Raw genomic sequence first — 144,179 nt, forward strand, 5'->3', positions numbered from 1 at the left:
TAAGCAAAAGTTAAACGTTGGCTAGGACTACATTACCATTGGAACCAGCTCTCCAGCGTTGCTAATCGTTACCAGTAGCTACCCGCTAGCTAGCTAGGCTCGTGCCTCGATACTAACCCACAATTACCCACGGAAACCTACAATAACAACAATACTAACCTACAATAAAAACAATACTTAACTACAGCTAACTACCTACCTACGATCTAACACATGGTTAAGCTTTACTCAACACTACATGTAGCTTACCTCCTGCTTACCTCCAGCCAGAGAAAAACACGACCTCTCCCGACAACCTCGCCCAGAACGATTAAGACCTGTAAACACGGCGAGTGGAGTTTAGACCAAAAAGCTCTATTTTTGTCTCATCAGACCACATGACCTTCTCCCATTCCTCCTCTGGATCATGGAGAACTGTCTAAACCAAGATAAAGGGGCCTCCCAATTTAGGGAGGATGCGATATCTGCACCTGGCCGAGCAAGGAGTGGGAAAAGATAAGAACAGTGATGGTCAGGAGAGCAGAGGAAAACATGAGCTGAGCCGAGGTGTGTGTGTGTTTACAAGATGTGTATAGTGGAAAAATACAGGCCGCCTAAGGGGGGGGGGGCAGGATTTTTAGTATGACTTGTGTATAAAAGGATTTTACCACCATTTTGTTTCAGAATTCTCAATGAATAAATATCTCTGACTATGCAGACCGGGACTCTGGCCGTTACTTAAATCCCAAAAGACTTACAACCTTTTGGGAGACGCACAGAGACACTAAAATAGTTTGTTAAATAATTCACTTAACAAGGGGTGAGTGTGCGAGGGCTCTAACCTGCTGCTTCTGATGCTGCTCCCTCTGAGGAAGAATGTCCCGAAAAACCTGACCTTCCTCTCCTTTCACAAGGACACACGCATCTTAACCTCCACATATGTGAGTGTGTCCGTGTGTGCGCTTGTGTGTGGGTCAGTTGTTTTAGTCTGCTCTACTCATAATACTCATAGAAGTGTGTTTTTTGTGAGAGATGAGTGTGTTCACTGTTCTATGAAGTTGATGCACCCCAATGGTGGAACAAGCTCCCTCACGACACCAGGACAGCGGAGTCACTGACAACCTTCTGGAGACACTTGAAACCCTACCTCTTTAAGGAATACCTGGGATAGTATAAAAGTAATCCTTCTACCCCCTTCCCTACCCCACCGCCACACACAAAAAAAAAAAAAAAAATTAGGAAACATTTATAAATATACTTAAGAATTAAAAAAATAGAAAAATATTAAAAAATAAATTGTAAAGTGGTTGTCCCACTGGCTATCATAAGGTGAATGCACCAATTTGTAAGTCGCTCTGGATAAGAGAGTCTGCTAAATGACGTAAATGTAAATGTAACGTGTGTTCTCAGTTGTGTTTGATTTAATCTCGTTCCCAGACACTTTCGCCCAAATGTGTGACGAGTCTGGTGAGTCAACGCGTCAAACTGTGGTCAGGGGGAGCTGGGGTGCAGACAGCAGACAGCAGACGGTGGGAGTGAAACTGGTGGAGAGGACGGTGGACTCAGCCACTTGGCAGTTTTGGCACTGCTACTTCCTACCTGACGGGTAAGTGCACATTACTTCTACATATACAATCAATCAAGCAAAATGACATATGGGCATTTATTTATTTTTTTACATCGGCATTCAAAGTGCATTTACAGTAACCAGGGGAACCCGGGACATACAGGCCACCACTGCTCCTGCCATCTCTTTCTCCCTGTGTGATGTCATATCCAATTCCTGTTTAGTAGTGCTGAGCTAATGGTGCTTTTTGAGGTCGTTTCGGTTAGATTATTATTTTACAATCACGGTTTTCGATTTCGGTTTCAATTATTTGGGTTGAATGCTGTAACAACACATAATAAAGCAATTAATAAAAGTCCCATGATGGTAGTGACTGCCCATCACTGCTTATCAATTATTAACCATCATTTATTCACATTGTTTTACTTTAATAAAATATTTCAGTTGTTGTGTACGTATATTACGTTTGTTTTATTTGATGACTTTATTATTTCATTTCAAGCCATCATCTCATCTCTATAAAGCTGCTGCATATGCTGTCTGGGAAAATCACTATTTTGTAGTTCTTCAAAGTAAATAAGGCATAATTTTATTTACATTTACATTTGACATTTGAGTCATTTAGCAGACGCTCTTATCCAGAGCGACGTACAGTTAGTGCATACATATTTTTTCATACCCCCCGTGGGAATCGAACCCACAACCCTGGCGTTGCAAACGCCATGCTCTACAAACTGAGCTACATCCCCTGCCGGCCATTCCCTCCCCTACCCTAGACGACGCTGGGCCAATTGTGCGCCGCCCCATGGGGGGTCTCCCGGTCGCGGCCGGCTACGACAGAGCCTGGATTTGAACCAGGATCTCTAGTGGCACAGCTAGCACTGCGATGCAGTGCCTTAGACCACTGCGCCACTCGGGAGACATAAAAGTAGAACAACAGCTGCTCTTTATATCCCCTCAATATCGCAAATTCTTCTGCCTCTTCCGTAGCAGGCATAAAAGAAACAGACCTGACAAGTAGATGCACAATGGATTATGGTCATTGTAGTTAATTACCACGTTTTATGCACTAAACTATGTTGAATATTGACCTGTTGGAAACTACAAATCCCTACTACATTGCACAGTTCAGGCTGGATCAGATTTATCTCTAGAGAAACTGTGCAATGTGGGAATTGAGCTCACAGAAAAACTCTGAAAGAAATGGAATTCAAATCATTGAACGTCGGTCAATTAGTTGTTTAAAAAAACATTAAAACTGAAACTGAAAAATAATTGCTCAGCACTACTTTTTAGGCACCTGGCCAGCCGAGTACAGGTGGGCTCTACCGTTAACATGAGTCTCCTGCTGCTCCTTCCCCAAATACACACAGGTGTACTCACACACACACACACACACACACACACACTATTAACCTCTACGGGATCGGTGTCCCTTATACAGGACGGTTGTTGCTCAATATGCGATATGTGACTAGAATGGTGTTGTAAACAACAACCAACTTTCTGGGACATAGACATGTCTTATATGGGCAGAAACTTAAATTCTTGTTAATCTAATTGCAGTGTCCAATTTACAGTAGCTATTGCAGCTAAAAAAATACCATGTTATTGTTTGAGGATAGTGCACAACAACAAAACACTTTTATCACGGCAACTGGTTTGGTACATTCACCTCTGAAGATAAATAATGTACTTACATTCAGTAATCTTGCTCTGATTTGTCATCCTGAGGGTCCCAAAGATAAAACACTAGTGTAGTTTTGTTTGAAAAATCAATTTTTATATTCAAATGTAGGAACTGGGTTCTACAGTTTGACCTCTGACTCCACACCCACCCCGCCCAGCCATCTAGATGTGTGAAGGTTAGTGTCTTTTCTGTAGGGAAGCTAATGATCCATCATTTATGACATTCCTGGGAGTGTGCAAACTTACATTTTGTATTACCATAGCATTTTTGTATGTTCTCTATAGTTCTCTATAGAAAACCAATTTGGCACATTTGGGAAAACTCCTGGCAGACTTGATACAAAATATTGTGTAGTGATGTAATTCTTCACTGGATCAGTCTGAAATGTTGCACACACACGCTGCCATCTGGTGGACAACATCTAAATTACATACAGAATCCTACATTACTGTCTGGCCTTTCTCTTGCATTTCAAAGATGATGCAAATAAAACGTTTGTATTGTCTTTTACCAGATCTAATATGTTATATTCTCCTACATTAATTTCACATTTACACAAACTTCAAAGTGTTTCCTTTCAAATGATATCAAGAATATGCATATCCTTGCTTCAGGTGAGGGATAAGGCAGTGTTTGAGAAGAGGTGTCTGGTGTGGGACGACATTGAAAGAAGACTTGAAATAGACAAGATGGCGGAGTACACTTTGCTGGATTACTTTGAGCAAAAAAAGTATTTATTTTAATAACTGAGCATTTTCTACATTCAAACAGACCCTCTGCAACTGGACAAGGACATTTTATGAGACTCCTGTTTCTACAAATTGAGGACAAAGACATTATTGCCAAGCTAAGGTTGGTTGAAAGTTCTCTGTGCTACACCAAACAGTACCTTTCCTGTAACTCCCAGTAATGGATACCAAAAATATTTGGTTAAATCAAATCATCTGGTGTAACAATCTGTAGCTACAGTTCTTTGCACTTTACAACACCTGAGACAGACTCGGACACACTGAACTGTACTACATTGTTCATACTGTATTTTCTAAAATTATTTTACCATATAACATTCTTGTTGAATACCCAGTTCTCTTTTTGAGTTAGCATTAAATAGTGTACACTCCCCTGTATTTTAGATTTGGACAAATAAACATTATTTGGATATATCTGAATGTCTAACATCTGTTTGATGCTACAGAGCTCTGTACAGCTGATGTAAATATATAATGTGAATCCATAAAGGCAGACAACTTTTGAAGATTGATAGAAAATATCCATATTTATTTTATGGTGGTTCTACATGGTCTTATGCTGAGCCACACTGGCTGTGTTTACACAGGCAGCCCAATTCTGATCTTTTTTACACTAATTGGACTTTTGACCAATCACATCATATATTTCTCAGAACTGATGTGATTGGTCAGAAGAAATATTTGGGAAAATCTTAGCTGTCAACTTGTAATTATTTTTGACAATTTACCTTCACCTTGTGCAGAGCTAGGGGTTGAAGGCACATGCTGGTGGAATCAGTTTCTTTACCACCTACAACAAAACACACAAAAATACACAATTTAACCACCCCACTAATTGTATTGATCTCTATTAGACTGGCTAGCTTAGCGCACCTAATATGGACATTTCAATCTTGTCAGCTTGCTGTTAGCTAGCGTCACTAAATTGGCAGCTGAGAACCAACTAACCAACCATAGACAATTTATACACATTCATCATTGCTACCAACACACAAACAGAGAGTGAGTAAGCTATATCGACAATTCTGTTTTTAGTAACAAAGTGTTTTCCAGACAAGGGTGGAATAGATGGCTACCAGATTGAGATACTCTTATTTGCTAACGTCAGCTAGCTTACGTTAACTAACAGTAGTCAAAGATAGATCAAACAAACAAACAAATGTTTACTCTGCTGAATCTACCAGTCTAGCAGTGACTACCATGGCATAGGCGAAATTGATTGACAGTGTGTATCCAATAGATAGATACCTATATGATTTAGCTGATGGTTTTAGCTAGCTAGCTAATTTACCTAGTCCAGCTACGCTAGCATGCTAGCTAACGTTACCGCTAATCGAGAATATTCCGTTTTGTTGTGAAGGAAAAAAACGATGGTATCGCATCACTTATCAGCTGTCGTCGAAATTGATTCAGCCTGAAAATCCCTCTAATAATATTTGGTCGCCGTAAGCATCATTGTTGATAGCCGCAAGCCACTGGCAGCATCAGGGTGCATTTCTGGTAGGTAGAACGGTGAAAGATAACACATTTTGTGCGCTTGTTTGTAATTAGCACAGCCAAACACAGAACACCACACGGGCATGATGAGAAAGTTTATTTATTAATTTTTTTACAAATCTTGCCTAGAGAAGTTCTGAGATTACTGCATGTTGGTCGTTCGACGTAAATCATTATCCAAGTTTATGGGCACGCCCCATCTACATAGCGGGGCGGTATCTGAATTCGCTATGAATGCTGGACTTTGTGATTCAGGTGGACGATTATGAGATGGAGGTGTCGGGATACCGGGCCGCAAGCAAAGACGGGTGAAGAGGAATGTTGGGACAGGGACACAGAAAGGTAGATTTCTGAGGAGGGACAGAGGGGAAAAAACACGAATAAGAGGTCGAAGAGAATGAGGAAAGCAGAGGTTGGATTTGAATTTGAGGAAGATGGCGATAAAAATGGAGATGTGGTGTCAAAAAATACTGGTTAAGTGCAAACAGTGAGCTGTGCGCCAGGCTGAGTTCTGGAGGTGAAATGGAAGTGAATGAGGGCGAGTTAAGTGAGGTGGAAGTTGTGGTGAAGAGCTCAGAGCCCAAGCCTGGCATCAGTGGACATGATAAAGAAGAATCTGGTCCAGTAGGAGTGACATTTCTGGAGAAAGTGAATGCTTGCCTTTTGGCGGATCCATTTGTGGTTTCAGGGTGGTTGGGAAAAAGAGTTGGGTGCAGTTGAATCAGTGAACAGAACCTGTAGTGGACTTGTGATATTTGTTTATGTTTCTTCGGCCTAGAGGGAGCGGGATCTCTTCTGGATTAGTGTTAAGTGTGTAGGTAGAGCAATTGATGTTAAAAATTCCTGGTGTTTGTGATGCCCGCCGTTTGGTGCGACGCATACCCGGTGGTGAGCGTGGTGAAACAGAGGAGTCACTGTCAGTCCTTTTGAGTTTTACCCGACAGTCATGTTAGGATATATCAGTTAACCTGTTGGAGCCTTTGTGCTGAATCTACTGCGGTGTTTCAGGTGCAAAGTTTATGGTCATGTTGCAGCAGTGTGTAGGAGGGAGATTCCAAGATGTGGGAGGTGTGCAGGAGGGCATGGGATAGAGGATTGTGTAGTTTCTGTGGATAAAGTTGTGTATGTCAACAGTACGGGTGCCCATGTTGCTGGTGTGGGAAATTATTATCTTATATTTTAGATGTGCTGTTAGCTTAGAAATAATACATTAATGATTAAACATAATAGGTTTGTGCTGTACTGATATAGACTGTTTAACATAACAAGCTGTGATTAATGTGGGGAACTATTAGGGGGTAGGCTGAGATAAGACTTGTGTCTCACATACACACACACACTGCCTCTTTGTTAGAACGCTCAAGGACATGTGTTCTGCTACAAAGATGTCTGAGGTTGCTGACTCGAGACAAGTTGCAAAACAACTAAACACCTGGCAACAGTGAAGCGCCAAGGGTCTGGGACCAGCCTGTGCGCCAACAATAGGCTGAGTAAGTCTAAACCACACTCAGTCTCTACTCTGATAGGCCAGCATCTCTGTCAGAGTATTTAAAGAAGAACTTATAACAATGGACCAGTTCTCTGTCTGCCCTGTGTGGTATTTCAGTGGACCCGTATATACGAACATCATATTTACCATTGAAGTGTTTTACATTAATTAAAATACTAGTCTATTTTAGAAGACGTGTATTGACCTCTTTTTGTTCCAATACCAGATTTGAATTGACGCAACTTAACACTGGGGATCGGAAATGTCCAGTGCGAGAGAGGCAGGTGGAGGTGGCCAGAGTCAGAGTAGTGCTGAGGCAGTGAAGAAAGTAGAGGAGGATGGGTTAAGGGTAAGGGATCCTGAAAGGATCCCTGTGAGTAGTGGATCTGTACAAGCACAGAGGGATAGGCCAAGTGATACAGTATATGCTTCAGTAAGATTGGCTTCTTAGCGTTCATAGCAATGGTTATCAACTGTACTGCAGAAATGGACCATAAATCACAGAAATGTTGATGTTGTGGTGGCATGGTGCAGGAGCAGATAGGGTCAAAGTAGTGGGGTTTTAATGCGTGTAGGGTTAGTTGGAAGTGTGTTTTTTTAATATATATTTGTATTATTATATTTTGTATCACAAAGTATTATGGATTTATATTACATTCCAGTTGGGGGCAGTAATTTTTTACATTTACATTTAGTAATGCAACATATTGGATGCCAACCTCTGTTAAACATTTACTTTACATTTACATTTTAGTCATTTAGCAGACGCTCTTATCCAGAGCGACTTACAGTTAGTGAGTGCATACATTATTATTATTAATATTTGTTTTTTATACTGGCCCCCCCTGGGAATTGAACCCACAACCCTGGCGTTGTAAACGCCATGCTCTACCAACTGAGCTACATCCCTGCCGGCCATTCCCTTCCCCAAAGAAGAACACTATGAGCAGCCAAATACACAGGACAGTGTTGCCAACTTAGCGACTTTGTCGCTATATTTAGAGAGTTTTCAGACCCCTCTAGCCACACATTTTCAAAAAAAACGACTAGCGACAAATCTAGCGACTTTTTCTGGTGTTATTGGAGAATTTTGGAGACTCTGATGTGAAAGCACGTATCGTTCTTACTCTTCTCAACGAGGGCCCCACCCCTGTCCCAAAGCACTCACAGGCAGCCCAGTCCTCGCGCAGCAGTCCCTCCCAGCTGCAGTCAGAGCAGGAGATGTTCACCTCGCCATGTCCAGACTGCAAATGAATCGCGCATGCGGGAAGCCGCCGCTGGCTGATCCCGCCCTGGCTTACATTCAGGGCGGGATGTAAATGTAGGGTGTTTTTTACTCACTTTTTGTCTCTCCCACGATGTTATTCCTCTCTCCTACAGCGTCCATCACAATTACATGCACATGGCCAATTATGCAAATTAGGTGATGACGTCATTTAGCGACTTTTAGGACAGCCAATAGCTACTTTCCTTACTGAGGAGTTGACAACACTGCACAGGAAGTCAAAACATGCAAAACCTGCATACAACTGCAACCCAAACTGGCCATTGTTTTATTAGAAAAAATATGGCCCTTTATAATGTCAACGCCATGAACCAAGTTTGTGGGCACGCCCCATCTACCTAGCGGGGCGGTATCTGCATTCACTATAAATGCTTGACTTTGTGGTTCACTATGAGCAAACAAATACACAGGAAGTCGAAACTTCCTGATTCTACCAGTGAAATGAAAACGCACTTGTTCTAGCTTGTGGTTTGGATAATGTTGATGTTTTTGACAAAAACGTCATGTTAATATAGTATTGACTATATGCCATGCCAGAGCCAGGGTGAAATGTCCCTTTAATTCAATCTTGTGGATGACATAGAAAAATGTATTCATGCAGTGGAAATGATTATCTGTCTTCATTGTTTAAGTTCAGATATTTGATTGAACAAACTGTACACTGATCCACCCCAAACCACTAATTCTAACTCAAGGTGTCATTTTAACAAATGCACCACCCTCCCCAACTTCTAAAATATTTTCACATGACCCTCCCCTTGTACTGTAAAATAAATTGAACACCCTCCCCCCTCATAGAATTAACTCAAAATAATGTTTAGACCACAAATAACAATAACTGTAGCGACCCTGTGTTTATAAACATGGATATCAACTTTGCCACTTCAGCATGCTTTTGTGGCACAGTCGGTGCCACGCAGGGAAGGTTGAGGGTTCCTGACCACCACAGACGACCTCACTCTCCCTGCTTGTTTCATTACTTCACGATCAGAGCCGGTTGCAGACAATGATCAGCTAGGGGGAATCAGATTTTCAACATTTTGATGCCATATTTATAATTATATAAAATATATGCAACACATTTTCCACTAACAGGTTTCTGTGCCAATGCACCACACAACCAATAAACAAAACATACCGACTTCGGGCACTTCAATATCATAGGTTGCGTTTTCAACACCACAATAAATAGACTATGTCAATCTTGACAAACATAGAATGCATCCCTCCTTATCTTGTAGGCTTACCCAGTATCGAAAGCTTGGCTTGACAATCTTCGAATGTCATTCAACTTTTTGCTGTTTCATCAAATTGCAGCTGGACAGTTTGGATTTATTGATTGATTTTTATTTGTCAGTAAAAATAATACATATATACACATCATTGTTTAAGTGACGGGGATTGCACAATAAAGTAGGGGACTTATTTTCATTGTGGTCCCTATACATTTACTGCAGCATATGCTACAGTAATATAAGGACTAAATGCAAGTCTAATTTAGACATCTCTCCGTCTGGCTTTCGGGGTCACGTTAGTTTTTAATTGTAAAGATTCAGCGGTAGAGTTTTAAAACGGCATATAACTTGAATATTGTTGCTTTAAATCAGTGTGGGAGCACTCTGTCATAGATTCTCTCTATCTCTATCTCTCTATCAATTCCATTCAAATTGTATCCAAAATATAATCTCCTAGCTTACCTCTTTCAGATAATAATTTCAGGTAATAAATTCAATGAAGTTATTAGCCTTATATTTAGCTAATGAATGATGGGCTAAATAAGCTAATTTATAGCCTCTGTCTCTTGCGCAATACGCACCATGCCCTCTGCTGGCCTCTCCTTAGCCCCAGGAAAAGCTAGACTAGAATAGCTTGCTGGAATAATTTATTTGTAGCATTTCTTATACTAATATACTTTTGGAAGAGGGATGCAATCTCTTGTTTGCTGAATGTTAAATACAGCAGCCAATAGAACTCAGGGCCGCAGGCGGGGGAGTTTGAAAGAAGAGAGAACGCGGGATGGCGGTAGGCTATAGCAGTTATTAGTTCAGACCTGTAACCGTTCAATCTTCATGAAGTGAAAAGAAAGCCATCTGCATCTTATTCTAGTTCTATATTATTCAAGCATGTCATTACAATGATGAAGATCAGGACAACGAAACTTATTTCATTTAACTGTTGAAAGCCAGGAAGGAATTAAGCAACAATAGAGAAAGAGGAGGTAGGCTAATAAGCATGTTGAAAAACATTAGGGGAAATATGAAAGGTATGCATGCATCAGCCTACTAATTATAAAAATGTAAAATAGGGCCTATTATATTTCAAAAGTAAAATCAAATTCGCTTGCCTATAGCCCAAATGTAACTATGTAAGCAGCATGTCCTGCACCAGGATCACATGTTCTGTTCCAGGTTCATGGTTCGAAAGAGGTGCATATAAAACAATATAATACAATACAGTAAAACAGTCTTATATATGGGCTTTTATGTTTTTCTGTCTTGCGTAATGTGCGGTAGCCTATCATAGGTTATGTATTGGTACAAAAAATATAGATTAAATTTTTTTTGATAATGCACAATCATTTGGCCCTTTTTGGGCTTGGGCTCAAAATGTATTTAATGTAGGGATTATAAAATGTATTTAATGTATGGCTCATCAGGCTCAGGTATCATCAGACTTGAATTTTCATGTCGATAAAAGCTTTAATCAAATCCAGACATATGCTTTATATGCTTTAGAATGACACTTCCGGTTTGGGAGGGAAATACCAGGTTACCCAGGAGAAAAGTGATTATTATTGGGATGGAACATTTATAAAATACAGGGAAAATATTCAACCCTAATCTGTATCTTATTCTTTAGATGTTTGGGGCTGCTGGTGAACCATGATGTGCAGGCATAATCAAAGTGACACTGGACTAGCACACTTGCCACAGTCTTTAGGGTGTCTATAGCTAAATTATATGTTTCCATCCATCTGCGACAGATTTTCATGTGAATATTCTAAAATCAGCATATAAACAATGTGAGCATTTCAGGGTTTCCTTTAGGAAAATGTGCCGCCTGACAACATGACTGAAGAAATTTACCAAACATCCATATGCATTCAGATCCGACTTAGCTCAGCCAGCCTGTCAATAAACAGGGATATTGGCAACATGTGTCCTTAAAAACAACCTATAACAAATTATGAAAACACTATTCCTTGTGATTTGATGTGTAGCATATGCTAAACTTCATAGCATATTTTTGTTCTTGTTTTTTTTAGGCTCATTTCCTAAAACAATCATTGACAATTTATTTTACAACGGACCTACTTATAAACTATCTTAAACTAAATATGGAGCACACAATTAAAAAGACAGATTGAATTGAATTTAGCCAATGAAAATGTCTCAACAGGATTAAACAACAGATTTTGCATATTAAAAAATCTGGTTTCCATTAATAAATAGGCTTACAATAATAAAAATTATATACAATAATGATAAAACAAATTATTATAAATAAATGTACGTTTATTTGCCTGCATTTGGCCGTGCCAATGTTCTTCTCATCTTCCACTACAATTTTAAAACATATTAAATTCCCCTTATAGGCTTTTCACTATAGGCACTATATCTTTTTCCTCTAAATTTTGTTTTACTTCAATGTAAAAGGCCTCCATCTTGAAAATAAACTGTGGCCTAGGCCAAGGCTCCTCTCTTGCTTGCTCTCTCCTAAAAGGGTCTACACAGTTAAGCAGCGCAGCAGGCTCCGGTGTGCGCAAGGCATGAGAGAATGGTAATGAAGCGCGGGGTGTAGGCTATGATAGACAGTCTCTCCTGGACAATTTGGCCCACTACAATTTAATTTATTGGCTTTTTGTTTTTAAGGAAAAACCCTTGTGCATTTCCCATCAGACTTGTGTTTCCATCAAATTGACTTGTTGCAGATAAAAATAAATAGGTAGTGCACATAAAAATTACTTTTGAGGTTAAATTCCCATGTACTGAATAAAAAATACAAGTTAAATGGGTTTCCATCCATGGTATTTTCAACCGGAGGTCTACTGATGGTTTTGTCACAAACTGTTGTGTAGGTATATCGAATGTGCCCACTCTGGTATTGGCACGTGCGCTCTAGCCAACAGATTGCAGATACAGTGCAGGTATAGCCTACTACATGATAAGCATCGATCATCATGTCACACGAATAAGACCACTCTGTGAAGTTCATCATCATTTATTTAATCTGTAGCCTAATAAACTGCATGCTTTCCCATGATATCGTGACATTTTCTATCTAACATGTAGGCTACTTTACTGCATTAAAAGGGTGGATGGAAACCTGGTTAATGTTTTGAGGATGCTGGAATTATATTTTGGATGGTCTGCATGCCTACAGGATACTTTTGTAGCAGCCTAATAAGACTAAAACATTGTGACTAGTTGTGTTCATGCCACATATATAAAATGTAATACATTTAAAAAGTTAAATGATAAATATTTAGGCTATATTGAAAAGTTAGGTAGGTGTGTGAGGAATAGCCGCTTGGATTGGAGAGGAGGCAGAGCGAATGTTGAGCTTTCCTGAAAAGCTGGGTCTGCCGGGAGGGAGCATATGGGGCCACATTATTATTATAGGACTACTTAGAAGAATGATGATCTGCAACAGACAGCGCATTCAGTGTCAGAAGTAAAAATACAGCCAGACTGGCCTGCTACTGTCCTTTTCTACACCTTATAAATTGTCAAGAGCAGACCTACAACTGATCAAAATCGAATGAAACATTCAATTCACAGGGCTTTTGTGCCGATATTCAAATGACATTTTCACTGCAGCCTAGAGTAGAATGTTGTACTCACTTGAAAACAATAATGCAATTATTCATTGCATTGTGGTGGTGTAGGCTACTATAGTCTAGGTAGGATAATTGTACTGTCCCAAAATAAGATCAATAAGGGAGCTTTGTGTTTCATGTCTTCACTGTTCTTTCATGCCCAATGATGCACCTTCCCTGTCCGCTGCATATCAACTGTTCCTATTTGTTATTGTCGATTCAAATTGAAAATTGATGCAGCTTTGGAAGCTTTTGCATGATTCTAGTTAGCCTATTGCAGATCTGGATGAACGATCCACCATGAATGGTGGATAGAGGGCAGGATAGACCATTCGACTGGTAGACTATAATGACCTGTAGTATAAGTTAGCACAGGGAAAAGCGTAGTGCATAAGGGAAGGACCAAAACACCTTGAAATAGGGGAAGCGCATGCAAGCAGATGAGGACATTTGGCTAGGATGGAAGAAATTAAATAGTAAAAGATTAAATGTTAACCAGAAAAAAACGCACTACCCTCCCTTGCCCAATAAAAAAAACCACACAATCCTCCCCAAAGCAAAATAAAAAGTTTGACTAGTCCCCTGTAGCTCAGTTGGTAGAGCATGGCGCTTGCAACGCCAGGGTTGTGGGTTCGTTTTCCACGGGGGGCCAGTATGAAAATGTATGCACTCACTAACTGTAAGTCGCTCTGGATGAGAGCGTCTGCTAAATGACTAAAATGTAAATGTAAATGACAACCCTCCCCTATTTTGGACCACCCCTCCCCCCCAGTAAATTGCAATCTGTCCCCTAACTAGCTGTAAAATCGCCTAAACAAATTGCACGATCAATTTAGGAGTCTCTCACAGTTCAACTTGCAGTTTGTCTCTGTCACTGAGCTGTAAACGGGTTCTCTGCCCAGAGAGAGCGCTGTATCGCATTAGTGGAAACCAAGACGCCCAGAGCGAGAGCAGAGTATTGCTTTCCAACAGACACACAAGGCGCATTGTAAGATGAAACTGAGTTGAATAATTTGGTACACTGTTTAGATTGAGCACATCTAAGCGAGACGATCCACCTACCACTATTTTCACTATGAATGGTGGATATATGGATATACTTTGTCATGTATGCCCTTTCCATTTATTGGCTGATTTGGCGATGTGGAGTGCAGGTAATTGTTTTAAAAGCGGTATGAAATGTGATAGTAAATTATCACCTGTTACGAGAATCGTGTAGCTGCGTTCCTACACCATTTCCTGATATTCACAGACGGACCACTTAGAAGTTAAATAATTGGGAAATGTTTTATTTTACTCACTGATAGAACATAGGCTTTCATCAAATTGACAGGAGTGGATTATTCCTTTAAGTAAACATGGCTTCCGCTCTCATCTGGATTGTGTTTCTCCTGCATGCTGTGGTGGGAGACATCTGCACACAGGTAAAGCATAACTGGAGACAGGTTATTGTTGAATCACTTGATATTTCATTTTTTTTGTTATTGGAACACAATTGAAGATATTAAATCAAAGTTGGTGACTTGAGTGGTCATGTCAACAGAATATGATACATTTTGTTAATGAAATATTTCCAGTTTCCAACATTGAAAAATAGTGAATTGGGTAGCTGTATCCATATTTTTACCCTGGATTTAGATGATTTATAAATTACAATATAAATAGGTGAAAATACTAAGGTATATTGATAGCATTAAACCTTTGCATTACTGTATCAATAACTGTTGTCTTCGTAACATGTAATTTTTCTTAGGTGATCCAACACATGCACTACTTATGTGCAGGGAGAAACCTCAGCTACAGGTAACTGTCAAAATAAAGGAAACACCCAACAAAGTGTCTTAATAGGGCGTTGGGCCACCACAAGCCAGAACTGCGTCAATGCACCTTTGCATAGATTCTACAAGTGTCTGGAACTCTGTTGGTGCGATGTGACACCATTCTTCATAGACAAATTCCATCATTTAGTATTTTGTTGATGGTGGTGAAAAACGCTGTCTCAGGCGCCACTCCATGATATCCCATTTGTTCAATTGGGTTGAGTTTTGGTGACTAGACAGCCATGGTATATGGTTTACATCGTTTTCATGCTCATCAAACCATTCAGTGACCACTTGTGGATGGGGGCATTGTCATCCTATGGGTGCATAGCCATGGTAGCCAAAAGAAATGCCAAAATAATGGCCTGCCTAGCATGACCCTAAGCATGATGAGATGAAAATTGCTTAACTAACTCAGAAACCACACCTGTGCGGAAGCACCTTCTTTCAATACACTTTGTATCCCTTATTTACTCAAAAGTGTTTTCATTATTTTGGCAGTTACCTGTACATACCAGCACTTCCCACTGGGCAAAAACTGGTTGAATCAACATTTCCACATCTTTTCAACAACAACAAATTCAATGTGATGACATTAAATAAATGTGGAAAAAACCTAAATTTTAACCTCAATCCAATGACATGGTGAAATGTGTTGTTGATTTCGCGTTGAATTCACGTTAGTTGACAACTCAACCAAATGTAAATCAAAACTGGACGTTGAAATGGGTGGGTTCCTTCCTACATAGAAACTCTGGATTTCAGTTTTAACTACCTGACATATTTACACCACAGTATTTCCCCCTCAATTATTGTATTTGCAAGTCCTTGATCTCACAAGGTATTTGGAATGATATTTTTGTGAACTATTTAAAAATTCATATCGGTTTTATATGTTAGTACACTACCGGTCAAAAGTTTTAGAACACCTACTCATTCAAGAGTTTTTCTTTATTTTTACTATTTTCTATATTGTGGAATAATAGTGAAGACATCTAAACTATGAAATAACACATATGGAATCATGTAGTAACCAAAAAAGTGTTAAACAAATCAAAATATATTTTATATTTGAGATTCATCAAATAACCACCCTTTGCCTTGATGACAGCTTTGCACACTCGGCATTCTCTTAACCAGCTTCACCTGGAATGCTTTTCCAACAGTCTTGAAGGAGTTCCCACATATGCTGAGTACTTGTTGGACTTATTTTCCTTCACTCTACGGTCCAATTTATCCAAACCATCTCAATTGGGTTGAGGTCGGGTGATGTGGAGACCAGGTCATCTGATGCAGCACTCAATCACTCTCCTTTTCTTTTCTTTTTTTCTTTAAAAACATTTTTTTTTTTAGTTGGGGGTAGATCAGCTTTAATATTGCAGATAGATTGTAACTTCCATCAATGTAATTGTCTGCATCATTTCCAATCCACCATGCTTTTTTCTTGCATATATATATATATATACACACACACAGTGGGGAGAACAAGTATTTGATACACTGCCAATTTTGCAGGTTTTCCTACTTACAAAGCATGTAGAGGTCTGTAATTTTTATCATAGGTACACTTCAACTGTGAGAGACGGAATCTAAAATCCAGAAAATCACATTGTATGATTTTGAAGTAATTAATTTGCATTTTATTGCATGACATAAGTATTTGATACAACAGAAAAGCAGAACTTAATATTTGGTACAGAATCCTTTGTTTGCAATTACAGAGATCATACGTTTCCTCTAGGTCTTGACCAGGTTTGCACACACTACAGCAGGGATTTTGGCCCACTCCTCCATACAGACCTTCTCCAGATCCTTCAGGTTTCGGGGCTGTCGCTGGGCAATACAGACTTTCAGCTCCCTCCAAAGATTTTCTATTGGGTTCAGGTCTGGAGACTGGCTAGGCCACTCCAGGACCTTGAGATGCTTCTTACGGAGCCACTCCTTAGTTGCCCTGGCTGTGTGTTTTGGGTCGTTGTCATGCTGGAAGACCCAGCCACGACCCATCTTCAATGCTCTTACTGAGCGAAGGAGGTTGTTGGCCAAGATCTTGCGATACATGGCCCCTTCCATCCTCCCCTCAATACGGTGCAGTCATCCTGTCCCCTTTGCAGAAAAGCATCCCCAAAGAATGATGTTTTCACCTCCATGCTTCACGGTTGGGATGGTGTTCTTGGGGTTGTACTCATCCTTCTTCTTCCTCCAAACACGGCGAGTGGAGTTTAGACCAAAAATCTATATTTTTGTCTCATCAGACCACATTACCTTCTCCCATTCCTCCTCTGGATCATCCAGATGGTCATTGACAAACTTCAGACGGGCCTGGACATGCGCTGGCTTGAGCAGGGGGACCTTGCGTGCGCTGCATGATTTTAATCCATGACGGCGTAGTGTGTTACTAATGGTTTTCTTTGAGACTGTGGTCCCAGCTCTCTTCAGGTCATTGACCAGGTCCTGCTGTGTAGTTCTGGGCTGATCCCTCACCTTCCTCATGATCATTGATGCCCCACGAGGTGAGATCTTGCATGGAGCCCCAGACCGAGGGTGATTGACCGTCATCTTGAACTTCTTCCATTTTCTAATAATTGCGCCAACAGTTGTTGCCTTCTCACCAAGCTGCTTGCCTATTGTCCTGTAGCCCATCCCAGCCTTGTGCAGGTCTACAATTTTATCCCTGATGTCCTTACACAGCTCTCTGGTCTTGGCCATTGTGGAGGTTGGAGTCTGTTTGATTGAGTGTGTGGACAGGTGTCTTTTATACAGGTAACGAGTTCAAACAGGTGCAGTTAATACAGATAATGAGTGGAGAACAGGAGGGCTTCTTAAAGAAAAACTAACAGGTCTGTGAGAGCCGGAATTCTTACTGGTTGGTAGGTGATCAAATACTTATGTCATGCAATAAAATGCAAATTAATTACTTAAAAATCATACAATGTGATTTTCTGGATTTTTGTTTTAGATTCTGTCTCTCACAGTTGAAGTGTACCTATGATAAAAATTACAGACCTCTACATGATTTGTAAGTAGGAAAACCTGCAAAATCGGCAGTGTATCAAATACTTGTTCTCCCCACTGTACATACAGTGGGGGAAAAAAGTATTTAGTCAGCCACCAATTGTGCAAGTTCTCCCACTTAAAACGATGAGAGAGGCCTGTAATTTTCATCATAGGTACACGTCAACAATGACAGACAAATTGAGATTTTTTTTCTCCAGAAAATCACGTTGTAGGATTTTTAATGAATTTATTTGCAAATGATGGTGGAAAATAAGTATTTGGTCACCTACAAACAAGCAAGATTTCTGGCTCTTACAGACCTGGAACTTCTTCTTTAAGAGGCTCCTCTGTCCTCCACTCGTTACCTGTATTAATGGCACCTGTTTGAACTTGTTATCAGTATAAAAGACACCTGTCCACAACCTCAAACAGTCACACTCCAAACTCCACTATGGCCAAGACCAAAGAGCTGTCAAAGGACACCAGAAACTAAATTGTAGACCTGCACCAGGCTGGGAAGACTGAATCTGCAATAGGTAAGCAGCTTGGTTTGAAGAAATCAACTGTGGGAGCAATTATTAGGAAATGGAAGACATACAAGACCACTGATAATCTCCCTCGATCTGGGGCTCCACGCAAGATCTCACCCCGTGCGGTCAAAATGATCACAAGAACGGTGAGCAAAAATCCCAGAACCACACGGGGGGACCTAGTGAATGACCTGCAGAGAGCTGGGACCAAAGTAACAAAGCCTACCATCAGTAACACACTACGCCGCCAGGGACTCAAATCCTGCAGTGCCAGACGTGTCCCCCTGCTTAAGCCAGTACATGTCCAGGCCCGTCTGAAGTTTGCTAGAGTGCATTTGGATGATCCAGAAGAGGATTGGGAGAATGTCATATGGTCAGATGAAACCAAAATAGAACTTTTTGGTAAAAACTCAACTCGTCGTGTTTGGAGGACAAAGAATGCTGAGTTGCATCCAAAGAACACCATACCTACTGTGAAGCATGGGGGTGGAAACATCATGCTTTGGGGCTGTTTTTCTGCAAAGGGACCAGGACGACTGATCCGTGTAAAGGAAAGAATGAATGGGGCCATGTATCGTGAGATTTTGAGTGAAAACCTCCTTCCATCAGCAAGGGCATTGAAGATGAAACGTGGCTGGGTCTTTCAGCATGACAATGATCCCAAACACACCGCCCGGGCAACGAAGGAGTGGCTTCGTAAGAAGCATTTCAAGGTCCTGGAGTGGCCTAGCCAGTCTCCAGATCTCAACCCCATAGAAAATCTTTGGAGGGAGTTGAAAGTCCGTGTTGCCCAGCGACAGCCCCAAAACATCACTGCTCTAGAGGAGATCTGCATGGAGGAATGGGCCAAAATACCAGCAACAGTGTGTGAAAACCTTGTGAAGTCTTACAGAAAACGTTTGACCTGTGTCATTGCCAACAAAGGGTATATAACAAAGTATTGAGAAACTTTTGTTATTGACCAAATACTTATTTTCCACCATAATTAGCAAATAAATTCATTAAAATTCCTACAATGTGATTTTCTGGATTTTGTTTTCTCATTTTGTCTGTCATAGTTGATGTGTACCTATGATGAAAATTACAGGCCTCTCTCATCTTTTTAAGTGGGAGAACATGCACAATTGGTGGCTGACTAAATACTTTTTTTCCCCACTGTATACAGTTGAAGTCGGAAGTTTACATACACTTAGGTTGGAGTCATTAAAACTAGTTTTTCAACAACTCCACAAATTTCTTTTTAACAAACTATAGTTTTGGCAAGTCGGTTAGGACATCTACTTTGTGCATGACACAAGTCATTTTTCCAACAATTGTTTACAGACAGATTATTTAACTTATAATTCACCGTATCACAATTCCAGTGGGTCAGAAGTTTACATACACTAAGTTGACTGTGCCTTTAAACAGCTTGGGAAAATTCCAGAAAATGATGTCACGGCTTTAGAAGCTTCTGAAAGGCTAATTGACATCATTTGAGTCAATTGGAGGTGTATTTCAAGGCCTACCTTCAAACTCAGTGCCTCTTTGCTTGACATCATGGGAAAATCAAAAGAAATCAGCCAAGACCTCAGAAAAATTATTGTAGACCTCCACAAGTCTGGTTCATCCTTGGGAGCAATTTCCAAACGCCTGAAGGTACCATGTTCATCTGTACAAACAATAGTACGTAAGTATAAACACCATGGGACCACACAGCCGTCTTATCGCTAAGGAAGGAGACGCGTTCTGTATCCTAGAGATGAACGTACTTTGGTGCGAAAAGTGCAAATCAATCCCAGAACAACAGCAAAGGACCTTGTGAAGATGCTGGAGGAAACAGGTACAACAGTATCTATATCCACAGTAAAACGAGTCATATCGACATAACCTGAAAGGTCGCTCAGCAAGGAAGAAGCCGCTGCTCCAAAACCGCCATAAAAAAAGCCAGACTACGGTTTGCAACTGCACATGGGGACAAAGATCGTACTTTTTGGAGAAATGTCCTCTGGTCTGATAAAACAAAAATAGAACTGTTTGGCCATAATGACCATTGTTATGTTGGGAGGAAAAAGGGGGTTGCTTGCAAGCCAAAGAACACCATCCCAACTGTGAAGCACGGGGGTGGCAGCATGCTGTGGGGGTGCTTTGCTGCAGGAGGGACTGGTGCACTTCACAAAATAGATGGCATCATGAGGAAGGAAAATGATGTGGATATATTGAAGCAACATCTCAAGACATCAGTCAGGAAGTTAAAGCTTGGTCGCAAATGGGTCTTCCAAATGGACAATGACCCCAAGCATACTTCCAAAGTTGTGGCAAAATGGCTTAAGGACAAGCAAAGAGGCACTTAAACTTCTGACCCACTGGAATTGTGATAAAGTGAATCACAAGTTAAATATTCTGTCTGTAAACAATTGTTGGAAAAAGTACTTGTGTCATAAACAAAGTAGATGTCCTAACCGACTTGCCAAAACTATAGTTTGTTAACAAGAAATTTGTGGAGTGGTTGAAAAATGAGTTTTAATGACTCCAACCTAAGTGTATGTAAACTTCCGACTTTCAAACACAGGTTCAACAGCAATGAGTAGGGAGGTTTTCCAATGCCTCAGAAAGAAGGGCACATATTGGTTGATGGGTAAAAAAAAAAGCAGACATTTGAGCATGGATACGTTATTAATTACACTTTGGATGGTGTATCAATACACCCAGTCACTACAAAGATACAGACGTCCTTCCTAACTCAGTTGCCGGAGAGGAAGGAAACCGCTCAGGAGAAAACTGAGGATGGATACACATTTTTAGTTACTCCACACTACTAACCTAATTGACAGATTGAAAAGAAGGAAGCCTGTACAGAAATTAAATATTCCAAAACATGCATCCTCTTTGCAATAAGGCACTAAAAGTAAAACAGCAAAACATGTGGCAAAGAAATTAACTTTATGTCCTGAATACAAAGTGTTAAGTTTGTGGCAAATCCAACACAACACATCATGTTATGGGTATGCTTGTCATCGGCAAGGATTAGGGAGTTTTTTATGATAAAAAAGAAACGGAATAGAGCTAAGCACAGGCAGAATCCTAGAGGAAATCCTGGTTCAGTCTGCTTTCTAACAGACACTGGGAGACAAATGCACCTTTCAGCAGGACAATAACCTAAATACACTGGAGTTGCTTACCAAGACGACGTTGAATGTTCCCGAGTGGCCTAGTTAGTTTTGACTTAAATCAGCTTAAATATATGGCAAGACTTAAATGGTTGTCTAGCAATGATCAACAACCAAATTGACAGAGCTTGAATAATTTTTTTAAGAATAATGTTCAAATATTGTTCAATCCAGGTGTGCAAAGCTCTTAGAGACTTACCCAGAAAGACTCAGATGTAATCGATGCCAAAGGTGATTCTAACATGTATTGGGGTGTGAATACTTATGTAAATCATATTTCTGTATTTCATTTTCAATAAATTAGCAAACATTTCTAAAAACATGTTTTCATTTTGTCATTATGGGGTATTGTGTGTAGAAGGGTGAGATGTTTTTTTTTTTTAATCAATTTTTATTTCCAGCTGTAACAATAAAATGTGGAATAAGTCAAGGGGTATGAATACTTTCTGAAGGTACTGTATTCCTTTACACCTCAGTTTATTTTGTTTAATATTTACTTTTTTTGCATTTTCCAAATAAGGACATTCAAAACAAAAATGAGAAGATATTAGACAACAATATAAAAAAAGTGACAACCTTACAAGACAACAGTAAATGCAATAAAAAAATATATTTTTTAAAAACTACATTGATCCATAGCCATAGGCTACATATTATACATTAAGTGTAAAACATCACATGAGGATTATACAGATATGCGTTAATGTGAGGGGAGATTCTCCATATAATCAATAAAAAGGTTGCCAAAATGTCTCTTAACTTATTCCTCAAGCAGTAAGTAATTTTCTCCAGTGGGACACAACTGTTAACTTCCGATAGCCACATTACAGCTGGCAGGGGGGTGTCTGATTGCCATTTCAAAGAGCTGATGGAGGAAATACAATTTGATCAGTCTGTATCTGGAGTTCAACGTAGATATAACACCATCCCTGCATAGGTCACTCCATAGTCCCTCATCAAGATTAATACCCAGATCTTGTCCTCATCTAAGTCAGGGTTTATCTAGCTCAGGCAGTGGTAGTCCTGACATAAGAGCATCGTAAACACGGGGAATGGCCTTGAACAGTGGTTGGTCTGCATGGCAGAGTTGTTCAATAGGTGACATCTTACGTAGGTTCCATTGGCCCTAGAGATTCACCCATATAACATTTCGTAGTTGTAGGTAACTAAAGAAGTCCTTGTTAGACATGTGGTATTTCTGTTTCAGCTGTTCAAAGGGCATACGAATTCCCTCTTCATAACAATGTTCCAGAAGAGTGATACCCTTATCAGGCACGTGTCCTCATGTACCTCAAACTTTTCAATGTTCAACCATAAGGGGGAAGGACAATTGACAAACCTCTGAGCCAGAAATCTAGACTGCGCAGCCCAGTAATACATTCTGAAATTGGGGAGGTTTAAGCCCCCTTGACCGTAATCAAGGGTCAGTTTGTCCAGGCTAACCCTAGGGGTTTTGCCGTGCCAGATAAACAGTCTCATCAGCTGGTCGAGAGAGGAATAGAATGCTGGGAGCACAGGGATGGGGAGAGATTGAAACAAATATAGAAATCATTGATTTTAATTACATTAATTCTACCCAGTAGAGTGAGAGGCAAGTCCATCCATTTACCCAGGTCACCCTCAACCTTTTGCAACAAGCTGGCCAGATTGAGTTTATAGAGGTTGTTCAGGTTACCATCCACCATTATGCCCAAATATGTGAAGCCCGTAGGCGACCATGTAAAAGGAAACTTATGCTTGATGGTATGACAACGGTAACATTTCGCTTTTATGAAAATGGACCTTATATCCAGAGAAATAACTATAATACTGTAATAGGTTCTGTAAGTGAGAGAGGGAATGTGCTGGGTTTGTTAGAAATAAGTTAAGGTCGTCCGCAAAAAGTGATAACTTGTGGGTATGGGGGCCCACCTCAAAGCCATTTATGTCAGGGCACGTTCTAATGGCCTCAGCCAACGGTTCGATGGCAAGGGCGAAACGGTGGGGGCTGATAGGGCAACCCTGTCTGTTCCCCCTATAGAGAGGGAAAGAGGAGGAAGTAATCCCATTGGTAGAAATCCTAGTTTTAGGAGATTTGTAGAGTGATTTTATCAAGTTTACAAACACGGTGCCTAAACCAAACTTTTCCAAGACACGAAAGAGATAAGGCCATTCGACCCTATCAAAAGGCCTTTTCGGCTTCGAGGGAGACTGCGACACTAGATATTTTGTTTTTGTTAGCAAGGGGAATTATATCAAAGAACCTTCTGAGATTATTGGAGGACAATCTATTAACTATGAAGCCAGTCTGATTTGGGTTGACCAACAGGGGGAGGCATGACTCCAGTCTCTTAGATAGCATCTTGGTGACCAGTTTACAATCTGTATTAAGGAGAGAGATTGGTCTATAGGAGGCGCACTTTAGCAGGTTTTTCAATTTCTTGTGAATTACTGTACTCACAGTTTGAGAGAAATACTCTGGAAAGCAGTTGTCCTCCCCGTCTTGTTTAAGTACCTCCATAAGGTAGGGTACCAGCAGCTCCTTAAATTATTTATAGAACTCTGCAGGGAAGCCAACCTCCTTCCCAGGAGATTTCTAAGGAGGGAAAGATTTAATGGTCTCCAACAATTCAGGGACTGAGAATTGTTCACCCAGGCGCTGTCTGTCTTCCTCTGACAGGCATTGGAGGTTGAGAGAGGAGAGAAAAATAATCATTCTCTGATAGATCATCGCTTGATTGGGAAGAATAGAGGTCCTCGTAATATAAAATAATTCCAATACAGGGTAACTAACGCCCAACGCTGAAACAACAGCGTAACAACAAAATAAACATAATAATAATAATAATAATATAATAATATGCCATTTAGCAGACGCTTTTATCCAAAGCGACTTACAGTCATGTGTGCATAAATTTTTACGTATGGGTGGTCCCGGGGATCAAACCCACTACCCTGGCGTTACAAGCGCCATGCTCTACCAATTTGAGTTTGCAAGAAAGTCATTTCACTGTACTTGTGCATGTGACATTAAAACTTGAAAAACGTTGCTGTAATAGGCCTACATGTTTCTCCTTTGCATGGTGTTTTGTTGCAGGTTTAGTTTTTTGGTTATTCATTGTCAAGCTTTAACAACCGAAGCGGTTTAATGTGGCTCTTTTGTGTGTGTGTGTGTGTGTGTGTGTGTGTGTGTGTGTGTGTGTGTGTGTGTGTGTGTCTTCGTGTCTTCGCACGTGGCAAGTGTTTGTACATGGTTCTTTCTATAAACTAGGGTACCAGCAAGCATTTCTTGTAGTGGACAACTGTTTGGAGCTGTTACAAAGTAATTAATAATATATATATTTTTTTTTTTTCTTCTTCACATTAATACATTAAGTTATAAAGGGGGAACATAGATATTCAATATAATTCAGGAGTTGAATCAAAACCTGTTTAAACCAGTTCTCATGTTGGAGTCTTCACAGATTTGGCAAAAATCGTGTGACATAAAACACTACATTTCTATCCTTACATTTATGATACTGCTGTTTGTCGTTATATCATATACTAAGCATTAAACAATTTAATTACACATTGAACTTGATCCTGTAAAATTCCTGGATATTGCTGTCGGACCCTTTTTTGTATGGAGATCCCGGAAGTGCACTGTAACCTCGTAACATTTCGTATCACCCTATGTTACGGTGTGGAAACAGTTTTCATGGGCACACATATCCAAAATAATGTATGGATTGCAAAATCTAATGCTTCTAACAGAAAGAGTAACTTTAACAAGATGAATCAAACAAAAATCGATACTGTCATTAACGGTGTTCTTCAATACATGTAAAGTGTTGATCCCATGTTTCATGAGCTGAAATAAAAGATCCCAGAAATGTTCCATATGCACAAAAAGCTTATTTATCTCCAATTTTGTGCACACATTTGTTTACATCTCTTTTAGTGAGCATTTCTACTTTGCCAAGATAATCCATCCACCTAACAGGTGTGGCATATCAAGAAGCTGATTAAACAGAATGATCATTACACAGGAGCACCTTGTGCTGGGGACAAACAAAGGCCACTAAAATGTGCAGCTTTGTCACACAACACAATGCCACGGATGTCTCAAGTTTTGAAGGAGCATGCAGTTGGCATGCTGACTGCAGGAATGTCCACCAGAACTGTTGCCAGAGAATTGAATGTTTAATTTCTTTACCTTAAACCGCCTCCAACATTGTTTTAAATAATTTGGCAGTACGTCCAACCGGCCTCACAACTGCAGACCACGTGTAACCACACCAGCCCAGGACCTCCACATCCGGCTTCTTCACCTGCGGGATAATCTGATATCATGCACCTGAACAAATTATGAAACTGTGGGTTTGCACAACCGAAATAATTTCTGCACAAACTGTCAGAAACCGTCTCAGGGAAGCTCATCTCTGTGCTCGTTGTCCTCACCAGGGTCTTGACCCGACTCCAGTTCGCCGTTGTAACCGACTTCAGTGGGCAAATGCTCACCTTCAATGGCCACCGGCACGCTGGAGAAGTGTGCTCTTCACGGATGAATCCCGGCTTCAACTGTACCGGGCAGACAGCGTGTATGGCGTTGTGTGGGCGAGTGGTTTGCTGATGTCAACATTGTGAAGAGAGTGCCCCATGGTGGGGTTATGGTATGGGCAGGCATAAGCTACGGACAGCGAACACAATTGCATTTTATCGATGGCAATTTGAACACACAGAGATACCGTGACGAGATCCTGAGGCCCATTGTTATGCCCTTCATCCGCCACCATCACCTCAGGTTTCAGCATGATAATGCACAGCCCCATGTCACAAGGATCTGTACACAATTCCTGGACATGTCACCCATTGAGCGTGTTTGGGATGCTCTGGATCGACGTGTACGACAGCGTGTTCCAGTTCCCGTCAATATACAGCAACTTCGCACAGCCATTGAAGAGGAGTGGGACTTGAGGGAGGCACGTACGGTCCTGGTGAAATATCTTCTGTACACCCGTGAATGGTGTATCATTGTTCAGGACATAACATTTGACACAATGGTACCAAACACAACATGTTTTCATGGAAATAGAGTAGTTATTAAAAACTGAGAGAATATACATATTAAACCTTTCTATAACACACAAGAATCATGGCATCAGTAAACTTTCTCGCCTCCCATACTAGATCCTTTTGTAATGATTTTTCTGAAAAAAGGCAACGTTTTGACACTTCCCAAAAGTGTCCTAATAATTTCATAGACCCTGGGCTCTGTCCGTTGCAGTTGGCGGTAACCATTTGGTGCTTCCCTGCGGTCACGGTGCGATTCTGTCTCTGAGAGATCCTTTGAAATGTATTATTTCCAATGTCTCACCATTTAATGGCGATAGTGAGTGGTGGGAAATGGGGGAGAGAGTGATTAGGTCCTGTTCTGTGTATTCGGTGAGCTCCACTGGCTCCAAACACTTTGAATTGGTAGCATTGCAGATCTTTGTGACAGAAAAATTATGTATTTACCTCATTTGTTAGATATTTAACAATTATTTACCTAACAAACAGTAAGACATTTCTGTTCTACTAATGCTGTATTTCATGGTTCTCCTCAGACTTGACTGCCCTTGACCAGCACAAAAACATCCTGTGGCGTACTGCATTAGCATCAAATAGCCCCCGCGATATGCAACTTTTCAGGGAAGTTAGGAACCAATATACACAAGCAGTCAGGAAAGCAAAGGCTAACTTTTTCAAACAGAAATTTGCATCCTGTAGCACTAACTCCAAAAAGTTTTGGGACACTGTAAAGTCCATGGAGAATAAGAGCACTTCCTCCCAGCTGCCCACTGCACTGAGGCTAGGAAACACTATCACCACCGATAAATCTACAATAATCGAGAATTTCAACAAGCATTTTGCTACGGCTGGCCATGCTTTCCACCTGGCTACCACTAACCCGGCTACCAACTCTGCACCCTCCGCTGCAACTTGCCCATGCCCCCCCCGCTTCTCCTTCACACAAATTCAGACAGCTGAATTCAAAATCTGGACCCCTACAAATCATCTGGGCTAGACAATCTGGACCCTTTCTTTCTAAAACTAGCCGCCGAAATTGTCTCAACCCCTATTGCTAGCCTGTTCAACCTCTCTTTCGTAACGTCTGAGATCCCCAGAGATTGGAAAGCTGCCGCGGTCATCCCGCTCTTCAAAGGGGGTGACACTCTAGATCCAAACTGTTACAGACCTATATCCATCCTGCCCTGCCTTTCGAAAGTATTTGAAAGCCAAGTTAACAAACAGATCACCAACCATTTCGAATCCCACCGTACCTTCTCCGCTATGCAATCCGGTTTCCGAGCTGGTCATGGGTGCACTTCAGCCACGCTCAAGGTCCTAAACGATATTATAACCGCGATCGATAATAGACAGTACTGTGCAGCCATCTTCATCGACCTGGCCAAGGCTTTCGACTCTGTCAACCACTGCATTCTTATTGGCAGACTAAATAGCCTTGGTTTCTCAAATGACTGCCTCGCCTGGTTCACCAACTACTTCTCAGATAGAGTTCAATGTGTGAAATCGGAGGGCCTGTTGTCTGGACCTATGGCAGTCTCTATGGGGGTGCCACAGGGTTCAATTCTTGGGCCGACTCTTTTCTCCGTGTATATCAATGATGTCGCTCTTGCTGCTGGTGACTCTCAGATCCACCTCTACGCAGACGACACCATTTTGTATACATCTGGCCCTTCATTGGACACTGTGTTAACAAACCTCCAAACGAGCTTCAATGCCATACAACACTCCTTCAGTAGCCTCCAACTGCTCTTAAACACTAGTAAAACTAAATGCATGCTCTTCAATCGAACGCTGCTGGCACCCGCCCACCCGACTAGAATCACCACTCTCGACGGGTCTGACCTAGAGTATGTGGACAACTACAAATACCTATGTGTCTGGTTAGACTGTAAACTATCCTTCCAGACTCACATTAAGAATCTCCAATCCAAAGTTAAATCTAGAATCGGCTTCCTATTTCGCAACAAAGCCTCCTTCACTCATGCTGCCAAACATGCCCTCGTAAAACTGACTATCCTACCGATCCTTGACTTCGGCGATGTCATTTACAAAATAGCCTCCAACACTCTACTCAGCAAATTGGATGTAGTCTATCACAGTGCCATCCGTTTTGTCTCCAAAGCCCCATATAATACCCACCACTGTGACCTGTACGCTCTTGTTGGCTGGTCCTCACTACATGTTCGTCGTCAAACCCACTGGCTCCAGGCCATCTATAAATCACTGCTAGGCAAATCCCCGCCTTATCTTAGCTCATTGGTCACCATAGCAGCACCCACCCGTAGTCTGCGCTCCAGCAGGTATCTCTCACTGGTCATTCCCAAAGCCAACACTTCCTTTGGCCGCCATTCCTTCCAGTTCTCTGCTGCCAATGACTGGAACTAATTGCAAAAACCTCTGAAGCTGGAGACACTTATCTCCCTCACTAACTTTAAGCATCAGTTGTCAGAGCACCTTACCGATCACTGCACATGTACACAGCCCATCTGAAATTAGCCCACCCAACTACCTCATCCCTATATTGTTATTTATTTTGCTCTTTTGCACCCCAGTATCTCTATTTGCACATAATCTCTTGCACATCTAGCATTCCAGTGTTAATACTAATTGTAATTATTTTGCATTATAGCCTATTTATTGCCTTACCTCCATAACTTGCTACATTTGCACACACTGTATATATATTTTCTGTTGTATTTTATGACCTTATGTTTTTTTTACCCCATATGTAACTCTGTGGTGTTGTTGTTGTTTTTATCGCACTGCTTTGCTTTATCTTGGCCAGGTCGCAGTTGTAAATGAGAACTTGTTCTCAACTGGCTTACCTGGTTAAATAAAGGTGAAATAAAAAAAATAAAAAAAATAAAAAAAATAACTCCCTGCAGCTAATCTGGTCACTAGAGATAGCTTGAGCTGGCAATTGATTTACAGCCTGCATTCCATAGACAAGATGTGGTGTATGTTTAACCAGCTAGAGAGAGCCTGGAGGAGCAGAGCATAGGCCTCAGTATTCCTATTTATCCTGGCATCTGGGAAACTAAAATGAGGTGGGGTTAAAAATAACACCAGAGGCAATTTGACCAGGAGATTAACCCAAAGTGGAAGGGGTGGAACCAGCCATGATTAAGCATTTTTAGGTCCCCTATATAAGATCTCTGTGTTTTCATTATTAGTTAAGCTCTCGGCAACACACATTCAGAGTGTGTGGTCGACGGCATCATTATTGCAATAATTAATCAATGTTAAATAAAGATGATTGCTTGAATAGTTGTCTAAATCTCTCTCAATACTAAAATGTCTGCGACATCTTGATACACTCAAACTGGTGCGCCTGGCACCTACTACCATACTCCATTCAAAGGCACTTAAATGTTTTGTCTTGCCCATTCATCCTCTGAATGGCACACATACACAATCCACGTCTCAATTGTATCAAGGCTTAAAAATCCTATGTCATGGAAAGAGCAGGTGTTCCTAATGTTTTGTGCACTCAGCGTATATACACATACAGTACCAGTCAAAAGTTTGGACACACCTACTCATTCAAGGGTTTTTCTTTATTTTTACTATTTTCTACATTGTAGAATAATAGTGAAGACATCAAAACTATGAAATAACACATATGGAATCATGCAGTAACCAAAAAAGTGTTAAACAAATCAAAATATATTTTATATTTGAGATATATTTCAAATAGCCACCCTTTGCCTTGATGACAGCTTTGCACACTCTTGACATTATCTCAACCAGCTTCATGAGGTAGTCACCTGAAATGCATTTCAATTAACATGTGTGCCTTGTTAAAAGTTAATTTGTGGAATTTCATTCCTTCTTAATGCGTTTGAGCCAATCAGTTGTGTTGTGACAAGATAGGGGTGGTTTACAGAAGATAGCCCTATTTGGTAAAAGACCAAGTCCATATTATGGCAAGAACAGCTCAAATAAGCAAAGAGAAACGACAGTCCATCATTACTTTAAGACATGAAGGTCAGTCAATACGGAACATTTCAAGAACTTTGAAAGTTTCTTCAAGTGCAGTCGCAAAAACCATCAATCGCTATGATGAAACTGTCTCTCATGAGGACCGCCACAGGAAAGGAAGACACAGAGTAACCTCTGCTGCAGAGGATAAGTTCATTAGAGTTAACTGCACCTCAGATTGCAGCCCAAATAAATGCTTCACAGAGTTCAAGTAACAGACATCAACATCAACTGTTCAGAGGAGACTGCGTCAATCAGGCCATGGTTGAATTGCTGCAAAGAAACCACTACTAAAGGACACCAATAAGAATAAGAGACTTGTTTGGGCCAAGAAATACGAGCAATGGACATTAGACTGGTGGAAATCTGTCCTTTGGTCTGATGAGTCCAAATTTGAGATTTTTGGTTTCAAGGCACACTTAACCAGCATGGCTACCACAGCATTGTGCAGCGATACGCCATCCCATCTGGTTTGCGCTTAGTGGGACTATCATTTGTTTTTCAACAGGACAATGACCCAAAACACACCTCCAGGCTGTGTAAGGGCTATTTGACCAAGGAGAGTGATTGAGTGCTGCATCAGATGACCTGGCCTCCACAATCACCCAACCTCAACCCAATTGAGATGGTCAAGGCAAAGGGTGGCTACTTTGAAGAATCTAAAATCTATTTTGATTTGTTTAACACTTTTTTTTCCCATATGTCATTTCATAGTTTTGATGTCATCACTATTATTCTACAATGTAGAAAATAGTAAAAATAAAGAAAAACCCTTGAATGAGTAGGTGTGTTCAAACTTTTGACTGGTACTGTATATACAAAACTTACCCTCATAGCGGTCACATTCTTGTTTCCTCTGTCCTTGTTTCCTCCACTCCTTGCCTCTCCTTGAAAGTGCATTGTAGCCTGAGGGTAGGAACCTTCACTCCTCTCCCCCAATGTGCTTTGAGAGGGAGGTGAGGAATGGGGGAAACAAGGGAAGAATCTCAATTGAATTTCCTTGATTCCTCACATCCTCTCTCCTTCTCAAAACCAATTGGATAAAAAGTGAGGGAAAGAACCTCTGACCTTCTCATCCAATGGGTTTTGAGGAGACGAGGAGAGAGGATGCGACGAATCAGGGAAATGCAATTGAGATTCTCCCAAGGACAGAGGAAGCAAGTACAGTATTTGACAGCTATTAAAGCCCCCATGCAGTCTTTGTAATTTTATTTTTAAATCATCACTGTATGTCTAATAAATCACTGTGTTTATTTAATGAAAATAACTCAAAAATATACTGAACAAAAATATAAACGTTAACATGCAACAATTTCAAAGATTTTGCTGAGTTACAGTTTATATAAGGAAATCAGTCAATTTAAATAAATTCAGTAGGCCCTAATCTATGGACTTCACATGACTTGGAATAAATATATGCATTGCATTAGCCTATTGCAGTCATTTGTTGGGTAGGCAATCGCCTTTGTTGGTAATAGCTGCAATATAAGCCTGCTCAAAACTGTGTGCAATATAGGCCTAGCCTGTTCAAAACTGTTTTGAATGTTTCATTCTGTTGAGTGATTTTCATTGGCAAAATTAAGTTCCAGCTGTATTGTTGTGTTTGGCACAATGTAATATAATTACCAGTAGGTGTACTATGCGAGCTCATGCTCAAACCATTGAAAGGAAAAACCAAAGAGTGCAAGACGCAAAACGTAGTTTAAGTCTGTTCATATTTTACCGATAAACAATGACTTGACTTACTTTGGATATTACACTAATAAAGAACCAACTTTTGTGAAGGTTTTGTGTGGTATGGCTATTATTACCTTTAGCTACTGCAGGCCGGTGAAGGCAGTGCGCAACCGCACTCGAAATGACTCCGGCAGTTGAACTGAAGGTGAGAAAGAATGTTTTAGGACTACCAGAGTTACTAATTTAAGCTAACAATATAATGCTTATCTTCATAAGGAAATATTTGGATTCGCCTCCTTCTGTACGCCTACATCCTGTATAGCAGTAGTAGCCTATCTGACAAGAATAAAGAAATCCATGTCGATGTCGGGAACATGGCGCGGCATCTCTATCTTTCTTTGTCTTTCTAGGGCTAGGCCTAAACTTGTCTCCCTCAATATTTATTTTTAAAATATGAATATCATACAGTGGAGCCTAGGTCTACAGTGAGGGAAAAAAGTATTTGACCCCCTGCTGATTTTGTACGTTTGCCCACTGACAAAGAAATGATCAGTCTATAATTTTAATGGTAGGTTTATTTGAACAGTGAGAGACAGAATAACAACAAACAAATCCAGAAAAACGCATGTCACAAATGTTATAAATTGATTTGCATTTTAATGAGGGAAATAAGTATTTGACCCCCTCTCAATCAGAAAGATTTCTGGCTCCCAGGTGTCTTTTATACAGGTAACGAGCTGAGATTAGGAGCACACTCTTAAAGGGAGTGCTCCTAATCTCAGCTTGTTACCTGTATAAAAGACACTTGTCCACAGAAGCAATCAATCAATCAGATTCCAAACTCTCCACCATGGCCAAGACCAAGGAGCTCTCCAAGGATGTCAGGGACAAGATTGTAGACCTACACAAGGCTGGAATGGGCTACAAGACCATCGCCAAGCAGCTTGGTGAGAAGGTGACAACAGTTGGTGCGATTATTCGCAAATGGAAGAAACACAAAAGAACTGTCAATCTCCCTCGGCCTGGGGCTCCATGCAAGATCTCACCTCGTGGAGTTGCAATGATCATGAGAACGGTGAGGAATCAGCCCAGAACTACACGGGAGGATCTTGTCAATGATCTCAAGGCAGCTGGGACCATAGTCACCAAGAAAACAATTGGTAACACACTACACCGTGAAGGACTGAAATCCTGCAGCGCCCGCAAGGTCCCCCCACTCAAGAAAGCACATATACAGGGCCGTCTGAAGTTTGCTGAATGATTCAGAGGAGAACTGGGTGAAAGTGTTGTGGTCAGATGAGACCAAAATCGAACTCTTTGGCATCAACTCAACTCGCCGTGTTTGGAGGAGGAGGAATGCTGCCTATGACCCCAAGAACACCATCCCCACGTCAAACATGGAGGTGGAAACATTACGCTTTGGGGGTGTTTTTCTGCTAAGGGGACAGGACAACTTCACCGCATTAAAGGGACGATGGACGGGGCCATGTACCGTCAACTCATGGGTGAGAACCTCCTTCCCTCAGCCAGGACATTGAAAATGGGTCGTGGATGGGTATTCCAGCATGACAATGACCCAAAACACACGGCCAAGGCAACAAAGGAGTGGCTCAAGAAGAAGCACATTAAGGTCCTGGAGTGGCCTAGCCAGTCTCCAGACCTTAATCCCATAGAAAATCTGTGGAGGGAGCTGAAGGTTCGAGTTGCCAAACGTCAGCCTCGAAACCTTAATGACTTGGAGAAGATCTGCAAAGAGGAGTGGGACAAAATCCCTCCTGAGATGTGTGCAAACCTGGTGGCCAACTACAAGAAACGTCTGACCTCTGATTGCCAACAAGTACTAAGTCATGTTTTGCAGAGGGGTCAAATACTTATTTCCCTCATTAAAATGCAAATCAATTTATAACATTTGACATGCGTTTTTCTGGATTTTTTTGTTGTTATTCTGTCTCTCACTGTTCAAATAAACCTACCATTAAAATTATAGACTGATCATGTCTTTGTCAGTGGGCAAATGTACAAAATCAGCAGGGGATCAAATACATTTTTTCCCTCACTGTATATGCATGCAATGCCCTGTTGCATTTAGCGCTCAAATCTCTTGACAGTTTAACCGTGAGGTAGACAATTATTGTTTTAGGAAAGTAAAACCCATGATTAGGAAAGTAAAAAACCAATAAAACAATAGACTATAACGTTTTGAATATGCTACACATCAAAACACAAACAGTTTTTTTGTAATAGGGAGTTTTTAAGGACACGTAACTGTGGATCATTTGGCCAATATCGCTTGTTTATTGATGGCGCTGTGTTAAATTGCGTAAATTCAAATCTGGTATAGGAACAAAAAGAGGTCAATACACGTCTTCTAAAATAGACTAGTATTTTAATTAATGCAAACACTTGAATGGTAAATATGATGTTCGTATATACGGGCTCACTGAAACACCACGCAGGGCAGACAGAGAATTGAGCTATTGTTATAAGTTCTTCTTTAAATACTCTGACAGAGATAGTTCCCGCTCCCTGCTGGGCCTGTCAGAGTAGAGGCTGGGTGTGGTTTAAACTTACCCAACCTATCGATGGCGCACAGGCTGGTCCCATCCCCTTGGCGCTTCACTGTTGCCGGGCATTAGTTGTCATCTTTACAACTTGTCTCGAGTCAGCAACCTCAGACATAGTTTGTTCTTCTTCATTGTAGCAGAACACATGTCCTTGAGCGGTTTAACAAAGAGGCAGTGTGTGTGTGAGTCACAAGTCTGTCTCAGCCTACCCCCTAACGGTTCCTCACATTAATCACAGCTTGTTATGTTAAACAATCTATATCAGTACAGCACAAACCTATTATGTTTAATCATTAATGTATTCTTTCTAAGCTAGGCATCACATCTAGTTGTAATAGAATAGATCCCCACAATCCCCCTTTTCACACCCGCTGGGTGTGAACCCAAAATAAGAAATTTCAGGGAAATGTAGGATTCCCCCTTTTGACACCCACTAGGGTGTCACTCATTAAAATACAATACAAACAAAAATAATCACACTTTTATTAATAGGCAATAATGATAATAAAAAGGCCTTCAGTCCTTCCATCTACACCTAACTTGTACTAGGTTGGCTACCAGCCACCCAGGAACTTCAAACCTTCACATAAGGAAAGACAAACACAATAGTTAAAATGGATTTATAAAACATAAAAACACAAACAGGGAATTTTGATTCCCCCTTTAGACACCCACTAGGGTGTCACTCCACCACCTCACCAATAGCAAACCAAGGGTCATCCTCAGTCAGCTTCATCTCAGTGTCTGCATCTCCTTCTTGAGCCCCTAGGAGGGGCATCATACCAGCCGTATGCACGACATCTGTAACAGACTTTCTCAAACAAGGAATTACACAGGCAGCACAGCACATTAATATTAGAAACACAACTACTAGGGTCAGAAATCCAGTAACCACCAGTGCAGCATACTTACCAAACCACTCCCCCAACCAGGAGAACAGTCAGTTTCCCTCCATTCCAGCCATGCTCTTCATTTCAGCTGTAGTTTATCTAAACCAACTAGGGCTTTAGAGATACTCCCGTCAGGACTGGTATTGTTAGGGATAAACGTACAACAATGGCTTACCATTCTATAGACACCACCCCTTTCTGCCTGATCTAGAGCCAACCTCTTTTTACTAAGTCATAAGAGTGAGATGGCGGATAACTGTTCAAAGATCCCTTTTGTTGCATCCCTAGTCTAGACAATAAATCGTTGTTGGTCGTAATAGATATAATTAATCCAATCCACAATTTTGCTTGTCACCCACCAAAAGAACGTGGTAGTAAACCCTTCCCCTAATTGTTTCATAGCTCGGTATCCATCCGATACCCCCCTTGGTATCCCAATCGCATCCATCTAAATAGGGCTATTCTCCTTCTTGTTAAAACTCCTCCTACATCTGTTTAATCCTTGGTTCCTGGTGACTAATTCTAACTAGCTGAACCAGTAGAACCAGGGCGCACGTATCTAGCCACCCTTTTGGAATTCTCTGCCTTATACTGCCTTTACTGGCACACGCCCACCACACATCGGTTACAGGGGCTGTAAGGTTTAGAATTCTCTCCTGTGCTTCCGAACTTAAGTCCGTCACATTACTACTATCTCCAATTGATAATTGGTGATGTCTTTGTTTCTCTTTACCCCCCATCTGGATGTTCAGTCCCCCTCGGTCTCATATCCCCGTCCCCAAGTGTTTTTAAACACTTGAGTCTAGGAAAAACACTTGAGTCTAGGAACAATCCGCCGTGGGGGCCGAACACGAATATAATGGGATTTTATAATCCCAATTTGCTTATTGACATGTACCCCACCCGTTTGCTACGTCCCTAACCCTTATTCTGAATCTGACAGTCTGCCCTTCTCCGACTCCCATTTTGTAGGCCACTCGTCCTTGACGGTCAGTATGTCGGGTCGCTTCTCTTCTCTTTTACTTCTTAACAATGGTAAGGGCATAGCACAATTGGTGGTGGATCTTGACATATCAAGACCATTACCGAGACTATGATGCAACTCAAGTTATCCATATTCCCAAAAACCGCCAACCCTCTCCTGTCCTCAGTCTTTCTGCTTGGTACTACCCCATACTCACACCCTGAGAACACACTACAGTGATGATAGGTCGGGGTAGGAGATCTTCGTTAACAGAGGTGATCCCCAGAACCTATTTGTCCAGTTCTTCTCTCTAACTCTGCATGTGTTCAGTGGTGCTTGCATGTGTTCTTACCTTTTTGCAGTGGGTAACGTGGACCCAGGTTGCTCTTTCTGCTATTCTAATGGCAAAGGCAGTGACCAATATAACCTGATAGGGCCCTTCCCAACAGGCCTGCTTCCAGTTTTTCTTCTTTAGGGACTGGATGCTCACCAGTCACCTGGTTAGATAGAGTGGGTCACCTTCTCCTTTAGTTCACCTGTGGGGCACAAAACCTCTGACATACCGCTCACATCAGTATTCTCTTTCTAGACTGTATCTAAAAAAAAAAAAAAATGTTTTAAGTATTTTGTCCTCTCCTTCGTATATATTTATTATTTAATCCAACCATCTACTATCATCCCAATTTTGACACATGATTCTGCTCATGTGTCAATATTATCACCTACCTAAACAATCACTTAGGTAATATTGGTAATTTATCATCCAATTGCCATCCCTTATTTTTTCCCGGGCTTGACCTGAAGACTGATGGTTGGACAAGACAGGTCCATTCTTAAATCTTTCAAACCTAACACAAACCCCCTAAATCTAACATAACAACCCATTATAACCATCATACTAGGTGTGTTGTTTTTTTATTTGAAAAACCCAATTTGAAAAACAACAACCACAAATAGCCAGGCCCCACTTAATTTGGTAGCTCACTTTTACGACCTAAATACTGCCTAACTTCACTACTGCTCCCCCTAGCCCTGGGCAACATTCCAATGAGATAAGCTAATCTCTTTCTCCTGGTTATACATTTTGTTAACCTTCAATTACCATCAGTAATCTAAAGATGGTAGTACACACAAAACATGATAAAGATATCCCCAGTCCTAACCCATCAATAATTGTTTGTATCAATCTAATTCCTCATAACTAATCCATAAAACCACTAAAAATTCCTTGAGTATACAATGATTATTTAATTGATTACCCTAAATCTGCTACATGTGATCTCATCTCAAATGATCCATTATCAATTATTAGATCAACCCCCTAGGAAAATCTGTCTCCCCTTCTATTGTTCCTGTCCCCCCTGTAAATGTCATATTTCATTTTTTAGCCAATACAATCACGGTTACATCAAATGTTCCCTCCTTTGGCCATTTAGTTACTATCTTTCTGGTCCTTTTTCTCATTTGTTAGAGATATTACCAATATTTTCACTATTTTCTGGGAACCTTCTCTTCATGATTGCTACTGGTGATCCTGCCATCTCTACTTCTGGTGTGGTCTAATGTCTATATTAGGGTGTAAGGTAAATTATTCCTGTTGTCTTTTTCAGCTATACGTTTTATATCCCTCAGTTAATGGTATTTTCTCCCTAATATATCTTCATACTCCTCTTCTTTCCCTAAATGAGATTTAATCCCTTGCCTTTCCTCTACTATCCTTCAATCATTACTGGATCAATGATAATAACTGTAATAACTATTAATAATAATTGTAATAACTATTTCACATTAAATTGTGCCTTTTCCTGATAATGTTATAATTGTAGCCTAATGCATTACTTTAGTTTAAAATATAAGTTTGTTTATTTAACAAATCTAGAACCACTATAGGTTGGTGCTATTCCCTCAGCATAATAGCTAAAGCTACTTGCATCCCCTGGTCCCCGTAACAAAAATAAATTATCGTTCTAGAATTCACCAACTATTTGCATACACCACTGGTGTTAAGCAACATATCGAATAAAGTAATAACAATTAGAATTTATCAAAGCACTGCCTTCCAGTCAAGTATTTAGACCTCTACTTGAAATCTTACACCTCAATCTAACTCGCTGGACTGTCTCTATTTATTTTTGCTAACCAGAGCCATAAATTATTCTCCTTTGTCCTCAACTCAATTTTCACAGCTCTATTGCCATTTCAGTTCGCTATTCAATCTCTTTAACTGTTTTCTCTGATTAGGCCCTAATTAATAAAACAAATACTTGCTATCGTTGATAAGCATACATTTAATTATATTCCTATCATTTAAACTATGTACTGTCTCTCACCCCTTCTTCATCATGCTCTTCTCCCATGTCTATGAAATGTCCTCTGGGAGGAGAGGCTGCTCTACTTCCTTGTTTCCTTTTCTCACTCAGATCTCGCATAGTTTTCTCAATTTCTTTCAGCTGCTTTGCGCCTCATCACTTCCTCTTCCATTCTTTTAACTTCCTTTTTTCTTTCTTCTCTCTCTCTGTCCTCTCTTTCCTGATTCTTCAGTTCTGTTTGGGTCAAACCCCCATCAAGCATCAGGCTTCCCCTGTCGCCGTCACCCATCAGGCTCTTACGACTTTCTTCTTCCTGTAATCTGGACATGTTCTCAACCCCGTCTCGTATAGCTCTTGCTGCTTCTAGCAGTGCCCCACAATATCCAGTGTTGGAGCCATTAGCTTTGGTGCCTCGTATGGGGGTGGAGACGTAGGCAGTTCTGGGTATAATCTTGGTGGCGGTTCCGTAGGAAACCTGGATCCTTCCTTCTTGTCCTGCTTCTCCTTATTGTTCTGTTGTTCTTCCCACATTTTCTTAAGTTTTCCCAACATTGCCAGTCCTATTCTTTCCTTCAGCCTTACTTTCTCCATTGCTTCCTTGATTTTACCTCTTCTGGGTTCCCTTCTTTCTTCCATTCCCCCTCTGTTTTCTGGGTTTTCCGCTTCAACGTTTCCAGTATTCTCCCTGGTTCGCCTCCTACAGGCACTCCATCGGGGGATAGTATACAACCATCCTCTATCCATTCCTTATAGAGTTTCTCTCCTCGCCTGCTCCATTCCTTCCCGTCCTTTCCTCCATTAGTTTCAAGTGTGGATTTTAGAACCTTCAATATTCTTTCCGCTTCTCCACTGATAGTCATGTTTTTCGTTTTAATTTGTAATATTCGTCCGTTATTTAATTATTTAAAGTACGTCTATCTATTTATTTAAATCAAATTATTCCCACCTAATTAGTTAAAGTCGGTGCATATTTATATTTCAACGATAAACCAAATTATTTCAGTCTAATTATTTAACCAGTATTTTGCAGGGTCAAACATCAAACGTTAAATTAAATAATAAACCAAATTGCTTCAACTTAATTATTTAAAACCAGTATTATGCTATGTCAAACATCAAACGTTAAATCAAATAATAAACAAAATTGCTTCAACATAATTATTTAAAACCAGTATTATGCTATGTCAAACATCAAACGTTAAATCAAATAATAAACCAAATTGCTTCAACATAATTATTTAAAACCAGTATTATGCTATGTCAAACATCAAATAATAAACCAAATTGCTTCAACATAATTATTTAAAACCAGTATTATGCTATGTCAAACATCAAATAATAAACCAAATTGCTTCAAGATAATTATTTAAAACCAGTATTATGCTATGGCAAACATCAAACGTTACAGTTCAATTATATCAGTTAAAACGTTTCAGTTTAGTCATACTCGTTATTCATTATTTTTACCTTTATATTCCCAATTTACTATTACTCCTTCCAACCTCGCCTCCTATCGCCCTTCTTACCTACAAAATACTTCGCCGAACCTAGCCGTACCCTCGTAGTTACGGACCTTGCCGGTCGCCAGTATTTATCTAAAATTTCCCGAACCTAGCCGTACCCTCGTAGTTACGGACCTTGCCGGTGTAATTCCTCGAACCTAGCCGTACCCTCGTAGTTACGAACCTTGCCGATACCAATTACTAATTCAATTATTCCCTATATTATCTAAAATTTCCCGAACCTAGCCGTACCCTCGTAGTTACGGACCTTGCCGGTGTAATTCCTCGAACCTAGCCGTACCCTCGTAGTTACGAACCTTGCCGATACCAATTACTAATTCAATTATTCCCTATATCCTCGAACCTAGCCGTACCCTCGTAGTTACGGACCTTGCCGGTAGAACAATACTCTATGGTACCATGGTTTAACATCACATTCAACACAGGTTTGCATGTCACAATATGGTGCTTATCTACTCATAATAATTCATATAATAATTCATAATTTAGTTCACTTACATCAAACAGGTGTTTCACAAAATTAACTTGGATAAAGCCAATGTGCAGAACTTTAGTTATATAACAATAGGTGTCTGCTTACCTGTTTTTAGTTGTCCGGACTATTTGTGAAACACACCGTCCAACGACAGCGATGTCCAATCGGCCGGACAATACCCAGCGAAGTCCCTCTACCAGATCACGTCGGCGGTCACCAATTGTTAAATTGCGTCAATTCAAATCTGGTATAGGAACAAAAAGAGGTCAATACACGTCTTCTAAAATAGACTAGTATTTTAATTAATGCAAACACTTGAATGGTAAATATGATGTTCGTATATACGGGCTCACTGAAACACCACGCAGGGCAGACAGAGAATTGAGCTATTGTTATAAGTTCTTCTTTAAATACTCTGACAGAGATAGTTCCCGCTCCCTGCTGGGGCTGTCAGAGTAGAGGCTGGGTGTGGTTTAAACTTACCCAACCTATCGATGGCGCACAGGCTGGTCCCAGCCCCTTGGCGCTTCACTGTTGCCGGGCATTAGTTGTTATCTTTACAACTTGTCTCGAGTCAGCAACCTCAGACATAGTTTGTTCTTCTTCATTGTAGCAGAACACATGTCCTTGAGCGGTTTAACAAAGAGGCAGTGTGTGTGTGAGTCACAAGTCTGTCTCAGCCTACCCCCTAACGGTTCCTCACATTAATCACAGCTTGTTATGTTAAACAATCTATATCAGTACAGCACAAACCCATTATGTTTAATCATTAATGTATTCTTTCTAAGCTAGGCATCACATCTACTTGTAAGAGAATAGATCCCCACAGCTGGCAGCGCCCAGTTGGAGGCAGTGTTGCCAACTCCTCAGTAAGGAAAGTAGCTATTGGCTGTCCTAAAAGTCAATTAATGACGTCATCACCTAATTTGCATAATTGGCCATGTGCATGTAATTGTGATGGACGCTGTAGGAGAGAGGAATAACGTCATGGGAGAGACAAAAGGTGAGTAAAAAGCTGCGCGAGGACTGGGCCGCCTGGGAGTGCTTTGGGACCACGGCAGCACCCGCTGCTCGTTGATAAGAGTAAGAACGATACGTGCTTTCACGTCAGAGTCTCCAATAACACCAGAAAAAGTCACTAGATTTGTCACTAGTGTGGGAAATTATCTTATATTTTAGATGTGCTGTTAGCTTAATAAGAAAGCATTAATGATTAAACATAATAGGTTTGTGCTGTACTGATATAGACTGTTTAACATAACAAGCTGTGATTAATGTGAGGAACCATTAGGGGGTAGGCCGAGACAGACTTGTGACCCACACACTGCCTCTTTGTTAAACCGCTCAAGGACAAACTGTGTCTGGGGTTGCTGACTCGAGACAAGTTGTGGAGATAACAACTAATGCCTGGCAACAGTGAAGCACCAAGGGGCTGGGACAAGCCTGTGCGCCAACGATAGGCTGAGTAAGTCTAAACCACGCTCAGTCTCTACTCTGATAGGCCTGCTTGGAGCGGGAACTATCTCTGTCAGAGTATTTAAAGAAGAACTTAGAACGATGGCTCAGTTCTCTGACTGCCCTGCGTGGTGTTTCAGTGGACCCGTATATGCGAACATCATATTTACCATTGAAGGGTTTTGCATTAATTAAAATACTAGTCTATTTTAGAAGACGTGTATTGACCTCTTTTTGTTCCAATACCAGATTTGAATTGACGCAACTTAACACTAGTCACTTTTTTGAAAATGTGTCGCTAGAGGGGTCTGAATACTCGCTAAATATAGCGACAAAGTCGCTAATTTGGCAACACTGGTTGGAGGTTTCTTTCTCCTCTCAGATCTGAACGAGTCTCTCGGATCCGAACCAGCATGGGTCTGTTTTTCACGGTCCTTTTCGGAATGGGTGTGACTGTCCTATGCATATTGGGTGGGAAAGCCATGGATCCATTTTGGAACGGGTCCAACTTTTTGGACCCATGAAGACCTTTACCTTGGACTATTTTTCCTTTGTGCACGAAAGGACTAATTCAGACTTTGATTCAATGTTGTTTTCTCATTGCTACGATCTCTGCTTGGTTTGAGCATGTAAATCTGTGTGTACCTCTATATTATTCAGGCTATTTTTCTCTTAGCAATTAATTCCTGCCTTGTTTTGTTTAGAAGTATTAGAATAACTGCTTGCCTGACCCTTTTCGGCCATCTAATTCCCCTTTCCCCAGTTGAATCTTGAGTCTGTAACCATATCGTATCATTTTGCCAAAAGTCCTTCATTAATCATTAATCCTGTAAAAAATAATTGCTTCATATTGATGTTTTTATAATAAATCGTCATTCTAAAGTATACTGGCCTCTGAGATATGCATTGTCTTGTCGTTTTAAAGAACTCTGATTACCTTCACCTTCAGATAAGAATTATGCGATAAGGATAGTTTCCTACCACTTATGCATCAGTGGTAGGAAACTATCCTTAAGTGGTGCCCCTGTTCACTGTAAAATATAAATCCATTTTTAAAATTCCATAATGAATAACCAAAAGAATTAGACCTAATCACATTACACCATTCCTCTACACAACTACACTGCTCAAAAAAATAAAGGGAACACTTAAACAACACAATGTAACTCCAAGTCAATCACACTTCTGTGAAATCAAACTGTCCACTTAGGAAGCAACACTGATTGACAATAAATTTCACATGCTGTTGTGCAAATGGAATAGAGAACAGGTGGAAATTATAGGCAATTAGCAAGACACCCCCAATAAAGAAGTGGTTCTGCAGGTGGTGACCACAGACCACTTCTCAGTTCCTATGCTTCCTGGCTGATGTTTTGGTCACTTTTGAATGCTGGCGGTGCTTTCACTCTAGTGGTAGCATGAGACGGAGTCTACAACCCACACAAGTGGCTCAGGTAGTGCAGCTCATCCAGGATGGCACATCAATGCGAGCTGTGGCAAGAAGGTTTGCTGTGTCTGTCAGCGTAGTGTCCAGAGCATGGAGGCGCTACCAGGAGACAGGCCAGTACATCAGGAGACATGGAGGAGGCCGTAGGAGGGCAACAACCCAGCAGCAGGACCGCTACCTCCGCCTTTGTGCAAGGAGGAGCAGGTGGAGCACTGCCAGAGCCCTGTAAAATGACCTCCAGCAGGCAACAAATGTGCATGTGTCTGCTCAAACGGTCAGAAACACACTCCATGAGGGTGGTATGAGGGCCCAACACCGTGCAGGACGTTTGGCATTTGCCAGAGAACACCAAGATTGGCAGATTCGCCACTGGCGCCCTGTGCTCTTCACAGATGAAAGCAGGTTCACACTGAGCACATGTGACAGACGTGACAGAGTCTGGAGACGCCGTGGAGAACGTTCTGCTGCCTGCAACATCCTCCAGCATGACCGGTTTGGCGGTGGGTCAGTCATGGTGTGGGGTGGCATTTCTTTGGGGGGCCACACAGCCCTCCATGTGCTCGCCAGAGGTAGCCTGACTGCCATTAGGTACCGCGATGAGATCCTCAGACCCCTTGTGAGACCATATGCTGGTGCGGTTGGCCCTGGGTTCCTCCTAATGCAAGACAATGCTAGACCTCATGTGGCTGGAGTGTGTCAGCAGTTCCTGCAAGAGGAAGGCATTGATGCTATGGACTGGCCCGCCCGTTCCCCAGACCTGAATCCAATTGAGCACATCTGGGACATCATGTCTCGCTCCATCCACCAACGCCACGTTGCACCACAGACTGTCCAGGAGTCGGCGGATGCTTTAGTCCAGGTCTGGGAGGAGATCCCTCAGGAGACCATCCACCACCTCATCAGGAGCATGCCCAGGCGTTGTAGGGAGGTCATACAGGCACGTGGAGGCCACACACACACTACTGAGCCTCATTTTGACTTGTTTTAAGGACATTACATCAAAGTTGGATCAGCCTGTAGTGTGGTTTTCCACTTTAATTTTGAGGGTGACTCCAAATCCAGACCTCCATGGGTTGATACATTTGATTTCCATTGATAATTTTTGTGTGATTTTGTTGTCAGCATATTCAACTATGTAAAGAAAAAAGTATTTAATAAGATTATTTCATTCATTCAGATCTAGGATGTGTTGTTTAAGTGTTCCCTTTATTTTTTTGAGCAGTGTATATGGGCTGGTTCCCCAGACCTACACTAACCCTAGCAGATTACATTACATTTTCCTGCTGTTGTGCGCTTGAGCAAGGCACTTAATCCCCCACAATTACTCTACATCCAGGGGTGCTGCACTGCAGATTATGCGTTTGTGTATCTGGGGGTGTTGGGAAAGGCAGAAGACACATTTCCATTCTATCCAATGGACAATAAAGTTGTATTCTATTATATTCTGGTTTCCCAGACTCACATTAACCCTACTCTTGGATTATTAAACCTAGTCCAGGACTACGGAGCAGTTTAAACCTAGTCCAGGGGGCCGTATGTATCAAGCGTCTCAGATTAGAAGGGCTGATTTAGGATCAGTTTGGCCTTTTACATCATAAAGAATAAGATTACATGGACCGAGGGAACCTGATCCTATATCGGCACTCCTACTCTGATATGATACATACGGACCCTGGACTCTTTAGGCAGGCTTTATTTAGAATTAGAAATACCCTTCATGCTCTGCTGCTCTACAGCTTGCCAAGACCAACTGGGTCATACTCATTAGGGCACAACGTAGCAAAATGTTATGCAAATGAAAATGGAAAATATTGTTTCTTATTAGACAAGTTCCGGTAGTCCCTCCATGTTTGCTGATTATTAATCGTCTTGACAAGTTGAAAATGTTAATCAAGTATTTTTAAATGGTATTGGCTTACTGATTCCCTCTAACTGAAGAGAGCTGGTGATGTGGTAATAAATAGCTTCTAGCAGTGGAACTTTGCAGATAGAAATGTAATTAATAGACCTAACATGATTCTTTACGCTACAAGTCAGTGAGACATGTATGTTCTACATGCAACATTTGTATCTGAACATCCCGCAAAATGTTGCCCTACTTAACGCACCATGGAAGGAGAGAAACATCTTAACAAGTTAAAAGCATAGTAAGTAATTAAATAGGATCTCTGTGGTTAAAAGCTTGACAATAGATCAGACATATAATAATGATTTATTCCAGTTTATCTTAGATTACATCAACAAGGTCAGACACACAGAGAAATAGTTTGATGAATTCAAGGGGAACTGAACCTCTAGGCTAACACACTGTAAAGGCCTGAACCTCAGACATACAGACATCCATGAGATGAACTCATGGATACAATTTTTATGTCTCTGGGTGTAGTTTGAAGGATGTTGCTAACTAGCGTTCATTGCACAAACGCTAGTTAGCAATCGCCTGCGAAATTACCTTAAACTTCCTTCAAACTGCACACAGATACATACAAATGGTATCCATGAGTTCATCTGACTCTGGGTAAGTAGAAAAAGGACTTGATTGCAAAAATCTCGCACTATCCTTTTAAATCTCAAGCTTAATTGCCAAAATCTCTTTAAAGACGTCCTCCAATGATTTATTTTTTAATGCTTCCTGTTGAAAAGCGACATCCAAGAATAAATACAGTAAAGTACACATACTCCAGGTTTAAAAAAATATATACTTTGAGCAAAATAGATTTTTTTTTTACAAAACTGCAAACTTCAAGGAGTAGGGCATTCACGGAGTTGGTATGATGGGGACTTTGTGGTGTCATCGGCCTCCCCCTTGCTTGAGGAGCAATAGAGAACAAAAGAGGAAAGGCCCACCCCCCAACTTGTGCAATGTCATGAGGATACCTGGTCCACCCATTGAGATGTGCCTTTTGTTAAGTAAATCAGGTTATACATTTGGGGAATGGAGACTGGAGTAGGCCTTAAAATATTATTTCTGATTGAGCCGACATATGCAGCTATTACCATTCATGCAGTCTCCGCGAATGCAGGAACATTGCCTTTAAAAGGTGCATAGCCAACAAAACGTGATGGGATTGAATCCTGGCCTCAGTCTCTGTCTATAAGACTACATACAACAGACTCAAACTAATAAAACTAGCACCAGCATAGATGGAGGGTACAAAGTCATTGTATAAATTCATTCACTTTATCCTAGAGGACTGGTCCTGATAGATCTCATAGGAAGTTCACCTGGTATTAAGTAGGAAACTATATGGTAACAACTGCTGGATCTGGTATTGAAATTATACAATAAATAACTTTGGCCTGGTATCAAATGTTACTTAGTGCAGTAGTACTAGGGCAGACGCTTTCAAAGTCTGAGACAGTGGGCATTCATTCAGAGAACAGCAAGACAACCAAAAGCTGGGACAACCCTCTTTTTAAATGTAGCCATTAAAACTGCTTAAAAAATTTGTGTTTTCCCCCCCTGCCTATAGTTAGAAACAGGCTTAATATTTATTCATTATTAGAGAACTGAATACCGTTTTATTTAGCTTTCCTTACATGAAACTCTCTGGAGGAAGCGTGCCTCACACTTTGAAAACATCTGTTCTAGGGATGATGTCATTGGTGTCTCTAGCTGTTAGCAAGAAGAGTACTGTTGTTGGGTCTCCTCTATGATGTGCCTGCATGAGGTGTGTGTGTGTCTCTCACTGCTCGTTCCTCCACTCTGGTTCAATCTGCTGCTGAACCTCACTCTCCTCTGTCTCCACTGGATGACCATGTGTGTGAGTGAGAGAGTGAGAGTGTGAGTGAGTGAGTGAGTGAGTGAGAGAGAGAGAGAAAAAGAGAAGCAAACAGTTAACCTCCAAAATTAAACATTTATTTTATATTTCTGAACAGTTTGAAGTGTACGTGCATTTGTGTGTGTTTGTCTGTGTGTGTTACCTTGGGGCTCAGCCTGTAAGCAGAGGGCAGCTAGTCGTTCCACCACCTCCTCCTCTCCCTCAGCCTGGGAGGAGTCAAACCCTGTCTTCCCCCCCGCCTGGGAACAGAACTGGAGGAACCTGGAGGGGGAAGAGAGAGAGGTTAGAGTTCCTTAGGTGATTTCTTTTTTTCCAATTCAACAGTTTAAAAGTCCCAGAGGATGACGCTTGAAAGTGTTTAATACACTTATTTCCTTTTTTTTTGGTAAGATATATACACCACCAGTCAAAAGTTTGGACACACCTACTCATTCCAGGGTTTCTCTTTATTTTTACTATTTTCTACATTGTAGAATAATAGTGAAGACATCAAAACTATGAAATAACACATATGGAATCATCAAAAAAAAAGTGTTAAACAAATCAAAATATTTTATATTTGAGATTCTTCAAATAGCCACCCTTTGCCTTGATGACAGCTTTGCACACTCTAGGCATTCTCTCAACCAGCTTCATGAGGTAGTCACCTGGAATGCATTTCAATTAACAGGTGTGCCTTGTTAAAAGTTAATTTGTGGAATGTATTTATTTCTTAATGCATTTGAGCCAAATCAGTTGTGTTGTGACAAGGTAGGGTTGGTATACAGAAGATAGCCCTATTTGGTAAAAGACCAAGTCCATATTATGGCAGGAACAGCTCAAATAAGCAAAGAGAAATGACAGTCCATCATTACTTTAAAGACATGAAGGTCAGTCAATCCGGAAAATGTCAATAACTTTGAAATTTTCTTCAAGTGCAGTCGCAAAAACCATCAAGCACTATGATGAAACTGGCTCTCATGAGGACCGCCACAGGAAAGGAAGACCCAGAGTTACCTCTGCTGCAGAGGATAAGTTCATTAGAGCCTCAGAAATTGCAGCCCAAATAAATGCTTCACAGAGTTCAAGTAACAGACACATCTCAACATCAACTGTTCAGAGGGGACTGTGTGAATCAGGCCTTCATGGTCGAATTACTGCAAAGAAACCCCTACTAAAAGGACACCAATTAGAAGAAGAGACTTGCTTGGGCCAAGAAACATGAGCAATGGACATTAGACCGGTGGAAATCTGTCCTTTGGTCTGGAATCCAAATTGGAGATTTTTGGTTCCAACCGCCGTGTCTTTGTGAGACGCAGAGTAGGTGAACGGATGATCTCTGCATGTGTGGTTCCCACCATGAAGCATGGAGGTGGTGGTGTGATGGTGCTCTCCTTGTGACACTGTCAGTGATTTATTTAGAATTCAAGGCACTCTTAACCAGCATGGCTACCACAGCATTCTGCAGCGAAACGCCATCCCATCTGGTTTGTGTTTAGTGGGACTATCATTTGTTTTTCAACAGGACAATGACCCAACACACCTACAGGCTGTGTAAGGGCTATTTGACCAAGAAGGAGAGTGATGGAGTGCTGCATCAGATGACTTGGCCTCCACAATCACCAGACCTCAACCCAATTGAGATGGTTTGGGATGAGTTGGACCGCAGAGTGAAGGAAAAGCAGCAAACAAGTGCTCAGCATATGTGGGAACTCCTTCAAGAATGTTGGAAAAGCATTCCAGGTGAAGCTGGTTGAGAGAATGCCAAGAGTGTGCAAAGCTGTCATCAAGGCAAAGGGTGGCTACTTTGAAGATTCTAAAATATTTTGATTTGTTTAACACTTCTTTGGTTACTACATGATTCCATGTGTTATTTCATAGTTTTGATGTCTTCACTATTATTCTACAATGTATAAAATAGTACAAATTAAGAAATACCCTTGAATGAGTAGGTGTCTAACCTTTTGACTGGTACTGTCTGTATATATATATTTTTAAACAATACAAAACATACACATACAAACAACAAGATCACACAATCATCAACTATATCATACCTGCCCAGACCCACATGCTCACTCCTCCATCTCCAGCGCCCGCATCACTTTTCGCCACATGGCCTCAATTTGTTTCTCTCTGTCGCCCACGCACTTTCAACATTTATATAATAAAGCATTTGAACTTTCCATTGTTTTAACAATGGAGAATTGGTTGATTTACAGTGTTTAAGTATACATTTTTTCAAGATGATTGACGAGAAAAGTATCATCCAACCCATCGGGTATCTCACTGCACCCTCATATGCCATGTCTTGAAATATGCAGACAGACTGATTAAAAGTAAAATACACTTATTTCCAATGTGGTCCTCAGTTAGGGTCAGTATGTACCTGCCCCAGGTGTAGTCTCCTCTCAGCCCTAAAGGTTAGGGGTCAGGACGTACCTGCCCCAGATGGGCCTCCTCTCAGCATTAAGGGTTAGGGTCAGTACGCACCAGTGGCGGTCGGTGCCGTTTAAGATGAGGGAGGATGATTATGATTTTTTATGAGCATGGCCTTATTTCTATTACAGCATATTGGATGACTGTCATTCATATTCCATTCACCCAGCTCAATGTAACGTCGATAGGTTTACTACATGATACTCACATTTTCCCTGTACCCATCATGAGGTTGCTACAACCTAGCCTATGAATGAAAGTTTACAACGTAGGTACACAGGTCGAGAGAATTTTGAGTAATGAAGGTGACAGACAGTGACACATTCAATACCGCCTTGCACACTCTTGCCTGCATCTATACTGAACCAAAAATATAAAACGCAACATGCAACAATTTCAAAGGTTTTACTAAGTTACAGTTCATAAGGAAATCAGTCAATTGAAATAAATAAATTAGGCCCTAATCTATGGATTTCACATGACTGGGCAAGCTCACAGCCATGGGTGGGCATAGGTCCATCCACTTGGGAGGTAGGCCGACCCACTGGGGAGCCAGGCCCAGCCAATCAGAATGAGTTTTTCCCCAGAAAAGGGCTTTATTGCAGACAAATACTCCTCCCCAGTAGCCAGCTAGCTAACATAGCATCCCTCTTTGTTTGAGCAGAGTGTTTAAGTAGGCTAAACTAGCTAGCTGCATAAGCATTTTAGCAGTTACACTGGCAAGCCCCGGTGGCAATACATTTATAAAACCAAAAGCTTACCTGGACTTGGAAGAGTTCTAGTGTTGGATAGCCATAGTCAGCTAACATAGTATCCCTCTCTTAGCCGGGTGTTTGAGTAGGCTAAACTAGATAGCTGCATTGGCTAGCTAAGTGAAAATAAAATACAACCAAATCTCTCCCTCTCGCTCCTGCTTCTCCTTAATTTTGGAAGAAATAAATGTGTTCAAAACTGTGCAACTATTTTATTTCTCTCTTTGAGTCAACAACTCACCACATTTTATTCACTGCAGTGCTAGCTAGCTGTAGCTTATGCGTTTAGTACTAGATTAATTCTCTGATCCTTCGATTGGGTGGACAACATGCCAGTTCATGCTGCAAGAGCTCTGATAGGTTGGAGGACGTCCTCCGGAAGTTGTCATAATTACTGTGTTTGTGGCTGGGGAATTTAATGCATGGATACTTAAATCCGTTTTACCTAATTTCTACCAGCATGTTATATGTGCAACAAGAGAAAAATTAAATAAAAAATAAAAACTAGACCACTACTCCACACACAGAGATGCGTACAAAGCTCTCCCTCGCCCTCCATTTGGCAAATCTGACCATAATTCTATCCTCCTGATTCCTGCTTACAAGCAAAAACTAAAGCAGGAAGTACCAGTGGTCAGATGATGCAGATGCTAAGCTACAGGACTGTTTTGCTAGCACCTACTGGAATATGTTCCGGGATTCTTCCGATGAAATTGAGGAGTACACCACATCAGTCACTGGCTTCATCAATTAGTGCATCGATGACGTCGTCACCACAGTGACCGTACGTACAGTGAGGGAAAAAAGTATTTGATCCCCTGCTGATTTTGTACGTTTGCCCACTGACAAAGACATGATCAGTCTATAATTTTAATGGTAGGTTTATTTGAACAGTGAGAGACAGAATAACAAACAAAAAAAATCCAGAAAAACGCATGCCAAAAATGTTATAAATTGATTTGCATTTTAATGAGGGAAATAAGTATTTGACCCCTCTGCAAAACATGACTTAGTACTTGGTGGCAAAACCCTTGTTGGCAATCAAAGGTCAGACGTTTCTTGTAGTTGGCCACCAGGTTTGCACACATCTCAGGAGGGATTTTGTCCCACTACTCTTTGCAGATCTTCTCCAAGTCATTAAGGTTTCGAGGCTGACGTTTGGCAACTCGAACCTTCAGCTCCCTCCACAGATTTTCTATGGGATTAAGGTCTGGAGACCACTCCAGGACCTTAATGTGCTTCTTCTTGAGCCACTCCTTTGTTGCCTTGGCTGTGTGTTTTGGGTAATTGTCATGCTGGAATACCCACCCACAACTCATTTTCAATGCCTTGGCTGAGGGAAGGAGGTTCTCACCCAAGATTTGACGGTACATGACCCCGTCCATCGTCCCTTTGATGCAGCGAAGTTGTCCCTTAACAGAAAAACACCCCCAAAGCATAATGTTTCCACCTCCATGTTTGACGGTGGGGATGGTGTTCTTGGGGTCATAGGCAGCATTCCTCCTCCTCCAAACACGGCGAGTTGAGTTAATGCCAAAGAGCTCGATTTTGGTCTCATCTGACCACAACACTTTCACCCAGTTCTCCTCTGAATCATTCAGATGTTCATTGGCAAACTTCAGACGGCCCTGTATATGTGCTTTCTTGAGCAGGGGGACCTTGCGGGCGCTGCAGGATTTCAGTCCTTCACAGCACAGTGTGTTACCAATTGTTTCCTTGGTGACTATGGTCCCAGCTGCCTTGAGATCATTGACAAGATCCTCCTGTGTAGTTCTGGGCTGATTCCTCACCGTTCTCATGATCATTGCAACTCCACGAGGTGAGATCTTGCATGGAGCCCCAGGCCGAGGGAGATTGACAGTTCTTTTGTTTTTCTTCCATTTGCGAATAATCGCACCAACTGTTGTCACCTTCTCACCAAGCTGCTTGGCGATGGTCTTGTAGCCCATTCCAGCCTTGTGTAGGTCTACAATCTTGTCCCTGACATCCTTGGAGAGCTCTTTGGTCTTGGCCATGGTGGAGAGTTTGGAATCTGATTGATTGATTGCTTCTGTGGACAGGTGTCTTTTATACAGGTAACAAACTGAGATTAGGAGCACTCCCTTTAAGAGTGTGCTCCTAATCTCAGCTCGTTACCTGTATAAAAGACACCTGGGAGCCAGAAATCTTTCTGATTGAGAGGGGGTCAAATACTTATTTCCCTCATTAAAATGCAAATCAATTTATAACATTTTTGACATGCGTTTTTCTGGATTTTTTTGTTGTTATTCTGTCTCTCACTGTTCAAATAAACCTACCATTAAAATTATAGACTGATAATTTATTTGTCAGTGGGCAAACATTCAAAATCAGCAGGGGATCAAATACTTTTTTCCTCTCACTGTACATACCCCATGGATTACAGGGAACATCCGCACTGAGCTAAAGGGTAGAGTTGCCGCTTTCAAGGAGCAGGACTCTAACCCGGACACTTATAAGAAATCCCACTATGCCCTCCGACGAACCATCAAACAGGCAAAGCGTCAATACAGGACTAAGATTGAATCGTACTACACCGGCTCAAACGCACGTCGGATGTGGCAGGGCTATTACGGACTACAAAGGGAAGCACAGCGCGAGCTGCCCAGTGACACGAGCCTACCAGACGAGCTAAATAACTTCTATGCTCGCGTCGAAGCAAGCAACACTGAAGCATGCATGAGAGCATCAGCTGTTCCAGACGACTGTGTGATCACGCTCTCTATAGTTGATGTGAGTAAGACCTTTAAAACATGTCAACATTCAAAAGGCCGCAGGGCCAGACGGATTACCAGGACGTGTACTCCGAGCATGCACTGACCAACTGGCAAGTGTCTTCACTGACATTTTCAACCTGTCCCTGACTGAGTCTGTAATACCAACATGTTTCAAGCAAACCACCATAGTCCCTGTGCCCAAGAACACTAAGGTAACCTGCCTAAATGACTACCGACCCGTAGCACTCACATCTGTAGCCATGAAGTGCTTTGAAAGGCTGGTCATGGCTCACATCAACACCATTATCCCAGAAACTCTAGACCCACTCAATTTGCATAACGCTCCAACAGATCCACAGATGATGCAATCTCTATTGCACTCCACACTGCCCTTTCCCACCTGGATAAAAGGAACATCTACGTGAGAATGCTATTAATTGACTACAGCTCAGCGTTCAACACCATAGTGCCCTCAAAGCTCATCACTAAGCTAAGAACCCTGGGACTAAACACCTCCCTATACCTCCTGAGTGGCGCAGTGGTCTAAGGCACTGCATCGCAGTGCTAACTGTGCCACTAGAGATCCTGGTTCGAATCCAGGCTCTGTTGCAGCCGGCCGCGACCGGGAAACTCATGGGCGGCGCACAATTGGCCCAGCGTCGTCCAGGGTAGGGGAGGGAATGGCCGGCAGGGATGTAGCTCAGTTGATAGAGCATGGCGTTTGCAACGCCAGGGTTGTGGGTTCGATTCCCACGGGGGGCCAGTATAAAAAAAAATATATATATATATGTATTCACTAACTGTAAGTCGCTCTGGATAAGAGCGTCTGCTAAATGACTAAAATGTAAATGTGGTAAGGGTAGGTAACAACACATCTGCCACGCTGATCCTCAACACGGGGGCCCCCTCAGGGGTGCGTGCTCAGTCCCCTCCTGTACTCCCAGTTCACCCATGACTGCATGGCCAAGCACTAAGTTTGCCGACGACACAACAATGGTATGCCTGATCACCAACAACGATGAGACAGCCTATAGGGAGGAGGTCAGAGACCTGGCCGTGTGGTGCCAGGATAAAAACCTCTCCCTCAACGTGATCAAGACAAAGGAGATGATTGTGGACTACAGGAAAAGGAGGACCGAGCACTCCCCCATTCTCATCGACGGGGCTGTAGTGGAGCAGGTTGAGAGCTTCAAGTTCCTTGGTGTCCACATCACCAACAAACTATCATGGTCCAAACACACCAAGACAGTCGTGAAGAGTGCACGACAAAGCCTATTCCCCCTCAGGAGACTGAAAAGATTTGGCATGGGTCCTCAGATCCTCAAAAAGTTATACAACTGCACCATTCGAGAGCATCCTGACTGGTTGCATCACCGCCTGGTATGGCAACTGCTCGGCCTCCGACCACAAGGCACTACAGAGGGTAGTACGTACGGCCCAGTACATCACTGAGGCCAAGCTTCCTGCCATTCAGGACTTTTATACCAGGCGGTGTCAGAGGAAGGCCCTAAAAATTGCCAAAGACTCCAGCCACCCTAGTCAGACTGTTCTCTCTGCTACCGCACGGCAAGTCTAGGTCCAAAAGGCTTCTTAACAGCTTCTACCCCCAAGCTATAAGGGTTAGGGTCAGTCCTTACCTGCCCCAGGTGGGGTCTCCTCTCAGCACTAAGGGTTAAGGGTCAGGGTCAGTATGTACCTTCCCCAGGTGTGGTCTCCTCTCAGCACTAAGGGTTAGGGGCAGTATGTACCGGCCCCATGTGGGGTCTCCTCTCAGAACTAAGGGTTAGGGTCAGTACGTACCTGCCCCAAGTGGGGTCTCCTCGCAGCACTAAGGGGTTTCCCACCACGATCAGCAGGGCTTTGGCTCTGGTCACCGCCACGTTGAACCGCTGGACAGATAGAGGAGAGCATGAGGTCAGAACTATCACTGTGGTGTGTGTGTGTGTGTAGATCAAAGTGTTTCTGCACACAACTCCAAATTGACACTAGAAAATTATATTCCTTAGTTAACGCTGTGTATAAATCACTCAATTTTAGGTCCTGCAGGCTGTCCCAAACACACAATAATGCCATGAAAGCACATTCTAATAGTGTAAAAGGCCCTTATTTGACACTAGAAGGTTGTGTTCTATACCAATTTGAAGAGAGAAAAGTTATTTGTTTGATAAGATTACAGATTTTCTCCTCAGGGGACCCCATTTTAATCTCAGGGTACCCACATAGGGTTCAAACCCCGAATTTGGGAACCACTTGTGTCGATACATGGTGTGTGTGTGTGCAGTATTTTGTGACACTGCCACATATATAACAGTGCACAAATAAAGTGATATACACTACCGGTCAAAAGTTTTAGAACACCTACTCATTCAAGGGTTTTTCTTTATTTTTACTATTTTCTACATTGTAGAATAATAGTGAAGACATCAAAACTATGAAATAACACATATGGAATCATGTAGTAACTAAAAAAAAAGTGGTAAACAAATCAAAATATTTTATATTTGAGATTCTTCAAAGTAGCCACGCTTTGCCTTGATGACAGCTTTGCACACTCTTGGCATTCTCTCGAGCAGCTTCATGAGGTAGTCACCTGGAATGCATTTCAATTAACAGGTGTGCCTTGTTAAAAGTTAATTTGTTTCCTTCTTAATGCGTTTGAGCCAATCAGTTGTGTTGTGACAAGGTAGGGGTGGTATACAGAAGATAGCCCAAGTCCATATTATGGCAAGAACAGCTCAAATAAGCAAAGAGAAACGACAGTCCATCATTACTTTAAGACATTAATGTCAGTCAATCCGGAAAGTTTCAAGAACTTTGAAAGTTTCTTCAAGTGCAGTCGCAAAAACCATCAAGTGCTATGATGAAACTGGCTCTCATGAGGACCGCCACAGGAAAGGAAGACCCAGAGTTACCTCTGCTGTAGAGGATAAGTTAATTAGAGTTACCAGCCTCAGAAATTGCAGCCCAAATAAATGCTTCACAGAGTTCAAGTAATAGACACATCAACATCAAGTGTTCAAAGGAGACTGTGTGAATCAGGCCTTCATGGTCGAATTGCTGCAAAGAAACCACTACTAAAGGACAAGTAGAAGAAGAGACTTGCTTGGGCCAAGAAACATGAGCAATGGACATTAGTCCAAATGTCTTTGTGAGATGCAGAGTAGGTGAACGGATGATCTCCGCATGTGTGTTTCCCACCGTGCAGCATGGAGGAGGAGGTGTGATGGTGTAGGGGTGCTTTACTGGTGACACTGTCAGTGATTTCTTTAGAATTCAAGGCACACTTAATCAGCATGGCTACCACAGCATTCTGCAGCGATATGCCATCCCATCTGGTTTGCGCTTAGTGGGACTATCATTTGCTTTTCAACAAGACAATGACCCAACACACATCCAGTCTGTGTAACGGCTATTTGACCAAGAAGGAGAGTGATGGAGTGCTGCATCAGATGACCTGGCCTCCACAAATCGCCCGACCTCAACCCAATTGAGATGGTTTGGGATGAGTTAGACCGCAGAGTGAAGGAAACGCAGCCAACAAGTGCTCAGCATATGTGGGAACTCCTTCAAGACTGTTGGAAAAGCATTCCAGGTGAAGCTGGTTAAGAGAATGCAAGAGTGTGCAAAGCTGTCATCAAGGCAAAGGGTGGCTACTTTGAAGAATCTCAAATCTCAAATATATTCTGATTTGTTTAACACTTTTTTATACTGCATGATTCCATATGTGTTATTTCATAGTTTTGATGTCTTCACTATTGTTCTACAATGTAAAAAATAGTAAAAATAAAGAAAAACCCTTGAATGAGGTATGTGTACCTTCTCATTTTTGACGAAGCCGAGGCTGAAGTGTTGGTCTGTCTGGACGTACTTGGCGCTACTGCGGACCGTTGAGACCAGTATCACCCTCCTCTCCTGACCCTGGAACTCCTCCACTGATCCCACCTGACAGACAGACACACACACACACAGTTTAGCTCCGAACACAGCCCCGCACACACATGCCTCACAATAAGCATGGAAGGTGCATCACAATAGCTAAATGTAAACAACTGGAGACATGTTATTGACATGGCAGTGCTACTGTAGCTAGTAGAAGAGTGTAGGGGAGATGGTTTACAGTTTGTTAACAATTTTAGCTGCTAGTTAAATATGCTGGCTAACTGTGGGGTGAAACAATTCACTTATTTACCGTTGATTAGCCACCGCAAATATCTGTAGCCCTTTACACTCACAACGGGTTGAAAATGGCAGACTAAGTCACTGATAAGCGCCTAAATTAAGCACCTAAATTGGAACACAGTGGCTGTACAGTAACATGTGATACATTACGTCAGAGTTCAGGGTCTCCGCTTCACAGCGCTGTATGGGATTCAACTGACAGACGCTTTAAATGTGAGCACCAAGCACAAGATGCCCCAATCCCGCCCCCTAATGTTTTGTTGTCTGAGAAAGGGGAATGCTGTAATTCAAGAGGACTTGATATGTTCTGAAAGATGAGACGTTGACGACGATAATAAACACCACTTTGATGTCAAACAAGCAAACCACACACCCGTGAGTCCAAATGTGCACTTCACATTTCCATATTTATAAAACTCATGTAATCTACAGAATCAACATTTAGGATCGCTATGTTTGATTTACAGTTATAAGGATGACATGACGTCATTTGTCCTATTGTGAAGAAAATTTGCAGCGGAACACGCGCCTGAATGCACTCATGAATCCATTCTAAGCGCACCAAAATTCATATCTGTTTCTCTGAAGTGCCTTGTGAAAGCCTAGCACTGTAAGATGGTATTTTATAATTTAGCTAGTCATGTTGGCAATAGAATAAGCTTTCAAATGATGACCTCCTACCCAGATTGCGATTTATGAATGGACCGTTTTTGGATTGCGTAAACAACAGTAATTGTGTGATGATGGGGTTGCAGGGTTGTATTCCAAACCAAAAAATACAAGTGTGCTTGCTTCAGTTCCTCAACGGCACAGCTAGGAGAGCTCAAAAAAGCACCTAATAGTTGAAGGCTCTTTCCTTGGATTATAAAAGTGCATTGAAATTATTTAGTAACTGTCCACACTTTGGAGAGGTGTGGCCACTTGAAGACACCAGTTACACCTCTTATTCAAACCCTTGTAATTTTTTTGTCTCATGTTGCACCTACCCCAGATTTTCCCATGAATATTCTTAATATGTTACTGAATGTATCCAGAAATTTTTTTGGGAATTTGTTTGACAAATGCTGCGAAAAGTACATTAAATATAAATTGCACATAAAATCAACAGTGTAATTTTTGGATTCAGTCTTGTGTCAGGTGAACTGTCCTCACCTTTGGTCTTATAATTTCCCCATAATCTCCAAAGTGTTCCCTTTCAATTGCTATATTTTACATTTACATTTTACTCATTTAGCAGACACTCTTATCGAGAGCGACTTACAGTTATTGCATTCATCTTAAAATAGCTATGTGGGACAACCACATATCAGTCATAGTAAGTACATTTTTCCTCAATAAAGTAACTATCAGCAAAGTCAGAGCTAGTAAGGGGGAAAAAAGTAAAGTGTGAGTGTTAGGGTGTGGGGAGGCGGGAGGGGGTGTGAGAAGGTGTGCTGTGGGATTATTTAAGAATCTCTGAAGAGGTAGGGTTTCAGGTGTTTTCAGAAGATGGGCAGGGACTCTGCTGTCCTAGCTTCAAGGGGAAACTGTCGACCTCACTAGTCGTAGCATTTCCTCTGGAGAGAGACGGGAGAAAGAGGTCAAGGCATAGGGTAGTTCTGTGTGAGTGGGACCAGTGGACTCAATATGCTGAGTGAATGAGAGGCAGATGTCATCAACCTTCTTTTCAAAGTGGTTGATGATGTCATCTGCAGAGAGGGAGGAGGGGTGGAGGATTAAGGAGGGAGAAGGTGGAAAATAGTTTCCTAGGGTTAGAGGCAGAAGCTTGAAATTTAGAGTGATAGAAAGTGGCTTTAGCAGCGGATACAGAGGAAGAGAAGGTATAGAGGAGGGAGTGAAAGGATGATAGGTCCTCCGGATATTTCGTTTCCCTCCATTTTCGCTCAGCTTCCCCAGCCCTGTTCTGTAAGCATGCAATGAGTCACTCTGCCATGGAGCAGGAAGGGAGGGTCGAGCCGGAAAGGGGACAGTGTCATAGGTCGAGCCGGACGGGAGGAAAGGGGACAGTGTCATCGGATGCGGAAAGGGAGGAGAGTAGGGTCGAAGAGGCAGAATCAGGAGACAGGAGGGAGATTTAGCAGAAGGGAGAGATGATAGGATAGAAGAGGAGAGAGTAGTGGGAGAGAGAGAGCGACAGTGCATTAACATCTGGGTAGGGGCTGAGTGGGTAGGGTTGGGGGAGAGGGAGACAGAAAAGGAAACAAAGTAGTGATCAGAGACCTGGTGGGGGGTATGCATATACTTCTCATATCAATATAGGCCTATTACCACAAGTGTAAAGGGTTAAAGATAACAGATTGACAGAGATTCAGTAGTGAGAAGAGAGAGAAAGAGATAGGGACAATTCCACAGTAACAGAGTGATGCTTAAGACTCAGATCTTTCACTTTAAAATGTATGTCAAACAAAAACCAATGATTGCCAAGTTAAACATACATCTCTAGCACAAGGACTACTTGTAACAATTTCCACAGAAAATTGTAGAAAAACACATTTACTTGAAAAACAGAATTACGGTTTGTGCTGTTGGTGCCGTCATTCTGTTACCAAACAAGTAAATGTGGTTTGTTTAACTTTGCAATCATTGGTTTTTGTTTGGCATACATTTTAAAGTGAAAAATCTAAGTCTCAGCATCACTCTGTTACCGTGGAATTGCAGCGACAGAGACAGACCAGACACAGAGAGACAGACAGACACAGAGATTGATTGATTTAGTAATGTCTCCATACCTTCAGGTCTTTGATGCTGGTAGATTTGAAGTCTTTCTCCAGCGTCTTCAAGGCTTTACGGATCTTCTCCACCTTCACACAGATACAAACACTATATGAGCTACGATAGTGTGGGGGTGCTTCGCTGGTGACAATGTCTGTGATTTATTTAGAATTCAAGGCACACTTAACCAGCATGGCTACCACAGCATTCTGCAGCGATACGCCATCCCATCTGGTTTGCGCTTAGTGGGACTATCATTTGTTTTTCAACAGGACAATGACCCAAAACACCTACAGGCTGTGTAAGGGCTATTTGACCAAGAAGGAGAGTGATGGTGCTGCATCAGATGACCTCGCTTCCACAATCACCCGACCTCAACCCAATTGAGATGGTTTGGGATGAGTTGGACGGCAGAGTGAAGGAAAAGCAGCCAACAAGTGCTCAGCATATCTGGGAACTCCTTCAAGACTGTTGGAAAAGCATTCCTCATGAAGCTGGTTGAAAGAATGCCAAGAGTGTGCAAAGCTGTCAAGGCAAAGGGTGGCTACTTTGAAGAATCTCATATATAAAATATATTTTGATATGTTTAACACTTTTTTGGTTACTAAATGATTCCATATGTGTTATTTCATAGTTTTGATGTCTTCACTATTATCTACAATGTAGAAAATAGTAAACATAAAGAAAAACCCTTGAATGAGTAGGTGTTCTAAAACATTGGACCAGTTGTGTGTGTGTGTGTGTGTGTGTGTGTGTGTGTGTGTGTATATATATATATATATATATTTTTTATCCTATAGGGTGGGTTCCCACCTGTATTCTATAGGTTGCGATGATGCAGATGTCGCTGGGTCATATGGTGACCAGGCCCTCTATATGGTTAGGGTTATATACATTATATAGGGTTAGGCTGTTGGTCCTATAGGGTTAGAGTTAAAGTTGAAGTCGGAAGTTTACATACACCTTAGCCAAATACATTTAAACACAGTTTTTCACAATTCCTGACATTTAATCCTAGTAAAAAGTATCTGTCTTAGGTCAGTTAGGATCACCACTTTATTTTAAGAATGTGAAATGTCAAATAATTCTCTCTACTATTATTATATTTCAGCTTTTATTTCTTTCATCACATTCCCAGTGGGTCAGAAGTTTACATGCACTCAATTAGTATTTGGTAGTATTGCCTTTAAATTGTTTAACTTGGGTCAAACGTTCCGGGTAGCCTTCCACAAGCTTCCCACAATAAGTTGGGTGAATTTTGGCCCATTCCTCCTGACAGAGCTGGTGTAACTGAGTCAGGTTTGTAGGCCTCCTTGCTCGCACATGCTTTTTCAGTTCTGCCCACAAATGTTCTATAGGATTGAGGTCAGGGCTTTGATGTCCACTCCAATACCTTGACTTTGTTGTCCTTAAGCCATTTTGCCATAACTTTGGAAGTATGCTTGGGGTCATTGTCCATTTGCAAGACCCATTTGTAAGCTTCTGACCCACTGGAATTGTGATTTCAGTGAGTTGTAAGTGAAATAATCTGTCTGTAAACAATTGTTGGAAAAATGACTTGTGGCATGCACAAAGTAGATGTCCTAACCGACTTGCCAAAACTATAGTTTGTTAACAAGAAATATGTGGAGTGGTTGAAAAACGAGTTAATGACTCCAACCTAAGTGTATGTAAACTTCCGACTTCAACTGTATTTGTACTGAACAAAAATAAATGCAACAATGTCTTGTTCCCATGTTTCATGAGCTGAAATAAAAAATCCCAGAAATGTTCCATATGCACAAAAAGCGTATTTCTCTCAGATTTTGTGCACAATTGTGTTTACATCCCTGTTAGTGAGCATTTATGGGGCGGCAGGTAGCTTAGTGGTTAAGAGCGTTGTGCCAGTAACCGAAAGGTCGCTGGTTCTAATCCCCGAGCCAACTAGGTGAAAAATCTGTCGATGTGCCCTTGAGCAAGGCACTTAACCCTAATTGCTCCTGTAAGTCGCTCTGGATAAGAGCGTCTGCTAAATGACTAAAATGTAAATGTAAATTTATCATTTACCAAGATAATTCATCAACCTGTCAGGTCTGGTATATCAAGAAGCTGATTAAACAGCATGATCATTACACAGGTGCACCTTGTGCTGGGACAATAAAAGGCCACTCTAAAATGTGCAGTTTTGTCACACAACACAAAGCCACAGATGTCTCAAGTTGAGGGAGCGTGCAATTGGCATGCTGACTGCAGGAATGTCCACCAGAGCTGTTGCCAGATAATGTAATGTTAATTTCTCTACCATAAGCCGCCTCAAACGTCATTTTAGAGAATTTGGCAGTACAACCACAGACCAAGTGTATGGCGTCAAGTGGGCGAGCGGTTTGCTAATGTCAACATTGTAAACAGAGTGCCCCATTGTGACGGTGGGGTTATGGTATGGGCAGGCTAAGCTATGGACTACGAACACAATTACATTTTATCGATGGCAATTTGAATGCACAAAGATACTGTGACGAGATCCTGAAGCCCATTGTCATGCCATTCATCCGCCGCCATCACCTCATGTTTCAGCATGATAATGCACGGCCCCTGTCGCAAGGATACAGTATGTACACAATTCCTGGAAGCTGAAAATGTCCCAGTTCTTCCATGGCCTTCATACTCACCAAACATGTCACCCATTGAGCATGTTTGGGATGCTCTGGATCGACGTGTACGACATTGTGTTCCAATTCACGCCAATATCCAGCAACTTCGCACAGCCATTGAAGAGGAGTGGGACAACATTCCACAGGCCACAATCAACAGCCTGATCAACTCTATGTGAAGGAGATGTGTCTCGCTGCATGAGGCAAATGGTGGTCACACCAGATACTGACTGGTTTTCTGATCTACAACCCTACCTTTTTTAAAGTTATCTGTGACCAACAGATGCATATCTGTATTCCCAGTCATGTAAAATCCATAGATTAGGGCCTAATTAATTTATTTAAATTGACTGATTTCCTTATATAAACCGTAACTCAGTAAAACCTTTGAAATTGTTGCATGTTTCGTTTTTGTTTTTGTTCAGTACATATTATATCCTGTAGGGTGCATTCCCACCTGTTTCCTATAGGGGGCGATGATGCCGATGTCTTTGGGTGAGATTGTGGCGAGGCCCCTCTTGCCCTGCCCCTGCAGCAGCTTCTTGAGGTAGTCCATCAGCACCTCGACCTCCGCCACGTTAAAGAAAGATGGACTGGTGTCCTCTCGCTCATCACGACCAGCTACACCATGGAACACCACCGGGAAATTCTGGAGGTACAGTGGGGAAAAAAAGTATTTAGTCAGCCACCAATTGTGCAAGTTCTCCCACTTAAAAAGATGAGAGGCCTGTAATTTTCATCATAGGTACACGTCAACTATGACAGACAAATTGAGAAAAAAAATCCAGAAAATCACATTGTAGGATTTTTAATGAATTTATTTCCAAATTATGGTGGAAAATAAGTATTTGGTCACCTACAAACAAGCCAGATTTCTGGCTCTCACAGACCTGTAACTTCTTCTTTAAGAGGCTCCTCTGTCCTCCACTCGTTACCTGTATTAATGGCACCTGTTTGAACTTGTTATCAGTATAAAAAAAGACACCTGTTCACAACCTCAAACAGTCACACTCCAAACTCCACTATGGCCAAGACCAAAGAGCTGTCAAAGGACACCAGAAACAAACTTGTAGACCTGCACCAGGCTGGGAAGACTGAATCTGCAATATGTAAGCAGCTTGGTTTGAAGAAATCAACTGTGGGAGCAATTATTAGGAAATGGAAGACATACAAGACCACTGATAATCTCCCTCGATCTGGGGCTCCACGCAAGATCTCACCCCGTGGGGTCAAAATGATCACAAGAACGGTGAGCAAAAATCCCAGAACCACACGGGGGGACCTAGTGAATGACCTGCAGAGAGCTGGGACCAAAGTAACAAAGCCTACCATCAGTAACACACTACACCGCCAGGGACTCAAATCCTGCAGTGCCAGACATGTCCCCCTGCTTAAGCCAGTACATGTCCAGGCCCGTCTGAAGTTTGCTAGAGTGCATTTGGATGATCCAGAAGAGGATTGGGAGAATGTCATATGGTCAGATGAAACCAAAATAGAACTTTTTGGTAAAAACTCAACTCGTCGTGTTTGGAGGACAAAGAATGCTGAGTTGCATCCAAAGAACACCATACCTACTGTGAAGCATGGGGGTAGAAACATCATGCTTTGGGGCTGTTTTTCTGCAAAGGGACCAAGACGACTGATCCGTGTAAAGGAAAGAATGAATGGGGCCATGTATCGTGAGATTTTGAGTGAAAACCTCCTTCCATCAGCAAGGGCATTGAAGATGAAACGTGGCTGGGTCTTTCAGCATGACAATGATCCCAAACACACCGCCCGGGCAATGAAGGAGTGGCTTCGTAAGAAGCATTTCAAGGTCCTGGAGTGGCCTAGCCAGTCTCCAGATCTCAACCCCATAGAAAATCTTTGGAGGGAGTTGAAAGTCCGTGTTGCCCAGCGACAGCCCCAAAACATCACTGCTCTAGAGGAGATCTGCATGGAGGAATGGGCCAAAATACCAGCAACAGTGTGTGAAAACCTTGTGAAGACTTACAGAAAACGTTTGACCTGTGTCATTGCCAACAAAGGGTATATAACAAAGTATTGAGAAACTTTTGTTATTGACCAAATACTTATTTTCCACCATAATTTGCAAATAAATTCATTAAAAAATCCTACAATGTGGTTTTCTGGATTTTCTTTTCTCAATTTGTCTGTCATAGTTGACGTGTACCTATGATGAAAATTACAGGCCTCTCTCATCTTTTTAAGTGGGAGAACTTGCACAATTGGTGGCTGACTAAATACGTTTTTCCCCCACTGTAAACCAATGCTTTGCAGGCTATTAAGATTAATTAAATTTAATCAAGTCTTATTTTGGACCACAAGATGTGCATTTCATCCCAGAGGATGACACATGAAAGCATTAATTAAAACACTCATTTACAAAGTGGTCCTCGATGGTGCTCCTAGTGGTTTAAATGGTGTTGGGCTTTACGCTGAGACCTCAGCGCACGTGTGTGTGTGTTTGTCTGTGTAGTGTGTATACAGTGTGTGTGTACCTTCTGAGGCAGGTGTTCCCAGGTGCAGTAGGAGTTCCGGATCATCTCGTTAGCAAACACCTGCAGCTCCTCCTCATAGAACAACTCGTTAGGCACCTTCAGGATAGAGGGATGAGACCTGGGGAGGGAGGGGAAGGGAAGGGAAGAGAATGAAAGGAAACACACTGAGTTTCAATTAGGGATGCTAACGGTTAACCCACAAAAATATATTTGACTGGTCATACTTATCGGTCTATAGGTTAATTAGCATAATTCAATTGGCATGTGTGTATTTTATTAGTCGTCATGTATCTTATCACGTGCACAGCATACAGAACCTAATTTGAGGAGCGGAATAGCCTATCACCTGTCAGACAGCGCGATAGCAGCTACTCAAAACGCTTGTACTGGAGTGAATTGTCCTTTTGTAAGCACAGTCATTGCGCAACAAATAATTCCAAATGCAATCGCATGTTAAAAACTGTGCTGATGGCCACGATAACAAATTGCTATTTTTATTTCTCAATCTCAACTCGTAATTAAAGCTTTCTTCCCATTTGCCATTCAAGTGTATAGGTAATAACATTAGATAGTTCATCCAGAGATTCTTATCTTTGCCTCGATTCGGCAGTCTCGTACAGATCATCATGGCATTTGTAGTTCTTTATGATAGCCACATTAGCAGCTAATTAGCATTTTATTTTGGAGGGTAAATACAGGCGAATATATTGAGAAGTCACCTTGTCCTAGAGAGATTTACACGGTTATCAAAACGTCACGCCAGGGTAAGCCTACACTAAACACAGCCCTTATTTTAAGTGTTTCTAAAATCCCCTATGGGAGAAATGAATGGTGGAAAAATGATTGGAACCATTTCCTTGTTTGACTGCTAGGTTGTATGGGTATTATGACTCGTACTCTATTGGTCTTCATATATTAACATTGTCCAGAAGCCAAAGGCACAATCCTAGTCATATTAGCAACACATTCTAGTTGTTGCTATTAGATTCCCCCTCTTTCTAAGTTTTGAATGGAGATTTTCATCTGTCACATATGGAACCGCTCGCATTAGGTGTGCTGTTTAGTGCAGTGTTTTCCCCCAAATTCCCTTTTGGCAAACGTTTGAAAAGGACGTTTTTTTTGCTGCTTCATTACAGGAGTTGCATGTTCAATAATAGGCTATAGCCTTTTGACTGTTAGATAATAGGCTTGCTATTATTGCATGTTGCCATTAAGCTCTTAATGAACAATTTAAGTTCCTAGTATGCACACATATTATTTTCTGTTGGTCACGTCATTTTACTTGTTTGGAAAAAATTTAACCATTTGTTGACAGGTTAATGAGGGTTGGTTAGTCTGCAGCAAAATTGACCGAAATTTGCCTCCCTAGTTCCAACACTCATCCTTTTCTCCCAAAGTGCTCGTGCTAGCCTCATTAAACCAGCCTGATCTGGAGAGCTTACATACCTATAGTTTCTCAGTAGTTTGGTGACGTAGCAGTTGTTGAACGCTCCTGTCTCCTCCTCCTTCTGATACAGACTCACACCCTTCATCAGCCTCTCCAACAGAGACACACCTAAAAGAGAAGGGGAAAGAATGTCCTCAGAATCATAGCGGCCTCTACCATCTGCTCTTCTATGTCAAAGGATTTTCAAGGAGTAAGGGAGAGGAAGAAGAGGAAGAAGAAGAAGAACTGACCCATGCCGTGTTTCAGAGCCAGAGGAGACCTGAGGATGGGTCCCAGCTGTTTAGGGTCTCCAGCCAGAACCACCTGACCCGTCTCTGGTTGGAGCAGCCCTACACGCACACAGTTAAATTATTGGGCTTGTTCGACATTGCAGCCGACACAGTGCAGGTGACTGCCGACTGACTGATTACAAATCACCTTCCATCATAAATAACTACTCACTATTATTTGTCAATCAGTCCGTCAGTCACAATTGACCCATGATACATTTAAGCAATAAGGCATGAGGGGGTGTGGTATATGGCCAATATGCCACGGTTAAGGGCTGTTCTTATGCACGACAATGCGGAGTGCCTGGATACAGCCATTAGCCGTGGTATATTGGCCATATACCGCAAACCCAGAGGTGCCTTATTGCTATTATAAACTGGTTACCAATGCAATTAGAACAGTAAAAATAAATGTTTTGTCATACCTGTGGTATACGGTCTGATATACCACAGCTTTCAACCTATCAGCATTTAGGGCTCGAACCACCCAGTTTATAACACGGCCATTGTCTCCCCTCCCCCCTCCTTCTCTTCATCCATCCCTCTCTCACCAGCCAGTGGTATGATGGTCTCTGTTTCAACAGCGTGTCCTGCCTCGTCGACAAACACGTGACTGAAATGACCCAGAGGAACACCACCTGTCACCAACCTGGAGAACACACACATACACGAGACAGACGGAGGACAAAAGTTAGCTTAGCATTAGTATCTCGCTATGGGGATTCCTAGTATTAGCATCCTTCTATGGCAGTAGTCACCAACCGGTCGATCGCGATCTTCAGGCACTCCTAGTCGATCAACAAACATTTTTCTTTTTTAATTCGTCTTGCGCTTTTGGCAGTAGGTGCACTTGATTCAGAAGCCCTGCGCGCCGGGTAGCCAAAGTGTTCCCATGTTGAACCATTTAATTTGTCTGAAGGAACAAATTCTGCCTACCCGGCGGACCAGGAGCTGTGGCTAAATCAAGTGCGCCTACTGCGCTGGCCAATCGGACAGCTCAAATCACAATGCCTAGTACATCTTCCATGACCCCACAGCACAGTCTGATACTAGCCTAGTCGAGATTTCATAACGTTTAAAACCATGGCCAATGAGAAACTATCAAAAGAATACAGCAAAGAGCTGCTGTTTTTATGAGTGAGTTCATGTTTACGTTTTTATTCTACACTTACAAAAACATAAAATGCACATCTCCCTACTTCCACTCGTGCTGCAGCTGCAATTAATTATTAGCTAAGATGTAGCGATAGGCATTTTTATTATTAGAAGCTCATTGTGTCTATTTTAATATCAAGGAATATTTCACTTCTTCTGATCATAGGAACAACGTTGCGACTCAAGTGTCGCCATCAGGTGGATGACGTGTCCCCTCTCTCTGGCCAGTCTCACCGGAGGAAAGGAGAGAGCAGGGACCGTGAGAGGCAGACACTGTGCTGCTCTCTCCTTCGCTCTGCTGAGACTGACCATCAGATGCAGGTACCATCAGTCCAGTAAAATAAAAAGGCAAATTATTTACATTTTTCTTCAGCTGTGCCTCGCAAGTGATTCAACAACTGATCTATTTTGATATCAAAGCTTGAGTTTTTAAATATATACTGTATATATGGTCTGAGAAGAAAAATGATGGCAGGCCAAGCATGTACAGTGAGGGAAAAAAGTATTTGATCCCCTGCTGATTTTGTACGTTTGCCCACTGACAAATAAATGATCAGTCTATAATTTTAATGGTAGGTTTATTTGAGAGACAGAATTACAACAAAATCCAGAAAAACGCATGTCAAAAATGTTATAAATTGATTTGCATTTTAAATGAGGGAAATAAGTATTTGACCCCCTCTCAATCAGAAAGACTTCTGGCTCCCAGGTGTCTTTTATACAGGTAACGAGCTGAGATTAGGAGCACACTCTTAAAGGGAGTGCTCATAATCTCAGTTTGTTACCTGTATAAAAGACACCTGTCCACAGAAGGAATCAATCAGATTCCAAACTCTCCACTATGGCCAAGACCAAAGAGCTCTCCAAGGATGTCAGGGACAAGATTGTAGACCTACACAAGGCTGGAATGGACTACAAGACAATCGCCAAGCAGCTTGGTGAGAAGGTGACAACAGTTGGTGCGATTATTCGCAAATGGAAGAAACACAAAAGAACTGTCAATCTCCCTCGGCCTGGGGCTCCATGCAAGATCTCACCTCGTGGAGTTGCAATGATCATGAGAACGGTGAGGAATCAGCCCAGAACTACACGGGAGGATCTTGTCAATGATCTCAAGGCAGCTGGGACCATAGTCACCAAGAAAACAATTGGTAACACACTACGCCGTGAAGGACTGAAATCCTGCAGCGCCCGCAAGGTCCCCCTGCTCAAGAAAGCACATATACAGGGCCGTCTGAAGTTTGCCAATGAACATCTGAATGATTCAGATGAGAACTGGGTGAAAGTGTTGTGGTCAGATGAGACCAAAATCGAGCTCTTTGGCATCAACTCAACTCGCCGTGTTTGGAGGAGGAGGAATGCTGCCTATGACCCCAAGAACACCATCCCCACCGTCAAACATGGAGGTGGAAACATTATGCTTTGGGGGTGTTTTTCTGCTAAGGGGACAGGACAACTTCACCGCATCAAAAGGGACGATGGACGGGGCCATGTACCGTCAAATCTTGGGTGAGTACCTCCTTCCCTCAGCCAGGGCATTGAAAATGGGTCGTGGATGGGTATTCCAGCATGACAATGACCCAAAACACACGGCCAAGGCAACAAAGGAGTAGCTCAAGAAGAAGCACATTAAGGTCCTGGAGTGGCCTAGCCAGTGTCCAGACCATAATCCCATCGAAAATATGTGGAGGGAGCGGAAGGTTCGAGTTGCCAAACGTCAGCCTCGAAACCTTAATGACTTGGAGAAGATCTGCAAAGAGGAGTGGGACAAAATCCCTCCTGAGATATGTGCAAACCTGGTGGCCAACTACAAGAAACGTCTGACCTCTGTGATTGCCAACAAGGGTTTTGCCACCAAGTACTAAGTCATGTTTTGCAGAGGGGTCAAATACTTATTTCCCTCATTAAAATACAAATAAATTTATAAAATTTTTGACGTGCGTTTTTCTGAATTTTTGTTGTTGTTATTCTGTCTCTCACTGTTCAAATAAACCTACCATTAAAATTATAGACTGATCATGTCTTTGTCAGTGGGCAAACGTACAAAATCAGCAGGGGATCAAATACTTTTTTCCCTCACTGTAGCCAATATGCTGTGATAGTATTAGGCTCATTCTCCTACAGAACTGTTTTTATTAGGTTAATGTTGCATAGGCTTACATTTAAGTCATGTAAAAAAACAAAAACAACTGAACAGTAGATATTGGCTTGCTTTTTGACTGCGAAAGTGATCTTGACTCAGAAAATGTTGGTTACCACTGGTCTATGGGGAACTCCGGTGTTAGCGGCTAGTGGCTATCCTTACCGTCCGGCAGTGATTAGGGTGGTGACCATGACGCTGTACTTCATCAGTTCCTCTTTACAGGGAAACACAAAGCAATCTTGATCCAGGTTACAGCAGGCCTGTAGAGACACACACACGAGAGACGTGTTACACACACAGAATACAAACCTCACACTGATGTACACACACACACACACACACACACACACACATACATACATACCCGTATTTCATTGGGCACATCATTAGGGTTACGGGACGCGGCATACATCCGGAACAGCTTCCTGAGTTCCAGGTGTTGTAGAAGCTTCAGAGCCAGCAGGTCTGCCGCGCTATTGGACGGAGCACACGCCAGGATGTGGGCGTGGGCCTGTGTCTTCAGCACCTGTTTGATAGCTTCAACCACCGTCACAGTCTTACCTGGGGGGAACAAACACACACACAGCGTAAGTAAGTCAGAACTGCGCATAAGGCATGAGACCGTCTCCTGTTTTTGTAGTGTGAGGCAGCTTGATGTACAATTACATCCCCTGGACAGGAAGCTAGTCTATCGCAGCGTCTTACTATCTCCTTAATCTATCCTTAATGCTGAGTGCCAAGCAGAGACGCATCGGGTCCCATTTACATTCTTTGGTATGGAAGCCGGGGATCGAACTCCCAACTTTTCAATCTCAGGGCAGACACTCTAACCACAAGGCAAAAATAAAATCTACTGAACAAAAATATAAACGCAACATGCAACCATTTCAAAGAATTTACTGAATTACAGTTCATAGAAGGAAATCACTTTGTCTGTTGCATTTATATTTCTGTTCAGTATAAAAGATGGCGATGCTGAGGAGGGCACGCGTCTTGCCGGTTCCTGCTCGACTTTGCTTTTTTATGGCTATTTTTGCGTTAATTATTACTTTACCCCAACCAAAAACCCTGGATGAATGGAGATATCTGTACAATGCTGAGAGCCCGTACTGCAGCATTGAAGTAGAATTAACCCTGATGAGGTGGCGTGCGACGCGTACAAGGCAAGCAGGTACGAGCTCTGCAAATCGGGGATGCAAAAAGACAATACAGACTCAAACTTGAATTGATGTGCGAAAACTCAGACTCGCGTCGCATGTGGCAAGGACTACAGACATCACAGACTACAAAGGAAAATCCAGCTAGGCGGTACCCGCTGAAGCCTCCCTCCCAGACGAGCTTAACACATTCTATGCTCGCTTCGAGGCAGACAACACTGAGCCATCCAGGAAGACCCTCGCTGCTCTGGACGACCAGGTGCTTTCTGTCTCTGAGGCTGACATGAGGAAAACTATCAAAAGAGTGAATCCCTCACAAAGCTGCCGGCCTAGATGGCATCCCTGGTCGCGTCCTCAAGAGTGTGTGCTGACCAGCTGGAGGGCATCTTCTCAACCTGCCCCTGTCCCAGGCTGTAGTCCCACCTGCTTTAAGAAGACCATCATCGTCCCACATGGCCGTAACACATCAATCTGGACAAGAGGAACATCTATGTGAGAATGCTGTTAATTTACTACAGTTCAGCATTCAACACTATTGTTCCCTCCAAACTCGACACCAAGCGCAGAGCCCTGGGTCTGGACACCACCCTCTGCAACTGGATCCTGGACTTCCTGACGAGCAGACCACAGGCTGTGAGGATTGGCAACAACACCTCCTCCACACTGACTCTTAACCCAGGGGCCCGCCCCACGGGTGTGCCCTCAGTCCTCTACTGTACTCCATGTTCACCCACGACTGCGTGGCTTTGCACGACACCAACTCCATCATCAAGTTCGCTGACGACACCACGGATGTAGGCCTGATAACCAAATACAACGATGAGTCAGCCTATAGGAGGAGGTAAGTGAATTGACATTGTGGTGTCATGACAACAACCTCTCCCTCAATGTCAGTTGACTTCAGGAAGCAGAAGAGGGAACATTCCCTGATCCACATCAATTGGACTGCAGTAGAGAGTCACATATTTTAAGTTCACCGGTGTCTTGTTATGGACAGCACCACCACTCTTGTCAAGAGTCTCTACTTCCTAAGGTGTCTGACCGGTTGCATCACGGCCTGGTACAGGAATTGCTCCATCCACAAGGCCCTCCAGCGGGTGGTGAAGACTGCCCAGTACATCACTGGGACTGTGCTCCCACCCATCCAGGACATCTAATCAAAACGGTGCTTGAGGAAGGCACGCAGCATCATCAACGACCCCACACATCCTAGAAACGAGCTGTTCTCTTCCTTACTGTCAGCAGCCATCAGACTCCTGAACACTTGAACTGGACTGACCACCTGCTCGGATTCTCTGCACCTTAGCACACATGCACTCACTCATGCACACACACACACCACAACTACTGCTACCAGACTCTTACTTTACTGCTCAATTTATAAGTACACTTGCCCCCCCCCCCCCATCCCCAATATACATGTAAATATTGGACTATAAATTGTGCCTTCCTGTATTATACTTATGCTAAAATGTTTATTCTATTCTACTGCCATTTACTTTATGTTCGTATTCTTATCTTTTATTATTCTTGTTGCATTGTCGAGAAGGAACCTGCAAGTAAGCATTTCGTTGGACGATGTATATGCAGTACCATGCGTATTCCGAACATACGACTAATAAAACATACACTTTAACTGAGTTCGTTAACACCCTGTTAACACACACACACACACACACACACACACACACACTAACATATATTACCTGTCCCAGGTGGTCCAAACACCAGGTAAGGAGCCGGTCGGGAGGATCCAGCTACGATGTTCTGGACTGCTGTGTACTGTTCTGGGTTCTGCTCTAGAGCCTTGTCATATAACCTAGGGAGAGGGGGAGGTGGAGAGAGAGAAAGAGGGACATAGAGAGAGAGAGAGAGAGAGAGAGAGGGGTTATATATCAGGGTTTTTGGATAAGGGTTAGTGTGTAAGGCTCGGTGGTCAAAGGTCAAAAAGGAAGTGTGGGTCGGGCAGATGGGTGGTGTGAGCTCACTTGAGAGGTTGTTTTTTGGGTAGTTTGATAGTTTGATCTCCAGAGGGGAACAGTACGTTCCCCAGGCTGTGTCTGTCAGCCAGCTCTGTTGCTCTCTGCTGAAGCCTAGTGGTCAGACGGTTCATTGTGAACTCCACATCAAACCTCAGACCATCCACGAAGGAGGACAGCAACCTGGAGGGGGAAGGTTGGGGGGATAGAGAGACAGAGGCTACATTCCGATTCTCAGCCCTTCTCCCCCGAAGTGTACTTGCCTGGCTACTCAGAATCCTTAATCCGTTCAAACACTATGCCACGCCCACAGACGAATGTTTTAGACCCTTCACTGAATGTGAACACATTTGGGCTGTCTGATTGGTTCCAGAAACTGATGTGTTGGGCCATAGCCAGAACACACGTGGGTAAAGCTGCGTTTTCGAAGTACGTTATTGGCTTTGATACTGTGATTGGTTAGAGACGATCCAATCGCTGATGACCTTGTTTTCACCGCAAACGACGTCACCCAAACGACTTTCAATGATGGCAGATTCAGACTAAAGTCTGTAACAAACGACAGAGCAAGGTAATAATTTAGTGTGAGGGGTCAGGGTAGCAGTGTAAAAGGAATTAACTGGTGTAAGGAATATGGTGGAAACTCCCTCCAGCCATGCTTGCACTAATCCAATGCTTTTAAATGCATGAGGTGGAGTGAACGAGTGCACACTTTTGAAGAAAGAGTAGAGAATCAGAATGTAACCAGAGAACCATGGTAACCATGAATAGAGAGAGCTATTGACTAATAAGATCCCTTCAGGAAGCAGCCTCCTCCAATCATGTCCTTACTTGCTGTTGAATCCCAGTTTGACGGAGTCCAGCTCCACACGGTGGACGTAACCACGGTATTTGACCACGTCCCGCTTATTAGCGTCATCTGACCTCGTCACCAGGAAGGAGTCGCCCCGCAGGACAGACGGACGGTTCTCTGACACACCTGGTACCTGCAGGAGCACACAACACACTGGGCTGGAGATAAACCCTGCACCATCTAGTAGAGGAGGAGCTACGTTCCTAGTGTTTGTTTTTGTGTGTGTGTGTGTGTGTGTGTCCTGATCTGCAGCACCAGTCTTGTTGGTCTTGTCTCTGACCATGTGTGCGTGCATCTGTGTTTGTGTGTACCTCTAGCACCAGTAGTTTCTTGTTGGTCTTGTCTCTGACCATGGGAGTGTTGGGCTTGTTGTATCTCTTAATGTCCACCTCCATCTGTAGCTCCTCCAGATACAGCAGCAGCTGGAACCGTTTAGAGTAATTCTCTCTACTCAGACCTGACTCTAGGACAGACCTGGGGGAAGAGGGGGAGGAAGAGAGAGAGAGAAAGTAGAGAGAAGAGACATTCACAACACCCATATTGTACACCGGCAGGATGATCTACAGACAGGAGGAGGTACTCACTGAGCATCCAGTAAAGGAGTAGAGGAGGAGTAGTATCCATTGAGGAACTTGATCAGATCTCTGACATATCCTGGAACCTTGTAGTCCTGGAGACGCACCATGGGCTTCAGGTTGTTGGCTGAGAGACTGAACACACACACACGTTAGGGTTAGGGTCTGGAACATAGTCGTCTTGGAGGTGCACCATGGGCTATGGGCTGTTGGCTGAGAGACTGATGGGGAGAGGCGGAGAGAGGAGAAGAGTGTTAGTGGTGGACCAGGGTGAACCAGGGAGAGAGAGAGAGAGAGAGTCAGGGTTTAAAAAAAAGTATCTGTCTGCTCAGGTGTGTGTTACCGCTCAGGTGGTTCTCCCTGTAAAGCAGATAGGCTGTAGAGGTAACGGTTCAGGGTCTATAAGGTGTTTATCAAGTGTGTGTGTTCTGCCAGATGTGTGTTACCAGGTGTGTGTGTTACCTACCTCTCAGGTGGTTCCCCGTCCTCTACAGTGTAAGGCAGAGAAGCTGTAGCGCTGATGATAGCTCTAGGTCGGTAGGGCGCAGTCGGGGCCAGCTCCCTGGCCAACCCCGTCACATACTGGGCCTCGATGAACCGCAGCAGGTGGAAGGCAGGAGAGGAGGAGAGGGAGGGTTTAAACTCAAAGACCAGAGTGGCTGGATAGAAACCCAGGAGGCTGGACCGGAACTGGAGCTGCACCTCATACTGGTCACCTGGGGAGGAGAGAGAGAGGGAGGGGGAGAAGAGAGGGAGGGAGGGGGTTAATAACATTAGAAGAGAGAGTGTGTGTGTGTGTGTGTGTGTGTGCACCAGCATGTGTCAGGCTCCCTGAGCCTTCTTTTGGCCCTAACCCTTTAATGCTTGTAGATCGGTAAGGTGTTAGCAATATGGTGGAAACTTCACCACTTATAGCTGTCTAGACCCGACAGAACTGTAAACATTGAAGGGTTGGCGCCAAAATGAAGGCTGAGGGAGCTATTTGGGTTGTGTAACTCTTGCCTGGTTGGAGCTGTAGAGGGTTGTTGCGGGTGATTTTGCGTGTGTGCCTGCCTATATATAGTAGCTAATTTTCCCCAAACATCAGACACCCCCTGACCTCGGACACTCTCTAGCGGTTGGAGGACTGAATCACCTCGAGCTCAACATTTCAATGGACTGAAAAATAACGGTACGTTTTGTGACTAACGACACCCTTTTAGCTAGCTGACCACCGATTTTCAGTGCAATTTATGTAAGTTAAGTTAGGTTTTGAGAGTTTTCAAAAAAGTTATATGTACACATTTTGTGGAACACGCTGCATATTGTAAAATTCGACTGCGCGACAGACCACACCTAATTTAATATCCAACTTTTTACCTCTGAAATATAGCTAACGGATTTTCTAATGTTGCTATCTTAGTTGCTAAATGTTGATAGAACTGCTAAGTAAGCAAAAAGGAAATAAATTGTAAGTGTTAGATAATACATATCACGAAAACAGCTGCATGTTGTCAAGCTTTACCGTATCAAAATTGGAGTCCTTGCACAATCTGCAAAGATGTATTTGGAACTTTGAACCATGAACTTTTCAACACCTATCACTGTTGGCTATGTTTCATCTTACAACAGCTACATAGAGGCAGTATTTAGTTAAATGGTACAATGTATGCATCAATATTACACTAATTGGGACACAAATTTTCATTACAGATAACATCAAACAAAAAACATGGGTACACTTTTAGTTATTGTGAAAACTTTCATCACCTTTCAATGCCTTAGCTTTGAAATGTAAATGTTTATACATATTCAGATTGAGTTATCTTTCTAAAATGTGTATAGTATGCCAAGTTACTTAGCTACATGTATTTACCACTGCAGCATGGAGAAAGTCAAGAGGAAGCAGTGGAGTGAGGTGGACATGTTCCATGCCATGGAGGACTGCGGGGCAGGGATGGCTATCCGCCAGGCTGCCAAGGTTAGGCATCTTTTGTTTTTAGGAGATTACCATGTGTATGTGAATTTTATCTGCTAGTAACAGTTTTCTTTTCTTATCTACCAAGGTGCATGGTGTACCTCGGCAGACGCTGGCGGACAGGCTGAGCGGCCGGGTGACCCATGGTTGTCGCAGTGGACCACCCACATTGCTTGCACCAGAGGATGAAAAGTCTCTGGTGCAGTACTGTATCTACTGCGCCAGCCATGGGTTCCCCTTCACCAGACAGAGGCTGATGAAATACGCCGACAAAATACGCAGGTATTTGGTGTTCTATGTGTTTATGTATGTAGATTGGTGGACTGACTGTTCTCAATGTGTGTGATGTAAATGTGGATGTGTATGGTGATGCCAAAACAAACATTTTCACCTTGGATGGACAATTATATATTCTATTGTAGGTTTCGGCACCCAGGGGAAACAATCCCACCACTGGGGAAGAGGTGGTGGGAAATGTTCAGGAGGAGGCACAAGAACCTAAGCATGAGGAGGCCGGACACCCTGGATAGGGGGAGAGCTGAGTGTGCCACACGTCCGACGATGGACACCTTCTTCACTTCTTATGAGAAGCACTTGGAGGAGAGTGGGTTGAGGGAGAAACCCAGACAAATCTATAACTGCGATGAGTCTGGGTTTCGTAGCGACCAGAGCAGGCACAAAGTGCTGGCTCCCCGGGGCGCAAAACACGTGTTCCAGCAGGCTCCGGGGACCAAGGAGCACATCACAGTGCTGGCCTGCTTCAACGCAACTGGGGAGGACGTCCCCCCGTTTATCATCTACCCCAAGTGTTTCCCCGGTGGCCACTACACACTGGGAGGACCCCCCCAAGCCTTGTATGGACGGTCAAGCAGTGGCTACATTGACGGGGACCTGTTCAGGAAGTGGTTTCAGCACTTCATTAAGTATGCAGTGAAAGAGCACCCTCTCCTTCTCTTCTTCGATGGGCACAAGAGCCACATGGACCCGGAAGTGCTCGCGGTGGCACTAAGGGAAGGGGTTATACTTCTTTGTCTTCCACCACACTGCACCCATGTCCTGCAGCCGCTGGACGTGGCATACTTTGGCCCTTTAAAGGCTGAGTTCTCCAAGGTAGCTGGAGACCTTAGCCATTTTGACCACTCCTACATGGTAAACAAATCAGAATTTGCCAGAGTATTCCGCTACCCGTACCAGCGATGCAAGGACATGCGCTATGTGGTGGAAGGGTTTAAGAAGTGTGGCCTCTTCCCTTTTGACCCTTCAGCCATTGAAGGGTCCCGTTTAATGCCGTCTCGGACCCTACCGGGTCCCAACACCGCATCTACTGGAACCAGCAGCACTGTGCCATCCATCAGCACCTCCTCCCCAGCGACCACAGGAGGACCCTCAGCCCCTGCCCCAGTCCCAGCCGCTGCTCCAGTCCTATCCCTAGCTCTAGAAGAGCACCCCCTAATAGAGGGGGGGCTGATAGCGAAGGACCTGGGGCACATCCTTACTGTCCTGAAGTATCGGCTGGACCGATACAGAAGACTCCCTGTGGTCGCCACATGCCTCACCGGGGAGGAATACACGCGTCAGTGGCAGGAGAGGGGTGAGAAGGAGAGGGCCGGGGCAGAGGAGAAAGAGCGTCGGGCAGCCCTCAGAACACAGAGGGCACAGGAGAGGGCTGCCATGGATGAGACCATTGACGCCATCGCCTCTGCTGGACCCCCTGCTGGAACCACTCCTGACAGCTGCATCACCACTGCCAGTGCCTCCCAGTGTGCAACACCTGTAGGAGCCGCCGGAGTCCCCAGCTGCAGAAGAAGGCCACATGCCTACTCTCCCGGCCACACCATCGTCGGCCCCTCAACCCCACCATTACAAACACCAGCTCCTCCAAGCCATCGTCGGCGGTTTTGTCCACCACCACCCCAATGCACACCACCCCCCATGTCTGTCACCACCAACACGGCCTCCTCTGGACCAACTGCCTCCTCCGTCTCCCCTGGTCACACCACCATAGCAGCCTCGTCTGGTGTCCCTGCCCCCTGCAATTTGAATACCACCACCTCCACAGGTAAACACATGTTAAATTACTAAAAAATGACTGTTTGTTATCTGTTTTATAAAACAGCAATGTAAAACATATATATATATATATATTACAGTACACCAGCCCTCAAGTCATCTCCGCCTCCTCCAAAACCTCTGCAGCTTCCTCCAGAGGTATTGATGTAAAAAAGTTGAAAAGGGTTTTCATGCAACATGCTCTGTCTAACACTACTTTTTCTCAAACTGCAGCACAGAAAAGGAAGAGAAAAGCTACACCGGTCACATCTGTCACACCACCCATGGCACCACTCTCAGGTACTTCATAATCTGTTTTTCTCGCTCTCTCAGTTGTATCAATTACTATTGTTGTTGAAGAACTTCTACATTTTGCAAAACCATATTAATCAATTTGTATTATTATTTAATTTTTTATAAAAGGAGACACCACCTGCTGTGCTCGCTGCGGGGAGCGTGATCCGCCTGCAAGCTCCTCTCAGGAGTGTAGATCCGAGGTGCCATGGGTGTGCTGTGACTTTTGCCAGCACTGGTTCCACTGCAGGTGTGTGCAGTGGGATCAAGAGGTAGCGGTGGAGCTGGATTTTTATTGTGTTTTTTGTGACAATATAGGGATGGAGGTCGAGATTTAATTGTTTGTTTTGTTTGTGTTCATATGAAATTATTTATTTGTTCAAAAAAATAAATGTCTAAAATATAATATATATATTTATTGAACCCATCTTGTGTATTTCTTCCTTTACTTTCCAAGTGCACCTCTGCAACACAAACTCCAACAGTGTTTTCATTGTTTTATGTTAATGCACATAACTGAAATTAAAGTGTATTTGATGTAAATTATTAATACTCATATTTCATTTGGTTACAACACTGAATATGTTGGTGAATATTTTTTTTTAAAGAATCCACAAGAGGGCGCACCGGGCTACGCAATGAAAAGTTGACAGGCAAATAATTATTTTTTACCTGAAGACTAGCCAACTAGTCAACTATCTAGTAAACACTTCGGGTACGTGGTTGGTGTCTCTTTTTTCAACAAAATTAAACGGATATATCTTGTAATTGAACAAAATAGTAAGGTGCCCAATAACTGGGGGCCGTATACAGATAATACGGGACGTATTTTTTTGCTAAACCGCTTATCAAAAGCAGATAACAGTAATATTTCAAATGAAATGTCAAACTTGCTAATTGCTAAACCGTTAGCAAACATTTTTACGACACCAATAATCACAAAACATTGAAGGCTTGATCACAAGATAACACTTGAAGGTAATATATTTCTTAAACGCTGTTGAATATGCCGATAATACGGGATTCTACGCTATATATATATTATATCCTGTATGTAGTATATCTTTTATATTGTTTTATTGCAACCGCCAACCACAGGAAGACTCAGGAGCCCGCTCTCAATGAGTTAAGACAGCCTGCTACTGCCTGCTGCCGCTCTGCTAATCATCAGATGGGGGGAGGAGAGGAGGTAGGGCGCCCTTGTGGGTAATTGGGGGGCCCTGCCTTTATTGGGTAACTGATTAAAGAAAATATTTAAATGAAATGCATAATAAATAAATGTGACTGGTCAATTGATTCAGGTGGCCCATAAGGCAAAAACTATTTTTTTTTTAAAAATACAACCACAGGAACCCGCTCTCAATGTTCAAAATACACCAAAGAGCATAATTTAGCCACAGAGGATCAATAATTTAAAAAAAAATGGTGGATTAAGTTTTATCACAAGCACATACTGGTATCTGCAAAAATTAAGATAGCACCAACATAAAGTCCATTAAAAGGGTGTTGCGCCACCACGAGTTGCCAAAACACCTTCATGCGCCTTGGCATAGATTCTACAAGTGAACCTAAACCATGCCAGGAAAATGCATCCCACACCATAACATATACTTTGTATTCCTTGTTTACTCAAGTGTTTCCTTTATTTGGGCAGTTACCGGTATGCTTACAGGCAGCAGTTTGGGCAGCATGCACACCAAATATAGGCTACAACTTGTTGTGTTGTGGCCATATATATATAATCCATAGAAGGGTTTTGTACCCTCTTACACTGGCAATTTGACTGTTAAACTCATGTGTACATTAGCAATGGATGCCAGTCCTGTCTTGAATCTGAACTGCCATCTATGGATTTTATTTATATGGTTGGTTGCAGCTGTTGGTTTGCCTTTTGCAGATTTCTAAATACAATCGTGGGAAAAACATTCAGTTTGGAAAGCAAATGCATACTTCTGAAAAGAGATGACTAATCTGACTGTAGAACCAATTTTTTCTCAACAACTCCCAATTTGTAACTAACAGCAGCACTGCTTTCAAAGTAGCTCATCTTGAGATAGGCTATTGCCACGACAAGCGCATCGGCCATCACCGAATGACGAAGATGAAGCCATAGGTGAGTTAGTGTGCCACTGGAAATTGTATTTAGTAGCCTATGATCTAGATACTGCCTCCTAATATTGTACAATCTTTGTGTCGCTTCATTGGCCTGGGCTATTGTTTGTTTGAATTCAAGACAGCAATTTCTTAATCCGGCCCTGCCTGTGTGTATGTGTGCGTGTCTTGCCTGGTCCCAGCTGTAGAGGGTTGTTGCGGGTGACTTTGTGCATGTCCTGCAGGTTGAAGCAGGTCATCCTGTGCAGAGCAGAGTAGTAGGTGAAGGAGAGAGGACTAGAGGAGGAGTTCTTTAGGAACAGACGAACTACGTACACCTGGGGGGGGGGGGGGGGGAACGAGAGAGAGAGAGAGAGAAGAAAAGGAGGGGAGTGGAGGAGGGGAGGAGTTTGTTAGTTTCTCCTGTAAAGTCATTGAAAGAAAACAGCTACTATGTTGTCACAGGTCTGTCAGGTCTTAGGGTTAGGGTAAAAGTAGATTTACATATGTGGGACGACTAACTACCGTCTCTTATACAGTGGGGAAAAAAGGTATTTAGTCAGCCACCAATTGTGCAAGTTATCCCACTTAAAAAGATGAGAGAGGCCTGTAATTTTCATCATAGGTACACGTCAACTATGACAGACAAATTGAGGAAAAAACCCCCAGAAAATCACATTGTAGGATTTTTTATTAATTTATTTGCAAATTATGGTGGAAAATAAGTATTTGGTCACCTACAAACAAGCAAGATTTCTGGCTCTCACAGACCTGTAACTTCTTCTTTAAGAGGCTCCTCTGTCCTCCACTCGTTACCTGTATTAAATGGCACCTGTTTGAACTTGTTATCAGTATAAAAGACACCTGTCCACAACCTCAAACAGTCACACTCCAAACTCCACTATGGTCAAGACCAAAGAGCTGTCAAAGGACACCAGAAACAAAATTGTAGACCTGCACCAGGCTGGGAAGACTGAATCTGCAATATGTAAGCAGCTTGGTTTGAAGAAATCAACTGTGGGAGCAATTATTAGGAAATGGAAGACATACAAGACCACTGATAATCTCCCTCGATCTGGGGCTCCACGCAAGATCTCACCCCGTGGGGTCAAAATGATCACAAGAGCGGTGAGCAAAAATCCCACAACCACACAGGGGGACCTAGTGAATGACCTGCAGAGAGCTGGGACCAAAGTAACAAAGCCTACCATCAGTAACACACTACGCCGCCAGAGACTCAAATCCTGCAGTGCCAGACGTGTCCCCCTGCTTAAGCCAGTACATGTCCAGGCCCGTCTGAAGTTTGCTAGAGTGCATTTGGATGATCCAGAAGAGGATTGGGAGAATGTCATATGGTCAGATGAAACCAAAATAGAACTTTTTGGTAAAAACTCAACTCGTCGTGTTTGGAGGACAAAGAATGCTGAGTTGCATCCAAAGAACACCATACCTACTGTGAAGCATGGGGGTGGAAACATCATGCTTTGGGGCTGTTTTTCTGCAAAGGGACCAGGACGACTGATCCGTGTAAAGGAAAGAATGAATGGGGCCATGTATCGTGAGATTTTGAGTGAAAACCTCCTTCCATCAGCAAGGGCATTGAAGATGAAACGTGGCTGGGTCTTTCAGCATGACAATGATCCCAAACACACCGCCCGGGCAACGAAGGAGTGGCTTCGTAAGAAGCATTTCAAGGTCCTGGAGTGGCCTAGCCAGTCTCCAGATCTCAACCCCATAGAAAATCTTTGGAGGGAGTTGAAAGTCCGTGTTGCCCAGCGACAGCCCCAAAACATCACTGCTCTAGAGGAGATATGCATGGAGGAATGGGCCAAAATACCACCAACAGTGTGTGAAAACCTTGTGAAGACATACAGAAAACGTTTGACCTGTGTCATTGCCAACAAAGGGTATATAACAAAGTATTGAGAAACTTTTGTTATTGACCAAATACTTATTTTCCACCATAATTAGCAAATAAATTCATAAAAAATCCTACAATGTGATTTTCTGGATATTTTTTCTCATTTTGTCTGTCATAGTTGACGTGTACCTATGATGAAAATTACAGGCCTCTCTCATCTTTTTAAGTGGGAGAACTTGCACAATTGGTGGCTGACTAAATACTTTTTTCCCCCACTGTATGTGAATTAGAGTTCAGAACAGTCTGACCTCGTGTTGGATGCCTTTTATTCCCATTCTCCCAGATCTTGTCGCCCGACCTGCTATCACTTTAGATTTGCATGTGCCGCACCAGTATAAATTGCATGTCGACTTTGTGGGGAAAAACTCTGGTGTTGGGTGCTGAGCGTTCCCTGTGTGTCCCCAATTTAAATGATGCTAGGGTAATGCTGCGTTCATAACAAGTGGGAAACTCGCAAAATACTACTTGTAAACAGGGAGAAACGAGTTGTGTGCGTTCACGTGCTTTTAAGTTGTCGAGAACGCCAATTGGCTGATATGACAAACATAAACTAAAAGTACAGCAATTATGCTGGCAAAAATTAGTGTTCAAAAACCATATGAATAGATATTTATAAAAAACAAATGATTTGTTGTTGCAATTAACTGCCGAAAATGCTGTTATCGAGGTAATTCACTTAGTATGTGACTTCAGAGTTCATGTGGGAGAAGTCGGAGTTCAGAGATGATCGACGAGTTTCCCACTAGTAATTACCAGTTGGAGGGGCGTTCAAGTGGATTTTTCCCAGTCGTATGCTGGAATTTACGAGATGTTATGAACACAGCATTAGGGTCAGAGTTAGAGTCAGGGTTAAAGGTCTGGTCTTACCTCTGTCTCACTCTCCAGACTGAACTTGATCAGGCCGTCTACAACAACGTGATCAGAAGTGATGCTTATACCGCCACGGTCTGAGATCAACTCCGCTCTGAGGGGGTAGGGGTCAGGGGTTAGGATAGTCACATTACACAGAGGCCCAATCCCAAGTGGAACCCTAGACCCTATGCACTGGCCGAGATCGGAGAGGATTTGAAAGGTGTGAGCAATATGATAACTCCACATGCTCACTGAAAGGGGGAAGTTTAACCATATTGCATATACCTATCAAATCCTGGCAGTCCATAGGGCATATAGGGTCTAGGGGTCCATTTGGGATTGGGCCACCGAGGATCCATAAGGACCTGATGAATGTAGAATAAAGGTAAAGACAAACAGCTCCATGTCTGGACCAATCACCTGTCAGAGTTGAACTTCCTGAGGATGTAATTGGCCAGTCTCCAGTCTCTCCTGGGGGTGTGTGATGTCTGGGCTGGGCCAGGTGAGGGCGCCACACACACCCCATTCTTCTGCCCCACCCCGTTCACCTGGCCTCCATTCTGAACAGGAAAAGAACTAGACGCCCCCTGCTGCTTCTGGCCACGCCCCTTTCCCCGGGGTCCTTGCCACTGGTCCTGACAGAACTCCCTCACCTGCAGACCAACACACACACACACACAGGGGTCAAATTCAATCCTCCGTCTCTTTAGTCTAGTGCCATGCCTATATCTGCCATCACAGCAGAGTCATTTGGTAATTTTTTTCAGTCTTATTTTTTTCCCTTTCTGTTTGGCTTCGACAATGTTGACGCTGTAACATACTGAAACACACACCCCAGGATGTGGTTGGTATCGATTGCCAGGTTGCTACAGGTTGTAAAAGCTGAGCTGGACAGGGTGTGGGCCGATCATGAACCAGGACTTGGGACACACGCACAACTGGTGAGCTGGTTGAGGAACACAACAGTAACCCAATGACCCTTATGAGTCAGTAGTTCCACGTCTTAACATGTGACCATAAGACACAATGGACCACAGTGTGTGTGTGTGTGGGGGCTCTGCTAAACCTAACTGGCAACACCATAAAGTGGCGCTGTACACCCTGGAATCCCCATGGCACACTGTATAGTTAAGTAGGCCTACCTACACCCTGTCCAAAGCTACCAGGCCAGGGGCATATGTTAATATAAGTCTGTACCAGGCTAGTGTTGTAGGCCTACCTTTGGTTTGAAGTGAACCACTCCTGAGTAGACTTTGGCATTATTGGACAGCTTGAGAGCGTAGAGGATCGAACTGAAGTTAGGGTCTCTCACTCCATCCCTAAGAGAGAGAGAGGTTCAAATTCAGAAGTGTTCATCAACACCTCCCATCCATTCAGACAAGTCACGTCCAAATACAAACGGGTCGTTCTACCAATTCTGTGCCTTTTGAGAAGTGTAACTTGGTCAAAAAAAACATTGTCATAAAGAGCACATGTTCAACTTTGTAAAAAAACATGTTTTCAAATGTATTCTCCAAATGTGGGCTTCTGATTCCTCTCCTACGTTTAAAATGTGGATTGACCAGTTTCTTGACTTTCTTCCTCTTGAAAAGCTAAATTATGACCTCAGCAAGAGACAACCCAGGTTCGATAGACTCGGTCTCCACTACTCAACTATATTTCAAACTGGACAGAGTGAATGTGGTAATTAAGGAAATGTGTCTGTATACATGATGTGTAAGGTGCTGTAAAACTAATTATGTTCTAGTTATCGCAGCTAAAGCTGGAAATATCTAACATGATCACTGATAATGCTGTTGTTTCATTTTTTATTATATTATTTATGTCTGCCACATCTGTGAATGTTGATTGCATTTTCTTTGTTGACTGAAAAACAAGAAAACGTAATAAAACTGACTTGTTTTCACATCTCAAGAGGTAAATTTTTTAAAATACTTTAGTAAGTGCCTATAATTAAGTGATAATGCCTGAGAAGCCTGTGTTTGGAGGATATATTGGCACGGGTGTTGTTAGGCCCAAGACGAAGCCTCCCAACACGTTCATTAGGCTACTATTGGACAGCTGGAGGTCGAATTTGAAAATTGAAACAATGTTGCAAATGTCGGAGAGAAAGACAGCAAGGTTTATACAAATCTCCGCTGTTGAAAACAAAATGTTAGTCTAAAAGAAAATGTGAGATAATGTCTAGGGCTGATGAGACAGTGGATTACACAGTCAGATGGAACAGAGTAAATAGGCATTTTAACGTCATAGATTTAGCCAGTGGTAACTCGAAGCTATTTGTGTACAACCGGGAGTGGCAATTGAATGCAAGCTTCACCCATAAAATGTTTTATGGGTAACAGGGTTGACGTGTTATACTCGACCCGGTCAGTTTTCCACCACAAAACACCAGCATATGGCCAAAAAAAGTAGAACCAGCTCATGGTTTGACTATGTTCAATGTTTCTTTTGAAGAAAATATTTTAAAAGGAAGTTTCACCATATTAAAACGAGAGTTCAGTTCATGTAACAACGTTGAACTTAAAATGAGGGACAGATGTATACTTAACAAAATTATAAAAGCAACATGCAACTATTTCAAAGATTTTACTGAGTTATAGTTCATATAAAGGAAATCAGTCAATTGAAATAAATTCATTAGGCGCTAATCTATGGATTTCACATGACTGGGCAGGGGTGCAGCCATGGGTGGGCCTAGGCCCACACACTGGGGAGCCAGGACCAGCCAATCTGAATGAGTTTTTCCCCACAAAATACTCCTCAGAAGCTGGATGTGGAGGTCCTGGGCTGGTGTGGTTACACGTGGTCTGGGGTTGTGAGGCCGGTTGGAAGTACTGCCAAATTCGCTAAAACTATTTTGGAGGCAGTTTATGGGAGAGAAATTAACATTACATTCTCTGGCAACAGCTCTGGTGGACATTCCTGCAGTCAGCATGCCAATTGCATGCTCCCTCAAAACTTGAGACATCTGGGGCATTGTGTTTTGTGACAAAACCACACATTTTAAAAGTGGCCTTTTAATGAGCACCTGTGTAATGATCATGCTGTTTAATCAGCTTCTTGATATGTATGCCACACCTGTCAGGTGGATGGATTATCTTCGCAAAGGCAGTGCTTAATTTGAGCCAGATGCCCTCTCAGATTTGACTGTTTTTCCGGCACCTATTTGCCCAGATCCGGTACCTCTCGCGGCATGATTTATTAATTATTTCACTGTTCGCACTGTAGACATTCTAATAAAAGCGATAAGCGTTAAATCACGTTGCCTCCACGTTATTTCTCCCACCCCCCAGAAAGACCATAATGTAAAAGCGCGGTGATCCTTCTATGTAATCATCCTATCCTGCCACACTGATTCCAGACCTGCTCTCTTATTCGTACATATAGGTTATGGGGAGGGCCAGTGGGGTAAGTAACTGATATTGATACAGGTCTTGGTAGTGGTGGTCAGCTAGTGAAGAGGTCCCTACGGAATCACGTCACGTAGCCTAGTCTAGTCGTCTCCCTACTGAATTTGAATCGTGGGAAATCCAAATAAAAAATGTATAAGGAAAGACAATCGAGTTTGACATTTTTCAAGTCCAAAAATCCTGAGAAAGATGGTGTATCGAACCCAGAACGAGCCAGAGAACTGTCAGTGCTGGAGGAGAGGAGTGAGGGGCAAACTGTTCCTGATGGCGATGCTAATCCCGCCAGTTCAGCATCACCACCGGCACCTCCACTAGCTAGTAGGCCTACTAGCTAGTCAGACTCAGCGGGAGAGGGAGACTGGGGGCGAGGGGGGCAGTGCATCCACCAACAAAGTGCTCGGAGCAGGTGCAATTTGCAGTTCAAGAACAAGCAAACTTATAACCCCTGGCTTGTCATGCAGAATTCAAAGTTGGGCTTGACAACATGCAAAAAGGTAGGGAGCTTGGGTCTAGAAATGACTGGATGGATTAAACTAGCAAAAGAATGGGTGGAATGTAGAGTAAATGAACATCCTATGCATCAGACGTAAAAAAAACAAAAAACAAAGAGCCCTCAGAAAAAAGGTTTTTGAACATGCCTGAATGGCGCATTTGGTGGCAGCAAGCCAGGTTAACATTTTTTTTTTAAATAGACACTACAGTTAGAGTCTTCAGAACAGCCTTAGGAGGCTAAACATCACAGCCACATGCCCGCTCATGGCATTGAGCAAGAAGTTGACTCTCAGGACTTGACATGGGGAGAGTCATTGTGGGAGGTTTTGAAAACTACGGTAGGACATTTTTCTTCCTTTACCTTCACAGCACAGAACAAGTTTGTAATCTGAATATGTGCTTCATATTATCACATAGGCAGGAGGCCTATATATTCTCATGTGTGTGTTCTGCTGTAGCCTACATCGATTTATTTTATTTGAAGTTATATTCCGATATTGGGATATTTGTTCTACGGCTACATTGATGTCTTGAAAATTATATGAAATGCAGGTCTTGTAAGCCCCACAGCGGAGTATGTGTGCATATGGCGGGTGTTCTGCAGTGTCGTCTAAAAATGTTGCTGTACATTGATGTCTCGAAAATTAGGCTATAAGAAATTCGGATTTGTGTAAGCCCCGCAGCTATACTCAAGTATGTGGACATACTGCAGTGACGTCTAAAATGCTTTGAATTAATTAGCACCTTGGAGAGTGCTGTCCGTTTCACCACCATAGATAGTAGGCTACTTGGCATGCTACGTTGTGTTTGACACTTTTTTCCCCTCAACGTGTTCCGGTAACTCAAAGCCCCCCGGATAAGCCCCCCCCCCCCCCCTCCTCTCGTGCTTACTATGTGTTCCGGTAACTCAGAGCCCCCCGGATAACCCCCCCCCCCCTCTCCTCCTCCTCTCCTCTCCTCTCCTCTCGTGCTTACTATGTGTTCCGAGACCTCCCGATTTACAAATTAAGCACTGGGCAAAGGACAGATGCTCACTAACAGGGATGTAAACAAATTTGTGCTAAAAAATAGAGAAATAAGCTTTTGAAAATGGGACCAACACTTTACCTGTTGCGTTTAAATTTTTGTTCAGTGTAAATAATCACTAATCACATGAAATAAATTATAATCTTCAGAAATGACTTTGTAGTAGTAGTAGTAGTAGTATAGACCTTTTGACAAAAATTATAGAACTGTTGATTGTTGAATCGTGGCCTCTGACCACTTCCTGTTGCGTGGCACAAGACTTTTGTTTTTAATGTAAAGAGAGCCATCAACAAGTTATAGCCAGTGGTTATAGCTAGCTCCCCTCTTTTGTCCAGGGGCGAGTTGAGGGAAGATGCCTGGCTCGGCCGGGAGACCGCATAGAAGGAAAATGGTGGCGAGTAGTGTGGACGAAATGGAAGAAATGGAGAGAAGGTTGGAGAACCAACAGCTGTGCTGGAGTGCGATCAATATGGGTGACCGTTCTGATGATATGGAGTGGGAGGATGAGAGTCAAGGATCTGAATGGTCTGTAGTGGAAAGACATAGGAAGAAGAGAGATCATGATACTGAAAGTGGTGGAGTGTCTTGTATTGAAAGCAAAAAGTGGGTCACGGTAGGAAGTAAGATTCATAATGTGTCGGAGTGGAACGTTGTGATGGTGTTTGATGAGACCACAGGGCCTCATTTACACCCTATCTGACTAACTAATGCTTTAGAGGAAGAGATAGGTGAAGTTAAACTACCCCGGTTAATTGGAAATGGTAGATTGCTAATATTGTGTGGTAGCCAGGCTCAGCAAGGGAAGATTCTGCAAATGGAAAAGGTTCTGCAAAACCTGGTGCTTATGCTAGGTTGAGGGGAGTCATCAATGGGGTTCCAATATCTATGTCCATAGATTATATGAAAGAAAATGTGAAGAGAGGCAGAGTGATTGAGGCCAAAAGGTTGATCAGTAGGAAAGAGGGTCAAAGAAGTGAAAGCTTATCAGTGATGCTGAGGTTTGAGAATGTTTTGCTGGGAAGAGTACAGATAGGATTCCTTAGTTACAATGTTAGAGAATGTGTCTAATATGCACTGCGGTGTTTTAAATGCCAAAGAATGGGACATGTGTAAAGGAAAGAAAAGATGTACCAAGTATGGAGGGAAACATGATTACGGTGAATGTGGAAGCAATGTGAAGGTTAAGTGTTGTAATTGTGGGGGAGAGCACAGTGCAGCATTTGGTGGATGCCAGGTGCAGAGAGGGGCTAGAGAGGCTCAGAGATATAGAGTCAGTCATGATGTATCATATGCAGAGGCTGTAAGACAGATTGGTAGAACTACAGTGCGGACTGATGGAGCTTACATGGATGTTCCTGTACCAAGTGGACCTACTGTCGGGACTGGTGCTTCTGCTGTTCCTGGCATGGTCTCAAGGCCTGTTCAGAAATATTGCGCTCATGAATGTGTGGTGTCAAAGGACACTTGATAATGACTAAAGTTGACGTCATAGCTTTTATTGGTACGGTTATCAATATGACTCGGTTTGTGGAAAGCAGAAATGCCAGGTTGAAGGTTATTGTGGAGATGGGGGTAACAGATGTTACTGTTGAAATGGTTGTTGACATGCTGAACAATCCTAAGGGTGGAGTGTTTCAGCATGATATAGATAAGGTTTAATGGGGTAGGGGGGTTTGGGGGAAGGGTGTGGTAGAAGTTAGTAGGGATTTATTTGGTTTTACATTTTATTTTCATGGTAGTACAAAATTGGACAGATCATGATTGATCGTACATTCCAGCACAGTAGGTGGTGTCATGCACTTTAAACGTTTGTTTGCGGACCGCCATGATAACATAGAAGAAGACGACGCAGCAGCAGCAGCTTCTGCTTCTTCCCTCTTTCTGTCCCAAATGTGTCATTCGCACTCCGACCTGTGAAAGTCAGCAATACACCACAAAGCGTCTAGTCTGCTGGAACGTTACAAGAAGAAGAAGTTTTGCTAGCTGCTACTAGGGGTAGCTAAGGGTTGAGTGTTGTGTTGGGGTTTGTTGAAACAGGACAACGACGTGCGTGGATCAGCTGCATTTGGTCCTCTGTAGCTCAGCTGGTAGAGCACGGCGCTTGTAACGCCAGGGTAGTGGGTTCGATCCCCGGGACCACCCATACACAAACATTTATGCACGCATGACTGTAAGTCGCTTTGGATAAAAACATCTGCTAAATGGCATATATTATATATTATTATTTCAGGTAACATGATTGTGTTATTTGTCTAGCTACTCTACTAGCTAGCTATCTATCTGTTCCACTCAGTGTCAGAAGGCCTAGCAATAGCTGTATTTTCTGTTTAAAGCTATGCCACCCAAAAAGCTAACTTTGTGCAACAGGAATTTGATTTGATTTGTAGGTAAGCTACCATAGGGGCTTGCCCAGTTAACCCTGTAACGGACCCTAGCTAGCTAGCTAGCTAAATAACTAAAAGAGAGGGCTAGGCTAGCTACATTATTTTACATTTTACATTTACATTTTAGTCATTTAGCAGACGCTCTTATCCAGAGCGACTTACAGTTAGCACATACATTATTTTATCGAACCCACAACCCTGGCGTTGCAAACGCCATGCTCTACCAACTGAGCTACATCCCCTGCCGGCCATTCCCTCCCCTACCCTGGACGACGCTGGGCCAATTGTGCGCCGCCCCATGGGTCTCCCGGTTTTTATATTAGGCTTAACTTTAGGCAAGCTAGCTAGCTAGATACAGTATCTATCGAAATGCCATCCCATAATCATAAGCCTAATGTATCTACTACTACTAGGAGAAAGTGGCATGCATATCTGTCCAGTATTATTATTATATATTGATGAGGACGAGTAACTTGGACGATTTGGCTTAGACAATTTATTAGCCTAGGCAGCACCATCAGATGCCTAGGCTATCAATTCATATTCATCTTGGGTGTCTGTGGGTTATAATCAAAGTGAAATGTGTCCCATCAACATTGTGTTGATATATTTAAACAAATGCCTGTGCAGAGGAGTTGAATGTGTTGTCCTTTTTTTCAGACAATAATGCTCGATGGCAGACATATTTTTCCTGGAGTGTCACATGGCGAGTCAGCTTGTGTTGTCAGGGCTGTCTATCCCTCTCTAGATGGACAATATGCTGGATAAAGACATGGATGACTCCATAGAATCATTTAATTCAACTTTATAATCTATTGGTGAGAATGGAAAATGTATCTTCTCCCTTTCCCAACACAAACAAATACACACAAGTTGACACAGGGTCAGCAGCAGTGTAGAGCCCCTGGATGGAGAGCAATTGTGGGGGGTTAGGTGCCTTGCTCAAGGGCATATTGGCAGGAGATGGTACCTTCCAGCTGCCAGTTCAGTTCCATTCCTATTTTTGTGTTGCCGGGCCTGGGGCTTCAACCAGCAATCTTCCAGCTGCTGATTTGCCTCTCCAAACTGTATATTTTGTCATAACACTACACAGCTGATTCAAATTGTCAAAGCTTGATATGTTGATCATTTGAATCAGATGGCTAGTGCGATGGCAAAAACAAAAATGTGCACCTCTTTGGGTCTCTAGGACTAGGAAACACTGATCTAGGTCTAGGCTACTACAGGAACAATGAATGAGTGGGGTGCCATGACTACAATGGTTCAAGCCCAGGATGACACAAAAATGGGTATGGAACTAAAATGGCAGCTGGAAGGCTCCCATGTACCATCTCTTGCCACTGTGCCCTTGAGCAAGACACTGAACCCCCCACAATTGCTCTCCACCCAGGGGTGCTGCACTGCAGGGTGTTGGGAAAAGCAGAAGGCAAATTTCCGTTCTAATGGACAATAAAGTATCTATTCCATCCATGTTCTTGTCACAAGATGACTCTTTGCATATCTCTACACCCACACCACAGTTGCCTCTATTGCGCCACTACAAGTATTAACTGTATTGTACTACACTGCCATTACTGAATGTATAGCTACTATTTAATTATGTAAAGTATGCTGTATGTTCAGAACAAATAAACGTTAAGTTTTACTATGCCTACTTAAATATGACACTGAAAGACTAATGTCGTTATTACTATGCCTACTTTGAGTATTGTTAATGACTTGTTTATTGTGAAAGATTGTGATATTGTGAGAGACTACGAAATCGCATTAGAACATGTTTACTTTGCCAACAAATGAGAGCTGATACGAGAGAGCTAAAATGATCACTTTGAACTTGAGATTGATTCAATGGAATACTAACTGAAATCTGGAAACTGACAGGCCTATAACATCTCACATGTAACCTAATAAGAAATGAACTCGTGCAATACAATGACGCACCAAATGTTATTTTTCTGTCTGGGTTAAAGGAGTGGCGCAATATAGTAAGCTTGATTTCTTTCAGTACCTCGAACAAATGCAAATATGGGTGTCTTATTCAGCGGTTGACCATTTACATAACAGCTCAGTATTTCAACCACGTAGAATATGTATCAATGACGAAGTTCATTCTTATTAGAAACATGAATGTTTGTTTTCACTGCTTTTAAATCAACATGTTTGCAAGGGAAGAATATTTTGGCTACCCTGTTTAGAGCTATTGCGTTCTCCCTGGTGCGGTCGAGAGGAACAACTATGAAAGAGAAAGCTTTACAGATGTCAGATGATTGCATTAAATTATATCATTTAAGACATTCTTGCGAGTACCGATTTATGCATTGTAATCTATTTGTCTTCTAGGGCAAGTTGACTGAAGAGAAGCTGCAGGCCTAGCCTACGCCTATCTGACTAGACAAGTTGACTAAAATATAAAAATGTGGCTTAAAAGTGTATTTTTTTCCCAACACCCCTGTGAATAAAGGTCTTATAGAAACAATAGCCAAACTAGGGATTTACAATGATGGTGACATTTTTGAGAAATATTGGGGGTTAAAATCTTACTAGAAGTCAAAGAGGGTGCACGAAGGGACTTGTCAACAAGTCTCTCCAAGTTTGAACAAATTGTTGGACAAGAGTCAGGTAGAGAAATTGATGAAGATACATTTACCTGTTTCGAAACTCTGAGTTGTAGATGTCTCGGAGTTCACTTTTGTCATTGACTGATGTTCGATTTGTTTCTTGCAAGAATTCATAAAAATCCAGTCCAATTTGTCTCCGCGTTCTTAAATTCATGGTGATATGTGATTGGGAGCAGCTGGTGAGATTTGGTGAAATAGCTATATTGTTTCAAAGTAGCCTATTTGAGTTTCATTGTGTAGTAAACGTAAGTGATCATCCAGCCACTAAAGACGATATGCGGAAATCGTGTCAGCCTCAAGAAACGAAACCGAAACCATCAACACATCACTACACTAGGGGCGGGGAGTTAAGTATAAAATATATTTATAACTTTATAAGGTTAACCCTTCTGTAACGTCTATGCTATTGTTGGTAATGATCGAATGGTAAAGAGGAAACCTAAATAAAAGCCAACATTTAAAAACATTCCAGTGTAGATAACTCATTCAAAATATATTTAATTTTAATCAATGGAGGAGAGACTTGTTGACAAGTCCCTCCGTGACTTCTAGGAAGATTTCAACCCCCAACATTTCTCACCATCACTGTAAAGCCCTCGTTAGGCTATTTTGTTTATTTGACAAAGTTGTTGTGTTACATTGAAGTAGTCCTGGTTCTATAGTAGTTACCACTTTTTTTAAATCCCTTATTTTACCAGGTAAATTGACTATGAACACATTCTCATTTACAGCAATGACCTGTGGAATAGTTACAGGGGTGGGGAGATGAATGAGCCAATCGGAAGCTGGGGTCGTTTAGGTGGCCATGATGGTATGAGGGCCAGATTGGGAATTTAGCCAAGACACCGGGGTTAACACCCCTACTCTTACTCTTATGATAAGTGCCATGGGATCTTTAGTGACCACAGAGGACACCAGTTTAATGTCCCATCTGAAAGACGGGACCCTACACAGGGCAATGTCCCCAATCACTGCCCTGGGTTATTGTTTTATATTTTAGACCAGAGGAAAGAGTGCCTCCTACTGGCCTTCCAACACCACTTCCAGCAGCATATGGTCTCCCATCCAGAGAGCAACCATGCTTACCAGACCGCGTGCATCCACGTGCATGTTGATTTTGTCCACCCACACCAGACACGATCAGGACACGCAGGTTGAAATATCAAAACGAACTCTGAACCAACTATATTAACTTGGGGACAGGTCGAAAAGCATTAAACATGTATGGCAATTTAGCTAGCCAATTTGTCCTGGGATATAAACATTGGAAGTAGACTATGTCAATGGGCTACATGGACACTGAAAAGACAATACAAAAGAGGAAATATAGCATGTATGTCAATAACTGTTCTATGGATGTGTGTGTGTGGGCCAGGGGCGGCCTGTTCAATAGGGCGATATGGGTGACGCACTGCCAAACGGGAAAAGGAAGGGATTTTTTTTCTAATCAATTATATCACGGCAACAGTAGTTATCAGTGTTGTAATCTATACGTCTGATCTGCCACAGTGCCACACTGCCACTAAATGTCGAATCAGGCTAAAGTCGTGCTTCAAATGGCTCCCCCCCCTTTTGGGGCGATTTCAGTCAGGTTGAAAATCGCCCAGAAGTCTCTCATAGCCTCTAATGTAAAATCTATTTTTTTCAAATTTCAGAGCCTTCAATACAATCTCTATGGGTGTCTGAGGGCTTGCACTTACACGCTTTCATCATACGTAACGTAACGTAACCATGAACGTAACTGAGAAAAGAGCGGATTGTGTCTTTGAAAGAAGTTCCTTTTTGTCGGCGAACAAATGAAGATAAATTGGCAACGAAACAATTAGGACCTCCCAGACCAAATTTAATAATTCAACAGGTTTCTACTAAAGGCGGAAAGTCCTACACCCGAGGATTTTCCAAAAATTGGTATGAACGGAAAAATAACATTGCCACTCAACTTGATGAGGGATACAGGCTAGCTGTCCGCCGCCACAACGATGAGGTTAGTGTTGATAATCACAAGTTTACTGGAGAACTGAGACCAAGTAGAGACTTTGGACAGGGTGGATATGGTATAATAAAGGCAGTTTATTCAGAGGTAAAGATATCTGGAATCGCGTGCACGGACCCGTTCGTCAAACTCTTAGGGAGCTATAAATTAAGCCCCATTACTTACCATATCAGATAAGAGAAATTGCTGCAGCTACATATATTTTACATCCTGGCCCTACATAGTTCACTATTTGCATCACTTACCAAAATATTACATGTGGTCATATATGCTTGGAAAGTGGAGATGCCATAGAACGTCAAAAAAGTAAACATTGCTGGAGACACATTGCCGTTTTGGAGAAGACATCGCGTTTGCTAGCGAAGAGATTTGTTGTGGCAAATGAACTTGGGCTGGGAATTGCCAGTAACCTCACGATAAGATATATGCATCAGCATTGCGAGTCTCATGATTCTATACGTATTGCGATTTGATACTGTGATTTTATTGCGCACCATATGTCTGTTGCAGAGGGATCAGAAAGCCATGAGAACGAGTTTTGATCAGTCATGGAAATAAAAGTGCTGAAAACAAATTGGCTCCCAATGTGAAAAGATTGAGAACAAGCTATGAAGGAACAATAATGGTGTTTTGGTGCAGGTACAGCCAACTAGCGCTAAAATATTGCGATATTGTCAATACAGTATATCGTAAAGTATCACTATGTAACTCGATTTCTTTCACCCCAATCCCTCAAATTAACGGTAAATAACTGAATTGTTTGCCCCACATTTAGCTAAGATGATTAGCTAGCCAGCTAAAATGTTTTATTTAGTTAGCAGTCGCATCTACAATAGTTTACTGTCAATAACATGTCTCCAAAAATGACGTGGTGTCTCCAATTGTGTTGACATTTTACAATTGCGATGCGCATCCATGAGTATCCACTTTCTGTAGCTCAGCTGGTAGAGCATGGCGCTTGTAACGCCAAGGTAGTGGGTTCGATCCCCGGGACCACCCATACACAAAAATGTATGCACGCATGACTGTAAGTCGCTTTGGATAAAAGCGTCTGCTAAATGGCATATTATTATTATTATTATTATTATTATTATTATTATCTGAAGAGAGCCCCGAAACATTGTGTGCAGACATTTTATGCAATAAATGAAGTAGGTTGAATCTAGTAGTTCTGATCTTCTGATTGGTCCTGATGAGTTGGGCGAGGTCCCCTCCAGGCTACTGTCACTGTTGCATTGGCTCTGAGTCGGGTTCTCTGTCTTCAAATGTTCAGCCTAAGAGAGGGGATTTTTGTGTGTGTGTGTGTGTGTGTGTGTGTGTTTAACAGTGATGATGTGTGTGTGTGTGTGTGTGTGTGTGTTTAACAGTGATGATGTGTGTGTGTGTGTGTTTGTGTGTGTGTGTGTGTGTGTCCTCAGAGCAAGAACTCGTGAGTTGGAAGAACTGAGAGGCCTATGGCGTGGGTGTTGTCCTTGGCCACCTGCTGACAAGGCTGACAAGATAGGACCCTTTTGTCCATTGTTATTGGATAGGAACAGAACTTATAACCAGCTCCTGACCTAAATAGATCTTAGCACAACATTTTACTCAACATATCATATTCCATATTCACTATAACAAATATATTTACTACGACATTAGCAAGAACCGCCACATCCTCAGCCGGCTAATCCAGTGTGTGAAGTTTTGCGGAGTGTTTGAGTTAGCTTTGCGAGGCAAAGATGAAACTGAGGGCTCCACCAACCCTGGTAAGCCAACACTTTTGAGATCAGTCAATAAATGCTTCTGGTATTGACTTATATGCTGCCCCTGTCTTCATGTTGTTGCTGGACATATCTTTTTTAAAATGTGTGTAGGTCACCTAAATCATCAGAAAAATTGCCCCCCCTGAGAATTTTTTCAGGAGCCGCCACTGGTGTGGGCATATAGGTGTGAGTGTAGGTGGGTGTATGTGTGTCTGTGCATATGAATGGGAGTGTGAAGGAGGGTGAATATTGTCAAAGTTGCGTCAATTCAAATCTGGTATTAGGAACAAAAGTGGTCAACACGACTTCTAAGATATACTAGTTATTTTAATTAATGCAAAAACCTTCAATGGTAAATATGATGTTTCGTATATACGGGCTCTTTGAAATACCTCGCAGGGCACTTCAGAGAACTAATCCATTGTTCTAGGTTCTTGCTCAAATACTCTGACAGAGAGAGTTTCCCACCTCTCTGCTGGCCAATCAGAGTAGAGACTTGAGTGTGGTTTAGACTTACTCAGCCTATCCGTTGGCGCACCGGCTGTTCCCCGCCTCTTCTGTTACCAGGCATACGTTTATCATAACAACCTGTCATAGTGAGAAGAGCCAGCTCCCTTAGACACCATTCCTACGTCCAAGGAAGGTTCACAGATCACAAAGAACCAGTATATTCTAGTATTTGGAGACACAAATCCTTATCTCATTTTACCCCCTAAAACAGCTCTTCACATCAATCACAGCCTGCCAGGTGACACAACCTACATTAGCCCAGTCAAGAATGCATTCTTTCTAAGTTAGTTATCCCATCAATTATAAAAATAATAAATCTCTCACAATATGAATACGTGTAGGAGGGTGGGAGATATTTGTGAACGAAGGAGAATGGATTAGTAAATCGATGTATGGATGGTGTAGATGTGTCTGAGAAGAATGGGGGTGGGAAAAGATGGAAGTTTGGGACAAACTTGACTTGGGTGGGCAAGGATGGGAGGTTGTGAAAAGCTTGGCTTGGGTGGACAAGGATGGGAGGGTGGGACAAACTTGGGGGGGGTAAAGGGGGAGGGAAACTGGGAGGGGAAGGTGGAGAGGGACAAGCTTGGCTTGGGAAAGTGGGAAGGAAGGATTTATCTATACTACAATGAGACGGCATCAGACATTTTCCTGAAGTATGTGTGGTGCATCCACTCACCTCACTTCGGTCTGTGGATCCACTCTCCCCCAAGTAGAGCCCCACCAGCTACTATACTTTAAGGTATTACAAACTGACCAAAATATTTAAGTGCCAGTCTTTCTTCAATGTATGTACAATTACATAATCCATAGATTTTTGGTACATTAGGGGAGGAGTAAATTAGAAGCTTAAAAGCCCCAAAAAGGCAGAGCACCTCAAAATACAAATACATACTTTATATTTTTTGTATGTTCTCTGTTAAATGATTGCACAGCCTACATGTTCCTACATGGTCACACATTTTATATGTGTAATGTATACAATAACTATGTATTCATGCTACGACTCCATATCCATGGGATGTCCACTGCCATCATATTACATGTTTTACCTGGTTCTTCAATGACAGATGGAACAGACAAGGTTAACTTTGTAGGCCAACAAAATCCAACTTATTACATGGAATGTGCACAGGCTTTATGATGGAAAAAACAAGCATAAAGTTCTTGAACATTTAAAGAGATTTTCAGCAGATGTGTTTTTTTGCAAGAGCTACACTTCAAAAAATGAAGAATTTAATATTTAAAGAGGAGCTGGGTTGGAGAGGCCTATGCTGCCACCTACTGTAGTAACAGCAGAGGTGTAGGTATACTGATAAATAACAATGCACCCTTTTTCCTTATATCCCAGCAAAGGGATCAATTAAGGATTTTATTCACATTTTGAATTGTACCTTACATGGGGGAAAATACACATTGATTTCATTGCATATCATACCCAGGGGCAAAACTGGTGTTTTTAGATAGAATTCAAGCTATATTAGATCAAACCCAGACATAAACTATTATGAACTAAGCATTCAGAAAATTAGACAGATATAGCAATAAAAAAGGGAAATTCAAGGAAACTCCAAAGAGACTGAAAATGTTAATCTCTACAAATATTTTACAGGACACCTGGAGATTATCATCCCCAACTTCAAAAGACTACTATTTTTTACTCAAAGTAAGAAAAGCTATTTTTTTTCTAAAAAAATGCACTTCTAAAATCCATGATATATTGATATCAGATCATTCTCCTGTATTATGCTTAATTACACCAACAGAAAATACACTTCAGAACAGAGCGCATCTTCAAGACCTTTACCATTACAAATGTAGACATAGAGGACAGAGAAAAGCTGACCCCCAACATAATTTGGGATGCTTTTAAGGCATACATTAGGGGAATGATAATCTCATACTCTGCAAAAGTTAAAAATTAAGGAAAAAGACGAAGAAATCACTATCTTAGAAAAAGCCCATAAAAATCTTTACAAGGTAAAGAACAAAAAAAAAATCTGAACTTAAGCAGGAACATGATCTTTTACTTTTGAAGAGAGCCAACAACTATAAGTTAAACTCAAATAAAGCATACTATTTAATAGCAAATAAACCTGGTAAACACCTCGCAGCCTTCACAAAACAAATACATGCCAAACCAGTTATAATTTAATAAGATAAGGATAAACAACGATGCTATTAATAACCATTTTAAAAGCTTATATGAATCAGAATTAAATAACAGTTGGACTGATCCTGCAGCCTTCTTAGACTCAATAACCCTAAAGCAACTATCAGCAGATAACAAAATAATCATTAAAAATGGAAATCACCCAAAAAGAAATATTAGATACTGTTAAAACATTACCATGGAGAAAAGCACCAGGGAGGGGTGGCTTTCCCATATAATTTTATTTTATATTCTGGGTCAAAGTAGCGGCCCTATTTACTCAAATGACAAAACAGGTCATTCAATTCAGTGCTTCCGAGTTCCATGTATAAAACAGTTATTTCACTTATATTAAAACCAGGAAAATCTGGGGAGTCCCCTACAGAGTACAGATCCATAAATGTAATACATTGTGACAAAATAATAACAGAACTCATAAGCAACAGAATGGCAAAAGTATTATCAGACTTGATACATATTAATCAAACAAGGTTTATGAAAAATATACACTTACAAACAAATACAAGAACATGTTTTAGTCAGGGTTGTGTTCGAGACCCCCTAAAGTGAGACCGATTCAAGACCAAGACCGGAGCAAATTGAGTCCGAGTCAAGACCAAGACCGGAAGGGGTCCGAGACCCGAGTCAAGACCGAGACCAGAAAAATGCATATCCAATTCAAGACCACCTTGTAATTTTGTCAAATCACCACCATAATAAGAGTTCAAAATGTCCAGTATTTATGTGTTCATATTTCAGAACAACATATGGATTATTTAGACATTCAGAATAGTGAAAATATAGCCACTCTATAAATTATTACTAACCCAAACACAGTGGAGAACAATGGGCCTTCTATGTCTTCAGAGAAGGGCTAATGATTTATAAAATAATAATAATAATAATAATAAATAATAATATTATTTTCAATGATCTGATTTTTGTTGGAAAGAAAAGGGTTAACGCTGAAGAGAAAACAATATCCAATCAGGATTTTTCTTTGCTGGTCTCTGGGGATATAAATCTAGCTAGCTAAGTCAGCCATTGGCTAGGCCATGAGAAGCTAGATAAAAGGCACCTGTCATTCAATTGAATTTGGGCAACATTTTGGCGTGACAGTGGAATCAACCAATCACATTTTGACTTAATTGGTGGGACTGTTTTTACAAAAACGTATGGAAACTTCTGCCAAAGATTTTTTATAACTAATCCTCATTGTTCTATCTGTGCTTCTGTCTTCTTGAAGTCGAACAGGTCGCCGCGCTTGCTGTTGTTAGCCATCTCTTTCGAAAATATTGTTGCATTTAAAGTGGAACTGCATTTTAGCAACATGAAATCTTATTAAAATCTGTTCATATACACCCCCAGGAAGAATGACACTTTTTAAAGATTTCTCTAACAAGCGACCACTTAGATATGGTCATTTTCACGTTTTCATAAATTCTTAGAATGTTTGGGAATTACGTATAGAGGGCTTGCAGCTGCGTCACAAATAATCTAGCAACCATGTTGGAAGACCAAACTCAGCCTGTTGAAAGTCCTACATTAGTCGACATGGCTGGCTGCGTGTTGCTACCACCAACAACTTCCGGAAGATAGCCCATTATTTTATTTTTTCTAAGGACCCAGAAAACGGAGGAGGAGACTGAGGATGTTTATTGTATCGATTTGAAAGTCTGTGTAGCAAGCTATGTAGCGATATGTGCTGATAAAAAGGCACACATTCACGCATTACAACGATTTTGGTCTGACTTCAGTGTTTGAAGGTCTACATAACGAAGAAATCAGTACAATTTATCGTATTGGACGTGGGGGAAATTGGAAGAGTAGGGGGAGTCGGAGGAGAAATGTTGTCCCTAGACAAGGCAAGAACTAGATGTATGTCAGGAGAAGTGCAGTACTGTCATAAGGAGAGTTATACTTGGAATACAGAGGAGGAATGGAGGGAAAAAGAGAGGCAGAGGAGGACTAAGAGAGAGAGGGAGGAGCTTGAGTCAGTTAAAAAATGGCGGAAAAAAGGGAGATTGTTTGTTAAAGAATAATGGTAGAAAGTGTAAACAGTGAGTTGAAGACAGGAGGAGAAATGGAAGTGAATGAGGGCAAAGTATCGGAGGTGGTAGGTGTGGTGAAGTTCTCGGAGCCCGAGGTTTGCACCGAGGGTCAGGATAAAGATGAGTCTGTGACAGTAGGAGTGAAGTTTATGGGAAAAGTGGACCTTTGCCTTTTGGTTGATCCATTTGTGGTATCACGATGGGTGAAAACAGAGTTGGGTGCCGTGAAATCGATGAGGGTAACCAAAAGTGGTCTAGTGATAATTGTTTGTGTTTCTGTTGGTCAGAGGGAGCAGGCGCTCCGTGTTAAACAAATGGTGGCAAGAAATGTGAATTGTTTTGCTCTCAAGAAAAGGGCGCGTGTTTTTTGGTGAGGGTAGTATTAGATGGTAGGGTATTTGTTGTATTTTTAATTTTTTTAAGCAAAGTATGAGGGAGTTATACTCCAGTCTAGTAGGTGGCGGTAATGCAACATTTATCGGATGCCAACCGCCATTAAACTTAATCGAAGAAGAAAACGGAGGAGGTTTGGTGGGAGGAGCGAACGGAGGCATCTGGAGGAACGACGGCTGAGAAGCTGTCTGCGTTGGGTAAACTAGGATAGATAAACAACGATTATTCAATATAGCTAAGTCAATAGATTTGAACAAAGATAAACGAAACGGAGAGGAAATCTGGTGGAGGTGGTTGAGCAACACTGGGCTGTGACTGGAGCAGAGATGGATGGAAAGGTAGGGGGGTTAGGAGTTGAGGAGGACGGGATGGAGTGTAGTGGTGGAGTGGAAAAAGGTGGAAGTATAGTAAGAGTAAAGGTTAAGAAGAAGAGGAAGCCTGAGGAGCCTTTGCAGGTCTGTTCAGAGGAGAGTAGGGAGGGAGGTTCGGGTCGCAGTGTTGTACTGAGAGAAGTGGAGTTCAAGGTGTTGGTGAAATTTAAGGATCAAGGTGATGTCACGGTGGTGAGTCCGATCACGTTGGCTATGGATTTGGAGAGTAAAGTAGGAGAGGTTGTGTCTGCTAAAGTTCTTTGTGATGGAAGTTTGGTGGTGGTGTGTTTCAATGTTAAACAGTATGAGAAGGTGCTCAAACTCAAGCAGGTATGTAAACGTGTGGTTGATAGTAGCATGCCAGATCAAACTAGACGGAAGTGGGTGAAGGGAGTTATTACAGGAGTAGAGGAAATTGTTAACATGCAAGAAATAAAGGACCACTTGAAGGGAGGCTCTCTTATTGAGGCAAAGCGCCTCCAGATAACACGAGATGGGAAGAAGGTGGATAGCTTGTCAGTGCTACTAAACTTTGAGGATCTGGTATTGCCAGGAAAAGTTAGGATTGGGTATATGAGTTACTATGTGCGAGCATATGTTCCGAAACCATTGCGTTGCTATAACTGTCAAAGGTTTGGGCATGTGGCGGTGTATAAAGGCAAAAGGAGATGTGTGGGGGAGAACATGCATATGGGGAATGTGGAGAAGGGGTCCAGTTAAAGTGCTGTAACTGTGGGGGCGCCCATAGTGTAGAGTATGGGGGTTGTTCAATGATGAAAAGACAGGTAGTAGTGCAGGAGGTGAGGAGTGAGCATAACATCTCGTATGCAGAAGCATCTCGTAGTTCACGCAGAAACAATCGGGGCACCTAGAAGAGAAGGTATTCCAGGGCAGATTGAGATGCAGGTTGGGCGTGATGGAGGGAGCAGAATGGGGGAGAACACAAGACTGGTAGGTGTCATGAGGAAGGTTGTTACATTTGTGACAGCAGCAATCAATTACACAGAAAAATTACAATGGAGGACTAAGAAGATAAAGGTCATAGTGGAGCAGGCAGTGAGGTATCTTGGGATCACAGGACTGACATGGGAAAATGTACAGGATGACCTCAATAACATTGAGAATCAGTCCAGCCAGGAATCATGTATTGGTTAATTTGCATTGTGGTGTTAATCCTTCAATGGAATGCCAGAGGTTTGATGGCTAATGGGCAAGAGTTCAAACAGTTTTTTGAGGAGTTACCAGCCAAACCTGATGTGATATGTCTCCAGGAGACTAGATTTTGTATTACAAGGTTATGTTGCAGTCCGTAGAGATTGGGTGGCAGGGGGAGGAGGGGGGTGTTTGGACACACCTACTCATTCAAGGGTTTTTCTTTATTTTTACTATTTTATACATTGTAGAATAATAGTGAAGACATCAAAACTATGAAATAACACATATGGAATCATGCAGTAACCAAAAAAGTGTTAAACAAATCAAAATATATTTTAGATTTTAGATTCTTCACTCTACACTCTTGGCATTCTCTCAACCAGCTTCATGAGGTAGTCACCTGGAATGCATTTCAATTAACATGTGTGCCTTGTTAAAAGTTAATTTGTTGAATTAATTTCCGCCTTAATGCATTTGAGCCAATCAGTTGTGTTGTGACAAGGTACAGTGAGGGGAAAAAAGTATTTGATCCCCTGCTGATTTTGTACGTTTGCCCACTGACAAAGAAATGATCAGTCTGATGATCAGGTTGGGCTCTGGGATATAACAGCCGTTGAGTATCTGATTTTATGGTGGATTGTGGAGGAGGGGGGTTGAGTGTGTTGGAGTATGTGAGTATGTGCGTGTGTGCTTGTCTGGCATCTGATGTGGGGGCGTGGGGATGTTGGGGGGGAGGGTATGGAATGGACCACGGGAATTATTTGCTAGAATAATAATTGCTTGTCAATGAATTAAATGTAATACAATGGCAATCCGGGTTATATGTTAGAATCCTACGCGTGAACTGCCGACATTATTACACATATTAATTGATAATGATGGAAAATATGATATGCATGATTAAAAAAAAAGAGCTGATCACTGGGATGACGGCTCAACTTGGGATGGGGAGGGGCTTTAGCGGGGGAATTAGTGGAGAACAATTGAAGGTTGCTCCGTAGCAGTGCAAATATCACGGTACAGCTATATGGACACTCAATCATTACGCTATTTTTTATTGGTAAATTTACAAACATATATAATGATGTATGGTGAAATAAGTATAGCCAGTTACAATTGTAATGGCTTAGCTGATAATAACAAAAGAAGAACAATATTTACATGGCTCAAAGAGAAAGAATATAATATCTATTGTATACAGGAAACTCATTCAACAATTCGAGATGAAGTAGCGTAAACAATGGGGGGGGGAATATACAGTGGGGAAAAAAAGTATTTAGTCAGCCACCAATTGTGCAAGTTCTCCCACTTAAAAAAATGAGAGGCCTGTAATTTTCATCATAGGTACACGTCAACTATGACAGACAAATTGAGATTTTTTTTTCCAGAAAATCACATTGTAAGATTTTTAATCAATTTATTTGCAAATTATGGTGGAAAATAAGTATTTGGTCACCTACAAACAAGCAAGATTTCTGGCTCTCACAGACCTGTAACTTCTTCTTTAAGAGGCTCCTCTGTCCTCCACTCGTTACCTGTATTAATGGCACCTGTTTGAACTTGTTATCAGTATAAAAGACACCTGTCCACAACCTCAAACAGTCACACACCAAACTCCACTATGGCCAAGACCAAAGAGCTGTCAAAGGACACCAGAAACAAAATTGTAGACCTGCACCAGGCTGGGAAGACTGAATCTGCAATAGGTAAGCAGCTTGGTTTGAAGAAATCAACTGTGGGAGCAATTATTAGGAAATGGAAGACATACAAGACCACTGATAATCTCCCTCGATCTGGGGCTCCATGCAAGATCTCACCCCGTGGGGTCAAAATGATCACAAGAACGGTGAGCAAAAATCCCAGAACCACACGGGGGGGACCTAGTGAATGACCTGCAGAGAGCTGGGACCAAAGTAACAAAGCCTACCATCAGTAACACACTACGCCGCCAGGGACTCAAATCCTGCAGTGCCAGACGTGTCCCCCTGCTTAAGCCAGTACATGTCCAGGCCCGTCTGAAGTTTGCTAGAGTGCATTTGGATGATCCAGAAGAGGATTGGGAGAATGTCATATGGTCAGATGAAACCAAAATAGAACTTTTTGGTAAAAACTCAACTCGTCGTGTTTGGAGGACAAAGAATGCTGAGTTGCATCCAAAGAACACCATACCTACTGTGAAGCATGGGGGTGGAAACATTATGCTTTGGGGCTGTTTTTCTGCAAAGGGACCAGGACGACTGATCCGTGTAAAGGAAAAAATGAATGGGGCCATATATCATGAGATTTTGAGTGAAAACCTCCTTCCATCAGCAAGGGCATTGAAGATGAAACGTGGCTGGGTCTTTCAGCATGACAATGATCCCAAACACACCGCCCGGGCAACGAAGGAGTGGCTTTGTAAGAAGCATTTCAAGGTCCTGGAGTGGCCTAGCCAGTCTCCAGATCTCAACCCCATAGAAAATATTTGGAGGGAGTTGAAAGTCCGTGTTGCCCAGCGACAGCCCCAAAACATCACTGCTCTAGAGGAGATCTGCATGGAGGAATGGGCCAAAATACCAGCAACAGTGTGTGAAAACCTTGTGAAGACTTACAGAAAACGTTTGACCTGTGTCATTGCCAACAAAGGGTATATAACAAAGTATTGAGAAACTTTTGTTATTGACCAAATACTTATTTTCCACCATAATTTGCAAATAAATTCATTAAAAATCCTACAATGTGATATTCTGGAAAAAAAATTCTCATTTTGTCTGTCATAGTTGACGTGTACCTATGATGAAAATTACAGGCCTCTCTCATCTTTTTAAGTGGGAGAACTTGCACAATTGGTGGCTGACTAAATACTTTTTTTGCCCACTGTACTTCTCCCATGGGCAAAGAAATTCAAAAGGGGTGATGATATTAATTAATAGTAATTTCGATCCGAATGTGCAAATTGTACAAATAGATACACAAGGTAGATGGATTATTTTAAATATGTTATTGGACCATAAACAGATATGGCTCATTAACCTTTACGGACCAAATAATGATGATCCACAATTCTTTGACAATATATATAATAAATTATCAAGCCTGCAAGCAACTCAAGACAATATTATTATGGTGGGGGATTATAATACTGTTTTAAATAGCTCATGGACCGTAAAGGAAATCACACCACAAACAATCACCCACATGCTCTTAAGGAAATTGTGAATGTCATGGATACATTAGAACTAGTAGATATATGGAGGCTTAAATATACTGATCTAGTGAGATATACATGGCGGAGACTGAATCAAGCTAGTCGTCTTGACTTCTTTCTTATCTCATTCTCGTTGGCACCAAAAGTAAAAAAAAGTGTTGATAGGGGACAGAATGCGGTCGGACCATCATATAATAGGCATATACATTACTCTTACTGAATTTCCACGTGGGCGAGGATATTGGAAATTTAATCAAAGCCTATTGGATGATAATTTATTTATAATTAGAACAAAGGAATTAATAACTGACTTTTTCCCAACATAACATAGGTACAGCGAATCCCCTTATTGTATGGGACACCTTTAAATGTGCCTTTAGAGGCCATGCATTTCAGTACTCATCTCGAAAACAAAAGCAATTTAGGTCAAAAGAGTTTATACTAAGAAAGGAAATAGAAAGTCTAACAGAACAGATAGATGGCAATAAAAACTGTAACATAGAGGCTCAGAATAAATTAGAGGAAAAACAAAAAGAAATGGAGAAACTTATTCAAGAAAGATCAAGTGTAATATATTATAAAAATAAAGCAAACTGGATGGAATATGGGGAAAAATTCACAAAATTCTTTTTTAATCTTCAACATAGGAATGCTACCAAAAATAACTTCATGAAACTGGTTACAATTGACGGAGTCACCCATAATTCAACAAATGATATTTTGAAGGAAGAAACAAAGTACTTTAAGCATGTGTTTTCTCTTCAGTCGCCTCCATCTCCTCTAACTGAAGCTAATTGTAGAGATTTTTTTTCTATTGATAATGTCAAATTAACAGCCACACAGAAAGACTCATGTGAAGGTGAAATTACAGAGGAGGAACTTCTGGATGCAATTAAAGACTTTAAGTCTGGGAAAACTCCAGGGTTGGATGGCATACCAGTCGAGGTATACCAAACCTTTTTTGATATACTAAGAGGACTGTTATTAGCATGTTTTAACCACTCCTATGTAAATGGTAGATTATCTGACACTCAAGAAGAAGGTCTGATCTCATTACTACTGAAACAGGATACAAGTGGAAAATATAAAGATCCAGTCCATTTACAAAATTGGAGGCCCCTTACACTTCAGTGTTGTGATGCAAAAATCCTAGCAAAATGTATAGCGCATAGAATTAAAAAGGTATTGTCAGATATTATTCATTCTAATCAGACAGGTTTTTTTTACATGGAAGATACATTGGAGATAATATATGGCAAGTATTGGAAACAATAGAACACTATGGAAAATATGGGAAACCAGGCCTGCTATTCATAGCAGACTTCGAAAAGGCATTTGATAAAGTTCGACTAGGGTTTATATATAAATGCCTGGAGCATTTCAATTTTGGAGAATCTCTTATAAAATGGGTCAAAATCATGTATAGTAACCCTAGGTGTAAAATAGTAAACAATGGCTATTTCTCAGAAAGTTTTAAACTGTCAAGAGGAGTGAAACAAGGTTGTCCATTATCGGCATATGTATTTATTGATGCCATCGAGATGTTAGCTATTAAAATCAGATCCAATAATAAAATCAGAGGATTAAAAAATACAGGGCTTAAAAACAAAGGTGTCATTGTACGCTGATGATTCATGTTTTCTTTTAAATCCACAACTAGAATCCCTCCACAGCCTCATAGAGGATCTAGATACATTTTCTAACCTCTCTGGATTACAACCAAATTATGACAAATTTACTATATTACGTATTGGATCACTAAAAAATACATTTTTTACATTACCATGTAGTTTACCAATAAAATGGTCTGATGGTGATGTGGATATACTCGGAATACATATCCCAAAGGAAATAAATGATCTCACTTCAATAAATTTTAATAGAAAGTTAGCAAAAATAGATAAGATCTTACTACCATGGAAAGGAAAATACCTGTCAATTTGTGGAAAAATCACCCTGATTAACTCTTTAGTATTATCCCAGTTTACCTATTTGCTTATGGTCTTGCCTACGCCTAGCGAACAGTTTTTTAAATTATATGAGAAAAAAATATTCAATTTTATTTGGAACGGCAAGCCAGACAAAATTAAAAGAGCATATTTATATAATGAATATCAATTCGGAGGACAGAAATTATTAAATATTAAAGCATTAGACCTATCACTAAAAGCTTCAGTCATACAAAAGTTATACTTAAATCCGAACTGGTTCTCAAGCAAATTAGTAAGATTGTCTCACCCAATGTTCAAGAAAGGCCTTTTTCCCTTTATTCAGATTACAACCTCTCACTTTCAGTTATTTGAAAAGGAAATAATCTCCCAAATGTCACTATTTCTAAAACAAGCCATAGAAAGTTGGTTGCAATTTCAATTTAATCCTCCAGAAACGACAGAACAAATAATGCAACAAATATTGTGGTTAATTTCAAATATACTAATTGACAAAAAAACTTTCTTGTTTGACAGAATGTTTAAAAAAGGTATAATCTTCGTAAATGATATCATCGGTAGGACTGGTGGAGTTATGTCGCACATGCAGCTGACAAAAAACATATGGAAATGTCTGCTCTACCCAAAATTACAACCAAATAATTGCAGCCTTACCGCAAAAGTGGAAGAGGAAAGTGGAAGGGGGAGAAAGTAAGGAACTTGTCTGTCGGCCTTGCATTAAAGAACAAAATTGGTTAAGGAAAACTGTGATAAATAAAAAAGTATATCAGTTTCACTTAAGGACCAAAGGATTGACAGCCGTCCCATATAGATTGCAAAATAGTTGGGAAGAGATCTTTGACGTGCCGATCCCATGGCATAGTGTTTATGAACTGACACGCAAAACGACACCGGATTCAAAAATTAGAATCTTTCAATTTAAATTATTATATAAAATTCTTGCTACCCCCATATAATCTTGTATCCCCCATATAATGTTATTTATATGGGGGATACAATCTTCCCAGCTCTGCAGATTTTGCTGTGAAGAGACAGAATCATTAGATCATTTGTTTTGGTTCTGTCCATTTGTAGCTTGTTTTTGGACACAGGTCCAGGAATGGCTAAAGGATTGCAATATTTACCTGGAACTAACCTTGCAGATAGCATTACTGGGTGATCTGAAAAGTCATAGTCAATCAATCAATAATATAATAATACTTTTAGCAAAAATGTTTATTTTTAATTCACAATCTGTAGAAGCAATGAGAATAGAAAGGTTCAGAACTTTTGTAAAACATCACAGTACGGTTGAAATATATATGGCAAATAGAAATCCTATATGGATGGTGTTAAGAGATAGATGGGAGGTATTGAATAGAGTTGAAGGATGGGACTAATAACAAATAACAACAAATAATAACAAAGATAGCTAATAATGTAAGCATACTGTGTCCATAATAAGTATATAGGTTGTATGTTGGGAGCTTTTGGGAAAGAGCACAGTTAGAAAGATATGGCATATAGAAGCAAACCGGATGGACATCATGAAAATGATCGGAGAGGTTGAGAGGAGAAGAAGTTCAGAAGCAAAATAAAAAATAAAAATAAATAAAAATATATAATAGAATTATTGTAAAATTAACTCTGTCCATAAGGTGTAGATAGTAAGCATAGACCGGAAGTAGAGGCCTGGGCATTGTTGTTCACTAATTTACTCCAAGTAGGGAAAGGATGGTGGGGTTGAAAAGTAATAAAGGGGAGTATCCAGGCTCTGTCGCAGCCGGCCGCGACCGGGAGACTCATGGGCGGCGCACAATTGGCCCAGCGTCGTCCAGGGTAGGGGAGGGAATGGCCGGCAGGGATGTAGCTTAGTTGATAGAGCATGGCGTTTGCAATGCCAGGGTTGTGGGTTCGATTCCCACGGGGGGCCAGTATAAAAAAAAAAATGTATTCACTAACTGTAAGTCGCTCTGGATAAGAGCGTCTGCTAAATGACGTAAATGTAAATGTAAATGAGTGTATATATATAAAAAAAAACAAAAAAAACATGGGGGATTGGAAGTGATGCAGACAATTACATTGATAGAAGATACAATCTATCTGCAATATTAAGCTGATCCATTCCCCCCCCCCCCCCAAATAAAAAATAAATAAAAAACTTTGAAATGATCTGTCTAATTTAGTAGGTAGGTTTATTTGAACAGTGAGAGACAGAATAACAACAAAAACATCCAGAAAAACGCATGTCAAAAATGTTATAAATTGATTTGCATTTTATTGAAGGAAATAAGTATTTGACCCCTCTGCAAAACATGACTTAGTACTTGGTGGCAAAGCCTTTGTTGGCAATCACAGAGGTCAGACGTTTCTTGTAGTTGGCCACCAGGTTTGCACACATCTCAGGAGGGATTTTGTCCCACTCCTCTTTGCAGATCTTCTCCAAGTCATTAAGGTTTTGAGGCTGACGTTTGGCAACTTGAACCTTCAGCTCCCTCCACAGATTTTCTATGGGATTAAGGTCTGGAGACTGGCTAGGCCACTCCAGGACCTTAATGTGCTTCTTCTTGAGCCACTCCTTTGTTGCCTTGGTCGTGTGTTTTGGGTCTTTGTCATGCTGGAATACCCATCCACTACCCTTTTTCAATGCTCTGGCTGAGGGAAGGAGGATCTCACCCAAGATTTGATGGTACATGGCTCCGTCCATCGTCCCTTCGATGCGGTGAAGTTGTCCTGTCCCCTTAGCAGAAAAACACCCCCAAAGCATAACGTTTCCACCTCCATGTTTGACGGTGGGGATGGTTTTCTTGGGGTCATAGGCAGCATTCCTACTCCTCCAAACACGGCGAGTTGAGTTGATGCCAAAGAGTTCGATTTTGGTCTCATCTGACCACAACACTTTCACCCAGTTCTCCTCTGAATCATTCAGCAAACTTCAGACGGCCCTGTATATGTGCTTTCTTGAGTGGGGGGACCTTGCGGGCGCTGCAGGATTTCAGTCCTTCACGGTGTAGTGTGTTACCAATTGTTTTCTTGGTGACTATGGTCCCAGCTGCCTTGAGATCATTGACAAGATCCTCCCATGTAGTTCTGGGCTGATTCCTCACCGTTCTCATGATCATTGCAACTCCACGAGGTGAGATCTTGCATGGAGCCCCAGGCCGAGGGAGATTGACAGTTATTTTGTGTTTCTTCCATTTGCGAATAATCGCACCATCTGTTGTCACCTTCTCACCAAGCTGCTTGGCGATGGTCTTGTAGCCCATTCCAGCCTTGTGTAGGTCTACAATCTTGTCCCTGACATCCTTGGAGAGCTCTTTGGTCTTGGCCATGGTGGAGAGTTTGGAATCTGATTGATTGATTGCTTCTGTGGACAAGTGTATTTTATACAGGTAACAAGCTGAGATTAGGAGCACTCCCTTTAAGAGTGTGCTCCTAATCTCAGCTCGTTACCTGTATAAAAGACACCTGAGAGCCAGAAATCTTTCTGATTGAGAGGGGGTCAAATACTTATTTCCCTCATTAAAATGCAAATCAATTTATAACATTTTTGACAGGCGTTTTTCTGGATTTTTTTGTTGTTATTCTGTCTCTCACTGTTCAAATAAACCTACCATTAAAATGATAGACTGATCATTTCTTTATCAGTGGGTAAACTTACAAAATCAGCAGGGGATCAAATTCTTTTTTCCTTCACTGTAGGTATACAGAAGATAGCCCTATTTGGTAAAAGACCAAGTCCATATTATGTCAAGCTCAAATAAGCAAAGAGAAACGACAGTCCATCATTACTTTAAGACATGAAGGTCAGTCAATACGGAAAAGTGCAGTCGCAAAAACGATCAAGCGCTATGATGAAACTGGTTGTCATGAGGACCGCCACAGGAATGGAAGTCCCAGAGTTACCTCTGCTGCAGAGGATAAGTTCATTAGAGTTACCAGCCTCAGAAATTGCAGCCCAAATAAATGCTTCACAGAGTTCAAGTAACAGACACATCTCAACATCAGCTGTTCAGAGGGCACTGTGTAAATCAGGCCTTCATGATCTAATTGCTGCAAAGAAACCACTACTAAAGGACACCAATAAGAAGAAGAGACCTGCTTGGGCCAAGGAACACGAGCAATGGACATTAGACCGGTGGAAATTTGTCCTTTGGTCTGGAGTCCAAATTGGAGATTTTTGGTTCAAACCGCCGTGTCTATGTGAGATGCGATGTGGGTGAACGGATTATCTCTGCATGTGTAGTTCCCACCGTAAAGCATGGAGGAGGAGGTGTTATGGTGTGGGGGTGCTTTGCTGGTGACACTGTCGGTGATATATTTAGAATTCAAGGCACACTTAACCAGCATGGCTACCACAGCATTCTTCAGCGATTCGCCATCCAATCTGCTTTGGGCTTAGTGGGACTATCATTTGTTTTTTAACAGGACCTCCAGGCTGTGTAAGGGCTATTTTACCAAGAAGGAGTGTGATGGAGTGCTGCATCAGATGACCTGGCCTCCACAATCCCCCGACCTCAACCCAATTGAGATGGTTTGGGATGAGTTGGACGGCAGAGTGAAGGAAAAGCAGCCAACAAGTGCTCAGCATATGTGGGAACTCCTTCAAGACTGTTGGAAAAGCATTCCAGGTGAAGCTGGTTGAGAGAATGCCAAGAGTGTGTAAAGCTGTCATCAAGGCAAAGGGTGGCTATTTGAAGAATCTCAAATACAAAATATATTTTTTGATTTGTTTAACACTTTTTTGGTTACTACATGATTCCATATGTGTTATTTAATAGTTTTGATGTCTTCACTATTATTCTACAATGTAGAAAATAGTAAAAATAAAGAAAAACCCCTGAATGACTAGGTGTGTCCAAACTTTTGACTGGTACTGTAGGAGTGTGTGAGAGGGAGTGGAACAGGAGTATGTAGTGGTAGAGGTGTGGTTGGGAGGGGGGAATATGGTAATAGTGAACTTTTAAAACCTGTGTAAGAGACTGGAGTTGCTGGCCCTTGGGAATGTAGAAGGTCAAGATAGGAGATGGGTAATGTGGTGTTGGGATATTAATGTAGTAGGCTCTGGGGAGGGTTACGGAGTGATGTAAACGGACAAGATTTGGAGGAACTACTGAATGAGAAAGGGCTTGTGAGTCTTAATGATGGCCGGGGAATCAGGATTGACCCAGTAACTGGAAATTAATCTGCTCTGGATCTTAATTTGATCTCAAGTTCAATGGCAGGCAGATGTCCTCTGTAGCTCGGTTGGTAGAGCATGGCGCTTGCAACGCCAGTGTTGCGGGTTCGTTTCCCACGGGGGGCCAGTATGAAAATGTATGCACTCACTAACTGTAAGTCGCTCTGGATAAGAGCGTCTGCTAAATGACTAAAATGTAAATGATGTAGTTTGGAGGTTTTGGAGGAATCTACAGTGGGTAGTGATCACTATCCTATTATGTGTACTGTAGGATTGAGGGAGGAAGAATCGGTAGGAAATGGAATGAGGAGATGAATATTTGGGAAAGCAGAGTGGGGTCAGTTTCAGGAGTTGAGTCAACAGGAGCTGTCTCAGGTAGATCTTAATTCAGATATAGAAACAGTCAATGATGAACTAAGAGGAGCAATAGTAGGGGCTGCAAGGCAGGTGATTCCTATCTGTACAGGGGGGAGAAAGACTAACGCAGTCCCCCAGCGCTTTCTGAATGTAGAAAAGGTCCCATAATTACTAGCACCTGAATCAGTATAAACAAGCACAAGCAGTAGTAAGGAGGATCATTAGAACACCTAAGAGGGAGTATTGGCGCCGGTTCTGTGGAAACATAGGCAGGACCACTCCTGTGGGAGAGGTATGGGGGATGACCCAGAAGAGATTGGGATCTCCCTGTGCTGAAAAGTGGGGAGATTGTTGCAGTGAGAGATATGGAGAAGGCAGAGATGTCAAGGTGCACAGCTCAAATAATCTGACAGAAGAGGGGCAGCGTGGAAGAGAGAGGGTCAGAGTAGAACATCTGGGGGTCCTGGATCAGAGAGAGATGGTGGGGGATACGTTGGCTGAGATGAAGAGAGCATTAGCTAAAGCTGGGGTAACATCTCCTGGGAAGGATGAGATGTGTTACATCATGATGGCTCATCTCAGTGACACTGCAATGGGGAAAGTATTGGGCCTTTACAATAAGGTGTGGCAGGAAGGAAACTGCCTGGAAGTTGGAAGCAGGCTGTAGAGGTGCCAATACGGAAACCTGGGAAAGACCCTACTAGTCCTTCAAGCTATAGGCCGATAGCGTTGACATCTCACATATGTAAACGTATAAAAAAGGATGATAACGGAAAGGCTGACTTACTTTCTGGAGAGTAGAGGACTAATGTCACCATATCAAAGTGGGTTCAGGAAAGGCAGGGGAACGATGGATGCTGTACTGTGCCTTGAGTCAGTTATACGGAAGGCACAGGCAAATAAGGAGGTGGTGGTAGCCGTTTTCTTTTGATGTAGAGAAGGCATATGATGTGGAAGGAAGGCCTACTTATCAAGCTGGATAACATGGGGGTTGGAGGAAGGGTTTTTAGCTGGATAAAGGATTTTCTTTTCGGGCGATCAATACAAGTGAGGGTGGGGAGCTCTATGTCAGAAAGCTATGAGCTGGATAATGGTACCCCCCAAGGAAGTGTCATTAGTCCTTTGTTGTTTTCCATTATGATTAACGATGTATTCTCTCAGGTGAGACCTGATATTGGGAGGTCATTGTTTGCGGATGATGGAGCGCTGTGGAAGAGAGGGAGAAATATTACCCATACAGTCAGAAGAGTTCAAGAAGCGATTAGTGAAGTAGAGCAGTGGTCCCTCAGGTGGGGCTTCAAGGTTTCAGTTGAGAAAACACAGAAGGAAGTTTGGGGAGGAAATATACTTGAAGTTGTATGGAAGGAATCTGGAGAGGGTGGGAGGGTTTAGGTTCCTGGGGGTCTGGTTTGACACTAGAATGACATGGGCAGAGCATATTAACAGAGTAGTTGTCAAAGGAAAGAAAATATTGAATGTGATGCATTGCTTGTCAGGAATGGAGTGGGGGGCAGATAGAATGGTGTTGAAAATGATATATATAGCGCTGTTAAGGTCATCAATGGATTATGGAAGTATAGCATATGGATCAGCAGCTCAGACATCTTTAAAAAAGCTAGATATTATCCAGGCCCAAGCCCTAAGAATATGTTGTGGAGCACTCAGGACCTCCCCGGTGGCAGCGATACAGGTAGAGTTGGGAGAGATGCCGTTAAAGTTAAGAAGACAACAGCTAACCATGACATATTGGGTAAATCTACAAGGACATCAGGGTACACATCCTACAAAAGAGGTGCTCCTAGAGTGCTGGGAACATGAACAAAATCTGAATACAAGCTTTGGGTGGATAGGCAATGGCATGGCGAGAGAGATGGGGTTGTTTGGGAGGGAGTTTAGCCCCTCTGTGGTTCTTCCTGATATCCCACCTTGGTTTCTCCCTCAACCAGTGATATATCAAGGGTTGCTTGAGAGGGTAAGATATGTTGAGGAAGGAGTAGATTCAGTTGTAAGTGAACATTTAAGAACCCAATACTATGCTTTCTTGAATATATTCACAGATGGATCTAAGGACCCTAGGACAGGGGCAGCATTTAGTGTTCCTGAGTTTAAGGTGGCAGTGACGAAAAGAGCAACAGATCATTTATCTGTTAACACAATGGAGTTGTTGGCCATACTATTGGCTGCAGAGTGGGTGGAGGAGGTTAGGGTAGTCATCTGCTCTGACTCCTGTGCAGCACTGATGAACTTAAATTAATGTGTGTCTCAGAGCAGACAGGATGTATTGTATGATATTTTGCAGTGTTTGTATAGGGTGGGGGTATTTGTGATGTTCCTCTGGGTACCAGCTCATGTGGGAGTAGAGGGGAATGAGGAAGTGGATATTATTGCCAAGCAGGCTCTTAAACATCCTAATGTTGAGATGGAATTGTCAGTCAGTAAAGCAAAAGCCAAGGGATTAATAAGAACAGTGGTTAAAAATAAGTGGCAACAGTTGTGGAACAGAGAGTAAGGGAAGACACCTGTATAAGATCCAGGAGAACATGGGGCAGGGAGGACCTCAGGCCGAGAGAGAAGGGAGGAACGTGTAGTCACAAGGCTGAGACTGGGACACACAAGGCTAAATAGTACATTGAAAGTGGTGGGGAAAAATCTGACTGGGAGGTGTGATTATTGTCAGGAGGAGATGGAGACAGTGGAACATGTTCTATTTGTCACGGTTTCGGCCGAGGCTGCTCCTCCTCCTGGTTCGGGCAGGCTTCGGCGTTCGCCGTCCCCGGAGTACTAGCTGCCACCGCTCTATGTTTCTGTGTTTGATTGCTTTTGTCTGTCTGTCACACCTGTGTCTGTTTGGGAGTTGATTACGTGTCTTATAAGTTCCGTGTTGTGATCTAGGGTATTTGTGTGTTGTTATTCTGTTGCCACTGTGTCTATGATGCGTGTTTGTTTTCCGTGTCATGGAGTAATGGGGTTGAAGAGCCGGGATTAAGTGAACTGCTGGGGAAATCTTCAGGGGATGTAGTATTTAATTATGTATTTAGTTTCCTTAGGGAGACAAGATTATTGGGTAGGATTTAGACCTTCACTGTCTCTGGTCCACACTCCAGTCCAGTTGGTGGCGGTAATGCACCTTAAAGTTGGTTGCCAACCGCCATATAAAATCCACTGAAGAAGAAGAAAACGGAGGCAGTTGGAGAACCTATTCAAGTAAGTAAATCTATGTTGAAAGTGATAAAAAACAATGTATTATTAGCTTGCTACAGAAACTTAGTGTGCAGGCAAACTCAAATGAACTGCGGTCCAAATGAATGTCCCAAGAGAATAAGGGTACATCCTTGTGAACCATGGGTTATATGTTAGCAAATGTTGTGAACAAAAAGACAGTTTAAAAGTCACACAATGTATAAACCTATTACAACTGGAGCAGGCCAACCCTGCTGGGTGTGCAGGCTTCTGTTCCAGCCCAGCACTAACACACCTGATTCAATGTATCAAACCTAATTAGCTAATAATCAAGTGTGCTATTGCTGGGCTGGAACAGAAGTCTGCTCACCCAGTAGATCAGAAATCAGCGAAGCGAGGTTTGCCACCTCTGGTATTTACTTTTTTAGTAATAATAGCCTATTTGTTACTAAAATGTCTAATCTTTACATATGAGTTAGAGTCTTTGCAGTTAAGTGTTTAAACTTATTTTAATTGTTAAATTAACTACTATTCAAGATGAAGTAGTGTTGATTAATCACAGATCACAATCCTGCAATAAATTGGGGAAGGGAATCTGTCTCTAATTTGTCTGTGTTTCTGTGTTGTATTCTCAAATGAACATTACCTTTTTGTTCAGTCATAAGCTCTCCAATTAGTTTTATTTGATTGTCACTATTTTTTCAGGATATCAGCCATGTGAATTCATTTTGCAGCTGATAATGGCATGCAATGCCAATGCAGCCATAGTCCTACAGCAGTTGTTCCCAACGCCAGTCCTTGAGTACCCCCAACAGCACACTTTTGTTGTAGCCCTGGTCAAACATACTTGATTCAACTCATTGAGGGCCTGATGATTAGTTGACAAGTTGAATCAGGTGTATTTGTCTGCGGCTACAATAAAACTGTACTGTTGGGGGTACTCAAGGACTGGAGTTGGGAACCACTGACCTACAGTATGATGGCATTAGATCCAATTTATTCTTGTTCTGAAAATATGCTCAGAGTCGCCGTATGGATGGTGTGACGTAGAGGCCAAATTGAGCTCCGTACCACATCGCTGTGCACCTAAAAATTTTTGTAACAATGCGGAGGGCTCCGTATAGCTCCGCAGTGACATGATTGGTTGACGGTAGGTTGGGGCAGGAGGTCCTGTATAAACAAAAACTCACTTCCTTGACAACTTCCTTCACAACAGCTCTACACTGCTCCGCCAAGCACAAGAAGTATGAATGCCATGACTTCTGCAGAGGCCATATCACCGTAAATGCTGCACGGCCAATGCAGACGTTAGATTGACCATGCAGTGCCTTTAAGCCTTATGGGCATTTGCAATGCACCCCTTGACATTGTGCATCTGAAGCAGAGAATAGCTTAACTCACACACTGTTTACATATTGTTCAGTTATATGTTCTCAATTTAAAAACGATACCAGTAGACAATATATATGAGGATAATCATTATACTAGATTTTGTACATGCCTTGTGCTGACATTACATTTTTTTGGTGCAAATCCAACCATTGTAATCTAGGTGGTGAAATGTCTGGAAGCAGGAGATGGGATACTTAGCTTAAAACATACACACAACTACTACTACCAAGTCCAATGCCAGATACTTTTCTCCAAGAAAGTCTGAGTGGCACTTGGAGGTGCCACTGTGATAATGAAGATGGTTTGCCTAAGACTACCACAACAATTACATTGTCTATGCTAAATGTGTTTAAATTGTAAAGAAATAAAATAGTTGGTCTATAAGAAAGAAATGTTATTCAATGGGGCTAGGCAAAGCAGAGATGACAAAATACTTTTCATTTCACCCATACAACTAGATAGCCTATTATTAAAGTACAGGATGTTTAAAATATCATAAATATAAAAATGTCGAAATACATTTTATATATTCATACGGTTTAAGGGGGCACTTTTGTCATGATGACAAGGTGAAGGTGTTCTACTCAAATGGCACAACTGAATCATTCAGATTTACCAAAGCACAGCATAATAACCATCTCTTATAATTGAGAGATGTCTCCTTTCATATTTGGAAAAGGACAAAGTAGTAGAAGTAGAAACTGATGCGGCTGCAGCATTGCTCATCTTCACAGTGGGAATCGAGTTGACGTGGGTTTCTTGATAGAGGTCAGCTGGTGAACCTACAGTAGTACATAAACCCCCTCTTATGAATAAAGTTCTCAACAAATTATAATTGGGTTATATATCATATGATAATCACTGGAGGGTTTTTTGGGGGACAAAAACGATCTCCAGGCTATATTGATGTCATATTGTACAATTTGTGTCTCCCCTTTTCATGGTCATGGCTAGATGGAATCCAGCTTTTGTCAAATTAAAGTAATATTTGACATTTCGTAGCAGATTAGGAGAATTTAGGCAGCAGGTTATGAGAATTAGGTTAGGGTTAGCTAATTATGCAAAATAAATTGTTTGACAATTTGACCAAAGCTGGATCCCTTTTAGCCAGGACCCCTTTTTCATAGGCCTAGATTACATGGATGCATTCAAGACAAGGTTGTTTTTATTGACCTTTTGTCAGTGTCAGTAGAGTAGGCCTAGGCTACCATCGTATTAAAAAAGATTCTGGTAATTTCTACAGTCATATAAAGTGTAGTAGAATTGCATGAAACGTCTGTCACCTCAAATTTGTCTCTCGACCTGTGTGCACCTATGTTGTAAACTTTCATTCATAGGCTAGGTTATAGCATGATGGGTATAGGGAAAATATTAGTATCATGTAGTAGCCTAAACCTATCGTTGTTACATTGTACTGGGTGAATGGAATATGAATGACAGTCATCCAATATGCTGTAATAGAAATAAGGCCATGCTCATGAAAAGAAAATCATCCTCCCTCATCTTAAACGGCACTGACCGCCACTGTGTACTACATAATAAGTTGTATACCTCCACTACACTACTTTGATACGCATCAGTAGGGATTAAGAAGTGAGTATACGCAATGCCCACTGAAAAAGAAGTGGGTATACGGTTTATACCTGCGTATACCCTCCACCACACCACTGGCCCTTTTTGTGTTTGACAAAAAGTGTAATCTCCTACATGAGTGCGCTGATATTACAGTTGCTGTCCTTTCAGAATCACAAACCTGTCACACACTGAAGGCCTATAGGTTCGCCACTGCGCAAACATGTCTATAATAGATAAGGCTTTTAAGATATTAACGTTTCAAGAAAGGAGTGTACTGAAAGGACAGTGCATTCGGAAACTATTCAGACCCCTTGACTTTTTCCACATTTTGTTACGTTACAGCCTTAATCTAAAATTGATTAAATTGTTTCCCCCCCTCCTCAATCTACACACAATACTCCATAATGACAAAGCAAAAACAGGTTTTTAGCATTTTTTTGAACATTTATTAAAAATAAAGAACAGAGTATTTACATAAGTATTCAGCTCAGAGTTCATTCAGACCATTCAGAGACTTGTCCCGAAGTCACTCCTGCGTTGTCTTGGCTGTGTGCTTAGGGTCGTTGTCCTGTTGGAAGGTGAACCTTCGCCCCAGTCTGAGGTCCTGAGCGCTCTGGAGCAGGTTTTCATCAAGGATCTCTCTGTACTTTTCTCTGTTCATCTTTCCCTCGATCCTGACTAGTCTCCCAGTCCCTGCTGCTGAAAAACATCCCCACAGCATGATGCTGCCACCACCATGCTTCATCGTAGGGATGGTGCCAGGTTTCCTCCAGACGTGACGCTTGGCATTCAGGCCATTGAGTTCAGTCTTGGTTTCATCAGACCAGAGAATCTTGTTTCTCATGGTCTGAGAGTCTTTAGGTGCCTTTTGGCAAACACCAAGTGGGCTGTCGTGGCCTTTTACTGAGGAGTGGCTTCCGTCTAGCCACTCTACCATAAAGGCCTGATTGGTGGAGTGCTGCAGAGATTGTTGTACTTCTGGAAGTTTCTCCCATCTCCACAGAGGAACTCTAGAGCTCTGTCAGAGTGACCTTCGGGTTCTTGATCACCTCCCTGACCAAGGCCCTTCTCCCCCGATTGCTCAGTTTGGCCAGGCAGCCAGCACTAGAAAGAGTCTTGGTGGTTCCAAACTTCTTCCATTTAAGAATGATGGAGGCCACTGTGTTCTTGGGGACCTTCAATGCTGCAGAAATGTGTTGGTACCCTTCCCCAGATCTGTGCCTCGACACAATCCTGTCTCGGCGCTCTACGGACAATTACTTCAACCTCATGGCTTGGTTTATTATCTGACATGCACTGTCAACTGTGGGACCTTATATAGACAGGTGTGTGCCTTTCCAAATCATGTCCAATCAATTGAATTTACCACAGATGGACTCCAATCAAGTTGTAGAAACATCTCAAGGATGATCAATGGAAACGGCATGCACCTGAGCTCAATTTCGAGTCTCATAGCAAAAGGTTCTGAATACTTATGTAAATAAGATATTTCTAAAACCTGTTTTTGCTTTGTCATAATGGGGTATTGTGTGTAGATTGCTGAGGGAAAAACAATATTTACTAAATTTTAGAAGAAGGCTGTAACGTAACAAAATGTGCAAAAAGTCAAGGGGTCTGAATACTTTCTGAAGGCACTGTATATATATTGGCCTTGCGAAGAGGTTTTATGCACTGACTGAATGGAAGCTGATATTTATACGTTTTTTTACTCCACTGGTCTCGGGAAGAAATTATGAGTCCTCACTGTCCGAGACAGAGTCAAGACCAAGTACAAATGCATCCGACACCGAGACAAGAGTGAGACACTCAATATGTGGTCTCGAGACCGAGACCGGTCTCGAGTACTACAACACTGGTTTTAGTGTAATAAAATATGCCCAAAAACCTGCTGTTGATGCCGAAAAGGCTTTCGACTGTCTTGAGTGGCCTTTTCTATTCAAAACTTTGGAAGCATTCAACTTTCCAGGTGAAATAATAAAAATATATAAATAAATATCCTAAAACAAAAATATACACAAATAATGCATTATCTGATGAAATTGCTTTAGAAAGGGGTATGTCATGAATGACCATGATAATCCAAATAGGTCAGATCAGGTTTGCAATTAATAACTTAAATCAGACCCCCTCTCACCTGTGGAAGGGGGTTAACAGCTCACACCCTGTTGTAAATCAACATAGAAGGCCAGGCTCTCCCTTTCAAGATCCCCCAAAGGAATGTATTTGTTTCAACAATACTTTTTTCCGCTGAAACTTTAACACGTTCAAAAGCAAATACTGGAATAATATTCCTAACGTAGAACGTGGGGAATGGTCAGAGGCGATCTGTTGGACACTAAGGTCATTCTGTTTGTTATTTTGTGATGTCATTAACATTTTTATAAAGGAAATACTGTAACTTGGAAAGTATACCCACTACATGTACGAAGTGCGTTGGGCATATAATATGAAAAATGATATGTGTTTTTGTTAAGAGAGGGATGTAATCTGAGAACTTATATGAGATAATTGTTTTTCATAACTTGGCACAAGCCCAAAGTGAGGTCAGAAAGCGTGTCAGCCTGACGGAACCGCCCCTTTCGACCAAAGTGTATAAAAGGATGGGTAAAGAATTAACACATCAGACCAGAAACCGTGAAAAAGCGGCAGCTACATGTTTAAAATGATTGGAACTTTGAATCACAACAAGAAGTGGAGAGAATAAACTCCCCACCCGGACAATCACTGGTACAGCTGATAAGCTGTCCTAAGTAAAGTATCTTTGAAAGTGAATTGAAGTGGGACCATTCTACTACTCTGCTCAAACCACCGTAGTACGCTACTCTCATCACCCCACTGGGAACCATCGACACGGCTGGCTAGCCTATCTTCAAAGAAGCATCATCCAGAGCGAATGGAAGGAAAATCCATTCTGTAGTTCTGTTCAGCACTACATGACAAGTCAACAGATACCGGACAACTACAGAGGAGAACAACAGTAGAATACTTTTTGGAACTTTTTGGACAATCAGAGCCTTACAAGCGTGCCGCGATAAGGCCCAACTCCCTTTCCAGGGCGGTCCTGTCCACGAGAGATACACGGCAAACCAAGGCATTTTCACGTAAATACATTCATGATTTCTTACTCCAAGCGTGCGGCGGTTCATGTGCAAAGTATAGGAGAACTATAAGTGAGAGTAGTTTCTAAATGTACCAACGTTAAGTGTCTCTGTCTCTCTCTCTCCCTCTCCATGTCTTTTGTAACAAGCTGCCATATTGTTGTCAGTCTGCTAGGGACCTGTTTTATATGTATTAAGTGTGTATGTTTATCCTGTGTTACCATTTAGTTGGCTAGTTAATAAATAATTAAACCAATTTGTGTAGTACTGAATCATAAGTAAGGCTCTGGTTTTTGCAGATGCACTTACGACATTCAGAATGATGATATGATACGAGGTTATGATTAGTAAGTTGACTGTTTATAGATGTGATAGGTAAAGACCTTTTAGAGTTTAATTCGGGAGATGGTAACTCTTTAAAGAACCGCTCTTGTGGTGCCCCAGATCCTAATGAGTTAATTGTTACATTATTAATTTAATCGGGTAACAATTAAACATAGTTAGTTAATTCGAGATAACAGTCTTCAGATTAATGTTAAAGTCACGTCACGACAGGTACGAGACAGGGATGTCTTCTCTCCCCGCTCCTCTTTGCACTGGCAATTGAACCGCTTGCAGAAATAATTATACAGAACCAAACTTAACGGGTATCAGTATTGGTAAACATGAATACAAACTAAACTTATTTGCCGACGATCTCCTGATATACCTGACTAATATTGAAAACTCAATGCCCCCTTGTAAAAAATATTTTTGGGAATACTCTAAAACCTCAGGATATAAAATTAACGTGGAAATAACAGAAATGATGGCAATAGGAAAAAGAAAAAGAATAACTCATGATCTACAGCAACATTTTTAATTGACCACTAAAGACTTAAAATGGTCCAAACACACATGGACAGTTGTGAAGGCTCAACAGTGCCTCTTCCTCTCAGGAGGTTGACATTTTTTGGCGTGGGTCTTCAAATCCTCAAAGTTCTACTGCTTTACCATTGAGAGCATCTTGACTGGCTGCATCACTGCTTGGTATGGCAATAGCACCGCCCTCGATCGCATGTCGCTACAGAGGGTTGTGCAGACAGCCCAGTACATCATTCGGGCCGAGACCCCTGCCATCAAGGACCTATATCAGGCGGTGTGAAAGGAAGGCCCGGAAAATCGTTAAAGACTCCAACCACCCAAGCCATAGACTATTGTCTCTGCTGCCGCACAGCAAGAGGTACCTGTGCATCAAGTCTGACACCAACATGCTCTTGAACAGCTTCTATCCCCAAGCAATAAGACTGATAAATAGCTAACAAAATAGCTACACGGACTATCTGAGTTATCCTTGTATCTTTATTGATCTTTACTGACCTTTTTATGTCCATTTTTGCACTGTCTATGCACATTCACAGGGCCATACACACTCACACACACACTCACTCCAACACACACACAAACACTCCATCATTTTCTCACTCACACATAATATGCACATACATTTATACTGACTCTACACATATGCACACCCACTCACATACAAGCTGCTGCTACTCTGTTTATCATACATCCTGATGCCTAGTTACCTTACCCCTATACATATCTACCTCCATCACTCCAGTATCCCTGCACATTGTAAATATGGTATTGGAACTGACTTTTTTAAACATATTTCCTGTATATAGTATGCTTACTTACTTTGTGTTCTTCATATTTCTTATTCTTATTTCTTATGTGTTTTTTTCTATTAATACATTGTTATTGATTATTACATTGTTGGGTTTTGAGTTTACAAGAAAGGCATTTCGCTGTGACATCAAAACAAAAAATATGGAATACTTAGGATGCTTAATAAGTGACAACAAACAATAAATATATAAAGATAACTTTATCCCATTACTCAACAACATGAAATCCGATCTTCCACCTAATGGTGGAACAAGCTCCCCCACGACGCCCGGACAGCAGAGTCACTGACCACCTTCCGGAGACACTTGAAACCCTACCTCTTTAAGGAATACCTGGAATAGTATAACAGTAATCCTTCTCCCCCACCCCCCCATAAAAAAGGGTGGTTGTCCCACTGGCTATCCTAAATTGAATGCACCAATTTGTAAGTCTGGATAAGAGCATCTGCTAAATTACTTAAATGTAAATGTAAATTAAATTGTATAATCTCACTGTAAATCTTACAGGTAGAATGAACCTCTTTTAGAATGGCATGGCTCCCAAAGCTTTTATATTTATTTTCGGTAAAACCAATTACCCCACCGAAGACATTCTTTAAAAAAGTATACTCGGCCATAACAGACTTCATATGGGCAAATAAAACTCATAGAATAAATAGGAAAGTTTTAATGTCCCTAAATCTGAGGGTGGTTTTAACCTTCCAGATTTAGAATGTTATCAACTCGCCACCCAAGGCTTTTACATGCAACATATTGTTAAATTCACTAAAGCGGAACAATAGGTACATATTGAAGATTCACATGCTGATCCCCAGAATCTTTTCATAGTTAAGAACACTATAACAACATGGAAGAAAATGAAATGGATTTTACAAGAACCAATATCAATCCCTAAAAACACCCCCCTATGGAACAATCCTTGCTTTTCAGAATTCAGAATTCACAGATAAATTGGCCCACATGGAAAATGAAAGGCATAGAATAGGTAAATGATGTGGTAATGGGAAATACAATTATTTCCATAACATAATTAAAAAGCAATTTTGGAATGACCAATGTAGACAATTTTAAATATATATAACTTAAAAGTTTTATATCACAAAATGTAGACCTGAAAGATTTTGGATATCAGAGCAATGTTGAGGGAATCCTATTTGAGTCAGAAAAATATACTCATATTATAGGTAAGATATACAAAACCTTGCAGAAAGCCTATCCAACTGACAATCTCTTGGAAAAAAATATAAAGTATTAGAACCAAGACTTAAAAATAAGTGATATTGGCACAAGATGGAGGGAGTGTTGGAACATAACAAACTAAATTACAGTTAACTAAAATGTACGCTTAATCCAGTATAAACTAATGTATACAAGAGACAAAATTAAAAAATTCGACAGCATAATGGCAGAGTCATGACTTAAGTGTAAAACTAACAATTAATCAATAATTCATGCCCTCTGGGAGTGCTATAAAGTCCAACAGTTATGGGCATAGCTTGAACGCTGGCTGTCAGAAGTTTACAATGTAGGTTTACTTTTAATCCTTCTATCTGCATATTTCAAGACATGGCATATGGGGGTGCGGTGAGATACCTAATGGGTTGGACAATATTCTTTTCGTCACTTATATTGAAGAAGCTATTACTTAAAATCCTTTCCTGCAAATCACCCTCTAGTGGCCTCATGGGTGGAATGTTGTTAATATTTTTCATAATTTCATAATTAATAAACATTATTAAAAATAAACTCAGAAATGCCGGTATTTTTATGTCAAACAGGTTTGTTATATTTCAGTCTTCTGTGATGTACAGTGCATTCGGAAAGTATTCAGACAGACCCATTGACTTTTTCCACAAAGAAAACTACGTTAGAGCCTTATTCTAAAATGGATTACATAAATTTTTTCCTCATCAATCTACACACAATACCCTGTAATGACAACGCGAAAACAGTTTTCCGAATTTTTTGCAAATGTTTTAGGAATAAAAACAGAAATACCTTATTTACATAAGTATTCAGACCCTTTGCTATGAGACTCAAAATTGAGCTCAGGTGCATCCTGTTTCCATTGATCATCCTTGAGATGTTTCTACAACTTGATTGGAGTCCACCTGTGGTAAATTGAATTGATTTGATATGATTTGGAAAGGCACACACCTGTCTATAAGGTCCCACAGTTGACAGTGCATGTCAGAGCAAAAACCAAGCCATGAGGTCGAAGGAATTGTCCGTGGAGCTCCGAGGCAGGATTGTGTCGAGGCATAGATCTGGGGAAGGGTACCAAAACATGTCTGCAGCATTGAAGGTCCCCAAGAACACAGTGGCCTCCATCAATCTTAAATGGAATAAGTTTGGAACCACCAAGACTCTTCCTAGAGCTGGCTGCCCGGCCAAACTGAGCAATTGGGGGAAAAGGGCCTTGGTCAGGGAGGTGACCAAGAACCCGATGGTCACTCTGAAGGAGCTCCAGAGTTCCTCTGTGGAGATGGGAGAATCTACCAGAAGGACAACAATCTCTGCAGCACTACACCAATCAGGCCTTTATGGTAGAGTGGCCAGACGGTAGCCATTCCTCAGTAAAAGGCACCTGACAGCCCGCTTGGAGTTTGCCAAAAGGCACCTAAAGAGAAAGAGAAACCAAGATTGAACTCTTTGGCCTGAATGCCAAGCGTCACGTCTGGAGGAAACCTGGCACCATCCCTATGGCAAAGTATGTTGGTGGCAGCATCATGCTGTGAGGATGTTTTTCAGCGGCAGGGACTGGGAGACTTGTCAGGTTTGAGGGAAAGATAAATGGAGCAAAGTACAGAGAGATCCTTGATGAAAACCTGCTCCAGAGCGCTCAGGACCTCAGACTGGGGTGATTGTTCACCTTCCAACAGGACAATGAACCTAAGCACACAGCCAAAACAACGCAGGAGTGGCTTCGGGACAAGTCTCTGAATGTCCTTGAGTGGCCCAGCCAGAGCCAGAGCCCGAACTTGAACTCGATCGAACATCTCTGGAGAGACCTGTAAATAGCTGTGCAGCGACGTTCCCCATCCAACCTGACAGAGCTTGAGAGGATCTGCAGAGAAGAATGGGAGAAACTCCCCAAATACAGGTGTGCCAAGCTTGTAGCATCATACCTATGAAGCAGGGGCGCAACTTTGGTTTTAGAAATGTCCTTGAGTGGCCCAGCCAGAGCCAGAGCCCGAACTTGAACTCGATCGAACATCTCTGGAGAGACCTGTAAATAGCTGTGCAGCGACGTTCCCCATCCAACCTGACAGAGCTTGAGAGGATCTGCAGAGAAGAATGGGAGAAACTCCCCAAATACAGGTGTGCCAAGCTTGTAGCATCATACCTATGAAGCAGGGGCGCAACTTTGGTTTTAGAAAAAAAATAAAAATATCCAGTTGGATAAACACTCCAAACAGCCTGCCCGACCACTCGGAGGGGTCCGCATGGTCCTAAAGTACACAGTTGCCTCGTTTTGTATCACATTCCAATAATAAAACTGGGGCGGACAAAAATGCAATTTCAGAATGTGGCCCCGTCCCCAGTGAATGTTGGGCCCCTGCCAAGAAGACTCAAAGCTTTAATCGCTGCCAAAGGTTCTTCAACAAAGTACTGAGTAAAGGGTCTGAATACTTATGTAAATCTGATATTTCAGCTTTTATTTTTAATACATTTGCAAAAATTTCGAAAACCTGTTTTTGCTTTATCATTCTGCGGTATTGTGTGTGAGAGAAAGATCACGTATTTACCTGATTTGTTTAATTTTACATTTACATTTTAGTCATTTAGCAGACGCTCTTATCCAGAGCGACTTACAGGAGCAATTAGGGTTAAGTGCCTTGCTTAAGGGCACATCGACAGATTTTTCACCTAGTCGGCTCGGGGATTAGAACCAGCGACCTTTCGGTTACTGGCACAACGCTCTTACCCACTAAGCTACCTGCCGCCAATATTAATAGTTAACAATTAATAATATACTTAACAATAGTAGAGACATTTCTTAACTACCAATGCTGTGCTTTTCATGGGGATGGTTCCCTCTAGCTCCCTGCAGCTGGTCTGGGCATGTAGTCAAGGACATTGGATAGAGATAAACTATCAAGACAGAGCATCATAGTGACCACAGTTTTTCAGTTCATCCTGTCTTTTACTATCTCCCAAGGGCACAGCTGTGTGGAGATATGGGCAGTAACGGAGCTAACGTTATCACTTGTTTGTGCGCTATGACCCGATACACATAGTCACAAGAAGAAAACAAGGTGGCTCCTGATCTGCCAGGGAGGGGTGTGGTTGTATGAAAAGCAGAGATTGTTCTAGACACTTTTGTAGAACTTATGAAGAGCTATACAAATCCTGTTGACTCTGTATTAACTTCTGCCTGCAATTGCATAACTAGAGATATTTTACATATACTCAGAAGCCGTTGTCTGTGTCATTTTCTAAAGTTTAAAGTTTGTTTAAGAATAAGAGAATATCAGCACTGTGCAAAGAATCCTCAACGTGTGTTGCAATACAGTTGTACTGCACTTGACTGCGTTATTCCCAAAGTTTAGCATGTCTTTGCAGGGGGACTCTTATTTTGAAGAAAGAAAATCTGTGATCACGCTGCCAGCATAATATCCTATAGAAGCCCATTCCCGCCACATATATACAGTGGGGAGAACAAGTATTTGATACACTGCCGATTTTGCAGGTTTTCCTACTTACGAAGCATGTAGAGGTCTGTAATTTTTATCATAGGTACACTTCAACTGTGAGAGACGGAATCTAAAATAAAAATCCAGAAAATCACATTGTATGATTTTTAAGTAATTAATTTGCATTTTATTGCATGACATAAGTATTTGATACATCAGAAAAGCAGAACTTAATATTTGGTACAGAAACCTTTGTTTGCAATTACAGAGATAATTCGTTTCCTGTAGGTCTTGACCAGGTTTGCACACACTGCAGCAGGGATTTTGGCCCACTCCTCTATACAGACCTTCTCCAGATCCTTCAGGTTTCGGGGCTGTCGCTGGGCAATACGGACTTTCAGCTCCCTTCAAAGATTTTCTATTGGGTTCAGGTCTGGAGACTGGCTAGGCCACTCCAGGACCTTGAGATGCTTCTTACGGAGCCGCCACTTAGTTGCTGGAAGACCCAGCCACGACCCATCTTCAATGCTCTTACTGAGGGAAGGAGGTTGTTGGCCAAGATCTCGCGATACATGGCCCCATCCATCCTCCCCTCAATATGGTGCTGTCGTCCTATCCCCTTTGCAGAAAAGCATCCCCAAAGAATGATGTTTCCACCTCCATGCTTCACGGTTGGGATGGTGTTCTTGGGGTTGTACTCATCCTTCTTCTTCCTCCAAACACGGCGAGTGGAGTTTAGACCAAAAAGCTCTATTTTTGTCTCATCAGACCACATGACATTCTCCCATTCCTCCTCTGGATCATCCAGATGGTCATTGGCAAACTTCAGACGGGCCTGGACATGCGCTGGCTTGAGCAGGGGGACCTTGCGTGCGCTGCAGGATCTTTAATCCATGACGGCGTAGTGTGTTACTAATGGTTTTCTTTGAGACTGTGGTCCCAGCTCTCTTCAGGTCATTGACCAAGTCCTGCCGTGTAGTTCTGGGCTGATCCCTCACCTTCCTCATGATCATTGATGCCCCACGAGGTGAGATCTTGCATGGAGCCCCAGACCGAGGGTGATTGACCGTCATCTTGAACTTCTTCTATTTCCTAATAATTGTGCCAACAGTTGTTGCCTTCTCACCAAGCTGCTTGCCTATTGTCCTGTAGCCCATCCCAGCATTGTGCAGGTCTACAATTTTATCCCTGATGTCCTTACACAGCTCTCTGGTCTTGGACATTGTGGATAGGTTAGAGTTTGTTTGATTGAGTGTGTGGACAGGTGTCTTTTATACAGGTAACGAGTTCAAACAGGTGCAGTTAATACAGGTAATGAGTGGAGAACAGGAGGGCTTCTTAAAGAAAAACTAACAGGTCTGTGAGAGCCGTAATTCTTATTGGTTGGTAGGTGATCAAATACTTATGTCATGCAATAAAATGCAAATTAATTACTTAAAAATCATACAATGTGATTTTCTGGATTTTTGTTTTAGATTTCGTCTCTCACAGTTGAAGTGTACCTATGATAAAAATTACAGAGTTCTACATGATTTGTAAGTAGGAAAACCTGCAAAATCGGCAGTGTATCAAATACTTTTTCTCCCCACTCTATATACAGTGGGGAAAAAAAGTATTTAGTCAGCCACCAATTGTGCAAGTTCTCCCACTTAAAAAGATGAGAGAGGCCTGTAATTTTCATCATAGGTACACGTCAACTATGACAGACAAATTGAGAAAAAAATTCCAGAAAATCACATTGTAGGATTTTTAATGAATTTATTTGCTAATTATGGTGGAAAATTAGTATTTGGTCGATAACAAAAGTTTCTCAATACTTTGTTATATACCCTTTGTTGGCAATGACACAGGTCAAACGTTTTCTGTAAGTCTTCACAAGGTTTTCACACACTGTTGGTGGTATTTTGGCCCATTCCTCCATGCAGATCTCCTCTAGAGCAGTGATGTTTTGGGGCTGTCGCTGGGCAACACGGACTTTCAACTCCCTCCAAAGATTTTCTATGGGGTTGAGATCTGGAGACTGGCTAGGCCACTCCAGGACCTTGAAATGCTTCTTACGAAGCCACTCCTTCGTTGCCCGGGCGGTGTGTTTGGGATCATTGTCATGCTGAAAGACCCAGCCACGTTTCATCTTCAATGCCCTTGCTGATGGAAGGAGGTTTTCACTCAGAATCTCACGATACATGGCCCCATTCATTCTTTCCTTTACACGGATCAGTCGTCCTGGTCCCTTTGCAGAAAAACAGCCCCAAAGCATGATGTTTCCACCCCCATGCTTCACAGTAGGTATGGTGTTCTTTGGATGCAACTCAGCATTCTTTGTCCTCCAAACACGACGAGTTGAGTTTTTACCAAAAGGTTCTATTTTGGTTTCATCTGACCATATGACATTCTCCCAATCCTCTTCTGGATCATCCAAATGCACTCTAGCAAACTTCAGACGGGCCTGGACATGTACTGGCTTAAGCAGGGGGACACGTCTGGCACTGCAGGATTTGAGTCCCTGGCGGCGTAGTGTGTTACTGATGGTAGGCTTTGTTACTTTGGTCCCAGCTCTCTGCAGGTCATTCACTAGGTCCCCCCGTGTGGTTCTGGGATTTTTGCTCACCGTTCTTGTGATCATTTTGACCCCACGGGGTGAGATCATGCGTGGAGCCCCAGATCGAGGGAGATTATCAGTGGTCTTGTATGTCTTCCATTTCCTAATAATTGCTCCCACAGTTGATTTCTTCAAACCAAGCTGCTTACCTATTGCAGATTCAGTCTTCCCAGCCTGGTGCTGGTCTACAATTTTGTTTCTGGTGTCCTTTGACAGCTCTTTGGTCTTGACCATAGTGGAGTTTGGAGTGTGACTGTTTGAGGTTGTGGACAGGTGTCTTTTATACTGATAACAAGTTCAAACAGGTGCCATTAATATAGGTAACAAGTGGAGGAGAGAGGAGCCTCTTAAAGAAGAAGTTACAGGTCTGTGAGAGCCAGAAATCTTGCTTGTTTGTAGGTGACCAAATACTTATTTTCCACCATAATTTGCAAATAAATTCATTAAAAATCCTACAATGTGATTTTCTGTGTGTACCTGACGTGTACCTATGATGAAAATTACAGGCCTCTCTCATCTTTTTAAGTGGGAGAACTTGCACAATTGGTGGCTGACTAAATACTTTTTTCCCCCACTGTATATATATATATATATATATATATATATATATATATATATATATATATATATATATTATGTACATACCATCTAAAACTTTCGAGATACTATCTAAAGATTTCGAGATACTAAATCAAAATTATGTGTCGATCTCAATCTAACCATGTTGCAGAGATCAGCACAGAAGGGCCACTGGGAAACGCTGGCATGTGCCCCAACACTTTTGATTCGTTTTGATAAAACATATTGACATGGAATGCGTTGTTTAGACTGATTTGCATCATGATTTCTAAACTCGTGCACAATTAATCTGTGCTTCAGTTTGATCAACTGTAGCCCACAGCTGCAGGTCCAGAAGCCTATGCTGCTCAGATCCCCTCTGGCCAGGGGAAATGAATCAGTACTGTCATTTATTTATAGCCTAAGCTATGTATTTATAGCCTAAAATAGGCCTATTTATTTGTGTTAAGAGAAAATGTGAATGTGATCAAATTTGGTTTATATTCAAACTCCGGGTGGCTAGGCTACCTAGACCTTTAATCCACAATTATTGACTGGAATTAATTAATTAATCAATCAACACAATAGTGATGACAGACTGTGTGAATAACTGTTTTATTACTGATGCAAAGTCCTACATGATGCAACCCTGCATAAAGCAAACTCAGCCCTGTTGGTTCTATTGTCCAATTGCAGTTGTCAAAATAAAAAATACAAATATCCTATGACCTGATTACAAAAAATATGCTCCCATCATAGCCCATATAAAACAATTTTACAGCTGATTTATTACTATGTCATACCTTCCAACTAGGGTCCGGAGTTTTACCTGATTAGGTTAGCCCAGTGGTTCTCAAACCTCTCCTCTGGGACCCCCAGACATTTCACAATTTTGTTTTAGCCCTGATCTAGTTCACCTGATTTACCTAATCAAGGGCTTGATGATTAGTTGACAAGTTGACTCATGATTAGTTGACCCCCCCACCATGTTACAAATGAAGAAACATATGCTATAAGTGTGCTCTACTATCTAAAAATGTTGAGTTAGTATCTCAAAATGTCGAGTTAGTATCTAGTTTTAGATAGTATTGACATAAAATAAAAATGGTGGGGGTAATGGGCTTCCATAGGATATTATACTGGCAGCACATTCACTGATTTTCTTTCTTCAAAATAAGAGTCCCCCTGAAAATACATAGTATCTTGACATTTTGAGATAGTATTGACATTTTAGTGGTGGGAATGTGCTTCCATAATATCCTGCTGCTAGGAGAACGGTAATGGTTGCTGATATAGTCGACAGGTGGTATTGTAGCCATTCTTCATCCGTCCACTTCAAAAAGTGGTTCCATACACAGATAATTATAGCAGGAAACATTCTGTACCTGCAAATCGTTTTAGGTCTGAAGTTTTAGATTTCACCTTGAATTTTTAGATATTCTATTCCCATGGCAACTGCCCTTTGTGAACTAACAATTGTGCAATGTGCATAGATTCATAAGTCTACTTTTTAAATGATTTTCTATGTTGAATGTCTTGTGTTCTTGTTTGTCATCTGGGTTATCTTCATTTATCTCTCTCTAATGTCCATATGGCTCATCTCAGCCATGACTTTTGGAAGGGATATGTGGAATAACCTACACGGGCTCTTTGTCTCCTCGAAACATCAGTAAATGAATTGAATGCAAGTCTGTGATACCATAGTGTACTAGAGTTGACCTAATTAGACTATGGTGAGTAAAATAATTTAATTGTGATCCATTAACTTCACCAGCATGCCGTTTTACGTTTTTTTCTCTAACACTTTCCCCATATCTAGGCGAATGATGGTGGATCAGCATCATTTCATGGGGACTGGATACAAATTGGGAGAGAGGACCTTGTGTCTGCCTCCGAGCAGACCTCTTTGAATTCTTCAAGGTAGTAGACCCCCTGCTGAATGTTTCAAATAAATTGTGGAAGCAGTGTAGAGGCAAAATGAGTGTTCCTTCAGAAATCATGTATTTGCTGAGTGTACCTGTTGCCATGTAACTACATTGCAGTTACTGGCACAATACACATGCCGGCCACTGTAGAATACAAAATCACTGCCAACTGTTTATTTGTTTTGTAGTTTGTAGCATTCTATTACAGCCAACACTCAACATCACAGCTATGGCTTAACTTGCTTTGTATTTTACCCGCTATAAGCTGGAGATGTTTATCTGTTGTTTTTCTTCTGCCACTAATTGGATAATTGGCTTATGAGCGCAACACTATGGTTTAATGTGTTTTTGCAGATGTTCCACCGAGAGGGTGATCAGCAGTGTTCCTCAGTACGTGGAGGCAGGGCTGGTGTCAGGGCATTGCATCCCACCATCACAGCCTAGGGAGAACACTCTCAACCCTGGTAAAAGAGAGCACTGCATTTGTATAACACATGAAAGGTACAAAAAATACTGCAGGCGAGTGACGATTGAATGGATTACGTCATGTTCATTTAGGCCTAACAACTGTCAAAAGCAGGTGATTACCTCTGGGTATTACCTCTGTCTCAGGGCAGGTTTTACATCTCTCAGGTATAGGTCCAAGCACACCTGTAAATGTCACCTCCACCAATTACAGCAAAAGCCACAGGGCAGAGCATTATGAGGTATTCGATGATAACTTCCTGTCCATTGATCATGGTGAGACACTCCTTATATTCCAAACACTAGATTGCATTGAACTGTATATCTTGACTGAGGGCCCTGTTCAATCAAAAACCACTAACTAGGACTTTCCTGGGGCAAGACAAAACATCACTTGAGTAAAGATCTTTGTGTGTTTTCATAGAGGGATGTAGCACCAAAGGGAATGATGAAGATAATGATGTAGGACCCTCCAGTTCCAACAATCCCCACAGCAGCCATGAGTACCTACTCCATCTCAAACAGCAGGCTGGTTCCCACCTCAGGGCCCAGAAGGAACGCCATGTCAAAGGTCAGAGGGAAATATCAGAGGTCTTTGACAGGGCATAGGGGAAATATACTGGGTGGATTTGGAATGTACCTGAATCATGTTTTGCACAGCATGTGGTAGTAATCAGAGCCTTTCACTGTCTAGGATCCAAAATTACTCAGAGAATATCTTCAAAATGTAGGCCTAGTTGATGTTTGGTTTGCATTTAGCTAAAGTTAATGTATTATTTTATTTTTCTCTGATAGATCTCTCCCTGAAAAAGGACAAACTCCAGCATCTTCTCCTGAAACTGGACACCATGAAGGGCCCCCCGGAGCAAGACACTAGACGGCAGTACAGCAGCGAGCGAGACGAACCAATGGGTGTACTTACAGTACTAATGTCTAATGTCTTGCAGTACTAATGTCTGTTCCACCCCTTAACCTCTATAAAAGGGACACTGGGGGACAATCCTTTAGCATGGCATTTCTGAGGATCAAATGAATGAAGTTGCACAGTATTATCTCCCTCCATTTCACTTTATTGCACCAAACAACACTTTCTCTACTCATGATTCACAGTATTTGCAGCACCAGTACAGTTTATTTTGGCAGTACATATAGGCAGCTTCCTTAGATAATACATCTCTAAAGGCAACAGTGCTTCTAAAGCGATAGTACTACAATATATACATGTCATACAGACATAATAACTGAAAATGAATCACAATCTAAAGCAGTCCAGTCTGTGGATGTGTGATTGATATCCAGAGTGGTGTGAGAGATGTGTGTGTTTCCTCTCTAAGGAGTCTGGAGAGGATGACAGGGCTCCTGCAAGTCCTGGGAACAAACAGAGAGAGGCAGCAGGTGAGAGGACAGCCAACAACCACATGGAGGATGGGTAAGCAAGCACACAGCAGCTCACAGCCCCTTGCAAAGCATTGTTTGGTTGTTCTGCGTTGTTTGGTTGTGCACATTGAGTATTCAATTTATTGATTGATTATTAATAAAGTCTTAGAGATTTTTGTTTTTGTTTCACAGACCTGTGCAAATGTTACCCCATAACAGAGAGAGCATGAGCCCAGAGGATGGCGATGCCTGTGACCATGCCCTGCACAGGTAGTGACACACCTTTCTTGCCACACTTTGTTCATTATCCATGTTTAAATTGACCTTCTTGCTGAAGTTTATTTTGTCTCTGCAGGGGGAATAAGATGATCCACAGCTGTTGGCGCAGAATCTTCCAGTCCATTAGCTTCCCCTTCAGCCTGGCTACTGCCTTCATCATAGAGCTGCTCAGCTTCATCACACAGTATGTCATCAAGGTAAAGTTGCTCTCCAAGGGATAATGATGTGCATGGGTATATTCAGATTAATAACTGGAATTCAGTTATTTCAAAGTATATTATATTAGGTCTACATTACCAATATTTCAGTTGCATTTAGTTCACCTGTCTTTACCTGTGTGCACACAGGTGTTGATAGTGGGACTAGTCGTAGTGCTAGGGGAACAGGTGATCACACCTCTGTTCGGGGCACTGTTTAGCCACGCCCTCCAGCCCATGGCAAGGTGTCTCATCAACGTCTCATGGGCTGTCAGGGACATTCTCCACCCTCTATTGGCCATTGTTAGGGAAGTCTTTATGCACGTGACGCTACTCGTCCGATCGTTCAGGCTCGTGGAGGTCAACATGGCTACTGCTGAGCCTCGTTGCAGCCAAGACGTGTGATTCATGAAGCCAAGGGCAATTAAAATCCTATAAAGCTAATATAACCTAACTTTTCTCAGTGATTGAAAGTGTGCCTTTATGTTTAGGATGAGTGTTTTTAGCTAGTTATTAGCTACAATTATACATTAATACAAATGTCATAATTATATAGACACCCAACATCATTCTATCATAGCTGCACATACAGTGAGGGAAAAAAGTATTTGATCCCCTGCTGATTTTGTACGTTTGCCCACTGACAAAGAAATTATCAGTCTATAATTTTAATGGTAGGTTTATTTGAACAGTGAGAGACAGAATAACAACAAGAAAATCCAGAAAAACGCATGTAAAAAATGTTATAAATTGATTTGCATTTTAATGAGGGAAATAAGTATTTGACCCCTCTGCAAAACATGACTTAGTACTTGGTGGCAAAACCCTTGTTGGCAATCACAGAGGTCAGATGTTTCTTGTAGGGGGCCACCAGGTTTGCACACATCTCAGGAGGGATTTTGTCCCACTCCTCTTTGCAGATTTTCTCCAAGTCATTAAGGTTTCGAGGCTGATGTTTGTCAACTCGAACCTTCAGCTCCCTCCACAGATTTTCTATGGGATTAAGGTCTGGAGACTGGCTAGGCCACTCCAGGACCTTAATGTGCTTCTTCTTGAGCCACTCCTTTGTTGCCTTGGCCGTGTGTTTTGGGTCATTGTCATGCTGGAATACCCATCCACGACCCATTTTCAATGCCCTGGCTGAGGGAAGGAGGTTCTCACCCAAGATTTGACGGTACATGGCCCCGTCCATCGTCCCTTTGATGCGGTGAAGTTGTCCTGTCCCCTTAGCAGAAAAACAACCCCAAAGCATAATGTTTCCACCTCCATGTTTGACGGTGGGGATGGTGTTCTTGGGGTCATAGGCAGCATTCCTCCTCCTCCAAACACGGCGAGTTAAGTTGATGCCAAAGAGCTCAATTTTGGTCTCATCTGACCACAACACTTTCACCCAGTTCTCCTCTGAATCATTCAGATGTTCATTGGCAAACTTCAGACGGCCCTGTATATGTGCTTTCTTGAGCAGGGGGACCTTGCGGGGGATGCAGGATTTCATTCCTTCATGGCGTAGTGTGTTACCAATTGTTTTCTTGGTAACGATGGTCCCAGCTGCCTTGAGATCATTGATCCAAGATGGCGTAGTAGTGCAGTCCTGTTTTTGTCGTGTGTCTGTAAATAGCCTGTAAATAGCCTGTTTTTTTGTATTTTTCGTACATATTTCCCTATCAGACTTTTCATCCTTCTACAAAATATACTTTCCTGCAACCCGCCTCACTCAATGTGGAACGGATTCTATTATTGACTTACCTTTTATCTCCAGTTGAAACTAGCTAGCCAGCTAACTAGCTACTTGCTATTAGCCACAGTTAGCGGTATTTCACCCAGAACATTGGATTTTCTGCGGGAATAATTTAATCACTGGACATTAATCACCGGATCGCAACTAGCTAGCCGCAACCGAATGGATGTTGCTGTCTGGCTAATCAACACTGCCCCTGATGCAAGCACCAGTTAGCCTCGAGCTAGCCTAGAGCCAGGCTCATATCTACCTCTAGGTCTACCGGACGGGAGTAGCCAGCTAACTAGCTACTTGCTATCAGCTACCGTTAGCGGTTTTTCACCATTGTCCGTGGCCTGCACCACCCACCAGCCAGCTCTAGTCTGGACTATTATTCGGCCAGTCTGCACTGTCTGCACAGCGCGTTATCGACCCAGAACATATCAGTTTTTCTGCCGGAATCACTGAATCACTGGACCTTTAACTCCGGATTCATCGCTACCAGCTAGCTGCAACAAAATGGACGCTGTGGTCTGGCTAATCATCCTGAGCTAGGCCCATCTCCCGGCTATCTACCTCTACGTCAACCGGACGGGACCACCTAGTGTTGACACGGAGCCCCGCCGATCCTACACGACTAGTCTGCCGACGAAATCGTCTGATGTGATTACAACAGGCTTCCCGTTACCACGTCGACCACGAAGATTCCATCTGCTAGCCCCGGCCCGCTAGCACACGCTAGCCGTGGCCTCTTGCTCGCTAGTGCTTTAGCAGCCCCCGAACTATCCTATTGCTGTTCACCGGACCTTATGATAACTCAGCTATACAGCTGATGCCTCCTGGACTGTTCCTTTTTACGGTACCGCATCCTGTTTATGTTTAGCCTCAGCCCAAACTGTGTCGTCATTACCAGCTGTTGTCTTAGCTCTCTCAAATTACACCGTGATTGCTTTATGCCTCTCTCCCATCTCAATATGGTTAGCTTATTGTTGTTTCGGTTATTTCTAATTGTACTATTTCACTGTAGATCCCCCAGCCCAGCTAAACCTGCCTTAGATAGTTCCTTTGTCCCACCCCCCATACACGCGGAGACCGACTCAATTGGTGCCTCCAGTGATGCTATCTCTTTCATTGTTACCCAATGCTTAGGTTTACCTCCACTTTACTCATATCCTTCCATATCATTGTCTGTACATAATGCCCTGAATCTTTTCTACAACGCCCGGAAATCTGCCCCCTTTATTCTATGTACCCAACGCACTAGAAGACCAGTTCTTAAAGCCTTTAGCCGTATCCTTATTCTAGTCCTCCTCTGTTCCACCGGTGATGTAGAGGCTAACCCAGGCTCTGCAGCCCTCAGTATCACTCCTACTCCCCAGGAGCTATCATTTGCTGACTTCTGTAATCGCAAAAGCCTTGGTTTCCTGCATGTAAATATCAGAAGTCTACTTCCTAAGTTTGAGTTATTCACTGCGTTAGCACACTCCGCCAACCCTGATGTTCTAGCAGTGTCTGAATCCTGGCTTAGGAAGGCCACCAAAAATTCTGAAATTTCCATCCCCAACTATAACATTTTCCGTCTAGATAGAACTGCCAAAGGGAGTGGAGTTGCAATCTACTGTAGAGATAGCCTGCAGAGCTCTATCATACTATCCAGGTCTGTGCCCAAACAGTTTGAGCTTCTACTTCTAAAAATCCACCTTTCCAGAAATAAGTCTCTCACTTTTGCTGTTTGCTACAGACCCCCCTCAGCCCCCAGCTGTGCCCTGGATACCATATGTGAATTGATTGCCCCCCATTTATCCTCAGAGTTCGTACTGCTTGGTGACCTAAAATTGGGATATGCTTAATACCCCGGCCATCCTACAATCCAAACTAGATGCCCTCAATCTCACACAAATTATCAACGAACCTACCAGGTACAACCCTAAATCCGTAACCATGGGTACCCTCATAGATATCATCCTGACTAACTTACCCTCTAAATACACCTCCGCTATCTTCAACCAGGATCTCAGCGATCACTGCCTTATTGCCTGCGTCCGTAACGGGTCCGCGGTCAAACGACCACCCCTCATCACTGTCAAACGCTCCCTAAAACACTTTAGCGAGCAGGCCTTCCTAATTGACCTGGCCCAGGTATCCTGGATGGATATAGATCTCATTCCGTCAGTAGAGGATGCCTGGTTGTTCTTTAAAAGTAATTTCCTCTCAATCTTAAATAAACATGCCCCATTCAAAAAATACAGAACTAAGAACAGATATAGCCCCTGGTTCTCCTCAGACTTGACTGCCCTTGACCAGCACAAAAGCATCCTGTGGCGTACTGCATTAGCATCAAATAGCCCCCGCGATATGCAACTTTTCAGGGAAGTTAGGAACCAATATACACAAGCAGTCAGGAAAGCAAAGGCTAACTTTTTCAAACAGAAATTTGCATCCTGTAGCACTAACTCCAAAAAGTTTTGGGACACTGTAAAGTCCATGGAGAATAAGAGTACTTCCTCCCAGCTGCCCACTGCACTGAGGCTAGGAAACACTATCACCACCGATAAATCTACAATAATCGAGAATTTCAACAAGCATTTTGCTACGGCTGGCCATGCTTTCCACCTGGCTACCACTACCCCGGCCACCAACTCTGCACCCTCCGCTGCAACTTGCCCATGCCCCCCCCGCTTCTCCTTCACACAAATTCAGACAGCTGATGTTCTGAAAGAGCTGCAAAATCTGGACCCCTACAAATCAGCTGGGCTAGACAATCTGGACCCTTTCTTTCTAAAACTAGCCGCCGAAATTGTCGCAACCCCTATTACTAGTCTGTTCAACCTCTCTTTCGTAACGTCTGAGATCCCCAGAGATTGGAAAGCTGCCGCGGTCATCCCCCCCTTCAAAGGGGGTGACACTCTAGATCCAAACTGTTACAGACCTATATCCATCCTGCCCTGCCTTTCGAAAGTATTTGAAAGCCAAGTTAACAAACAGATCACCGACCATTTCGAATCCCACCGTACCTTCTCCGCTATGCAATCCGGTTTCCGAGCTGGTCATGGGTGCACTTCAGCCACGCTCAAGGTCCTAAACAATATTATAACCGCGATCGATAATAGACAGTACTGTGCAGCCGTCTTCATCGACCTGGCCAAGGCTTTCGACTCTGTCAACCACCGCATTCTTATTGGCAGACTAAATAGCCTTGGTTTCTCAAATGACTGCCTCACCTGGTTCACCAACTACTTCTCAGATAGAGTTCAGTGTGTCAAATCAGAGGGCCTGTTGTCTGGACCTATGGCAGTCTCTATGGGGGTGCCACAGGGTTCAATTCTTGGGCCGACTCTTTTCTCCGTGTATATCAATGATGTCGCTCTTGCTGCTGGTGACTCTCAGATCCACCTCTACGCAGACGACACCATTTTGTATACATCTGGCCCTTCATTGGACACTGTGTTAACAAACCTCCAAACGAGCTTCAATGCCATACAACACTCCTTCAGTAGCCTCCAACTGCTCTTAAACACTAGTAAAACTAAATGCATGCTCTTCAATCGAACGCTGCTGGCACCCGCCCACCCGACTAGAATCACCACTCTCGACGGGTCTGACCTAGAGTATGTGGACAACTACAAATACCTAGGTGTCTGGTTAGACTGTAAACTCTCCTTCCAGACTCACATTAAGAATCTCCAATCCAAAGTTAAATCTAGAATCGGCTTCCTATTTTGCAACAAAGCCTCCTTCACTCATGCTGCCAAACATGCCCTCGTAAAACTGACTATCCTACCGATCCTTGACTTCGGCGATGTCATTTACAAAATAGCCTCCAACACTCTACTCAGCAAATTGGATGTAGTCTATCACAGTGCCATCCGTTTTGTCTCCAAAGCCCCATACACTACCCAGCACTGTGACCTGTACGCTCTTGTTGGCTGGTCCTCACTACATGTTTGTCGTCAAACCCACTGGCACCAGGCCATCTATAAATCACTGCTAGGCAAATCCCCGCCTTATCTTAGCTCATTGGTCACCATAGCAGCACCCACCCGTAGTCTGCGCTCCAGCAGGTATATCTCACTGGTCATTCCCAAAGCCAACACCTCCTTTGGCCGCCATTCCTTCCAGTTCTCTGCTGCCAATGACTGGAACGAATTGCAAAAATCTCTGAAGCTGGAGACTCTTATCTCCCTCACTAACTTTAAGCATCAGTTGTCAGAGCAC

General features: G+C 42.1%; 2 protein-coding genes across 3 annotated transcripts; one reads left to right on the plus strand and one right to left on the minus strand.

The window, feature by feature from the left end:
- Nucleotides 1–46,080: 46,080 nt before the first annotated feature.
- Nucleotides 46,081–94,537, minus strand: LOC311140873 (putative helicase mov-10-B.1). Of its 2 annotated transcripts, XM_084176151.1 has the most exons (23): nt 94,301–94,537; nt 85,558–85,657; nt 84,759–84,991; nt 84,354–84,450; nt 81,759–81,903; nt 75,641–75,890; nt 75,184–75,309; nt 74,911–75,073; nt 74,578–74,732; nt 73,756–73,929; nt 73,474–73,586; nt 70,975–71,171; nt 70,773–70,870; nt 67,864–67,961; nt 67,274–67,372; nt 67,043–67,151; nt 65,597–65,714; nt 63,553–63,744; nt 60,483–60,554; nt 57,391–57,516; nt 55,375–55,463; nt 47,812–47,930; nt 46,081–47,635 (listed from the first exon to the last, which is right to left on the minus strand). In XM_084176151.1, exons 1-23 carry the CDS (start codon nt 94,423–94,425, stop codon nt 47,574–47,576), a joined length of 3,060 nt encoding a protein of 1,019 aa, XP_084032277.1. In that variant the 5' UTR covers nt 94,426–94,537; the 3' UTR covers nt 46,081–47,573. The 2 variants fall into 2 exon arrangements, with proteins under 2 accessions (XP_084032277.1, XP_084032278.1); XM_084176152.1 differs by lacking the exons at nt 46,081–47,635; nt 47,812–47,930; nt 55,375–55,463; nt 57,391–57,516 and adding an exon at nt 59,814–59,912.
- LOC311139258 (uncharacterized protein) lies at nt 78,278–79,812 on the plus strand (the record flags this gene model as incomplete). Its single annotated transcript, XM_084174149.1, has 3 exons — nt 78,278–79,190; nt 79,415–79,480; nt 79,607–79,812. 3 exons carry the CDS (start codon nt 78,278–78,280, stop codon nt 79,810–79,812), a joined length of 1,185 nt encoding a protein of 394 aa, XP_084030275.1.
- Nucleotides 94,538–144,179: the final 49,642 nt, after the last annotated feature.

The sequence above is a fragment of the Coregonus lavaretus genome, assembly GCF_964263955.1.
Source record: "Coregonus lavaretus genome assembly, chromosome: 13".
NCBI lineage: Eukaryota > Metazoa > Chordata > Actinopteri > Salmoniformes > Salmonidae > Coregonus > Coregonus lavaretus.

Bases quoted from the DNA above. Each gene is read 5' to 3' on its own strand.
- LOC311140873 (XM_084176151.1), bottom strand. From the start codon at position 94,425: ATGAATTTAAGAACGCGGAGACAAATTGGACTGGATTTTTATGAATTC. The intron at 67,373-67,863 runs GTGAGAGAGGGA...GTGTGCGTGTAG, and splicing joins GACCATCATACCACTGGCTG to GGCTGCTCCAACCAGAGACG. The intron at 57,517-60,482 runs GTATGGAGACAT...TCTGTCTGTCAG, and splicing joins CCAGCATCAAAGACCTGAAG to GTGGGATCAGTGGAGGAGTT.